The sequence below is a fragment of the Phocoena phocoena genome, chromosome 2 (genome assembly GCF_963924675.1).
Source record: "Phocoena phocoena chromosome 2, mPhoPho1.1, whole genome shotgun sequence".
In the NCBI taxonomy this organism is placed as follows: domain Eukaryota; kingdom Metazoa; phylum Chordata; class Mammalia; order Artiodactyla; family Phocoenidae; genus Phocoena; species Phocoena phocoena.
In genome coordinates, this window is record NC_089220.1 from 86,114,789 (window position 1) to 86,233,742 (window position 118,954).

Here is a 118,954-nt window from a genome sequence, read left to right on the forward strand (position 1 = left end):
CTATCTCTGCCTTCCCTTTTTTTTTTTTTTTTTTTGGTTTTCAAAATACAAGGGCAAAGCATAGATTCCGATATTAATTAATGGTATCGCTCTGACTTGAAATGTCTGAAAGTCTGTTCTTCACTTGTAAAAAGCAACGACAGATGATGGGTTTCTCCACGGAGGATTAGGCCTGGGTTCTCAAGATGCTACAACGAAGGACTACGACTCCTACACCCTATATCTTGACGTGAGTTGACAGAGGCAGCATTCCCTGTCACTATGAAGCCCCACCCAGCCAGCTATGCAATACCACACTAGGTGCTGCGTGCTGGACGCCTATCGTCTAGGAGGGGTTAACACTACGTCTGTCGGAAAATGGCTCTTCCTCCAAACCCCTACACCAGACCATCTAATAACATTACCAGTTCTTTCTATTTCAGGATAGAGACAAGCTTGAACTCGTCACGGCTAATAAATGACAGTCATTATACACCGGAGACTTGGCCGGCAGGAATGTGGGTGATGACTAACTTTATTCTGTGGCTTCCTTTCTGATCAATCCATACGACTCCCGCTCCCCAGAGCCACCGTAAGGGGTGAAGCCCCACATCCTCCTGAACGCGGTAGGGAAGGACTCGGGGGGACAAAAGCAACTAGCCTACACGGACTTACAGAGGCCAGTCGTTGTGGAGTCTGAGGCAACTCCGTGCTGACTTCCATCCTCTCTGCGTCCCCAGCCTCCTCCTCCGCCATCTTGAGGGAAACTGACACCCGCAGATCCAGACGCCCCACCGGAGGCGAGTGGGACCCTGTGGCCGGTCCCAGAGACGAAGGGCGACAGTTTTACGACGGCCCCTGAAGTCGGGTTTGACGCAGAATCAAACAGCGGTTTCCGGTCCGCTTCCGGAAGCAGGCGTCACGGCCGGTGCGGCTGTTTCTTCCACTTGTTTTCTAGTCACAGTGCTTGGTGGCCGAGTGGTTGTACAGCTGGTTTCGGTGCTGGGAACTGTTGAATCTACGAGGTGAAAAACAAGTTCAGCGTCCATTATGAAAGGAAGAAAATTGTCGGGGCTAAGTGAGAACCTGCTCTGAGTCTCTTTCTGGTCGGGCGGTTGTTGGGTGTGTTTTGCCTTCCTAAGTACCTGCATTGGTTCCCCAGAGCCCACAAAATGAAAAAATACTCAAATAAAAGCTCTCTTTAAGAGCGTAGCTTGTGGGAACTGGCACATGCGCGCAAGAAAGCTTGGGCCCCAGCAGCTCTTGGGAGAGGTGGTGAAGAAGTAACGAGAAATGGGAAACCTAGTCATTCAGCGGCAGAGGAAAGACGAAATAAACGTGGTACATCTGCATTATGGAACATCGTGTAGCTCTTAAAGAGAACAAAATAGCTCTGTGTGAAAAGATAAAGATAAATTAAGTGGGAGGAAAATGCAATCAAGTTGCCACAAACTATGGTTTGGCACTTACCTACCTTTTAAATGCGAAAGTAACAGTCTTGAAAGGGAACAGAGCAAACTATTAATAGTTAGCTCTGAGGAACAGGAGAGGAGGGAGGTGGTCTAGAGCTACTTTACCTTCCGTATTGTTGTAAATTGTTTACAAAAGAAGTAATTTTAGAACGTATTTTTTAACAAGAGGAAAATCCTAATGCTCTGGAAAGAGTTAATAGTAGTTAACTATTTGGGGAAAGATTAAGTTAGGTCTTTACCTCAAATAGTATATAAAAATAATGAATTGAGGCATTAACTGCTTTTAAAAAGTAAAGAAATAAGTAAATGTATTTGTATAATATTGAGGTGGAGAAGGCTTTTTAAAGCATGACAGAAAAGGCAGAAAATATAAAATATAGAAAATATTAAATGTCAGAAATATAGACAGATAATATAAAAAGACTGATAGGTAATTTCATGAAAATTAAAAACTTACATATAAAAATAAGTTACACAAAGTTAAAAAGTAAACAAAAACTGGGTAGAAATTTCTGTAGCACTCACTCATGACAGACCAAAGGATAAAATCCCAAAGAAGACTCTTCCAATTTTAAAAATGGACAAAATACATAAATACGCATCAATTTGGGGGACTTCCCTGGTGGCACAGTAGTTAAGAATCCGCCTGCCAATGCAGGGACACAGGTTTGAGCCCTGGTCCTGGATGGTCCCACATGCCGCAGAGCAACTAAGCCCGCGAGCCACAACTACTGAAGCCTGCGTGCCTAGAGCCCATGCTCCACAACAAGAGAAGCCACCACAATGAGAAGCCTGCACATCGCAACGAACAGTAGCCCCCGCTAACCACAACTAGAGAAAGCCCACACTCAGCAACAAAGACCCAACACAGCCAAAAATAAATAAATAAATTTATTAAAAAACAAAATACTCATCATTTTTTATAAATATATGAAAAAAACCTAAGTAGTAAGCAAATAAATGCAAATTAAAGAAAAATGGATTCCATTTATTGCCTGTAAATTTGGTGAGGTTTTTTTGTTTGTTTTCTTAAAGATAATCACCATTGTTGATAAGCTGGAAGGATACTCATATATTGTTATGTAAAATGCAAGTGTAAATTGGTAAACCTGCAGGAAAGCAATGTGGCAACCTTCCGGATCCTTTTTTTTTTTTTTTTAATGCATACACTTTGGCCTAGCAATTCCATTTTTAAGACTGTATCCTAGAGAAATAATTCAGTGTGCAAGTGAAGTTTTAACTACATCATTACTGGCAATGGAGAAAAATTAGAAACAACTCAAATGCCCGCAATAAAGGACACTGGCTAAATAAACTGTGGTCACACATACAGTGTAGTACTCTGTTGCCTTTAAAAGTATTTTAGAACATTGGTTCTTAAAGTGTGGCCCACAGAACCCATGAGAGTTCCCAAGATTCGGAAAGTTCGTGAGGTAAAAACTTTTTATGGTAATGGCAAAGAAGTTATGTGTCTTTTAAAACAACCATGTTGGTATTTGTAATTACTGCTGCAGAGGCAATAGTGGATGAAACTGCTGGCTGCAGCACAAAATAAAGGCAGTGGCACCAAAAACAACTAGGCACCAAAGTCAGTAGTAATTTCTTCACCACCATTCCCTTGCACTTGAAAAAGGCAGGGGGCCGGGGCAGGGGGGGGCCTGTTTCTCTTAACAATGTTCTTGATGAAACAGTAAAAATTATTAATTTTATTAAATCTCAACCTGTGAGTCTTTTAAATATTCTGTATGATGAAATGGGAAGCACACATAAAACTTTTCTGCTGTATCCAAAGTATGATTGTTGACTTGAAGAGAAACATTTCTGTGATGGAGTTGCTAGCTGAACCAGCCACCATTTTCATGGAACACCATATTTACTTAAAACAACTGACAGATATTCTAGGGTTATGAGATTCTGGAGCAAGTAAAAGATAGAATGAGAAGGCAGGCATTTTCTCAAATATGAACAAATAAGCCATTCTCATCAAGGAAAACAACAGTTTTTGTCTACAATAAAATTCAAGCTTTCAAGTGAATGTTTTGTGGAGAACTTGTATCTGCCACTGTGAGTTTGACAAAGTCCCAGTGAATTTGGTGGGATATTAAAACATGTGCTTTTTGCGGGTATTGTGTAATGAAAAGTATTGACATTTGGAAGATCTGTATAAGTCAATGAACCAGTATTTTCCAAATGACAAATGCGGGATGTTATGAAATCCAGCATGGGTAAAAGATCTGTTCACATTGCTAAATAGACCAGTAGAATTTAATGTTATGGAGTACAAAAATTTCAGATTCCATATTGAATTGATCTTTAAGATTTTACTATTGGCCCAGTTCTGATGTAAATTCAAAAAATAATATCCACAGTTATCTGAAAACACTATTAAAATACTCCCTTTTCCAACTAGGTATCTGTGTGAGGCCAGAGTTTCTTCATATACTTGAACCAAAACAACATATCACAGTAGATGGAATGAAGAAAGAGACACGAGAACCCAGCTGTCTTCCGTTAAAGAGATTTGCAAAAATGTAAAACATTGCCACACTTTTTGTTTGTTTTGGATAATCTATTTTTCACTTACAATTTTATTTATTTTAACATGTATTGGGTTGGTAATTGTTATTTTAGACAAATTGATATTTTTAAATTTTCCTCCGTTTTAGTTTCTAATACAATAAATATAAATAGATATAACCCACATAAACAGAAGAACTTGGAGTTCCCTAATTTTTTTTTTCTTTTTAAAAATTTATTTATTTATTTATTTGGCTGCATTGGGTCTTAGTTGCGGCATGTGGGATCTTTTGTTGTGGCGCACAGGCTCTTCGTTGTGGTGCGCAGGCTCCAGAACACCGGCTCAGTAGTTACAGCACGCAGGCTCCAGACAGCGTGGGCTCAGTAGTTGTGGCACACAGACTTAGTTCCCCCTGTGGCATGTGGGATCTTAGTTCCCCGACTAGGGATCAAACCCACGTCCCCTGCATTGGAAGGCAGATTCTTAACCACTGGACCACCAGGGAAGTCCCAAGAAAAATGGCTTTAATCTTTGCCTGGCAAAGGGGAAAACACAGCAGGCTAGCACCTCAAGAATCAAGTTCCCTAATTTTTAAGAGTGTAAAAGGACCTTGGACTTCCCTGGCGGTCCGGTGGTTAAGACTCTGCGCTTCCACTGCAGGGGGCAGAGGTTCAATCCCTTGTTGGGGAACTAAGATCTGGCACGCTACGTGGCTCAGCTAAAAAAAAAAAAAAAAAAAAGTATAAAAGGATCTCGAGACGACAATTTGAGAACTACTGTCATAGAGGCATTCTTACTGACTTGGGAAGATTTTTTTTTTCAGTATTTATTTATTTGGCTGTGCCAGGTCTCAGTTGCGGCAGGCAGGCTCCTTAGTTGTGGCATGTAAACTCTTAGTTGTGGCATGCATGTGGGATCTAGTTCTCTGACCAGGGATCAAACCCGGGCCCCCTGCATTGGGAGCACATCTTAACCACCGCACCACCAGGGAAGTCCCAGAAACTTTTATTTTCTACTTTGTGTATTTTCTAGTTTTTCTTACAATTAGTATTTCTTACTTGTTTAAAAAATATTTTAATCTACCTCTTTTTTAAGATAGAAAAAATACTGAATACCCAGCTAGATAAGTAGTAGATGGATACCCAATCTATCCAGATCAAAAAGCTTCCTTGATAATGTCTTTCCTGATCTAGCCAGTTGTGGTGGGATCTTTCCCTCCCCTTGGAGGAACTAGTAGCTATACAGCTCTAATATGTTAGTTCCTTAAGTGCAGGAACCAAGACATATACATAGAAATGTCAACTACTGCGTGAAAGGTTTTAGATGCATGTTAAAGTATGTTAAAATAACTCTCAAAACAATCCCATGATGTTGTTCTCATTATCACCATTGTACAGACAAGGAAATTAAAGTTTGAACAAGTGAGGTTGCTTGTTCAAACCTGCAATTACTAAGTAATAAAACCTGTATTCAAAACCTAGTTCTGACTAGCTTCAAAATTTGTGCCTTTAGCCACTGCACTCTCCTACCTCCTATTTTTTAAAAAAAGAAACTTAAGTCTCTTTTACCATTTTATATAATATAAATGTCTTCATCAGGTATCTGGCAAACATTTAACATCCTAGCACATTTATATTAGACATTTTACAGGGCATGAACCAGATAAAATAGACACAAACTTATGATTTATCATTGCTCTTTTCTTATCTAGACCAAGGTGTGGTTTGGCCTAGTTTAGAATAAGATTATGAATTTCTTTGATTCTTATGCAAAGACACACTTTTTTCAATTAACATCAGTTCACAGTAACTTTTGTGAGTAAGTAAGCTACAAGGTCATTTTTCAGATGCCATTTTACTGTTTGACACATTAACAACTGACACTTTCTGGATGCCCCAGGATGACACAGTCAGTTGGGACAGCCATGCTCAGAACTGTTTTCCTTCAAATACTCATATATGGGTTATGCTGTAGGCTTTCAACCCTGGTTACACATTAGGATCACCTGGGATCTTTTTAAAACTTCCAATGCCAGGCCTCATTCTAGTGATTCTGATTTAATTAGAAAGGGGTGAGACCTGAATTTTCATTTTTGTAAACCTCTCCCACGTGATCCTAATGAGCAATCAGAGTTAAGAACCCCTGGGTGATTCCATTTTAACTGATCTCATTCGCTGGGATTATTTTCTTATATAGGATGATAGTAGGGCCTACATAATTCCTCCTGCCTGGTACAGACCCTTGATATTCCTCATCGAGATTAGGGAAGAGCAGCCTTCCTAGTTGGTCTCCTTATTTCCTCTCTCTTGCTCATATCATCCTCTGTCCTCCTGCCAGAATTATTCTTAAGAATAAATCTGATCATGTGACTCTTACCTAAATGTATTAGACAACTGCTCTAGGATAAAACTTAACCCTTAAGCATGGCATTCAAAGCCCTTCTCAACCTAGCTTGAAATGATTTTTGCTAGTCTTATCTCCCTTGCCACCCCTCTTCTTAAACTATCCACACTGTGTTTTCCACACACCATGCCGTCTCATAGTTCTGTGCTTTCACATAGGTTAGTCCCTTGGCCTAGAGTGCCCACCTCCTTCACCACAACTCTTTCTATAAAGAGATTTTGACTGCTTCTTTAGGGATCAGCTTATATATGACTCCCTCTGAGTTTTCTGATTCTCTCATTCTCCAACAGGTGGAATTGTTCTGTGTTTTCATGGCACTTTAAATGCCTCTGGCCCTGCACTTATCATGTGATGGAGTTATTTCAATGCCTGTTAACCCTACTAGGCTGTGAGCTTCTTGAGAGCAGGAAGTCTGTCTCAGCTTTGTATACATAGCACATAGTGGCTGCCTGCCATATCATGGACGCTTAAAATTTATGGAAAAAACTCAGAAAAGACTAAAATACTACACGATACAAATTATTGTATTTGAAATTTATAAATGGTTCTTAAAATACAATCTTAAAAAACCAACTCACAAAATATTGATTGGTCCCACAATAATTTACAAATCCAGGTTAGAAACTAGCACTTATATTTATTTCATAATCAGAGGCTTCTTTCTAGGGATCTTAGAGTTTTCAGCCTGAGGCCTTCTTAAAATGCAAGTTATATTTGAGGAGGATAACTTCCTATCAGATTACCTTGTAGTAGGGATTAGTTTAACAGATGCCTGAAATCCAAGTTCTATGAATTGTACATGGTGTTAAGAGGTTGGGTTTCAAAAGAAACTGACTGAAGCAGAGTTTAGCATACAGGTTTATTAGGGAGATTTCTTGGGATCAATACCTGTAGGAAGGGGAAAGAAACATCACTAGGCTGAGGGAGAAACTGAGCTGCAATGCAATCTGAATGAAGGACTCAGCCAACTCCCTGGGGATTTCTGAAGCTGGACTCGCTCTTCAGAATTGGGACCAGGGTGGGTAGGCCTTTATATCCTCACATTGATCAGTCATTAGATGTGGCAGCCATGGCAAGAGGGGTCACCTTGAACACGGCAGGCCTCTTCAGCAGAGGCAATTATTCCCATCCAGCTGAGGCAATGCAGCCAGCAGCACTGCCAGCAGCTAGGGAAGTAAGTCCTTCATTCCTGAAGGGGGATTTGGGCTGCACATCATGGTTTCCAACACAGATAGGAATGGTGAGAAACAAAGGGCTGGAAAAAGGCAGCTAAAAAAGCCCAAAGACAAATCTTATCTTCTTCAGTTTAGCCTATGCTCTTGGGAGGCTGTGTGCCACATGGAGACTATGGAACTCCAAATGCCAGCGATTTGAATCCTGATTTCACCACTTCCTACCTGCAAAGAATTAGGTAAGTCTCATAGAGTCTCTCAGCCTCAATTTTCTCATCTATAACTGTGATGAAAAAATTTCCCTGATTAGGTAGTTGCAAGAATTAAACAAGAAAATATATGTGAAATGACTTTGTCAATTATCAAGTGCCATACAAATACATGGTGTTGTTACAAATATTTGATTTATTGATTAAGTTAACTAGTTCAAAAACTAAGTATCTGTTTAAGTTCTCTGTTCAAAAACTAGCAGGTAATAGAGAGGGAGTACAACTCTTTTGTATTGTTTCCTCTTTAGCTCTTGCTCGGTATGCTCCATTGATCCAAGAGGCTGCCAAGATGCCTACCTTAAAATTTCTTTTACTTTTTAAAAAAATTTTATTTATTTATTTTTGGCTGCATTGGGTCTTAGTTGCTGTGTGTAGGCTTTCTCTATTTGCGGCGAGCAGGAGCTAGTCTTAGTTGTGGTGCGCAGGCTTCTCATTGTGCTGGCTTCTCTTGTTGCAGAGCACAGGCTCTAGGTGCATGGGCTTCAGTATTTGTTTCACGCGGGCTCAGTAGTTGTGGCTCACGGGCTCTAGTGCGCAGGCTCAGTAGTTGTGGCACAGAGGCTTAGTTGCTCCGCAGCATGTGGGATCGGCCCGGACCAGGCCTTGAACCCGTGTCCCCTGCATTGGTAGGCGGATTCTTAACCACTGTGCCACCAGGGAAGCCCTACTATTTTTTTTTAACTTTTTAAAAACCATATTTCAATGCAATAAATTCCTTACCTAACAATGCATGTGGATTTGGTAGTATTGTCTTGGGCCAGAGAAATTGTAATTGAAGTATATGTGAGCTATTTCTATATTAACATGTTCCAAGGATATAATTTATGGCCTTTATACATGAAGCTCTAAAGGTGGGGACTGATGATCTCAGAACAGAAGGCAGCTCAGGAACTCAGGAGGAGAATGGCAGAGGATAGAGATACAGAGGAGCTTAAGCTTTTGAGAGATGTGGGGAATGACAAAGCTGAGCTGCTGATGATTGAAAGGGCTTAGGCAGTGAGCCCATGAGAAAATCCATTAACCTCAAATGTATTGTCTCATTTACTCCTTAAAACAGTTTTGTGAAGCAAAGACTGCTATAGTCCTCATTTTAGAGGTAAGATAACAGTGGGTCAAAGAGGTTACAAGATTTGCCTAGTCACACAGCTAAAAAGTGACAGAGCTGGCTTCAACACAGATATGTCTGAGGTTCTTAGCCGCAACAGTATATTGCCTGAAAAGTGAGGTTTCAGCCTGAAACCAACGGGTACTCCTGGAGAAGAGATAATGACAAAGGGAGGGTAGTAAAAGTGGGAAAATAAGTCTATGAATAAAGTAATAAAAGAAAGAATAGTGACCTAAAAAGACCTGGCTAGGTGGGGATAATCATGTGGATAAAAAACCAGGGAGACCCAAAAAAGGCTGTGTGGGATTGAATGGATGTGCTATCTTTACCTAAAATTTCCAAAACTGCCTTATTGTTTCATTAAGGCCACAACTGAAGGTAGAGAGTGAAAAAGAGGAGAACACAATAATTGTTACTTTGGGGGACGAAAAAAGAAGAAAGGGAGAATTGAGTGAAAGAAATGGAGACAAGGCATGAAGAAGGCAAGGACTTGTGACCTCTGTGGAAGGGCAAGTGGAGTTGGGTTATAGAAGAGTCTAATGACCTTCCAGGCATGAGACAGAATAAGAAGAAGGGGAAATGAGCAGACAAGAGTGAAAGGAAAAACGGAATGAAGGGAAATTAGTGGAAACAGAGAAGATAAGCTCTTAACATGATGAGGAAGAAAAAAGGAATATTACATTAATTTATTTTCAGAGTGATAAAAGGGTGACAGAATTGAGTAAATTTACTGAAAGGTCCTGTTCTTGTCATAAATACACACATACATACACTTTTTGTCACACTAATAAAAAGGCAGCAAAACTAAAACAAATTAAGTGACATAGTTTAACAATCCCAGGAACTACTTTAACAAGAAACTATAGTAATCATAAAGGCAAGGATATTGTAATAATTTATCTTACATCATGTCACTTAAGTTATACAAGCTTTTCCTAGGCATCCAATTTTCCAAGAAAACAACATATATGAAAATCTTTCTTTGAGAGTACAAAGATGCTTTAAAATTAAAGATAATTTGTCTTGAATGTAATGCTCTCATTCCATATCTTAACATATATCAGGGTTGTTTTGTCAGATTTTTTTGTTGTTATTGTATTTGTATTAGTTGGCTATGTCAAATTTTTCAGTAACTATTAAGGGTAAACTGTTAAGTTAATGTGTGTGTGTGTGTGTTGTTGTTGTTGTTTTTCTATTTTCACTGTACATTTTTCCTGAATGGATCTTGTAGTGTTTGAATAATTAGGTCCCAAAATATTGCATTTCAGATATGGGCTTTATGTTTTGAAGTTCAAAATAATTTATCTTTGAATATAACCACCTCCATGTAATGAAAGATACTTTTTTGTTCATAGAGATTCACAGTAATTTGATGAGATAAAGGGATCTAAGGCAATAATCTGCTAATAGCTTTTACTAGTAGTCAGCAAACTATGGTTGTCCCAGTGCTTGTTTGTATCACTCTGACCTAAGAATGGTTTTTACATTTTTAAGTGGTCATAAAAATCAAAAATAATAATATTTTGTGACATGTGAAAGTTATTTGAAATTAATATTTCAGTGTCCATAAAGTTTTATTGGAACTTTGCCACTTGTCTCTGGTTACTTTCATGTTGCCACAGCAGAGCTGAGTACTTGCTACAGAGACCAGATGGCCCACAAAACCTGAAACATATATTATCTGGTCCTTTACAGAAAGTGTGTCTACCCCTGTCCTAGAAAATGATACAGCTCTGCTCCGAGTAGAAATTACATAGTTACACTGAGGTCAACCCTGAATACTGACTTAACCAAAATTGTGATACAACTGTTTTGGAAGGAGAGGTCTGGGTATGAATTAAGGTAGTCCTTGTGGTGGTTGTGAAAGAGGGTTTGTTCCTAGGTGGGAGTCAGTAGGATATCACTTAATCCTGAGAGCCCAAAACTATCATGATTGGCATGTCAAGAGAGATATGGAGGTTGATAAAAAAGAGTGAGCTCCAGAATTGAAAGTCTCCTCTGGAATTGTGAATGGGGAACACTTGGGACCCAACATTTTCTTGGTAGTAAATGCCATTTTCTTAGTCACAAATCTGTTGAAATATTGCTTCCTTAAACTGAGAGCATGTATAATTTTGAGTAAAATAAAAATTATATTAGAAAATAGTGTCATGAAGGGAATCAGGATATAACACCCCAAAATATGCCATTTTAGCATAAGGATTATTTTGAGCTAAAGGCAATTCATAAGCAACAGATATAGGAAGGGTTCTCTGCCTTTATCTCTCCAAAATCACGGCATATATTTCCTTTTGTGAAGGTGACATACATTTCCTCCCTCCCTCCCTCTCCTGGACCAGGACGAGGAGAGAGACCTTATCACCAGAGACAGAGCCAGCACCAAGATGAGCCTGGATAAACAAATCTTACTAAAAAAAAATAGCCCCTTATCTTCTATTAGTTCCCCCATATATTTCCTAGTTACTTCCCCACAAATGAGCTCCCTTGAAGCCCAAGCCCTTTCTTTGTTAAGAAAGGTATATAAACTCCCAAGCCTAATGGCTTCTGTGAGTTACCTCTTTTCTGTGAACTCCTATGCATGTAAAAAATATTAATAAACTTGTATTCCTTTTCTCCTGTCAATCTGTCTTTTTTCAGTTGAATTCACAGCCTCCCAAATACCAAACTTAAGAGGGTAGATGAAGTTTTCCTCCCAGTCCCTCCACACCAGGTGGCTTAGTTCCATTAACAGTATTCCTGACAGGAGAGCTCAGGTGTCTCTTCACATACCTCCAAAGCCTCGGTTGGGCAGGAAGGGCTATTATTATTTTTTAAATTTACTTATTTTATTTATTTATTTTTGGCTGTGTTGGGCCTTCGTTGCTGCACGCGGACCCTCTGTAGTTGCGGTGAGCAGAGGCCACTCTTCATTGCAGTGCGCGGGCTTCTCACCGTGGTGGCCTCTCTCGTTGTGGAGCACGGGCTCCAGACACACGGGTCTCAGCAGTTGCAGCACGCGGGCTCACGGGCTCTAGAGCACAGGCTCAGCACTTGTGGCGCACAAGCCTAGTTGCCCCACGCATGTGGGATCTTCCCGGACCAGGGCTCGAACCTGTGTCTCCTGCATGGTCAGGCGGATTCTTAACCACTGCGCCACCAGGGAAGCCCAGGAAGGGCTATTATTTTTATCCAGAGCTCCCAACGTACCTAAATAGAGAAAATATGAAGAAGTTTGGCCTCTACTGCGTCCCCCCAGGTCCTTGGTCTTCCCCTAGTCCTGGCTCTGTCCCTTGCTGCCCTACTCAACTCCCAACTCCTTCCCTAAGTATTAGCGTTTAACCCCCAACAGTCCTTGGCGCCTGGGGAATTTGGCTTGAGGTCCTTTAATTTGGAACTCCACCTCTCTTTGGGCAGGCCACCCAGGACCACTCCCACCCCAGGCACCGACTTCAGACCCCATTGCTCGAACTCCGGCTCACCAGCACTGGCTCCTCACACTTTGGTTTCCAATGCTCAGGGGATATCATCATATCATGGGTATGACACGGGTAACTGAAGTGACAGGGGAAAAAACTTGGCGCTGTTTATCGTCCCCATGGAAACCGCAGCCTCCCACCACCGACTGGGCGGGGCTTTAAGGGGAGCGGCCAGCGGCAGAGGGGCGGGTTCCACTCGGAACGCCCCGCCCCGCCCCCATAACGTCACTGAAGGACTGGAGCTTTTGCCAGGAAGCGCTTCCCTAGGAGGCAGAGCAAATTGGTTAATACTGCCTAGTGTCCCTCTTGTGGCTCAAACTCCTGATCACCGTGGGCAGGTCGTGTTGAATGAGGGCTGTCCCCTGGCTCCACATTCAGGACTTGACTAGACTGTCAAGATTTTTTTTTTTTTTTGACTGTCAAGATTTGAACGTACCTAAAGGAGAATCATGGCCAGGTTCCAAATTCTTGGGTAATAAGATGAATTGTCCTAGATTATGGGGAAAATATATTTTGTGTTTTGAGAAAAGACTACTTCTGGGACTTCCCTGGTGGTCTAGTGGTTAGGACTGTGCGCTTCCACTGCAGGAGGCACGGGTTCGATCCGGATCCCTGGTTCCGGAACAAAGATCCTGCATGCCACGCGGCGGGGTGCGGTAGGGGGAACCTGGGGGGATTCAGTAGAGGCCAAACTTCTTCATATTTTCTCTGTTCAGGTACGTTGGGAGCTCTGGATAAAAATAATAGCCCTCCCTTCCCAGCCGAGGCTTTGGAGATATGCGAAGAGACACCTGAGCTCTCCTGTCAGGAATACTGTTAATGGGACTAAGCCACCTGGTGTGGAGGGAGTGTGTGTGTGGAGGGGGAGCAACTTCAGAAAGTTGGGAAAACAAAAAAATCATGTGCAGGCAGAACTTGAATAAATATAAAGGATATAAAGCTAATATATATGTCTATGTATGTACAAATTAAGCATCTACATTAAATTGAACGTTTCCATTTGTAAAAATTGTCAAATTATTTTTACTATTCTAGTAAGATTATCCCAGCTTCCTGTTAGTCTGTAATTTACATGAGTGGTTATTCTTAGCCTTTTATTTGTCTTGTTCATTGACTAGAGTTCCTGCATTGTCTCAGTTGGGTCATCATGTTCCTTGTCAAGAAATATTTCCTTACTTTTTAACATTAGGGACTGTTTTCTTTCTTTTTTTTTTTTTCTTTTTGGCTGCACCTCGCAGCATGTGGGATCTTAGTTCCCAGACAAGGGATCAAACCTGTCCTCTGCAGTGGAAGCAAAGAGTCTTAACCATTGGACCACCAGGGAAGTCTGGGACCAGGCATGATTTCTTAAATGCCAGCAATTTGAATTTTGCAGGGTTGGAACACAGGTGTAAAAATGAAACATGTATGGAAGCAAATCCAGTATACCCTCTGCAAATTTGAAAAGGCATTTATTTACATATGGTGAATGCTTAGTGGTTTGAATGATGATTGTTTGCTCTGGGGTGGAAAAGTTAGCCTGTCTTCAGAGAGGGGGACTCGTCTTATCTCATGATCAGTTTAGAAAACAAAACAATATGAACCTAAGCTGAGTCTTGTGTGTTGTAGTTTCTTAGGACAGGGCCGAAAGTAAGCTCATCACACGAGATGAATTGTGCCAAAGCACAGCAGTAGAAGGCTGCCGCTCGCTCAGGCAAAACAGCGCCGTCTGTCTTGCTGTGGTAACTTTTATTAAAGCATTATCTAGATTTACACTTTAAGACTTGTTTTCTTTTTTTTTTTTTTTTTTTTTTTTTTTTTTTTTTTTTTGCGATACGCGGGCCTCTCACTGTTGCGGCCTCTCCCGTTGCGGAGCACAGGCTCCGGACGCGCAGGCTCAGCGGCCATGGCTCACGGGCCCAGCTGCTCTGCGGCATGTGGGATCTTCCTGGACCGGGGCGCGAACCCGTGTCCCCTGCATCGGCAGGCAGACTCTCAACCACTGCACCACCAGGGAAGCCCAAGACTTGTTTTCTTAACATTTCAGAAGTGCCAAAGCAGCAACCTATGTTTTTATTAATTATACAAGCAATAATTGGCTTTCGTGAGCACCTGCCGTGCTTCGTCGTTGAGCGCAAGAACAGTATAAAGTTCCCACCATTATTTTGATTATACTGAAGTAGCACAAGGACATTTCCTTGCGTTCCCACCACTCTGATTATACTGAGGACATCTCATGGATCAGTGCCCAAAGCACTCAATGCTTCTTTTGCAGGCCCCCGGTTTGCCGGGGGGGCGCTCGAAGCATTCAGAACTGTTCACAACTCTGGCTTATTCGCATGCCCCCGGTTTGCCGGGGGCGGGGGGCTCAAAGCAATAAGGACCGTTTGCAGTTCTGGCTTATTCGCCAGCCTCCAGTTTGCTGGGCGGGGTGGGGGGGGGGGGCTCATGGGTCACGTCTCCTTTCCATGTCCTCAGTTATCCCACTACATTTCCCCCTTTTTGTTTTACAATTTTTGTAGCATCAAGGAGAACACGGCAGCATTACTCTCGGTACTAAACTACATGGAATTATTTTGCAGCTTGTGCAGCATCAAGGAAAACACAGCAGCTTGTTGCGATGTTGCATGGCGGGTAGCTTTCACTCGTCGTCGAACTACAATTAAACATATGATTATTATTATAATGAGCATTAACAATCCTGCAGTAGAACCAAATAAAGCATGTAATTTAGACATGGTATTTAGATTATTAAGTCCTTGAATAATTCCAGTCCATACTTCTTGTGAATTAAGTCGTTGTAATTTCTTCTGGAAAGTTTGTTGAATTTTCCCTTGTAAATTTACAATTTCTTTTGTCAAATTTTTGTGATGTAATAAATGCTTTTTTATTGTTGTCCAGGGGAATGCAGACTGATTATATGGAACTGAAGTGACACAAAAGGCACTTTGATTCCAGTCACAATGTAGCTTCATTTGTCTTTGTAAATTTACAAGTTGGTCCCCCAACATAACCACAGCTTGTTGTAAGTCCGCTATTTCCGAATCAATTTGTCGTTGATAGGACCAAAGCATTCCAGAATTTTTATGCCAGTCGGTTATATAGTCAACGGTCTGAATAGATTGTTCTAAAGCAACTCCAGCAACTGCAGCAGTAGCTGTTATGGCTATAATACCCATGACAGCTGCAATCAACATTTCTACAAATCTTTTACTTCTTTTTAACGCATCGACTAAATATTGCAAAACAGCCATAGGAAGAGATTCTTGCCATTCCCTTCCAAGACTGACAGGAAGCCAAAGACCTGTCCAAGCTCATAAGATATACAAACTTTCAGTAGATATGTTAAAAGATATACTAGAGTTAATACAGTTATACAGAGAGCAATTTTTACACATTATAATACCTTGAGTCTCATTCCATACAGCTGGTCCCTTTAACAATATATAAGGTAATTTCACACAACTATGAGTATACCGAGTAACATCTTTATGAAAAATCAAACTATGATTTTCAGATTTATTAACCATATGTCCTACCCAGGCATTAATCTTTCTCAGAGCTGCCATAAGCTTCCACAAGTCCTTTTGGATAGGATATCCATTTAAATGAGGACCAGGAGGAGAAAACCCTCCAGCATGCTATACTATGGTATCATTAATAGTATCGCTATAAATAGTGTTATCTTCTTTATGCCAGTATAAATCCTTCAAACCCTTTTTTCCTCGGGCGGAGCCAAAAGGGCTCCAATCAATGACGCTTCCCCAGGAAGTATTAACAAGAACCCGAGCCATTTCTCCTCGGCATCAAGTCCAATGGACCCAATCCGATAATCGATCCACAAGAGGCACCTGGCATGGAGGCAAATAAGGTGCAGAAACATTTTCATTAAGAGTGGAATTAAAAGTTTTAAAACTATAAGCACTCAAAAGATATAACCCATGATATCTGCTTTCATTTTTGACAACACTTAACCATGCCTGATAATTCATTTTAAGGCAATGATCTCCCTTTCCCATACAAATAGGAGGTCCATTAACACCCACAGTGTAATTTTCTATTATCCTTCCTTCTTCTTCTGACTTCAAAGGGCCTCTATCATCAAAAGGACCAGGCAACCATCCAGACTCATTTACGTATACAAGAATTGGGGCATCCCACCAGGTAACCCCCATATTAGGAGGAGGGTTAGGAATATAAGTCCAATAAGTATGGTTAGTACAATTTATCTCATTGGCTGATATGCTTATTACCTGTGTAGGCAACATTGCCAACATAGCTACAAAAAGATTGGTGCTAGTGAGGGGTTTATCCTGTGAAATGACAAGATTTTCAGCAGTGCCTGCAAACTTTTTCATTTGCCCCCAAGTCAATGGAGACGCCTTCTTTGTTTGATCCAATGGCACACGGAATGCTCTCTTGCTCAAATCCATCTCCGCACATCCCTTCGTCATTCCCGTCACATCAAGGCTACGCTTAGTTGCCATCCCGAAGCTTTATCTTCTTAGCCGGCACCCAATAGGATTCAGCTCCTGCAGAAACAAAAGCATATCCTCGGCCCCAACGAAGAACATCGCCAGGTTCCCAAGTGTTAGTATTTTCATTTAATATAAAAACAGGCTGTCTAAGTTCTTGTGTACTTATTTTTGTCCAATGTCTGTCAGCTGCACTAAGATCATCTTCTCCATGATTCAAAAATTAAGAGTAAATAAAGCAATACGTATTCTTTTCCTAAGACTTTGTACCTCATCTCCACCTTTTTGTTTTATAAGCATGTCCTTCAAAGTGCGGTTTTGTCGTTCAATAACCGCTTGTCCCGTACTGTTTCCTGGAATACCTGTAACATGCTGTATATTATGTGTGGCAAAAAAAGTCTGACATTTTTGAGAATGATATGCAGAAGCATTATCAATTTTTATGCTGTTGGGAATTCCCATAACAGCAAAAGCTTCTAATAAATGAGTTATTACAGCATCAGCTTTTTCAGAAGATAATGGAGTTGCCCATGAGAAATAAGAGTAGGTATCTACAGAATGATGAATATATTTTAACTTCCCAAAACCAGGATATTGAGTTACATCCATTTGCCAGATAGTATTAGCAGATAAGCCTTTAGGGTTAACTCCAATATTCAAACAAGGTTGATTAATAGCAGCACATTGCGGGCATGTACGGAGAATAGTTTTTGCTTGTTTCCATGTAAGATTAAATGTATTTTTCAATCTTCTGGTATTAGTATGATATCTATGATGTTCTGTTGTAGCTAATTGGACAGTACCCATTAAAGTATCAATAAAATCATTTCCATCTACCAATGGACCGGGTAAATGAGTATGAGCACGAATATGAGTAATATAAAGTGGTGCAGTACGTAGTCTAAGTGTATGTTGTATTTGCAAAAATAAAGAATGTAGTTCTGATCCATTATCTGGGATAAAAGCGGTTTTAATATTTTTAACTGTAAATTCCACATACTGAGAGTCTGTAATTATATTAAGAGCAATTGGATAATCTTGTAACAATAGTATTACAGCAAATAGTTCTGCTTTTTGAACTGAAACATATGGAGATTGTAACACCTTATGATCATGACTGTTAGTATATCCTGCTCTTCCCGTTTTATTGGCATCAGTAAAAAAAAGTTGGTCCTATAACAGGATCTGATTGAACTATTTTTTTCAAAATCCAATTAGTCTTTTTCAAAAACTGTAAACGTTTATCAGAGGGATAATGATTATGTATTTTACCTATATAATGAGCATAGGCAATTTGCCAGTTATCCTCTAGTTGAAAAAGAGTTTGTATTTCTTTGTTTGAAAAAGGGACTATAAGTTCATGTGGGTCCTGACCACATAGTTGCCTTAATCATAACCTACCTTTAATAATAATATCAGCTATTTTTTGTTCATAAGATTGCAATTTCTTTTGAGCTTTATGAGCTAAAAATATCCATTCTATGAGATTATCTTGTTGTTATAGTAAAACAGTAGGAGGATGAGGAGTATGAAATACAATAAGTCGTAAATGATCGAGAGATTCAATTCGATCCAATTGTGCATCATGTATATGTTTTTCTATCCATTTAAGTTCTTGTTCAGCCTGGGGAGAAAGTTCACGGTAACTATTCAATGCTGGATTGCCCTCCAAGGTGTGAAACAAATTTTGTAACTTATAAGTAGGAATTCCTAAACTAGGACGTAACCAATTAATATCTCCTAATAATTTTTGAAAATCATTTAATGTTACAAGAGAATCTCGTTTAATTTGTACTTTCTGAGGAATAATCTGAGTATTGGTTACAATTTGTCCAAGATATTGTCAGGGAGCACATTTTTGAATTTTTTCAGGAGCTATCTGTAAACCCCATTCTTTAAATTTTAACTCTGCTTGTTGTAACATCTGCTGTAATGTTTGCAAATGAGGATGAGCAAATAAAATGTCATCCATATAATGAAGAATACGTGCCTCAGGATACATGTGACGTAATTCCTCCAGAGGCTGATTAACAAAAAATTGGCACATAGTTGGACTATTTAACATCCCCTGAGGGAGAACTTTCCATTGAAATCTCTGAGCTGGATGTTCTTGATTTAAGGCTGGTACAGTAAATGCAAATCTTTCACAATCTTGAGACTGTAATGGTATAGTTAAAAAAAGTCTTTTAAATCTATAATTATAAGTTCCCAATTGCGAGGGAGCATTGCTGCAGATGGAATTCCAGGTTGCAATGCCCCCATAGGTTGAATAATCTCATTAATTTTTCATAAATCTGTCAACATTCTCCATTTACCTGATTTTTTCTTAATTACAAAAACAGGTGAATTCCAAGGGCTAGTGGATACTTCAATATGCCCTGCTATTAATTGTTCTTGTATTAATTGGTGTAATGCTTGTAATTTTTCTTGAGTTAAGGGCCACTGCTCTGTCCATATAGGGGTATCTTTCAACCATTTTAATGGTAATGCAAATTTTCGAGCAGTGGCCCCTACACTAAATTTGGATATCCAAGCCCAGTATAATCTTTCCCCGTTTTAGTTACATATTGGGGTTCAGTAGCATTTAATTGTGAATAATCACATTCCTTATTTGACATCATTTGCATTGCTTCAGGGGAAATTGTTGGTATGGAGATAGAGGTTCCCCATTGTTGTAGTATATCTCTTCCCCATAAATTAATTTCAATATTGGCCACATATGGTTGCAACATAGTTTTTTGTCCTTCTGGGCCTTTACACCCCAATAATTCCTTACTGCGCCAAATCATATGCAATGTTCCTATTCCTGTAAAAGTAACTTCCACCTTTTCTAAAGGCCAATATGAAGGCCATTCAGATTGTTTTATTATAGACACATCAGCTCCCGTATCAAGGCCCGTAAATTTCACATTATTGTTAAAAGTAATCGTTAATTGAGGACGTTGGTCATTGAGAAAGGATTGCCAAAAAACATTTTTTCCCGTGCTGCCGAGCGCCCCCCCCCGCCCCGTACGCTTTACAGGGGCGGCTGCTTGTTTTACATATGGTAACAATAACAATTGAGCAATTCTTTGTCCCTTACTAAATTCTATAGATTTTGAAACAGAAATAATAGAAATTTCTCCAATATAATCCTCATCAATAACTCCAGTATGAACTGTTACACCCTGCAGAGTCAAACTACTTTGTCCTAATAATAGTCCCACAGTTCCTGCAGGTATAGGGCCATAAACTCCTGTAACTAATTTGTGTATTCCTCCTGCTGGCGTAAGGATACAATCTCGAGGAGCAGCCGCTGGTAGCATGCATGAGATCAGTAACTAAGAGCCGAGGTTGAGACTGTCCTGTAATGTCTGATAAAAGCTGGCATTGCTTACTGGATACTGTTGAGAGTTTACTGTCACTTTTCCCGTATTGTTGTTGCGGCCCCGGGTTGGGCCTAGCTTCCCGCTTCCCGAGACATCATCTCGCGGAGGCAAAAGATTTCCTAACTTATCCCTTTTTGAACGGCATTTATTAGCCCAGTGTCATCCTTTACCACACCGTCGACACATACCAGGTAGCTGCTCATTCTTAATCTGTTTTGATATCTGGCCTTGCCCTTTTCGACAATCTCGCATCACATGTCCATACTTTCCACAACTGTAACATTTAATACGATTATCTTTCAACCCTTCATTTATGGCAGCTGCAAGTAAATTCGCCTGATAAGTAGGAGATCCAATATCATGGAAAGCTTTTGTATACTCCTCAAGTGGAGCGTAACCCAAGAATGGAGCGCAGTGGTTAAGAATCCGCCTGCCAATGCAGGGGACACGGGTTCGAGCCCTGGGCTGGGAAGATCCCACATGCGGCAGAGCAGCTAAGCCCGTGCACCACAACTACTGAGCCCGTGTGCTGCAACTACTGAAGCCTGTTCATCTAGAGCCCGTGCTCCGCAACAAGAGAAGCCACTGCAATGAGAAGGCTGTGCACCGCAACAAAGAGTAGCCTCCGCTCACCCCAGCTAGAGAAAGCCCACACGCAGCAATGAAGACCCAAAGCAGCCAAAAATAAATAAATAAATAAATAAATAAATAAATTTATATATAAAAAAATACCTGGTACATAATGATGTTTAGCAGCATTATTCACAATAGCCCAAAGGTGGAAAAATCCACATGTCCATTGACAGACGGATGATTAAAGAAAATGTGCTATATTCACATAATGAAATATTATTCAGCCTTAAAAAGAAAGGAAATTCTGACATATGCCACAACATGGATGAACCTTGAAAACATTATGTTAAGTGAAATAAGCCAGACACAAAATGACAAATATTGTATGATTCCACTAATATGAGGTACCTAGAATAATCAAATTCATAAAGACATAAGGTAGAATAGTGGTTACTAGTGGCTCGGGGGTAGGGAGGGAAGAATAGGGAATTAATGTTTAATGGTTACACATTTCAGTTTGGAATGCTGAAGAGTTCTGGAGATGGAAAGAGGTGATGGTTGCACAACAAAGTGAATGTATTTAATGCCACTGAATTGTACACTTAAATATTGTTAAGATGTGTAAAACAAGGAATGTTGCCATCCATTCCAGTTCTTCAAGGATTAAGTTGCAACCCACTGCAGTCACCCACCCTGAGGAAAATTCAGGATGGAACAAGAAGCATTCTGTGCTTTGGATATAAGGGCACCTAGATAGTTAAGATGCATATCTAAGGAAAAATTTCTATGACCCCAGATTCTTGCATCTTCCCATATAGAGAAAAGTGCTAAAATCATTCACTTGAAATATCTGTTCTTTGTAATTAGCAGTAATATTTTTATGCCTGACTACATGTTTTTCCCTACAGCAAACTACAGCAAAACATCCACATATATCCTGGCTCCTTCCCTGCCTCTTCACAGCAGTTCCTAGAGCTATCTGAGAGGCTATCTCCTGGGCTATAGTTCTCAGTCAGGTCTGTAAATAAAATTGAAACATACTGCTCTTAGGTTGTGTGGGTTTTTCAGTTAATAGATATATAACATGTTGTATGTATTTTATCATGATTTTGAAAAATAATTTTAAAAAACATTTATATACACGTAAAAGTCTTTTGATTATACTACTTTAGCTTTCTATGGAAATTGAAGCCATGCTCCATAGCGTTAACAGAAGCTGGTAACTAATGAAAATTCTTGAGCTTGTCTTACAGAACAACAGGTGTGGGAATGGCTTGTTAAAACCCCTCTGCCTGTAAATGGCCTTCATTGATTAAGGTTTTCTTCCTTCCTTCCTTCCTTTCTTCCTTCCTTCCCTCCCTTCCTTCCTTCCTTTCTTCCCTTCCTTCCTTCCTTCCTTCCTTCCTTCCTTCCCTTCCTTCCTTCCTTTCTTCCCTCCCTTCTTCCTTCCTTCCTTCCTTTCTCTGTCTCTCTCTCTCTTTCTTTCTTTCTTTCTTTTTCTTTCCACACCTTCCCATCTTCACACAGCCCAGTTGTTTCACAGAAACTTGCAGTTAGCTCTTGCCCAGTGCAAGCTGGCTGGGACTGTGTGACCTTTAAAACTGGGCCAGGGCAGGTGTCTGATGAATAGCCTCTTGATGTGAGACAGCCGGAAAACTCCACCCTCTAATCATGCTAAGCAGTTCCATTTTCAATATGCAGAAACATGTAACCTACATGCACTTGCACAGAACACCGATTACCTCAGCTTTTCCCCTACTTCCAATCACCTTTCCCCATGCCTAAGACCACCCTGCTTATCCCATAAATATCCCACCCCCGTCGCCTTTGGGGAGGCAGATCTGAGACTTGTTCTCTCATTTCCTTGTCTGGATGCCTTGTGAATAAACTCTTTCTCAGCCATAATCCTCTGAGTCTCAGCGTTTGGCTTACTGTGTGTCGAGCAAATGGACCCCACTGGGTAACAAAATGACTTCACAGAACAATGATTTAATAATACAGTTTCAGATTTTAAAATAACGTTAGTATAGAAATAGTGATCTGATGGCAATTGCTATCATAAAGATAGCAAGCAGCAATTTACCATGAAAGCAAACTTTCCTAGAATTAAAGTCAAGGGAGGGGCTTCCCTGATGATGCAATAGTTAGAAATCCGGCTGCCAATGCAGGGGACACGGGTTCAAACCCTGGTCCGGGAAGATCCCACATGCCGCGGAGCAACTAAGCCTGTGTGCCACAACTACTGAGCCCACACGCCATAACTGCTGAAGCCCGTGTGCCTAGAAGCCGTGCTCTGCCACAAGAGAAGCCACCACGCTGCAATGAAGAGTAGCCCCCACTCGCCACAACTAGAGAAAGTGCATGTGCAGCAACAAAGACTCAATGCAGCCAAAAAAAATAAAATAATTTAAAAAGAAGTGAAGGGAGAATCTTTCACTTGGACATTTCACAATACAATGTACATTGTCATCAATACTCATGTTTATGAGTCATATAGTTCAATTTATGAGTATTGATGACAAAGTACATTGTATTGTGAAATGTCCAAGTGATAAATTCTCCCTTCACTTTAATTCTAGGAAAGTTTGCTTTCATGGTGAATTGCTGCTTGCTATCTTTATGAGATTACAAGAAATCTACCTTTCTCCTTTGACTGTCAGGAACTGAGAACCAGCTTTTATACTAATGTGTAGTGATTAGCTGGTCAAACCAGTATTTCTCTGGAGAATCATTAACCATCATGACATAAATAAATTCCTGTTTCTACTCACTTTTGTTACTGAACAAAGTTCGTGTGCCCAATGCACAGTGAGGCCAAGTAGATCAAAATGTTGAAGCCTGGAGCAGAGAAAGGTGTACTGCAGGGCCAAGCAAGGAGAACAGGTGGCTCATGCTCAAAAACCCTGGACTCCCTGATGGTTTTGGGGGAAAAGTTTTTATAGGCAAAATTTGGGATGAGGGCTGTATGGTGTGTGACTTTCTTTTGATTGGTCGGTGGTGAGGTAACAGGGCGGTGTTCCAGGAATCTTGTGCTCAGTCTGAAGTTACCATCCTCCACCTGGGTGGGGGCCTTAGTTCCTGCAGAACTCAAAGGTATTGTTATGTATATATTCCTTCTTGAGGAACCAGGACCCTGCCCCAAGGCTGCACTATTGTTTCTTGGTGGCTCCTCCCTTGTCTCTGTATCCCTTCTCTTCCCTGATTAGCAACTGTTCGAACCTGCCCTTTGGAACTCAGGGAAGGTTAAGGAGGCTGAATGAAGCCCATCTCCTACAAACAAGAGATGGGGGACACAGAAAGGAGGGATGGCCCCATAGGGTTCTGATCTGTTTCTCTTTGAGCACCTTGGGTGAAGCAGCTTGGTTACAATTCAGTGTCTGAAATTCAAACTGCTGGCCTTTGTGACTTTAAACCATGTTTCTCTGTCCAAGATGTCTTTACAGCAAGTCTGTTCCTATCATCTCTCACATGGCTTCTTGTTGTATTCCATTTCTGGAAAATGATTTTCATATCTTTGAGGTAGGTTCCTCCAAAACCTCTTCAAATGCATTTTTTATATGCTACATTGCCTGTGTTTTAAATCAGATTATCTCAACCATATCTTCCAAATTTGCTTTAAAGATATTCATCTAGATGTTTTTTAGTGGCACAGTATTAGACAAAACCAAAAACTTTATTCATATGGACAATGGTCTTTACACATACACTATAGCCCTAGTTTTTTTCATCACTAGAGTTCCAAATTTTATACTAACTTTCAGCTATCTTTTGTTCTTCCTTCAAATATGCAATCAGCTGTCAAATTCTGTAGTCTCTGTCTTTACAATCCTTCCTTTCTAATCTCAATGTCACACTCTTCCACCTTCCTACTTCAGGCCTTTGTAATTACCCACCACCTGGATATCTTAGTCCATTCAGGCTGCTATAACAGAATATCACAGACTGGGTGGTTTGTAAATAACAGAAATTTATTTCTCACTGTTCTGTAGGCTGGAAGTGTAAGATCAGGGTGCCAGTGTGGTCAGGTTCTGGTGAAGACACTCTTCCAGGTTGCAGACTGCTGACTTCTTGCTGTGTCCTTGATCTTGGGTGGCCTAGGCCTGTAGTGGCTTGAAGCAGGATTTTGTTTCCTCATCCAGAGACTGAAGTCAGGTCGTGTCAGTTAGAGTGCTGAATCCTAGCCAATAGACCACCAGGGACAGTGTCCAGTTGTTGCTGAAATGTCGGCTTCCCTGTGCACTGATGCTGAACAGAAATATGGAGACAGGGATTTTGGAGAAAGAGAGAGATGGCTTTATTTTTCTGCCAGGCTGAAGGGAAGACACAGCAGGCTAGTGTCTCAAGAACTGTGTCCCCCCACTCCTTGGGAATCAGGTAAGATTTTATATGTGGGGCTCTCAGTCCGGGGTATAAGATAAGAATCAAAGTAGTGAAAGTCTTGCATTCTTCCTTTCCTTTGCATTATTTCAAAACAGTCATAGCTGGCGTCAGGCTGTCGGGTAATTGAGGTCCTACAGGCTGGTAATTGTGTCTGTTTGCCTCTGGTTTATTGGCCAGTGACCTTGTTTCTGAAATGCAAAAACTACAGGGGGTGATTTGTTACCAGGGGCATATAGAATGTAAGTGCTTGGAGGTAATAAGGTTAGGGAGTGACAGGCATCCTGTGTGAGGATGTAACTCACACAGAGTTAGGGGTGATAGGTGTCAAATGTAAAATACATAGTGTCAGGGAGTGAGATTAGCTCTGTAAAGTACAAATCTAGTTACTACAAATTAGTGACAGTTAAAGTAAAACAAGGAGTGATTAACTCTTTCAGGCCAGGTTATGTTTCTTCTCTAGCTTGTTTGCTGTTCCCTTTGTTTTCCTTGCTCTCACTAGAAGAAGAAAGAAAACTCTCACTGCTATTTACATTGCAACATAGTGACAAGGCCCTGGCCCTTGGCTTTGTAGAAATCAATTTCCCCAGGAGACAGAAAGTAGTGAAACAAGTAAAGTGTTTATTAGGAGGAAAAAGAGTACCTGTGAATAGACACACATGGGAGAGAGAGAGTTGTGCCCTCGTGGTAGTTTGAATCACTTATATGGGGCATTTGTTCTGGGTTTCCTCTGGCCAATCATCTTGCTTTGCCTGGTTCTGAGTCCGTATTTGGTTTATCTCAGGGTCCTACCATGTGTGCACACATGCACATCTCTTAGCCAAGATGGATTCTAGCGAAGAGGCCTATGCGTAGGTTGATGTCACTCCCTTTTTGACCTCCAAGGAGCCTTTCTGCACATGTGTAGTTGGGAAGGTCTCCTTGACTTCGAGAATGAGAAATATGTGGTCTCTTTATCTTTTATCTGGGCAGGGCTCAGCTCCTCTCTGCTACTGTCCCCCCACAGGGGACAAACTCCAGCTGCTCAGCCTGGGGTACACCTATCTCCTGCCTCATCCTCACATGGTGGAAGGGGCCAGGGATCTTTCTAGGGTATCTTTTATAAAGGCACTAATCCCATTCAGTAGGTTGGAGCGCAAAGCCCCCACCTCCAAATACTATCAACATATGAATTTTGTGGGGACATATTCAGATCGTAACACAGGATTAGTGCAGTATTCTTTTAACAGGACTCTCTGCCACATCCCTCTGTTTAATTGGTTCCCTATGCCATTGCCAGATCTATCTTCACTCTTGGCATTTATAGAGGCTTTCTGTTGCAGGAAAAAAAAAGGGGCACAAGAAGAGGGTCATGTCCCAGGTCTTGAGTGAGTCTGTGGGACTGGCCGCCAAGTGAGGGTCCTTGGCTTTGCACAGGAAAGAATTCAAGAGTGAGCCATAGAAAAGTGAAAGCAGGTTTATTTAGAGAGATACACATTCCATAGACAGAATGCGGTCCATATCAGAAGGTGAGAGTGGCCATGGGAGAAACACACTCCAAAGACAGAATGAAATGCAGTCCCTCTCAGAAAGTGGGAGTGGCCCCGAAATACGGCATGGTTAGTTTTTTATGGGCTGGGTAATTTCGTAGGCTAATGAGTGGGAGGATTATTTCAACTATTTTGGGGGAAAGGCAGGGATTTCCAGGAATTGGGCCTCTGCCCACTTTTTGGCCTTTTATGGTCAGCCTCGGAACTGTCATGGCGCCTGTGGGTGTGGTGTGTCATTTAGCATGCTAATGTATTACAATGAGCATATAATGAGGCTCAAGGTCTACTGGAAGTTAAATCTCCCGCCATCTTGGACCTAGGTGGTTCTAACCAGTTTTTGTTGTATCCTCAACATCTATGTCATTCTTTTAAAGATTGTGCCCTGCCCCCTTCCCTCCTGTTTCAGTTCCAGGAGTCTGTCCCCACCTTCCACCCCCCACCACCCAACTGCCAAAACCACTGGGTGCCCAAGTCCCAAATTTGGCCCTCTGTATCTGCAGCTTCCACACCCCCATGGGTTGGTTGAATCCACAGATGCCCAACTCCTGGATAAGGAAGACTCTCACTGTCTCTTCAACATGACCTGCGTTTTCTCACCTTAATGCTCTGGTTCATGTTGTTAGGTCCTGGTGGAAAGTGCTTCTCCCCACCCTGCCCCCAATCTCTGCCACTCAGAAATACTATCCATCCTTTATATGCCACCTCCTTAATTAAACTTTTCCAGAGTCTCTCCAAAGAAGTGATCTCTCCAGGTTTTAACCTTCCTCTAGCATTTTATATCTCAATGTCACTTGTAGCAAAATGGCATGTTCTTCTCAACCTCATTTATGTATTTCTCTCTGCTACATAAACTTCTAAGATAGTGAACTTTTTAGCTACTTACCATTATGTTTCTTTATGTTTTCTGCTTAGATCAATGTCTTGAATTCCAAAGGTACTAAAAAAATATTTAATGAATTGAAATAGGCATAACTTAAATACTGGCAACACAGCCCAATAAAATAACTCAAAAAGGGGTTAAGAAGGGGGCTGTATTCATATAAAACTGTTTATTGAGAACAGAAATATGTTTACCCAGAATATTTTTCAAAACATGTTTATTCAAAAATGTTTATTCAGAACATAATAAACAATCCAAAAGTTCAACAATAAGGGAATGGTTAGCTAAATTAAGGGCAGGACCCTAATGTAATTCTTCTCTTGTACCTGGCCCATAGGAAGTATTTTAAAATGTATTAAATGAATGGCACACCACCGTATTAGACTATTATGCAACCAAGTGCACATGAAATCAGTTTTAGGAAAATACAACTTTCACAAAACATACGGATTAAATCTATAGAAAACCTACGGAGCGACTTTGTTAATAATCAGAAGGAACCAGAGAAAGCCACCTGCCACATGTGTGCAGCAATTTTTAAAAGGCGTCCTCATACATACTTTGATTCTCACAACAACCCTGTGAAGTACGCTCGGTAGGTATTAACTCTGGTTTGCAAGGAAGCCGATCACCGAGGTCCGGCATGATTGACTAAGGCGGAGTCAGGACGCTAGCCTCCGCCTCCCAGACCCGGGCTCCTTCCCTGCCACCCCAAGGCTACTGCGAGTGGCGCTGGGGCCGGGGGGGGGGGGGGGGGGGGCGGGGGCGGGTGTCAAGGTTTTTTTTTCTTAGCCCGCATTGCATTAGCAAACCGAGCTCAGAGCCGCGGGCGACTTGCAGGTACACTGCCAGGCGCAGGTGCCAGCGCCGGCTGGTGAGACCGGCGCCGTAGGCCCCGCGACCATAGAGTCCGGAAGTGCGGCCAGAGCAGCTCCCGGGGGGCACCGCTCGGTCCCTGTGCCGGTCCCTGACCCGGCCCCGCACTCGCGTGCCGCGCCCCGGCGGGCGGAATGGCCGCAGCGCTGGCCGTCAGGGTGGTCGCCGGGCTGGCGGCCGCGGCCTTGGCGGCAGTGCTCTTGGAGCACTACGGCCTGGCTGGGCCGCCCTCGCCACTGCCCCAGCCCCGCACCCCCCGGAGCCCGCACCCTGCGCCGGGCCTCGGAGCCAGCAACATCTTCTGGGGTCTGCAGGTGACGCAGCGGGAGCTCAGGCGGGGGCTGGGTGGGTGCAGAGCTGGCGCCGCGCGGTGAGACGCCAGCAGTTAACGCGGGGTCGCGACCCGCTCCTGTTTGGGCCCACACTCTGGGCTGGGGGAGAGGGGGTTGGTGCTCCGTCCTTCCCTGGGGGTTTCGTTGATGCACTGCGTCTTTGCCTTTTACTTCCGCCGGAGAGAGCCGCTGGGTCTCTGTTCGTGCTGCCTCCTCCTGACTCAGATATCTCTGTTTAACACCTGCTTTCGGCAGATATCCGACATTCACCTGAGCAGGTTTCGCGATCCAGGCAGAGCTGTAGACTTAGAGAAGTTCTGTTCTGAAACTATTGACATCATTCAACCAGCTCTCGTCCTAGCCACAGGTAGGGAGGATTGCCGTGCTGTCATGTTGTTTTGTGGTCCGGATGGTAGAATGCAAACAGGGCTGCAGCCTTTTAATTTGGGGACGTTAGGAGAACTTTAGCTACAGCCTCAGGTGAGTCCTCCTCCTGTAGAGGAGATAGGATATTATAATTTCCTTTGCCTATGGATAACTGAGTCAAGATCCGGGCTAAATAACTTGCCATAGCAGGGTTTTGGCCAAGCGGTGGAAGCAAGGCTCATGATTCTCACGTTAGTGTTCCGTCTGCCGTCTGTTATCTGTTTTTTGTTGTTGTTGTTATTGCAGCTCTGGATTTGAGAGAGACTTAGAGAAAGCCCTTTAACCAGAAATGAAAAGTTCTGCTCCTCCTCCTCTTCCTCTTCTTCTTTTTTTTTTCTTAACTTTTCCATTTTCCTTACAGTATTAATCTTACATTGTCAGTTGTTTGAGGCTTCAGGTAACTCAGGACACTTTTTTTTTTTTTTTCCATCCTTTGGTACTTCTATGACTTGGTTCCCTAGAGTGTTCAAACCCCAAACCCTTTGCTCCCAACTGTGTTGGAGAAGAAGCTAAAGGAGCATCTATCCCGGCTCTTGGGGGATTCATCTTTCACCCACCTTACTGAAACACCTCTGCTGATATGATGGAGTCCTCATTTTACAGACAATCTCAATTTCAAATGTCTGTCTAGTTTCCCAGAAATTTTGGTATTTCATTTTCCAAACTATACCTTCCAGATTGTTTCTTGCTGTAAAAATAATACTTCGTCAGATCACATATCCTGATTTGGGGTTTGGAAAATAAGGTTACCATAGATATTTACACCTTCCCAAAGTGTTGGAATTTCTTATTAAAGAGTTTTCATTTCATCAGAGTCTCAAGATGCATTTTGTACTGCTCCCTTTAAAGATACATTTTTCACAACCTATTTCTAATATCACAGGAAGTTAAATAGGCACTTGCTAACCTATAAGAAACAAATAAAGCCCGTGCTGAGAATGTTATTTTCAATGGCTTGCTTTGGACAGAGATGGATTCATAAGTGGTTATGCTAATACATGTTGAGTACTTTAAATATCTTTGTTCTTCAGTGTGCATTAAAAAAAAAAATTGAACCCCCAGCCCAGCTTTATTTTGCATTGTTATTCAATTCTTATGTAAACCTACAGGAGACCTGACAGATGCCAAAACAAAGGAAAATTTGGGATCTAGGCAGCAAGAGGCAGAATGGCAAACTTACCAGGGTATTCTGAAGAAGACAAGGGTCATGGAAAAAACCAAGTGGCTCGATATCAAAGGAAATCATGGTAAGAGGCAAGTCCCAGTTATAATTAAGACTAGATTTTTTTCCTTCAGGAGCCTAGATTCTCCAATTTAAATTGTAAAATTACAAAATGGGACATTGTAACATAAGCTTAGGTATACTAAAGGCCACAACTGTGAAATTCAACGATAATATGTGATTTTAAAACTTCAGATGTCACTGTTAGACCTTGAGGGGGAAACTGGTATGGTTTCTTTCTTCTTTACATGGAAGAAAAGCATATAGCAAAATCCATGCCGATGGATGTTTAAAAAGATATAATTTTGCTAAGTGAAAGAGGCCAAACCCATAAGTCTACATTACTGTATAATTCCATTTATATGACATTCAAGAAAAGCAAAACTATAGACAGAACAATCTGTGGTTGCAAAGGGTTGAAGATGGAGGGAGAGGCTGACTAAAAAGAGGCATCATGAGATAATTTTGCGGGGTAATAGAACTGTTCTGTATGTTGATTGTGGTGGTAGATACATGACTATGCGTTTGTCAAAATCCATAGAACTGTACATCACAAAGATTGAATTTTGCTGTATATATATTTAAAAATTAAAATTACAAATATATTCCAATATGCATGGAGAGAGAAATGGATAACCCCTTCCCATTTTTTAGACTATAATTGTTGTGTTAATAAGGAATTGAACTGTTTTCCAAGAGTCCTGATGGTAGATCTGTTTGTTTCATAAAGGTTGACTTTCTTATTGGTTACTTAAGTATTTCATTTGTCTGCTTCACTTGATTATTCATTGCTGATGAGTACCTATTTATATATATTTTTAAAAGCTATCTCTTAAAATTCTATCTGGTGAAATACACAGCTATTGGTTAGATCGAAAAATCCCTCTTTATAAAAACAGTTGACCCTTGAAGAACGTGGGGGTTAGGGGCACTGACCCCCAAGCAGTCAAAAATTCGGATATAACTTTACAGTTGGCCCTATGCATCTGCGGATTCAACCAGCCAAGGATCTATGTAGTACTATAGTATGTATGTATTGAAAAATATCTGCATACAAGTGGATTGACATAGTTCAAACCTGTGTTGTTCAAGGGTCAACTATAGTTCTTACAAAGCAGCTAGAAATTATAAATTAAAAATAGGATTCTGGCTTACAATTTTCTCTGGTATGTTTACATTCCCTTTTTTCCCTGATCTTAATTAAGGGTACAAGTCAAATTCTTTTGCAATAAAAGCAAATCTGTGTATATTAAAAAAGTTTTCCAAGCCAAACTACTGATATATTTAAAGTAACAAATATCAAATGGAGTTTTGTGATTAAATAATTTGGATAGTCCTTTGGAGTTCATAATCATTTAATTTGACTTGTATAGGCATAAATGCTTATGGTATATATATGTGTGTGTGTGTGTATATATATATATAAATCTTTATTAAGATTTAACTATAATAGGGAGTTCTTTGGTGGTCTAAATGTTAGTATTCGGCACTTCACTGCCGTGGCCTGGATTCAATCCCTGATTCAGAAACTGAGATCCCACAAGCCATGCAGTGTAGCCAAAAAAGAAAAGAAGATTTAACTCTAACAGAATTGTTCTCTTAGCAAGAGGATTATATACACAATAATATTTCTTTTGGCCTAAATTGAGCTTTCAGCTTACTTTCTAAGGTTATTAGAAATGTTGTGGATTCTTGGAAGTCAAAGCTGATAAACAATATTAGCTATTGCAACCAAGCAATCAAGCTCTATGAAATTATTATATTTCCAGATAAGTATTCTATGATGTCCTTAACCTTTTCCCTTACCATTATATAACTTCTTTGTTACTGAATCTTTTTTAAGATTTAAAAAGAGGGGCTTTGGCCCTGTTATCAAAGTCATCTGCTGTTTAGAAGCCCATGACATGGATCCATATATCAGGCATGAATCCAGTCCTTCCTGGCTTCCAGAATCACACAATTAAAACAGCAGCAACAGTGGTCCAGTCTTATAACTTCAAATTGATTTATTCTGAGTAGTACATAATTCAAAATATTTATTGTTCTTCAGTATACTAGGTGCTTTAGATAAGTTTCCAGATAACCTGAATTCTATTATCAAGTTTTAAAAATTAAAATTAAATGCCAATCTAATTAATTGGCATCTATCATCTAAAGTGTTATTGAAAGAATTGTCATTTTTCTTTAGTCATTAATATGTTTGCATTTTTCTTTTTAATATAGATGATGTTTGCTCTTTTCTTTTTAATTAGATGCATTCAACATTCCAAGTCTGGAGAGTGTTGAGAATTATTACAGGTACTGTAATGAACAGACGACAGACCACAATGTAGAGTCTGTTACAGGGAGGGTGCAATCAATTCACTGAATGGGTGAAAACATTTTTTAACAGAGAAAAGAACCTCTGGTAATTTAGAAAAGGAGCCTTTTAGTTTATTATTATTATTTTGGTGATTCATTTTTTGTTTGTTTGCTTGGACCTCTTCTTTCTTTTTATACTTTTTAAAAAAAATATTTATTTATTTTTGGCTGCATTGGGTCTTCGTTGCTGCATGAGGGCTCTCTAGTTGCAGTGAGCAGGGGCTACTCATCATTGCAATGTGTGGGCTTCTCATTGCAGTGGCCTCTCTTGTTGTGGAGCATGGGCTCTAGACACACGGGCTTCAGTAGTTGTGGCATGCAGGCTCAGCAGTTGTGGCTCGCGGGCTCAGCAGTTGTGGCTCATGGGCTCTAGACTGCAGGCTCAGTAGCTGTGGTGCACGGGCTTAGTTGCTCCACGGCATATGGGATCTTCCTGGACCAGGGATCGAACCCATGTCCCCTGCATTGGCAGGCGTATTCTTAACCACTGCGCCACCATGGAAGTCCCTTTTATTCTTTTTTTTTTTTTTTTTTTTTTTTTTTGCAGTACACGGGCCTCTCACTGTTGTGGCCTCTCCCGTTGCGGAGCACAGGCTCCGGACGCGCAGGCTCAGCAGCCATGGCTCACGGGCCCAGCCGCTCCGCGGCATGTGGGATCTTCCCAGACTGGGGCACGAACCTGTGTCCTCTGCATCGGCAGGCGGACTCTTAATCACTGCGCCACCAGGGAAGCCCCCTTTTATTCTTTTTATTTCATATACTTTAATGCTTTTTGTCGACTAATGGTACTTTTAATATTCTATAAGACTTTTTTTTTTTTTTTTTGCCATTGATGCACAGAATAAATTGTTTAGATCAGAGCTTGTCAACCAGAGTACTGTGGATTTTAATAATGCTGAGATACTGATTCTCTTAGCCTCTGGCATGGCCGAAGAGCCCAGTTGTTCACCCCTTGCTGCTTTGTCCAGTATGTCATACAAATATTAAAAAAAAATTTTATGTGCATGAATATGAAAAAGGCAATGAATATGAAAGGATCTTTAAGTTAGAAAGCCCATTCTCTAGTTTTACTGTATTGGAATTCTTCTCTTGGCTGTAATTTCTCTTTCTGTTCCAGGGTATTCAGTAGCTTTGTTTTACACTGTCAGTCAGTCAAGTAGCAAGTCTTAAGAGCCTATAATTAGTTGGATAGTGTGACAGATACAAGAGCTAATATTAAAAAATATGGCCTCTACCTTCAAGTAAGTCTAGCTAAGGGAGATAAAAATTGTTCAGGAAACAATTAGAAAAGAACGTAAAAAAAAAAACCATGAAGGAATGGCTGTGAAATGCTAGATTATTTATTTTATTTTGTTTTTTTTTGTGGTACGCGAGCTTCTTACTGTTGTGGCCTCTTCCGTTGCGGAGCACAGGCTCCAGATGCGCAGGCTCAGCGGCCATGGCTCACGGGCCCAGCCGCTCCGCGTCATGTGGGATCTTCCCGGACCGGGGCATGAACCCGCATGCCCTGCATCGGCAGGCAGACTCTCAACCACTGCGCCACGAGGGAAGCCCTAGATTATTTATTACACTTAATTATCACTATGAGAAATCAGAAAAGGCAGAGGTTAGCATGGGGTGGACATAGAGCAGACTTTATTTTTTATTGAGATATAATTGACATATAACATTGTGTAAGTTTAAGGTATACAGTGTGTTCATGTGATACATTTATATATTGCAATATGACTGTCACCATAGGGTTAGCTAATAACCCTATCACAAGTGACACAGTTACTGTTTCTTTTTTTGTGGTGAGAACAAGTAAGGTCTGGTCTGTTAGCAACTTTGAAGTTTATAATATAGTATTGTTGACTATAAGTACTATACTGTGCTTTAGATCTCTAGAACTTATCTACTAGCTGCAAGTTAGAGAAGACTTTGTAAAAGAAGTGAAAATTGTGTCCAGTCTTAAAAAAGACGGGTAGCATTTGGAGAAGTAAGAAATTCTGAGGGGTATATTTTGAAAGGATTAGTATAAACAGAGCTTTAGTTGCATGCCACAACTAAAAGATCCTGCATGTTGCAACTGAAAGATCCCACATGCTGCAATGAAGATCCTGCGTGCCACAATGAAGACCTGATGCAGCCAAATAAATAAATTTAAAAAATTTAAAAATACATTAAGAAAGCTGGAATGAGCTTTTGGGGGGGCAGAAAGGAAACTGCTATCACCAGAATAAAGGTTCATATTGAGGATTGGTGTGACACTGGGTAGATAGTGTAGAGCCAATTTATGGAGGTGTCAAGTGACAAGCCCAAAAATTTAGATGTGATGGGTAATAGTTTATAATCCAGTATAGGTTCCTAAGGAGATAAGTAACAATGAAAGTAGTATTTTATAAAGGGCAGACACACAACAAAATAGGGATAGGGATAAAAAGAAAAAGAGAGAGATTAGAGTTGTGTAGACCAAATAGAAGCATCCTGCAGCAGTCTAACCATCATAAGGAAAAGGCCTGAAATGAATATAAGACATACCTGTCTGAAAAAGGGTCATGGATATGGGGATGGTGACATGAATTTGAGAATGGTAGGTCAAAAAGCATTGGTTAACATATAACTAGAGTCACCTTAACTTGGAAGAGGAGGTTGTCCTCTTTTGTTAATGTGAGGAAGGAAAAGGACAGAGATGAAAATCTTTCATTTCTTATTAACTGTTTGCATCTTTGATGGCAACTGATGGGAATGGGCTTAACAGACATTTTCAAAGAATCAATAGGACTTAGGGACTGATTAGTTATTGGGAAGGTAAAATTATTAGTCACTTTAAAGTTTCTTACCTTTATATTTTTGTTTCTAACCACCTAAACTTTATCCGGATTTAATATGTGACATTTTGCTAGAGATATAGACATTACAGAAATATCAACTGGAAGGAAAAAAATCTTAAGGTTAAATCTTGATCTCCACAATGACTCAGAGATGCCAAAATCCAGAATTCAAAAACTATTGTATATTTTAACCTCTGCTTTCAAGTAGTTGGATTTTATTTTAGATAGTTGGATTTTAATATGTCAAAAATGTAGGAAAGAAAACAACATATGTAAGATTATAAGATCCTGAAGAATAACTCTGAAAACAAACTAAGCAGGAAAAATATAAATACAAATCTTAATGAGGAAAAAACCCTGAAATAGAAATTCAAAATATACCAAGAGGAGCTAATTGACTATTAATTGTAATATCTATGATAATATATTTATTTATGATATATTTGTTGGCTGTTGCTTAAAAATAGCTCCCTGATAGCACATTAAATTTCAGAAATTTATTTGTATTTTTTTCATATGTGCTCTTGGGTAAAACATCATATAAGACACTTAGATATTTTCTTATAATGTTCTGACATTTGAATCATAAAGGTATGCTCCTTTCTTTCACATTTATTCAACAAATACTTAATGAGTGCCGACACTGTGTACTCTGTTAGCCATCTTTACTCTCCAACTTTCTGGACACTTGAATACTGTTGATACTTAAGGTGGTGAGGACTTTCATTACTGGATGTGGACCCTGTGTATGTTTTCAATATATTTTTAGGAACCGATAAAAGATTTACTGGCCCAGACCTAACATTTTTCTCCTGGCTTGATGACTTCATCTTTGCAAGGCTTTATTGTGACTTAAGCCTCTGCAGTCCTGTTTCAAGAAGTAAACAGTTGTATCTCACTACACCAAGAATTCTGCTAGGTACTTAGAAGGCCCTCACTAAAATTTTTAATGATTGATAAATACCATTTCCCTGGATTCTGACTAATCTCTTTTAAAATGTTTAGTGGACTACCTAAATTAGCCACCTACTTTTCTGCTTTGCGTGGTGACCTTGTGCTTGGTTACTGATGAATATGTTTGCCTGAATCTTTGGAGACAATGGGAGAAAATCTTTAAAATTTCTTTTAATCGATGTATCCATTGTGGATCTAGTTTTGTGTATTTCTCTGTCAGATCATGGAAATTTCCTTTTCAAAGGGAGGCAAAATATAGTGTGATATTAGGGCAGGAATTTAAACTCATTCTGTCATTTTATGATTGCACTAAAACTTTCCTGTCTTGTATTTTTTAGGAAATATTCTGCTGTACGTAGGGATGGCTCTTTCCATTACGTCCACAGTACTCCCTTTGGCAACTATTCTTTCATCTCTTTGGATGCCACCCTAAATCCAGGGCCTAAGAGACCTTTTAATTTCTTTGGAATTTTAGATCAGGTACAGTAAAAAATCCCACTTCCCTTTGCAGCTAACCTATTTTATCTTTCCCCAGATACATGCGGCTCACTTAAAGTTATACTAGGTAAACAAGTTCTTATCTAGAAATGCTTGAGGAAAATTCTGCTGTGGTTACAGGTATGGCTAGAAGAAATTATTGACTACTTGAACCCTATTATTGTTATCCCTGTCCTTGTTCCAAAATCTGGGAAAGCAGTACCTCACATTTTACATTAATTCAGTAAACAGTTGTTAAATATGTACTGGGACTTCCTTGGTGGTCCAGTGGTTAAGACTCCTTGCTCCCAATGCGGGAGACCAGGGTTTGATTCCCGGTCAGGGAACTAGATCCCGCATGTCACAACTAAGAGCCCGCATACTGCAACTAAAAGAACCCTCATACTAAAACGAAGATCCTGCATGCCGCAACTAACCCAGCACAGCCAAATAAATATTTTAAAAAAATAAAATAAATATGTACTAAGTGCAGCATGCACTTTGCAAGGTGCAGGGCATACAGCTTTGTATACTATATGGTATATTCCTAAATCCCCACAGTTGCCATTTCTAACTAATGGTCTATATTTTTTTGGTAAGAGAAGGGCAACCATTGAAGTAAATGAGTTTTCTTTTTTTTTTTTTTTTTCATTTATTTTTTGTCTGCATTGGGTCTTCATTGCTGCATGCGGGCTTTCTATAGTTGTGATGAGCGGGGGCTACTCTTCCTTGCGGTGCACGGGCTTCTCCTTGCAGTGGCTTCTCTTGTTGCAGGGTACGGGCTCTAGGTGTGCGGGCTTCAGTAGTTGTGGCACGTGGGCTCTGTAGTTGTGGCTCGTGGGCTCTAGAGCACAGGCTCAGTAGTTGTGGCGCACGGGCTTAGTTGCTCCACGGCATGTGGCATCTTCCCAGATCAGGGATCAAACCTGTGTCCCCTGCATTGGCAGGCAGATTCTTAACCACTGCGCCACCAAGGAAGTCCTAAATAAGTTTCTTTTAAAGTATTTTTCGTTAAGCTCGGTGAAAATTGTTGCTGGATTAAAACTGTATGGAAAGTCACATCTGAGAACCTCTAATTATTTCTTGGTACAGCAAATGTCAACTCATTATTGAGCACGTGCCCAAATGCAAGACATATGTGTCCATATATAAGAATACAAGGGTGATAAGATCAAGTGCTTGGCCTCTTAGAATATTTAATGTACTGGTGGGGCTTAAGACCTATACAGAAATAACTATAATAAAAGGCAGAATTTGCTAAGTGCTGAAAGATTTAAAGTGATATGAGGGTTCAAAGAAACTTGAACAGAATATTGTTAAATGCTTTGGGTTTATTAGGCATTTTATTTAAGGAAGGTATATTTTGTTTCCTGTCTACTGAGTGTCTTTAGAAAGAGTTGATCAGCTTATTATTTTAAAGCCTACCCCTTAGAATAGTGTTTTTTAAGGTATGATTTGATAATCTGCATGAAAAGCAGCTGTTTTGTAAAATGCAGATTCCTAGGCTTTGTCTGAGACTTAACAAATTAGGAACTCTGAAAGTAGGGCCCAGGAATTCATTGCTATAAGCACTTTGGAGATAATATTAGTGTATATATTTATATCTACAAGTTATTTTAGAAATCAGCTTTATGAGGGATGGTTTACAGACAATAAAATGCACTCATTTTGAGTATTTGAAGAGCTTTGACAAATGTGTATACTGGTGTAACTGTCAGCACAATCAAGACAGAACATTTCCATTATCCCAGAAAGTTCTCTTGTGTTGTTAGTCTTCACCTGCAGTCCCAGGGAACCACTGATGGGTTTTCTGTCAGTATAGATTAGTGCTGTTTGTTCTAGAATTTTACATAAATGAAATCATATAGTAGGTACTCTTATGTCTGGGCTCTTTTGCTTAGCATGTTTTTGAGATTCATCCCTATTACTGTGTATATCCTTTTTATTGCTGAGTAGTATTCCATTGTATGGGTATGGATATACTGCAATTTTTTGGTGGTTTCTAGTTTTTGTCTGTTATGAGTAGAATGTTGTAAATATTCAGGTACAAGGCTTTCTGTGGACATAAGTTCATCTTGTTTTAGAAGTTTAGTTTCAATATCCTCTTTATTAATTGCACTGTGGTATACAGGGCTGAAAAGATTAGTGGTTCTTCATTGCTGCAAAGAAATTTATAAATAAAGAAAAAAAATTTATGTAATTTAAAGATTGTTTATTTCTGTTTCTTTATCAAATGGGAATAATCCCTGTCCTAGTTAGTGCAGAGTTATTTTTAGGATCAAATGAATTGTATGTTTAAACAGTTTGAAACTTACAGAGGTCCATACAGGTCACTGGTTAGTAGGGTTTAAGCTTTAGAGGTAATATACTTATTATAAAACCTCAAGGGAGTTGTGTAACCTCTTGACATTAGATTTCAGGCTGAGCCCTAATTAAAGCTCCTTCTGTTTTTCTCTGATTTCAGAAACAGATGGAGGATCTTTTATTACTGGCCAAGGAAAGTAGTCGGAGCAACCACAGTATTTGGTTTGGACACTTCACAACATCCACTATCCTTTCTCCATCACCAGGAATTCGGTCCATAATGAGGTGAGGCAAGCTTCCAAAATCAAAATTAATTGCTTTTAATTCTTTTATGTTGTTCTACCTATCTTGCTTTTCTGAAGAGATATTTTTATTAGTTTGGCATCACAAGTTATCTTTGTTCATTTATTTCATTTATTTTTCATTGGTTAGTTCGGCTACAGCTTATTTGTGTGGGCACCTCCACACACTTGGTGGACTGATGCCTGTTTTGCACACTCGTCACTTCCAGGGCACTTTGGAACTTGAGGTGGGAGACTGGAAGGATAACAGAAGGTAAGGGAACTACCCCACAGAATACAACTTATACGTGTAAGTTTTGCTAAAGCAACGATAGTTTTCTGATCACTATCATGAGTGAGTGATCCCAGTTAAGGAAAAACATGTGATATCTCTATGTTTTTGAAGGAATATATGTATCTGGCGGTCTTTATCCTTATGCAAAAACCTTGTTGCAGCAATTATGTTTGCCATCACTATGTTATGTTGGCTTTTCAAATGCATCCTCTAGGAAATAGTTCTCAAAATCTAGTATACACGAGATCTATGGAGGAGCTTATGAAAAATAAAAATTACCAGGCCCTGTCTCTAGAGATTTTGGCTGTGTTGGTCTGGGTTAGGACATAAGAAACTGCTTTTTTTTAAAAAGTCCACCAGATGCTCAATGGACCATACTTTGAGAAACACTAGGGCTAGAAATATGTCATCTTTTTCCCTGAATTTGATATCTGCCTTTCTAGTTATTGCTACAACATGTTAGTGATTTAAGTTCTTCAAACAGATTATGGTTGGTTTTATTAAGGTTAAAGTCTTTAAAAAATTATTATTATTAAACACTTTTTAAATTGAAGTATAGTTATACAATATTATATAAGTTACAGTTGTACAGTATAGTGATTCACAATTTTTAAAGGTTATACTCCATTTATAGATATTATAAAATATTGGCTATATTCCCTGTGCTGTACAATATATCCCTGTAGCTTATTTTATATGTAATAGTTTGTACCTCTTAACCCCTACCTCTATCTTGCCCCTCCTCTCTTCCCTCTCCCCACTGGTAACCACTAGTTTGTTCTCTATATCTGTAAGTCTGTTTCTTTTTTGTTATATTCCCTAGTTTGTTGTATTTCTTAGATTCCACATGTAAGTGGTATCGTACAGCATTTGTCTTTCTCTGTCTGACTTATTCACTTAGCATGATACCCTCCAAGTCTATCACTGTTGCAACTGGCAAAAGTTCATTCTTTTTTTATGGCTGAGTAGTATTTCATTGTATATGTACCACATCTTGTTTATCCATTCTTCTGTTGATGGACACTTAGGTTGCTTCCATATCTTGACAATTGTAAATAATTCTGCTATGAACATTGGGGTGCATGTATCTTTTCAAATTGGATATATACCCAGGAGTGGAAATGCTGGGTCATATGGTAGATCTAAGGTTAAAGTCTTCTGAAGAGAAAACATAACTTATTTATCAAAAGGATACAATATAGTTAAATATATATTGATTGAGAAGAACGAAATATATATATTTGAGAAGAACTATTTAAGTGCAAGTTTAAATATAAATAAGTATCACCTCATTGTTTTTTATCAATTGCTCTTTAACTTAGTCAAACCCAGTGCTATGAAGATATTAGGTACTTAGTGAATATTTGTTGAGCTGAATATGTTATCTTTCTAATAACTACAGTTGATCTTTGAGCAACACAGTTTGAACTGTGCAGGTCAACATATACTCAGATGTTTTTCACAAAATACTACAGTACCACACAATCTGTGGTTAGTTGAATCTGTGGATGTGGAACTGAGGATACAGAGGGCTGATTGGGAAATTATACTCGGATTTTCTACTGCTTGGGGGTCGGTGCCCCAACACCCTCATTGTTCAAGGGTCAACTGTACTCCCATTCATTAAAAAGCAGCTTTATATCTTGGAAGGAACTTACTCATTTCAGTTGGCTTTTCTAGAAACTGTATAAGAGCTATGCTTGAAGCCTGTGATTAGTTGGCAACTGTAATTACTTTGAACTAAGACCTGTCTGTTCATGACTGTGAGGCTGTGGGCTGGGCTGGAATTGCCTTTACCAGGTAGCCTTCCTAACCCTTGATCAGCTTCTTTATTTCTTATAAATGCTACAGTTACAAGTTAAGTGATGTTAATTATGGAGCCATTTCCTTTCTTTCTCTTCCCACCTGCTCTCCTGTATTCCAACCCTGGGGTTTTATTTGGAGTTTGTTTTACTGAAAGGACCTAACCTTTACCTGCCCTTATAAACGTTTAAATTATATTAGTACAATAGAAGAGGTTTTTTTTTTTTGGCTGTGTCTTGTGGGATCCTAGTTCCCCAACTGGGGGTAGAACCCCGGCCCTCAGCAGTGAGAGCATGGAGTCCTAACCATTGGACTGCCAGGGAATTCCCTAGGAGAGTTTTTAAAAACAGTTAGTATATTAGTAATGTTAGACTAGGCTTTGTTGTGGATGCAAATAAATCTAGAAATATCAATGGCTTAACACAACATGTTTATTTTTTCATTTATGTAAATCAGTATAAGTCAGGGAAATTCTCCTCCATGGGGTAACTCAGGGATTCAGACTTCCTCCATCTTATAATGTGACTATTTCAACACCTCAATTCCAGGGCAGGCAAGAGATCACAGAGAACTCATACCCATTCTTAAGTACTTTGGACCAGAAGTGTGATACATGTCACTTCTGTTCACAGCCCATTGGCCAGAACTAGTCACATGGCCCCAACCTAATACCAGGGAGACTGGGAAATGCAGGGGAGCACGTGGAGTATTTGGTGAGCACTATTGTTTCTGCCATAGCTAATCATTTCTCTCCTTAGTTCTAAAAGTTAGAAAATACAAAACTTTGGTTACTTTTTAGTGAATAGTTTTACTTTTCATTGTGCATTTAGAAAATCAAAACCACTTAACTTTTGCTGTTTTCTTTGAAATTATAGAAATAAAAGTTTAAAAGAAGAATTAAAGATTTCTAAGTGTGTTTATTTTAATATTTTATGTAGCATTGTTGATGGGATGAAGAATGTCAGATATTATTAGACTTATGATGAATGTTTTAGGTTCAAAATAGTCTTAAAGTATAGAAATCAAATGACTTAATTCAACAAACATTTATTTAAAAATTAAAGAGTACATGCTATGTACCAGGCATTGTTCTAGGACACAATGAAAATTCATTGCTTCAGTCAGATCCCAGTTGTGACACATGTCACATGTGCCAAAATGTATAAAGTGATAAGGGCAAGGGAAGAAAGAGGAACAATATTATTTACTCTGCATTCAAATTCATGATCTCAGAAAGTATAGTTTTATCGTTTTACATTTGTTCTGTATATATCCTTCAGGCCGTCTTATAATATGAAGTAACTAAATTACCTTATTGTCCTCTGGTGTCTAGGTACCGGATCTTTGCTTTTGATCATGACCTCTTTAGCTTTGCAGATTTGATCTTTGGCGAGTGGCCTGTGGTTCTTATCACTAATCCTAAATCACTCCTCTATAGTTCTGCTAAACATGAACCACTAGAAAGACTCCTTCACTCAACACACATCAGGTATGTAGCAGTTTTTCAGAATTTACTTTCAGTTTGATATTGATGAAGAATAAGACATTGTGATTGCATTGTTATGTGAAAGCTATGAGATGCTCTACTTTAGTTTTCTCAGCAATCTAAACATTATATAAATTGCCTACTGTTTCATTCCTATTCAGTTAAAAAGTATATAACTTTTAAGCTGCTGAAATAAAAAAAAAATCTAGAAACCCATAATCCTACCATTATTATTTTTGTCTTTTATTCTCGCTTTTTTATATGCATGGTTTTACAGTGCTGTAATCATAATGTACCTATTCATTTGTATCCTACTTTAAAAAATTTACATCATATATCAGAAGTATATATTTTTTTGTTTTGCTACATAGCCTTTCAAAAAAGCAAAAGCTATGTAAACCTTCTGGAATTGAAAAATCATTTGGCATATGAATTTGACAGTGCATATAAATAGAATCTTTTTTTAAATTTATTTTTTATTGAAGTATTGTTGAATTACAATGTATTAATTACTGCTGAGAGCAAAGTGACTCAGTTATACATGTATACATTCTTTTTCATATTCTTTTCCATTATGGTTTATCATAGGATATTGAATATAGTTGCCTGTGCTGTACTGTAGGACCTTGCTGTTTACCCATCCCATATATAACAGTTTGCATCTGCTAATCCCAAACTCCCAGTCCTTCCCTCACCCACCCCCTCCCCCTTGGCAACCACCAGTCTATTTTCTATGTCCCTGATTCTGTTGCTGTTTCATGGATAGGTTAATTTGTGTCATATTTTAGATTCCATATATAAGTGATACTATATGGTATTTGTCTTTCTAACTTCACTTAGTATGGTAATCTCTAGTTGAATCCATGTTGCCGCAGATGGCATTATTTTGTTCTTTTTTATGGCTGAGTAGTATTAAATAGAATCTTAATGAGACATTAACATTCCTTTTGCAAAGAGACATAACCTTTTGCAAACATAAGGGCACTTGTTTTAATATACTCTTTTAAATTTTATTTTGAAAAGTAGTACAACATAACTTTTGGAAAATAGAGTAATGGGATTATATGTGTATCCCTGTCCCACTCCCCCCTCCATACCCCAATAGAACTATTATTAACATGAGTTTTCCTTCTCAGGCGTTCTCTTTCAGGCCTGTATTTACACAGTCGTAATCATAGGGCACAGTGTATTCTAATTGCAATTTTTTTTCTGTCAACAGAGAGAATGGACCACAGTTTAACCATTTTCCTATCTTATTGGTGAACTTTCAGATTTTTCTCTAATTTGAGGATGAACATCTGATGTATATAGATTCTTCCTTCATTTGAATAATTGCTTTAGATAGAGTTCTGGAAATAGGATTCTAGGTGAAATAGTTTGAATTCCTTTGTGAGTGTTGATAAAGATTGCCTGATTACTTTTTTTTTTGCAACTAAAATCATTATTCTTTTTCAGAAAATTGTGGTAAAATATACATAACATAAAATTTACCATGTTAAGCATTTTTAGTGGCAATAAATACCTTTATATTGTTGTGCAACCATCATCACCATTCTTTTCAGCTTCCAAAACTGCAACGCTGTACCCATTGAACACTAACTCCCTATTCCCCCTCCCCCCAGCCCCTGGCAACCACCAATTCTACTTTCTGTCTCTATGAATTTGACAACTCTAGGTACCTCATAGGAGAATCATACAGTATTTGTCCTTTTGTGACTGGCTTTCTTTCATTTAGCATAATGTCCTCATCCATTTTGAAGCATGTTTCAGAATTTCCTTGCTTTTTAAGGCTGAGTATTCACTGTTTCATTGCGTATATACACTACATTTTGTTTATCCATTCATCTGTTGATAGACATTTTTGCTTCTGCCTTTTCACTACTGTAAATAATGCTGCTATGAACATGGGTGTACAAATATGTGTTCCAGTCCCTGCTTTCAGTTCTTTGGGTATATATTCAGAAGTGGGATTGCTAGATCATGTGGTAATTCTATGTATAATTTTCTGAGGAACCTCCACATTGTTTTCCACAGTGGCTGCGCCATTTCACATTCCCACCAGCAGTGCACAAGGTACCTGATTACTTTTTAAAACAGATACTAATTTATAATGTTTCCAAGCAATATGAGTGCCAGTTTCACAGCACTCTTATCATTATTGGATATTGTACTTTTAAAAAAATTTACTAATTATTCTGGAAAAAAAGGGTACCAATATGCTTTAATTTATTTCTTTTGATCACTAGGTAAGTGGAACATACATCTCTTGGTCAGGTTTCTTGATAGGAGCTGGATATCAGATTTAGAATAGTTTCTAATTTCTCACCAATTCAGGTTGGCTGAATTATACAACTCCAGAAGCCACCATTTAGAAAGAAACCAGATCATATGAAGAGTGTCATATGAACATTTGTACAATGTAATGGTCTGCCTTACCGTTGTCCCTCGGTATCTCTGGGGGATTGGTTCCAGGACCCCCTGGGAATACCAAAGTGTACAGATGCTCAAGTCCTTTATATAAACCGGTGTAGTATTTGCATATAACCTATGCACATCCTCCCTATACTTTAAATCATATCTAGATTACTTATAATACCTAACACAATGTAACTGCTATGTAAATAGTTGCTGGCGAGAGGCAAATTAAAGTTTTGCTTTTGAGAACTTTCTTGAAATTTTTCTTTTCTGAATATTTTCGATCCATGGTTGGTAGAAACCACAGGTTCCACATCCCAGTAACTCGCAGATCAACCAACGGAAGGCCACAACTGTACTTACATCTTTTCAGGTTATAATAGGGTTATTCTTCTTTATAAAAACAATGCCAAATACCTAAAACCATGCATTTATGCTCTCATTTTAGAGTCTTGGTGTTTTCCTTATCTTCCATTACTTCAGTCGCAGTTAAGATTGATGGAGTTCATTTAGGGCAAGCTAGTCATTTGTCTGGTCCTATTTTCATACTAAAGTGGAATCCAAGAAACTACAATAATAGAACACATAACATAGAAGTAATCGTCCAGGTAAGTTAATAATTTTCAACTTGCTATGTGAATGATTAGGCTGTAACCACATTGAACTCCGATTTGTTTTTTGTTTTGTTTTGTTTTTGTTTTTGTCAATTGATAAGATGAAACTAAGTTAATAAAAAATTTGAATACACTGGATTTAGTATGTTCTGAAAATGGACACTCAGGAATAATTCTACTTTTAGACTAAAAACTGGGCAGAGGACATGAGTGTGCAACTACTGGCTATAGTCCCCTCTTTTTATCCCCAGGGAATCATTGTTCTGTTTTCTTCCAACTTTGGCCAGAATCTTTTAATAATGGGAGCACATTCCCCAATATTCCTGAAGGTAATAGAATAAGTCAGAAAACATAATATTTACGTATCCACGCCTTTGATTGCTGTCTCCAAGTATAGGAAATTGTGTCACTATTTTGAAAGCTCTAGGATAAATAATTTTTAAGGCATCCATCAAAGGGATTTTTTGTTTGGGGAGTGGGCATTGATAGCACATGCAGTAACTGTCTGCCTGTCCCTTTTCTGATTCAGCTTGGGGAGCATTTAATTCACTAGACCTGCCAGAGTAGAAAGTGATCATCATCACCAAAATAGAGCAGTTTCATCAACAATTTGAAACACTTTAGGGGATAGACTGTGCTAAAAAATTAGTTTCTGGAAAAAAAAATCTGTCAATTTCTACAACTTTATGATTTGATGAAGTTTTAAACTATTTAATCTTTTAATGTTAAGTCTTGGTTTGAAGATTATCAAGTAATCCTTCAGAAAACACATGTGATTATTTTCATTATCTTTTTTGTATGTGTCACAGAGAAGGATTTAGAGCAGGAAGGAGCTATTTACTGAGCTTCTTCTAAGGAGATGCCAGACACTTAGAATTTTTTATGAAATCTGTATAACAGTCTTATGTGGTGGGTAGTTTTATCCCCAATTCATAGATGAGGAAACGAGAGAAGGCACTTTGCAGTACCACCCATCTTTTTTTTTTTTTTTTGGGGTACGCGGGCCTCTCACTGTTGTGGCCTCTCCCGTTGTGGAGCACAGGCTCCGGACGTGCAGGCCCTGCGGCCATGGCTCACAGGGCCCAGCTGTTCCGCGGCATGTGGGATCTTCCCGGACCCAGGCACGAACCCATGTCCCCTGCATCGGCAGGCGGACTCTCAACCACTGCACCACCAGGGAAGCCCAGTATCACCCATCTTTGAAGTGTTCTGCTTAGGAGGAAGAAGACACTCATGGGTAGAAAGTGGAAGGAGGGACTCCTGGGGATGAACTCCTTAATGTCTTTCATATTAGAAGCTGGCTCATTTTAAAAAGACTTGAAGGGCTTCCCTGGTGGCGCAGTGAGAGGCCTGTGTACCGCAAAAAAAAAAAAAAAAAAAAAAAAAAGACTTGAAGATACAAGTGCACATAGAATAAATTGTTCCCTATCTTTACAGTCATGGGGAAGAAGTAGGAGCGACCGTAGGAGACCTGCTCACTGTTGGAATGGGGAACTTCCAAATCTTTGGATTGCTTCTGAACCCCAGCTTCTGTAGTTTTATGAGGAAGAAACCATAGCTCACATTTCTTGAACCTGTCTGCCTGCTTAGTTGAATCCTTAGTAAAAATGTGAAATCACATATACTTTTTATATGTTTAACATTTCTTACGTTATTGAGGTAGAATTTATATTAAAAAACTCCATATATTTAAAGAGTACAATTTTGTGTGTTTTGACTTTCTTATACATCCTTAAAACCATTTCTACAATCAATATGATCTATCACCCTCAAAAGTTTTCTTATGTCCCTTTGCAACTGCCTTCCCTCCACCCTCATTTCCAGGCAACCACTGATCTGTTTTATGTCTATGAGCATAACTTTAAAAAATTAGTCTACTGAATATTAAACAGGGAACCTGTCCCCTCATTCATCAGTGAGAAAGTTCTGTCCTTTTAAATACAGTATACCATAGACAAGTCTGAAAGAAAAATTCATGGGAGAAGACATCGATTTATTATCTTATATTTTACCTATTCACTGTATTTATTGAACATCTGTAAAGTTCTGGGCAGCCTAGTACCAACTGGACCTTTAGATCAGTTCTCAGTGTGGTTTCTGAAGTAGTAGCATCAGCATCACCTAGGAACTTGTTAGAAATCCCATCCCACACCTATGTATCAGAAACTCTGGAGATGGAACCCAGCCATCTGTTTTGACAGTCCCTCCAGGTGATTCTGATGTGCATTAAAGTTTGAGAACCAGAATTTAAAATTATTGTGCCTCCTTTGCCAATTTAAAGAGCAAACTCTAGAAATCTCTATATCTCAAAATTAAAGAAAATCTCTGCTTTAAAACAAGAACTTAAAAAAAAAAACCCAAGAACTTGTCATTCAGAGTAAGAACATTTGAGCAATAAAAGTTTGATAAACACCAGTACAAGTTCTTTTTGCTATTTTAAAAATTTTATGATGAGGAATTTTTAAAAATATATGAAAGAGATAATACTATAATAAGTCTCCACGTATCCTTCACCCAACTTCAAAGATTATCAACTTTTGACCAGTCTTATTTCATCTGCACCCCATCCACTTCTCTCCTCCCTGTACCACGATGTCATTTCATCTGTGTAAATATGACAGCATATATCTCTAAAAGATAAGAGCTATTTTAAAAAAACTTAACCATAGTACCATATCACACCTGAACAATTAACAGTAATTCCTTAATATCAAACTATCTGGCTAGTGTTCAGTTTTCTTATTTTGTCACATATAATTGCATTTGGTTGGTTCAAATAAGAATCCAAACAAGGCTCAAATATTGCATTTAGGTGATTGTCTCTTCAGTGTCTTTTAACCTATAGGTTCCCTCTCCACCCTCCTTTTTTTTCCCCCTTTCAATTTGTTTGCTTTGGAAACTGGATCTTTTATCCTGTACTGTTTCTGTACTCTGGATTTTTGCTGTTTATATCCATGTGTTATCATATAGCATGTTCCTCTACCCCATCTAGTTTCTATTACTGTAGTTAGATTTGAGGTTAGATCAGATCTGAGTCTGTTTTTTGGCAGGAATACTTCATTTGGTGTTTTATGCTTTTATCAGAAGTCTATAGTATCTGGTTGTCTCTCTTTTAATAATGTTAAGATTGATCAATATATGTAGATATTGTTGACCCTACCCAGTGGTATGCTGGTAAATATTTAACAACCAGCTTGGGGCAGGTTTGAAGGGAGGACCCTGATTTGTAGCGTCTCCCTGATTTATACCAATTTCCATAGTATAAATATTCCTCCTGTAGCTGGTTTTAAGCTACTGACACATCAGCTGGTCTGCAAAATTCCTGAATATGTAGCAGTTGGCCCTTGTGGGTCAGTCAAGCCAGTACCGGCACACTGCAGGCTTATCCTCCATTCAGCTTTTCAGTACTCAACCAGCTTTTCACTGAGGGATTAGCACTTACTGATAATCTCAGTCTAGATCCATTATTTCATCAGAGTTATAAAATGGTGATATTCAAATTACCACTCCTAATTATAGGAGTATTAATTAGAATAGTTCCACAAAGAAAAAACTTGCCTCATCTATGTGGTACCAAGATACAGAGTTCATACAGGAAAGGCAAGAAAAGTCTTCATTCTTCCTCCACCTTTCCTGTTCTAAACCAGTTTTCAAAGTAATGGGTTACTTCTCTAGCTTCTGCCAAAGGTAACTAAATGAGTCTTCTAGTATCATTATTAATTCATAGTTAAAAAATATATATATATTTGGTATGTTTCAATCCATTGCATTTATTCTTTTTGGTGCTCAATTGTTTGACTAGTGGGAGCCTCTCCAAGTTGGCCACTAAGTCCTTTGATACAATCCCTGTAGTCCTTGTTAGTTTTCTTGCTTTCTGGTAGATGTTTCAAGTTCTTTTGCATTTCTTACTCAAGAACTGGAATCACCTATTTCTCTAAAGAGCACTGGTTTCTTGTAGTGATAAGTTTTATTTTGAGACCAAAATCTGGGCACTAGCCCAGCTAGCTCATTGTTGTTGAGTTCATTATTATTTTTAGGCCTTTTCAGTAAACAGAGGGAAATACAGATTTCTTTTTTTTAAAAGAGAGAATACATTGTAATACATGCTGATATTTCCAGTTTAAATCTAGAATTACAGGGTTTAAAAGAAGTTTTATTTAAAGTGCTTATAGGAAGAATCAAAAGTAAATGAAAAAAATATTGCTTATTCTGAGATAACTGACAAAAGTTATTGGAAACTTAATCTTGGAACATTGTACGTATTTGTACATGAGGGTTGCTTCTCTGCTGTGCTTATAACTAGGACTCTGCTGGAAGAAGTAAGAGTGTTCACCACATATTTTCTGCTCGAGAGGACATTCACCTCAGGTTTGATCCTCTGGCATCATTTATTCTCCTTACTGACCATTGTATTGTGGTGAGTAAATTCAACTAAGTGTTATGTGTGTTTTTAATGTGGTAGGTCCAAAGTCATAAATAATATAATAATCATGTGATGAGAAAGTGGAACCTTATAAAATTAAAAGTTTAGTTGCTTGTCTAGAAGAATACAGTGATTTTGAAGTGGAGGCATGGACATATAATACCTGTTTTGGGACCTAGTTCTACCTAGTGCCATAAAACAAGGATAACTAAGGGAATTATAGGGACTGTGCTAAATTGGATTGGGATCTTTCAAAAATAATATTTCTTCCTACATAAATAATACATGCTTAATATAGAAAACTTGGAAAATTTAGAAATAAAGTACAATCAGCCCCACATCATTCTTTTATCACACTAGCCATTATAGTCATTGTATTTCTCATTATGATACTCTCTATTTTTCTCTTATTTACATTAAGATATGAGTTTTTAATATAAAATGGTAATATACTTTTCATTCTCCTTTTTCTGTCTGATTTTTTCCACTGAGGAATTTGACTGTTTTCTCACATCACATTTATTTTACAAATGATGCTTATTGGCTGCATTATATTGTCATAGATACATCTTAATTTATTTTACTCTTTCCCTTTTGTTGGACATTTGTTTCCAATTTTTCCTTCTACTATAAAAATACTGCTTATAACTAAGTTTTTGCACATACTAGTTTTTTTTCTTAAACTTTTTATTTTATATTGGAGTATAGTTGACAATGTTGTGATAGTTTCAGGTATGCAGCAAAGTGATTCAGTTATACATATGCATGTATCTATCCTTTTTCAAATTCTTTTCCCATTTAGGTTGTTACATAATATTGAGCAGAGTTCCCTGTGCTGTATAGTAGAGGTCCTTGTTGGTTATCCATTTTATTTCTTTTAATATTTATTTATTTAATTTATTATGGTTTAATTTATTATGGTTGCAGTGGGTCTTAGTTGTAGCAGGTGGCCTCCTTAGTTGTGGCTCGTTGGCTCCTTAGTTGTGGCCTGTGAACTCTTAGTTGCAGCATTGCATGTGGGATCTAGTTCCCTGACCAAGGATTGAACCCTGGCCCCCTGCATTGGGAGCGTGGAGTCTTAACCACTGCGCCACCAGGGAAGTCCCTGGTTATCCATTTAAAATATAACAGTGTGTACATGTCAATCGCAAACTCCCTAACTTTCCCTTCCCCCCACCCTTCGCCCCTGGTTTGTTTTCTAAGTCTGTGAGTCGTACATATTAGTTTTTTTGGAAATTTCTGGAAATGAATTGTTGGATCAAAGAGTGGACACATTATTCTATATACTTCATTTATTTATTATATAATTACCCAAAATTTTAAGTTATTTATTATATTCATTGTTTTTGGTCTGTCCCCCCTCATTAAAATATAAGCCCCATGAGGGCAGAGATCTTTGTCTTTTTGATATGCTTAACACAAGTAGGCCCTCAAATAAATATTTCTTGAATGAATAAATGGGTTTTTTTTTTTAAATATACATTGTCAAACTGTCTTTCAGAGAAGCTCTGGCAATTTACACTTTATTTTCCTCAGATCTCCCTATCCTGGGCATTGACATAAAATACGCTACAATGTTCAGAAGAAAATTTAAACCCCCTTTAATTTCATCTTCCAGAGATAACCTTAGTATATATCCTCACGTACTTAAAATGTGAATTCCTTATTATTTTAATTTACTTTTGTTACTTGTGTGATTGAACTTTAAAAAAACATGACTAATGGGCATTTGCATCTCATTTTTACAAGTCTTTTTGTGTCATTTATTTTTCTTTTGGGAATTTTTAATGGTCACCTAGATCAGGCTTTGGAAACTTTGGTGTACTTATGAATCACCTGGGAATGTTAATAAGAGGCAGATTCTGATTAGTAGGGCTGAGATGGGGCCTGAGATTCTGCATTCCCAACAGGCTGAAGGTGATTCCAAAGATGATCTGGGACCCATACTTTGAGAAACAAGAACCTAGATAAAATGTCTCTTTACTGTGAATTAATCTCCAAGTGAGTGACTTCTTGATAGAGAAAGCATAATGAAATGCAGTCTCTGTTCACTCAGCCTGGAGTGTACTGTGTACTGTTGTGTTTTTTTCACTCCTATACAACTTTAAATAAAACAGTACAAATTATACTTATCCTAGTACAATGAAAGTAGACTAGTTTAATTTGATCACTTTATATAACTGTATGAAATCACTTAGTTTCAACATTGGTCCAGGTATCATATCCAAACCTTGCAAGAATAATGCTGAGGCAACTTACAATTATCTTTTTTGGTGGGTCAGATGTTCAATTCTCTTTGACTGTATATTTTTCTCATTTAGTCATTTCTGCTAATGATGTCATTTCCATTTTTGTTAATTAGGCCATTTAAAAAAACTGAAGCTGTATCCATGTATGTATGTCACGTGAATATCTATTTCTCTGCAGGCCCGGGTCCTTTTTGTGATGATTGTGCTGATCCAGCTCATCATTCTCATTACTTTTCGTTATCGAGCATATCCAGAGCATAAAGGTTAGTCACCATGGTTCCTTAATCTTAGAAGACTTTACTTTAGTGTATCCCATAATGTCCTCACTATTACCAAGTGATAAATATCAATGCAAATTATCTTTGCCTGAGCTCTGTGAGGTGCATCCTTCAAGCTACCATGCTCACCTCAAACCCTCTTTTCCATACCATTTTCTCCAGCCATTCTAGGTCACAATGAGCGCTTGCTTCTCTGAATCCCAACAGTCCTTCCTGAGGATTAATTCCGTATTTAACTAGCCAATGACCTTTTACATTACCACTTCAAATGTATATACATTTTCTCTTCAATCAGACTGTAATTTCCTCAATATAGGAGCTCTTGTTTTCTACTTCTTTTCTCTTTTCCACGGCACCCAGTTTGTGCATTACAGACAATAAATACTTGTTGAATTAAATGTTCATTATCCCTTCTTGGCTTGGATGAAGTCCCTGGGATCAGGAACTGATTGTGGGGGAAGTGAGCACTGTAGTAAAGGTTAAACAGTAAAATGATGAACTGAATAGGTAGTATACATATCCTACTGAATGTTTGTCTGCTTATATATATATTTTTAAATTCTATGAAAAATTTCAAGAAGCATTATTGCACACATATATTTTCTTGCCCACAGTATAAATAAATAAATATTTGAGGGAGGCCCCAGCTTCATGTGGGAATACCAGTATTTTTGTATAGTTGTTTAAAATTTACAACATATTTTTACCTACATTATCTCACTTAATCCTTACAACAATCCTGTGAGGTAGGTATTATTGTCCCCATTTTAAAGATTAGAAGACTAAGGACTGCAGGGGTTATGTAGGCTGTCCAATGTCTCATAGCTAATAAGAGACTGACCCCAGGTTAGTTTTTTTCTTTAAACAACACTTATCAACTTTGACTACACCTTAGAATCTCCTGGGGAACTTTTTAACATGTCAGTGTCTACACAGCACCCTCAGTGTTTACATAGAATCTCTGGGGGTAGGACCTAAGCATCAGTATTTTTTAAAGCACCCCAGATGATTCCAATGTGCAGTCAGGGCTGAGAAGCACGGCTCTGTCTAAAGCAGTATTTTCAGTCCTGCTGCCTAGAATCACCTGGGTTGCTGTCCCAGCTCCCCTCTTCCCCAGGCCAATTAAGTCAGAATCTCTGGAGGGTGAGACCTGGGCATGAGTATTTACTAAAAGTTCCCTCAGGTTATTCTAATGTGTAGCCAAAGTAGAGAATCATTGCTTAAAGTTTAAAGCATAGCTGCCTCTAAGGCTAAAAATGATGTATTTATAATAAATAATAATTACTATAGGTGGATATGTAGATTAATACTTTGAGAAGTACCAGACTAGAACAAGAAAGAAGCTGAGAGATGAATGAGTAGCAAGTATGAAACACACAAAGTGAGAAAGGCCATGCATTATCAGGCTTTGTCTGAAATTAACTGTCAGGCTGAACAGTGTTATGAGTATAAAATGAATATGCTGGCCTATTAGGGAAGACGTGCTATTTAACTTACATCAGGCTGTCTTTCACTGGAGCCAGTCCTTTAAACCTTTAAATAGTTCACCTCTAGCATTGCTCAGTGTGTACTGAGCTTGCCATCATAGTCTTCTGCTAACCAGTGTATGATCGGCTGCAGATGAGTGAAATGGCTGGCTGGGGTTGAGGAACTGTGATGCTTTAGTCTGTGGCTGCAGAAGGAAGCCCTTATGCTTGGGCTTTCTGGCACTGTATTGTGTGTGTGTGTTTGCCGCACCACACAGCTTGTGGGATCTTAGTTTTCTGACCAGGGAATGAACCTGGGCCCTCGTCAGTGATAGTGCAGAGTCCTAACCACTGGACCACCAGGGAATTCCCTTTAAGAGATGCTAATTTGGAGTTTTGCGGATCCCTTTCAGTTGGAGTAAGAGGATAGCTGTGAGTTAAGAGCTGTATCATATATGGGAAAGGAATATTTGGACAGATACTCATAGTTAAGATTAAATTTTTTTTTTTTTTTTTTTTGCGTTACACGGGCCTCTCGCTGTTGTGGCCTCTCCCGTTGCGGAGCCCAGGCTCCGGATGCGCAGGCTCAGCGGTCATGGCTCACGGGCGCAGCCGCTCCGCAGCATGTGGGATCTTCCCGGACTGGGGCACGAACCTGTGTCCCCTGCATCGGCAGGCGGACTCTCAACCACTGTGCCACCAGGGAAGCCCAAGATTATATTTTGATATTTGTTTGATATGCCTTTGATATATATAGTATATATAGTACTATATATATAGTTTTTAGAAAATTTTATTGGAGTATAGTTGATTTACAATATTGTGTTAGTTTCAGGTGTACAGCAAAGTGATTCAGTTATACATATATGTATATTCATTCTTTCTCAGATTCTTTTCTCATATAGGTTTTACAGAATATTGAATAGAGTTCCCTGTGCTATACAGTAGGCCCTTGTTGGTTATCTATCTTATATATAGTAGTGTGTGTATGTTAATCCCAAGCTCCTGATTTATCCCTCACACCCACGTTTCCCCTTTGGTAACCATAAATTTGTTTTCAACATCTGTAAGTCTGTTTCTGTTTTGTAAATAAGTTCATTTTTTAAAAATTAGATTGCACATATGAGTGATATCATATGATATTTGTCTTTTTCTGTCTGAATTACTTCACTTAGTATGATAATCTCTAGGTCCATCCATGTTGCTGCAAACGGTATTATTTCGTTCTTTTATGGCTGAGTAATATTCCATTATATATGTACCACATCTTTATCCATTCCTCTGTCAGTGGATGTTTAGGTTGCTTCTATGTCTTGGCTATTGTGAATGGTGCTGCAATGAACATTGTGGTGGCCTTTGATATATTTTGATGAAACTTTTGGAAGTTTGTACATTTGGATACTAAATCTCATGGAAAACAGGGATTTGATCATCCTTTGAGCACAGAGTATATGTGTGTTTGTGTGTGTGTGTCACAGCTACACCATTGCTTTGCCTTCCTACCCTCAGTAATTCTAAGTGAGTTGGTTTATCAGAATTCCTGCCAACTTCTGAATTTAAAGTGGTGTCATCCATATAACAAATGATTTGCTGAAAATGTAGTAGATGCCCATGGAAGTCTTCTAGAAAATATTATAAAAAACTTGAACTTTGCATGTGTTCACTGGATTTTTCAAATTTATTCTGTTTAGGACCTCCAGGATTTGTAAATTTGACCTCATTTTCCCTTCATGTCTTGAGCAAAATAAGCATCTTCTACTATTCTATGTTGCTGCTGACACTCTATACAGTGCTGGGTAAGTCAATTAGGAAACCTGAGATTGTGGAGAATTCTGCCAAAGAATATACTGAGAATTTTAACAGTAGTCATTTAGGTTCTTGAGAGCATAATGACTGGCACACCACTCTTTCATAAGTCATTTCCTGTGACATGATCTTGGGAAATAAAGTTCTTTCCTAACTTAAAGGACATTTAGTCAACACCAAGTTAACTTAAGGGTGCTGAGAGGACCATGACAATTAGTATTTGGGTAGAAACCTAATAGAAGATAGAAGTTCAGCTTCAATGCCATCTCCTCAGAGCAGCCTTCTTTGACCACCTTAAAGCTTTATCCTCTATTTCACCATACTTTTTATTTCCTTCATTACTTTATCAGAATTTATGATTATCTTCTGTATATATCATCTCTCCCCTCATTAGAATATCCATTGATGTCCTGTCTATCTTGTTCCCCTCTATGCCCAGCATTAAGCACAATACCTAGTATGTAGTTGAGTGACTATTTACTACCGTGTGACTCCTAAAAACTCAGCTCAAAAAAGAGAGAAACTAAAAAAAAAAAAAAAAAAAAAAAAGAGAGAAACTGAGATGAGCAGTGAGTTCAGGCATTTGAGCTCTTCTCTTATATTAATTATTATACCCAATACTGACAAAATCACTTAGTCACTTACGGAAGCAGAAAGCACTGTGAGTCTCTTTTTAAAGCTTTTTACTAATGTTCCTTACTAAGAGTCATTTAGGAGTAGATTAGACTATTTGTTGCTTAGTCTATGTTTTCTACTTTTAGTCCATCTTTGGACTTTTCTCTCCTCATTAGTAACTCCCACCAGAGAACAGAAAGTAGTTAAAGAAATAATATGACCCTTTACAATTCTGTATAACAAGCTATGCCAGATTCCCCTTTTGAGGTTGGTTTTCTTGTTAGAAGATAGGTTGAAGCTGTTTTACACACTAGTCTTCCACTAGGAGGCAAAGCAGGTGATTTGGTTCCCGGCTGTAAAGGAAAACATTAGAAGGGGAGAAGTTGTTTCATTTTTAAAGGTTGAAACTTAAAGGGGAAACACTTTTTAAAACTAATATGTATCTAATGGAGTATATATAATATATATCTGAGAAAATTACCTATGGCTTTTTAAAGTTGAACTCTACTCTTTTTTTTTTTAAATATTTATTCGTTTATTTATTTGGCTGCACCGGGTCTTAGTTGCAGCACATGGGATCTTCATTGTGGCATGTGGGATCTTTTAGTTGTGGCATGCAGGATCTAGTTCCCCGACCAGGGATTGAACCCGGGTCCCCTGCGTTGGGAGCATGGAGTCTTAACCACTGGACCACCAGGGAAGTCCCAGTTGAAATCTACCCTTACCAGCAAATGATGGTATTACATTTTGAGAAGGGAAATCCGACTGTCCCTTAATCACTCTTGACAATATAGTAGTTCTAGAAGCCTGAACATTGAGAAGGGGCAGTAAATAATAATACGGGGTAGAGAAAAGTCATTCTGGCATTGCAGATGAAAAATTAAAATAAAGAAGTGAGTTAAACTTTGTACATGTTAACCCTGAGTATGTAGTTGATGTACAAAGTAATGACTGTGGGTCAGCCAGAAAAGGTTAAAATACATTCATTAATATTTATAAGAAAGAAGTGTGTTTTAGAATGATTAAAGTGGTTGAAGTCTTATTGCGTAAAGGAGTAAATCTCAGTTATCTGGAGAATTAACTGTGGTATCTATGGAGTACCTTTTTGCTTCTTAAAGGAAATGTTAATGCTTTATATTGAGGTTACTACTGTAATAGAATCTTCTAAAATTTGTGAATGTACTCCTCTATCTGTTTCTGGAATCTATTCCAGGTATAGCACGTACTCAGGCAATTTTATAATCTAGAGAAATATGGAGCAAAGGAGCAAATAATTGGTTAGCTAGGATATTGAGTGCAACACAGAGATTAGCAAAGAAGAAAAGCTATACAAATAAATGCTTATAGATGACTAGTCTCATATTTTTTCATTATTTCTGTAAATGCATGTCATGATGTATGTAATCAGTCATAGTTATTTAACTTCCTTTCTTGTTCATTGCCTCTTTCAGGACCATGGTTTGTTGGTGAAATCACTAAAGGCAAATTGGGTTGCTGCTTTTCCTTTGGGATCTTTGTTGATGGACATTTCCTACAAGGCAGTGTAACATTTATAGTTGGAATTCTCCAGGTAGGAAGTCAGAAACGCGATTTAAGAACATCTTGGCCTTGTTGGGCTAATTGCATAATAGTTATGAATTAAATCCCAAATCCCAAATTTATCACCATAGATCATGTTTTCTAATTTACTGGCAGGGCAGTCTTTAGTATCTGGTGTTTTGTTTGCTTTTAGAGTGCTTCCTAAGCTCTTTCTTCCACCACTCTTGTAAACATCTAAAATACATTTTCGGCAGGAAGTTTTATAAGAGGTGAAAGAGCTTTTTGTTTTTGTTTTTTGTTTCACTGTGCTTTTTCATCGATAAACAGTGAAAGAAGAGACTTATGGTAGAATAAATGAGACTTCTGGGTAAAACAAAATTGGTTTTGATAATGAAGAAGGACATTGTTTCAGAGGGAGGAAAAGAAAAATAGACACACAAGAAAAGTGGGTCAGTTACCCAGCTTTCTAGTGATGTCCTAGCAATACACTTGTTTATGAAACACTGATATGTTAGGTTTACATTTGGATTGAGATTCAAATGTAAACAAACACAAATAAAAAACCCAGACCTATAGCAAATTTCTATAAATGGGTTTGAAAACTATTTACCTAACAATTTTTCTCTTGTACTCATCTGATGGGGCTAGTGGATCAAAATCTGAGGTGATGATCTAGAGTTGTATAAGAGATCCAAAAACATTGTTTGAAATGAGTTCATAGCCTCATAAGAGGGTGGTAAAACATGATCAGCGGGATTAGAGACAGACAAGTAGGGAAGATCTTTGCCTAGTGAACGCTGACCACAGACCAGAATATTCGCTGTTTAGCAGCATTTTATATGTGACTAGATCTGGGTCTAGTTCAGTTTTCTGTTATGTAGATGGAGGCTGTCTCTCAGGAGCACTCTTATTCCAAGTAAAACCTGACCCTTACCAAAAGGTGGGCTTATAGTCATATTTTAATAAATAGTACACTAAGAATGGATTTTATGTATCATCTAGGCCCATGGCCCCTAAATCTATAATATCTCTGACCTAGACCTCTTCTCTGCACCTCAGGTGCCTATATATCCAACTGCCATTTTGCATCTTCCTTAGATATCTAACAGGAATCTCAACTTAATATACCTCTAACAGGACCTTTAATTTCTATCCCTGAACCTGTTCCTCCCCCAGTTCTTTCCAATTTCAATAAATTATCCAGGATGTATCTTCTCCAGGGTGTTCTTCAATTTTTCTCCTTCCCTCATACTTTATATCTAGTTATCAGCAAGTAGTACTGTATTTGATCTACCTCCAATACATGTGCTGAATCCACCACTATTACTGTTACCACCACCCTTGTCTAAATAATAATTATTTCTTGCCTGGGCTACTGCAGTAACCCCCTAACAGGTTTCCCACTACTGCTCTTGCCTCCCTATTGTCAGTTTGCCACAGAGCATGCACTGTAGTCCTTTTAAAATCTTAATCAGCTCACTCATTTCTCAGCTTAAAACCCTTTAAGCAAATCAGCGACGTGATCTGGGTCATGCTGACTGCCCCAGTTTCCACCTGGCTTATCATGTTCCAGCTAACCTCTCCCACCTCTGGGCTTTTCATTTGTTTCTTCTGCCTGGAATGCACTTCCTTCCACTGACTCATTTCTGTCCTTCAGGCCTCAGAGGGCCCATCTCCCAGTTACCTCCTGTGACCCAGTTATTTTCTTCATTGAATTCATCACAATCTGTAATTATCTTCCCCCTCCTTTTTTTTTTTCTTTTTGGTTTCTCTTCTCTCTACTAGAATGTAAGCTCTATGATGCATCTTTTCCAACTTGGTCACCCATGTGTGTATCCCTTGTCTAGAGCCTTGCACAGTACCTGCCACATAATGGGTGTTCAATAATTATTTGGTGAATGAGTGACTCATATAGTAGTTAAACTTGGATTATAACTTAAATCTTTTAATTTGTATTCCAGTATTCATTATGCCACTTCACATAAAAATGCAGGGAGAAGAAAAGATACTGATACCCAAGTCCCCCCCACTCTGCCAAAAATAAAAAACAAAAAACAGAGTACTGTATATATGTGTGTGTGTCTGTACACCCACATATTCAGTTCATTTCTACCTTAAACATTATTTGAGGGCTTCAACATAAATGAAATGACACTTGCCTTTAAGATGAACAAAAGGATACAGGAAAATAACTAACTACAAGTCAACTATTGTGAGTGTTATAAGCAAGTGTGATTGAAGCATAAAGAATCAGTTAACCCCCAAGAGGGAAAGCAACATATTTTTAAGAGCCACCAATAATATGTTAGTGAGACCTGACCCTTCCAGGGCTTGCTAATAAGCTAATGGTCCTGTTCGCTCTTTCCAGCTGGTGTTTTTTAACATCCCCTTGATGGTTTACCTGTGTTGGAGCTTGCTACAGCGGTGCTTTGGTCACAGCTTCAGGTCTCATCTCCATCAAGGAAAATACTTGAAAATTGTACCTGTTCACCTACTTATGTTACTACTGTACATCTGGCAGATTTATTCCTGCTACTTTCTTCATATGACATATGGTACTCTAGCTTTATTATTCTCCCCTTTGCGGACCTGGTTGACACTGGTGACGCCTGTTCTCATTCGTTGTGTGTGGACACTGAACTCTGCCAAGCTTGGAACCTTCATAGTGCAGTTAAAAAGCCACCTGAGCTCCTGAAGGCCATGTCTCATCATCCACCTATGTCGCCCAGGCCTCTGCCCCAGCAGCAGGCGGAAGGCCAATATTGGTGGGCAAGCCTTGGACGTTCCTTGGACGCCTGGGAGTTGAGGGGATTACCCACTACTGATACCTGCAGAATGGACTGCAGAAAATTCTCTAAATAATGCCATGATTCCTTCCTTCCCCAAGAAGGCAAAGGGTTGATTTGTGAAGAGAAAGCCCTAATCTAGGAGATCCACAGGTCAGGGGCTGGTGGGTATGGGAGTATCTGCGGCCCACCCAGTGTGTTTTTTACGTTACCTCATGTAAAGTACCTAGCACAGTGTCTGGAACTCAGCAGCCTATAAGGGCGCCACTTTAGGGGCAGGGAACCAGTGCAAATTTGGGCCTGACCCTGACTACCCTTGATTAGTTCCGAGTCCTCTTTTCCGGCAGGGTTATGGGCTGTCTGCTTCCTCAGTCGGGGGTGTTTTCGAGTAATTAAATATCAATAAATGAATGATCATAACTCGGTCTGGGACTTGCCTGTGTCGCCGTTCCAGGGCAGGGCGGGGCGAGAGGAGGTGTAGCCGCGCATTGGAGCGCGGAAGGAGGCGCGGCTGGGCCTCTGGGCAGGGGCGGGGCGGGGCGGGTTGTTGCCGGAAGCGAACCCGCGTCCCGGAAGTGGGGTGGTCACGGCAGTGCGGCTCCCGCAGCGCCTTAGTCCGCGGACTCCTCGCGTCCTGCTGAGATGGCAAGCGCTGCTGCACCTGCAGCCACAGACTCCACCCTGCCTCCGCCTTTGGAGCAGCTCCGGCACCTAGCAGGGGAGCTGCGGTTCCTCCTTCCTGGAGTGCGGGGTGAGCTGACGTAGTGGGGACGGGCGACGGCCGGGCGGGCTTGGGTGGGAAGGGGCGAGGCCGTGGCGGCGGCGGGGTCCGGGCGGAGGAGGTGGGGTCTGGAGGTGACTCCGCTTACCTGTGCTTTTTCTTTTGCGGCCGCCCGGCCCGCACGCCGTGCCCACTAGTCGGCGAAGCCCGGGAGACCACCAAGGAGTTTGATCGGGAAACCTTTTGGAGGAGACTCCGTGAGTGCCTCTCCTGTTGCAGGCTGCCATCTCTCATCTCTTGCGGCGTCCCTACCCCATTTCTTCCTGCTTTCCCCTGCCCCATCCTGTCTGTGGGGATACCTCGCCTTACCCATCCACGGCACCTCTGAGATTGAGATAGAAAACACTGATTTGGGGTTGTTTTTTTGAGATGTCTCAGCCGGCAAGGGTGGAGAGGGAACGCGTTATCTTCAAAGTTCATGCAGCCGCTGGAGCCTTATCCTTTTGGCACTAACATATTGGCTCCCGCCTCCTCCTCTATCACCTCCCAGGTGAGGCAGCTATGGCAGTGTCAAGGGCAGCCACGACTCTGACCGAAGTCTTTTCTCGACTTCCACTGCCGTCACCACAGGTGGGCTTCACTTTCCTACAGTTCTTGTGATGCCTTGTTATTCCTTAGGAATCCTCTCATTTTCTTTCCACGTTTTACATTCAAAGCTGAGGATTTAATTTCCTCATCTGTCAAGTAAGATGGTGGTTCTCACATTACAGGATTGTTCTGAAGATCAAATTGCCAAATGCAGTAGCTGTCATGGGGTGGGCAGCTCTTCTAAATATTGGTTCATTCTGAAGTTCATCCTGGTTATTTCCCTGCTGATAATTTTTTTTAAAAAGCACTTTCTATTTGCTAGATGTTTTCACATACACGATCCCCATCTGACAGATAAGTAAGCAGGCTCAGACACTCAGGTTAAGGTGGATAAGTAGTGGAGCTAGGATTTAAATTAGGTTCTATCTAATGTCTAAGCTACACCTTTTTTGTTATATTACATAATACTCTTTTACATTGAATTATTTTTTACATTAGTAATAATGTAGACAGTATAAAATTCAAAAGATATCAAAGTTAAATGTGCTGAAAAGTTTATATCTCCTGTCCCTTGTTCCTTTTGTATTATTCCATATACATGCTATGCATATACACACTTATGTATATATACCTGCTTCTTTTTACACATATGATAGGATACCATAAACACTTTTCTGGACCTTTTTAAAAAAAACTAATAACATAGCTTGCAAATTGATTTTTGGGAGCATATATATAAAGTTGCTCAGTTTTTTGTAATGGCAGCATGGTATTCAACAGAGTGGATATAACCATAATTTATCTAACCAGTACTGTGTGGACATTTAAGTTGTTTCCAGTTTGTAACTATTATATTATAAACAGTGCTGTGGTAGATTGCCTAATACAGTCTTTGTGTATATCTATATATTGGTAAAAATTCCCAGAAGTGGAATTGCTAGAACAAAGAATTTGTGCTTTATTATAAAACTTTATTATAAGATACTTGAAAGTAAATATTGTTGGCTGTGGCCAGGTGTGCTCTATGCTGTTTTTCTAGAGCTAGGTATACTTAATTTGGGAGTAAGTTTGTTTTAAAATGACATATTCATTGCCTTATTTTATTTTCATAGTCAATACTTTCATTCTCTTTCTCAATTATATATCTAGATGTTTTGAAATGAAAAAGTCTTCTCTTGCTGCACCTACAGTAGTAAACTCTCTCCACTTACATACCTCAGAGATCTGAGATGAGGAAACAAGAGAATTGTATGAAAGTACTTTAAAAGTTTGTTGAAGAAAGTCAATCTTTATTTCAAAGGGAGTAGTAATGTTACCTTATTTTTCTTATGTGCTGACTCCTTTCTTCCAAATACACTTAGGACTTGTGGCTAAAATTCACAGCTAGTAAGACACCATGAGGAGCAAGAATAGAACTATATTTCTGTACATGCTCAGGACAGTGGTTTTTTTACTCATTGATGAAAAATTAGAATATGGTTTTATTTGAATTATATATATTTGAATCACAATTGCTTTCTTAGGATCTCAGCACATTAGTTCTATTAAAGAATGTTTGGGGTTTTTTTGGTTTTGTTTTATTTTAATTCCAGTTCTTATGGCTTGGTATTTTTATGAAATTGTATGTTTGAATGTTGAAACAATGTCAAATTGGCATAAAAGTTTCTAAGTGCTCTCAATCATTGTATTTATCCATCCCAGACTGGTAACAGACCATTTATGGACTGGCACCAATCTGTGGACCACATTTTGCATAATGCTGGCTTAGAATTGAGCAGAGAAGTGAGGACAAAGAAGGTAAGAGAAAGCCAGTGACTGCTTCGAAGAAAAATAGTCAACATTGAGCATTGTAGAGTCCATGCTAATTACTTTTAGATATACTGAGATTCTGTTAGAAAGAGACAGAGACACACACAGAGGCAGAGAGACAGACAACTGGTTAATGGCCTAAGATAGAGTTGGCAAACTTTTTCTGTAAAGGGCCAGATAGTATACATTTTAGGCTTTGCAGACCTCAACTTTGCCCCTGTAGTGTGAACACAACTGTAGACAATATGTAAACCAAGAGTGTTGGGACTTCCCCGGTGGTGCAGTGGTTAAGAATCCGCCTGCCAATGCAGGTTCGAGCCCTGGTCTGGGAAGATCCCACATGCCACGGAGCAACTAAGCCCGTGCGCCACAACTACTGAGCCTGCGAACCTAGAGCCTGTGCTCCGCAACAAGAGAAGCCACCGCAATGAGAAGCCCACTCACCACAATGAAGAGTAGCCCCCGCTCGCCGCAACTAGAGAAAACCCGTGTGCAGCAACGAAGACCCAATGTAGCAAAAAAAAAAAAAAAAAAAAAAAGTGTGGCTGTGTCCCAGTAACACTTTATTTACAAAACCTGGCATTGGGCCTGATTGGGCCCTTGGGCCCTAGTTTGCCAACTCCTGGTCTAAGATATGGTGAATACCTCGAAACAGATCACAAATATCTTGGGATATAGAGTATCAGGAATAAGTTTTTCCTGCTGTTTCTTCATGTCTTAATCAGTTGTCTGCTCAGTATCTGGTATCCAGCTAACTCCTCTCTGGTATGTTATGAGAATAGCACAGGGCCTAACGCATAATAGGACTTCAGAAAATGTTTGATGATGCTGTATGGATGTCTGCTCTCTTCCACAGTAGATGGGTTGACCACATTGATCTAATCCATTTCCTTTTTTCTTTCTGAAATTGGCTTATCACCTCATAGGAAACCCAGAAGTTCTCTGAACAAGTCCATGCTTCCATCAAGGCAATTATTGCAGTATACTATTCGCTTCCCAAGGATCAGGGTAAGCCACTCCATACACGTAAGCATTCAGTTTATGGGATAGATCTTTGCTACTATGACAGCTTCTATCCTGAAACTTTTACCTTTTCCTCATTTTGAGCATGGAATGTAACTTTCTCCCATAAAGTGCAGTCAAAGGTAGTTATGTAATATATGTGACCTCCATAAGTAAGCGTTTGTGCTAAGGTTCAGATGCTGTGTTCCCATCTCCCCTGCCTTGCCTGACTCTTTTTTTTTTTTAATAAATTTATTTTATTTATTTATTTTTGGCTGCATTGGGTCTTTGTTGCTGAGCGTGGGCTTTCTCTACCTGCAGCGAGTAGGGGCCACTCTTCGTTACGGTGCACGGGCTTCTCATTGTGGTGGCTTCTCTTTTTGTGAAGCACAGGCTCTAGGCATGCGGGCTTCAGTAGTTGTGGCTCACGGGCTCTAGAGCATAGGTTCAGTAGTTGTGGCACACGGGCTTAGTTGCTCCGCGGCATGTGGGATCTTCCCGGACCAGGGTTCGAACCTGTGTCCCCTGCACTGGCAGGCGGATTCTTAACCACTGTGCCACCAGGGAAGCCCTTGCTTGACTCTTAACATTTTTAATTCTCCCTGGCTCCTCCCTCTCTCTAACATTATAACTGCCACAGATGCTGGTTGGATATCAGCCCCATCCCCAGGCCCAGGCAGTCCCCAGGCTCCTCCACCCATATTACATCACATGCTGTTCCTGAGCTCCCTTATAGGTTAAGTGGCCTCCAGCCCTGCTTGTATATTCATGCCTTGATTATAATCATGCTATAATTATAAATGAGTACATGTCTCATGGATCTTCAGGGCTACTCATGTGGTTTAAACTTAAAGTGTTTTATCCACAGTTGTCAAGAAGCCACTGGTTTTTTTTAAATTTATTTTTGGTGACGACCAGGCTGCTTAGTCTTTGGGTTTGGCTACAGGAATCACCCTGCGAAAGCTGGTACGGAGTGCCACTCTGGACATCGTGGATGGCATGGCTCAGCTTGTGGAAGTGCTTTATATCACTCCAACTCAGAGGTAGTGATGCCACAGTTGGGGTTATTGGTTAATGGGGTTCCTTGCTTCTGGGAGGGGGGAAAAACTAATTTTAACAGCAAAGTTACTGATAACTGAGAATAATGACCAGCAGGAAGGACCTTTTAGGAAACAGGAACCTAGGTTATTGATACATCCTTATTGATTCCTTTCTGCAGCCCTGAGAACCTTATTTCCTACAACAGTGTCTGGGAGGCGTGCCAGCAGGTGCCTCGGATCCCAAGAGGTGGGTGAGAGTGCAAAGTGGACATCGACTCTGCTGGCCAAAGCAGATAGACGTCTCATATCTAGCTGCCATTTTTGTAGTATATATGTATTTTTACTTATATAAAGAGCTTAGTGAAATAGATCTGGTTTATCACCAACATGAAAAGACAGGTATTAATACTTTTTGCCAGTCTTTTTAGTTCTCATAACTTCTAAATTCAAACACTCTCTGGCTGTGGCTCTGTCTCTTGTTGAAAGACATGGTTTCCTCTTCTGGTCCTGCCCCAGGGGCAGTATTTTGAGGACACTGAAGCAGTTATGAGGTAGAGCCTGCTAGGCCAAAAGCAGTGGTCATCTAAGAGGACCATGATGAGAAACATCATATGACCATTTTATTTCTTCCTGTGGTGAATGACAAAAAGCTTTTCAGCCCCTGTCTGAGTACCCAGAGGATGTATGTGAGAAGAATTTTACATTAAAATGCTGCCCTTGTTGACTGTCCTTGGCACTCCTTTCAAATGGGAACATTGTTGCTTTTTGCAGACTTAAGAGAATTGTTGGGTTTCTTCTCTAATTATAGTACTTCCAATTCTTCACTCATAGATAACAAAGCTGCAGCCCTTTTAGTGCTGACGAAGAGTGTGGATCTTGTGAAGGATGCACATGAGGAAATGGAGCAGGTGAGGGGACCTCTGTCTTTGATGGTCATCAGAAGGCAACTCTGTCTAGATGAGGATCGGTTATAAAGAGAGAAGATGTGCTGAGCGTCGACCAAATAGGTCCCATCCTCACTCCTGTCCTCCATCTCCTATCTCCCACCCCGTGCTGCTGTGTGATTTAGTACCATTCCCCTCTGTTCCACTGCTGCACTAGGAGAGTCAGAAGAGGGTTTATGAAGTGATTCAACTCTGTAGCCATTAGGGAAGTAGCAGGCTAAAGTCTGGGGACAACTCGGACATGATGCTGAAAGTACAACACCTTTTTATTTTTTTGGCATTCACATGTATCATGGTGTGCCTTAGGCTGTGGAAGAATGTGACCCTTACTATGGCCTCTTGAGTGACATTGAGGAGGACAACTCTGACAGCCACGGTGATGAGGAGGATATATTGGGATGTCCAAGCAATCGGGACTCATATTGGTCAGAGGAAGATCAGGAGCTCATAATCCCATGCCTTGCACTGGTGAGAGCATCCAAAGCCTGCCTGAAGAAAATCCGGCTCTCAGTGGCAGAGAATGGGAAGAAGGATCAGGTGGCTCAGCTGGATGACATTGTGGACATTTCTGATGAGATCAGCCCTAGGTAAGCGTCATCTCCACTCAAAACCTCTCAGCAGCAGCATTCTGATGTCAACTTGTGCCGTCAACCCAAGGTTTTTCCCCACCTTTTTATTTTGAAAATTTTCAAACCTACAGGAAGGTTGAAAAAGTATTGCAGTGAGTACCTATACCTCCATCTAGATTCACCTATTGTTCACAATTTTTTCTCTATTGGTTTATTTCTCTATAATTAGAGGTAGCTTTTTAAAAATTGAAGTAGATGTGCCATTTTTATCCCTGAACCATTTGAGAGTAAGTTGCAGACATTAATGACATTTCACCCCTAAATATTTCAGTGTGTATCTCCTAAGAACAAACATTCTTACTCTTAGTATTACATTTAAGAAATTTACATCAACTATAATAATGTTATCTAATATTCAGATTTCCCCAGTTGTCTCTACAATGTCTTTTATAGCTTTTTTTTAAAAATTCAGGGTTCCGTCAAGGTGTCATGCCACATTTGGTTGTCTTCTCTTTGGTGTCTTGCAACTACAACAGTCCCTGTCCTTTTTAGCTTCTTTTGACATTGACTATTTTTTTTAATGTATTTTTTTAACATTGACATTTTTAAAGAATCCAGGTCAGTTGCCATGTAGAATATCCAACAATCTGGATTTATGTGATTGTTTTCTCATAATTATATTCAGGTTAAACACTTTTTGGCAAGAATATCACATAGTTGAGTGTTTTGTGCTTTTCATTGTATCATATCATATCGGGGAGGCACATGGTGTTAGTTTGTCCCATTATTGGTGGTATAGTAATAACTTGATTGCTTGGTTAAAGTGGTGCCCACTTTAGTGGCATTCAGGGATGAACCCTGCCTGTGTTAGTTATTAAATTTATGGTTTCAGATCCTCACATTTTTAACTAAATTAATTATGTCCCATCCTACTGGTCAAGGGAGGTTCCCCCCCAGCTTCCTAGTGAAACAGGGTATGTATGTATTCTGTAAATACTGGTTGAATTGGTTATTTATTGGTTGCCCAATTTAAGGAACTGATACGCATTTCTGGGAGTCATTTTTTCACTAGTCACATCCTTACTTGTATACTGGAGACCACCCAACTGAGCTTTCTTCCTTCTTTGTTAATGGTTATTTTTGCTTTCTCCCCTTAAGTGTGGATGATTTGGCTCTGAGCATATACCCACCTGTGTGCCATCCAACTGTGCGAATCAATGTAAGTACCAGCTTTGAGGGAATAGCTACAGACCTAATTGGTAGAATTTCAGTAATCACTAGTATTTCCTTTAAGCTATAGGGAATATGTTTATTTGTTACACTTGGATGCAAGTACAACAGTAATGTCACGATGTGTTTGTGCTTGATCTTTATCAAGCTGAATTTGAATTCTAATAGCCACGAGCTCTGGTAGTACTCTCTTCCATAACCACTTGGGTAATCATTTAGAAAAACCCAAAGACCATGGAAAATCCTGCTTTGAAAAGAAAGTCTTAATTACTACAGTGCTTTAGGATTCTTTCAACCTGAAGTCACAAGTTTCTAATTTCCTATATAGGCCAAAATAGGTGTTTCAGAAACATACTCTGTTTTAATATCAACACATTGTATAATTTAACCACAAGGGTTAAGCTCTTTATAAAAATCTGATTTTATTGTATTCTTTCAAGTCCTGGGTCCTGTGCTAGAGTTCTATTCTCTTATTTTTATAAACTTCAACTTCTTATGTCTCATTTTATTGGAAAGAGAAGCAAAACTGCCAGTGGCTTATATTTTACCATCAGATGTATCAATCCTAATAATATTTGGTAAATTAGATAGAGGAAATTAGAGCGATCAAATGTATCTTCACAATGTGCAAACACCTTGGAGTACAATAGGATCCTTTTGGGCATTAACTTTTTTTTTCCCACATACACTTTTTTAAAAGTTGACTTCGTAAGAAATAAACACCTTTAGCAATATGCCTTGTCAGTTACCCCAAATAAAATTTTAAGGAATGCACAGTGTATTGGAAGCATACATACATCCTCATGTTATCTTGTTATTGGTATTCCTAAAATTCTGTAAGTAAATTAAAAAAAAAAAAATCCAGGGGCTTCCCTGATGGTGCAGTGGTTAAGAATCCACCTGCTGGAAGTTGGAGGAAGATGGCAGAAGAGTAAGACGTGGAGATCACCTTCTTCCCCACAGATACACCAGAAATACATCTACACGTGGAACAACTCCTACAGAACACCTACTGAATGCTGGCAGAAGACCTCAGACCCAAAAGGCAAGAAACACCCCACGTACCTGGGTAGGGCAAAAGAAAAAAGTAAACAGAGACAAAAGAATAGGGATGGGACCTGCACCAGTGGGAGGGAGCCGTGAAGGAGGAAAGGTTTCCACACACTAGAAGCCCCTTCGCGGATGGAGACTGCGGGGGGCAGAGGCGGGGAGCTTCGGAGCCACGGAGGACAGCGCAGCAACAGGGGTGCGGAGGGAAAAGCAGAGAGATTCCCGTACAGAGGATCGGTGCCGACCGGCACTCACCAGCCCGAGAGGCTTCTCTGCTCACCCGCCGGGGCGGGCGGGGCTGGGAGCTGAGGCTTGGGCTTCATTCGGATCACAGGGAGAGGACTAGGGGCATGAGCACAGCCTGAAGGGGTTAGTGCACCACGGCTGGCCAGGAGGGAGTCCGGGGAAAAGTCTGGACCTGCCGAAGAGGCAAGAGACTTTTTCTTCCCTCTCTGTTTCCTGGTGTGCGAGGAAAGGGGATTACCAGTGCTGCTTAAAGGAGCTTCAGAGACAGGTGAGAGCCGCGGCTATCAGCGGGCACCCCAAAGACGGGCATGAGACGCTAAGGCTGCTGCTGCCGCCACCAGGAAGCCTGTGTGTGAGCACAGGTTACTCTCCACACCTCCCTTCCAGGGAGACTGTGCAGCCTGCCACTGCCAGGGTGCCGGGATCCAGGGACAACTTCCCCAGGAGAATGTACGGTGCGCCTCAGGCTGGTGCAACGTCACGCCAGCCTCTGCCGCCTCAGGGTCGCCCCACATCCTTACCCCTCCCTCCCCCCGGCCTGAGTGAGCTGGAGCTCCCGCATCAGCTGCTCCTTTAACCCTGTCCTATCTGAGCGAAGAACAGACGCCCTCCAGCGACCTACACACAGAGGCGGGGCCAAATCCAAAGCTGAGCCCCGGGAGCTGTGCGAACAAAGAAGAGAAAGGGAAATCTCTCCCAGCAGCCTCAGGGGCAGCGGATTAAATCTCCGCAATCAGCTTGATGTACCCTGCATCTGTGGAATACATGAATAGACAACGAATCATCCCAAATTGAGGAGGTGGACTTTGAGAGCAAGATTTATTATTTTTTCCCCTTTTCCTCTTTTTGCGAGTGTGTATGTGTATGTTTCTGTGTGAGATTTTGTCTGTATAGCTTTGCTTTCACCATTTGTCCTAGGGTTCTATCCGTCCGTTTTTTTGTTTGTTTTTTTACTTTTTAAAAAAATTGTTTTCTTAATATTTTTAATATTTTATTTTATCTTTATTTTATTTTACCCTTTTTCTTTCTACTTTTTCTCCCTTTTATTCTGAGCTATGTGGATGAAAGGCTCTTGGTGCTTCAGCCAGGAGTCAGTGCTGTGCCTCCGAGGTGGGAGAGCCAATTTCAGGACACTGGTCCACAAGAGACCTCCCAGCTCCACGTAATATCAAATGGCAAAAATCTCCCAGAGATCTCCATCTCAACACCAGCACCCAGCTTCACTCAACGACCAGCAAGCTACCGTGCAGGACACCCTATGGCAAACAACTAGCAAACAGGAACACAACCCCACCCATTAGCAGAGAGGCTGCCTAAAATCATAAGTCCACAGACACCCCAAAACACACCACCAGATGTGGACCTGCCCACCAGAAAGGCAAGATCTAGCCTCATCCACCAGAATACAGGCAGTAGTCCCTTCCACCAGGAAGAATACACAAGCCACTGAACCAACTTTAGCCACTGGGGACAGACACCAAAAACAATGAGAACTATGAACCTGCAGCCTGCAGAAAGGAGACCCCAAACACAGTAAGATAAGCAAAATGAGAAGACAGAAAAACACACCGCAGATGAAGGAGCAAGATAAAAACCCACCAGACCTAACAAATGAAGAGGAAATAGGCAGTCTACCTGAAAAAGAATTCAGAATAATGATAGTAAAAATGATCCACAATCTTGGAAATAGAATAGAGAAAATGCAAGAAACATTCAACAAGGACCTACAAGAAGTAAAAATCAAACAAGCAACGATGAACAACACAATAAATGAAATGAAAAATACTCTAGGTGGGATCAATAGCAGAATAACTGAGGCAGAAGAACAGATAAGTGACCTGGAAGATAAAATAGTGGAAATAACTACTGCAGAGCAGAATAAAGAAAAAAGAATGAAAAGAACTGAGGACAGTCTCAGAGATCTCTGGGACAACATTAAACACACCAACATTCGAATTATAGGGGTTCCAAAAGAAGAAGAGAAAAAGGGACTGAGAAAATATTTGAAGAGATTATAGTGGAAAACTTCCCTAATATGGGAAAGGAAATAGTTAATCAAGTCCAGGAAGCACAGAGAGTCCCATACAGGATAAATCCAAGGAGAAATACGCCAAGACACATATTAAACTGTCAAGAATTAAATACAAAGAAAACATATTAAAAGCAGTAAGGGAAAATAAATAACACACAAGGGAATCCCCACAAGGTTAACAGCTGATCTTTCAGCAGAAACTCTGCAAGCCAGAATGGACTGGCAGGACATATTTAAAGTGATGAAGGAGAAAAACCTGCAACCAAGATTACTCTACCCAGCAAGGATCTCATTCAGATTTGAAATTAAAACCTTTACAGACAAGCAAAAGCTGAGAGTTCAGCACCACCAAACAGCTTTACAACAAATGCTAAAGGAACTTCTCTACACAAGAAACACAGGATAAGGAAAAGACCTACAATAACGAACCAAAAACAATTAAGAAAATGGGAATAGGAACATACATATCAATAATTACCTTAACTGTAAATGGATTAAATGCTTCCACTAAAAGACACAGATTGACTAAATAGATACAAAAACAAGACCATATATATGCTGTCTACAAGAGACTCACTTCAGACTTAGAGACAAATACAGACTGAAAGTGAAGGGATGGAAAAAGATACTCCATGCAAATGGAAACCAAAAGAAAGCTGGAGTAGCAATTCTCATGTCAGACAAAATAGACTTTAAAACAAAGACTATTATAAGAGAGACAGAAGGACAGTACATAATGATCAAGGGATTGATCCAAGAAGAAGATATAACAATTGTAAATATTTATGCACCCAACATAGGAGCACCTCAATACATAAGGCAAATACTAACAGCCATAAAAGGGGAAATCAACAGTAACACATTCATAGTAGGGGACTTTAATACCCCACTTTCACCCATGGACAGATCATCCAAAATGAAAGTAAATAAAGAAACACAAGCTTTAAATGATACATTAAAAAAGATGGACTTAATTGATATTTATAGGACACTCCATCCAAAAACAACAGAATACACATTTTTCTGTTGTGCTCATGGAACATTCTCCAGAATAGATCATATCTTGGGTCACAAATCAAGCCTTGGTAAATTTAAGAAAATTGAAATTGTATCAAGTATCTTTTCCGACCACAACGCCATGAGAGTAGATATCAATTACAGGAAAAGAACTGTAAAAAATACAAACACATGGAGGCTAAACAATACACTGCTTACTAACGAAGTGATCACTGAAGAAATCAAAGAGGAAATTAAAAAATACCTAGAAACAAATGACAATGGAGACACGACGACCCAAAACCTATGGGATGCAGCAAAAGCAGTTCAAAGAGGGAAGTTTATAGCAATACAATCCTACCTTAAGAAACAGGAAACATTACGAATAAACAACCTAACCTTGCACCTAAAGCAATTAGAGAAAGAAGAACAAAAAAACCCTAAAGTTAGCAGAAGGAAAGAAATCATAACGATCAGATCAGAAATAAATGAAAAAGAAATGAAGGAAGCGAAGCAAAGATCAATAAAACTAAAAGCTGGTTCTTTGAGAAGATAAACAAAATTGATAACCCATTAGCCAGACTCATCAAGAAAAAAAGGGAGAAGACTCAAATCAATAGAGTTAGAAATGAAAAAGGAGAAGTAAAAAATGACACTGCAGAAATACAAAAGATCATGAGAGATTACTACAAGCAACTCTATGCCAATAAACTGGACAACCTGGAAGAAATGGACAAATTCTTAGAAATGCACAACCTGCCAAGACTGAATCAGGAAGAAATAGAAAATATGAACAGACCAATCACAAGCACTGAAATTGCAACTGGGATTAAAAATCTTCAACCAACAAAAGCCCAGGACCAGATGGCTTCACAGGTGAATTCTATCAAACGTTTAGAGAAGAGCTAACACCTATCCTTCTCAAACTCTTCCAAAATATAGCAGAGGGAGGAACACTCCCAAATTCCTTCTACGAAGCCACCATCACCTTGAGACCAAAACCAGACAAGGATGTCACAAAGAAAGAAAACTACAGGCCAGTATCACTGATGAACATAGATGCAAGAATCCGCAACAAAATACTAGCAAGCAGAATCCAACAGTACATTAAAAGGATCACATACCATTATAAACTGTTTATCCCAGGAATGCAAGTATTCTTCAATATATGCAAATCAATCAACGTGATACATCATATTAACAAATTGAAGGAGAAAAACCATATGATCATCTCAATAGATGCAGAGAAAGCTTTCGACAAAATTCAACCCCCATTTATGATAAAAACCCTGCAGAAAGTAGGCATAGAGGGAACTTTCCTCAACATAATAAAGGCCATATATGACAAACCCACAGCCAACATCGTCCTCAGTGGTGAAAAACTGAAACCATTTCCACTAAGATCAGGAACAAGACAAGGTTGCCCACTCTCACCACTCTTATTCAACATAGTTTTGGAATCAGAGAAGAAAAGGAAATAAAAGGAATCCAAATCGAAAAAGAAGTAAAGCATGTCACTGTTTGCAGATGACGTGGTAGTATACATAGAGAATCCTAAAGATGCTACCAGAAAACTACTAGAGCTAATCAATGAATTTGGTAAAGTAGCAGGATACAAAATTAATGCACAGAAATCTCTGGCATTCCTATACACTAATGATGAAAAATCTGAAAGTGAAATCAAGAAAACACTCCCATTTACCATTGCAACAAAAAGAATAAAATATCTATGAATAAACCTACCTAAGGAGACAAAAGACCTGTATGCAGAAAATAAGACACTGATGAAAGAAATTAAAGATGATACAAATAGATGGAGAGATATACCATATTCTTGGATTGGAAGAATCAACATTGTGAAAATGACTCTACTACCCAAAGCAATCTACAGATTCAATGCAATCCCTATCAAACTACCACTGGCATTTTTCACAGAACTAGAACAAAAAATTTCACAATTTGTATGGAAACACAAAAGACCCCGAATAGCCAAAGCAATCTTGAGAACGAAAAACGGAGCTGGAGGAATCAGGCTCCCTGACTTCAGGGTATACTACAAAGCTACAGTAATCAAGACAGTATGGTACTGGCACAAAAACAGAAATATAGTTCAATGGAACAGGATAGAAAGCCCAGAGATAAACCCACGCACATATGGTCACCTTATCTTTGATAAAGGAGGCAGGAATGTACAGTGGAGAAAGGACAGCCTCTTCAGTAAGTGGTGCTGGGAAAACTGGAGACATATATGGAAACATGTAAAAGTATGACATTAGAACAATCCCTAACACCATACACAAAAATAAGCTCAAGATGGATTAAAGACCTAAATGTAAGGCCAGAAACTATCAAACTCTCAGAGGAAAACATAGGTAGAACACTCTATGATATAAATCAAGATCCTTTTTGACCCACCTCCTAGAGAAATGGAAATAAAAACAAAAATAAACAAATGGGACCTAATGAAACTTCACAGCTTTTTGCACAGCAAAGGAAACCATAAACAAGACCAAAAGACAACCCTCAGAATGGGAGAAGATATTAACAAATGAAGCAACTGACAAAGGATTAATCTCCAAAATTTACAAGCAGCTCATGCACCTCAATAACAAAAAAACAAACAACCCAATCCAAAAATGGGCAGAAGACCTAAATAGACATTTCTCCAAAGAAGGTATACAGATTGCCAACAAACAGATGAAACAATGCTCAACATCATTAATCATTAGAGAAATGCAAATCAAAACTACAATGAGATATCATCTCACACCAGTCAGAATGGCCGTCATCAAAAAATCTAGAAACAAATGCTGGAGAGGGTGTGGAGAAAAGCAAACACTCTTGCACTGTTGGTGGGAATGTGAATTGGTACAGCCACTGTGGAGAACAGTATGAAGGTTCCTTAAAAAACTACAAATAGGGGCTTCCCTGGTAGCACAGTGGTTGAGAATCTTCCTGCTAGTGCAGGGATCATGGGTTCGAGCCCTGGTCTGGGAAGATCCCACATGTCACGGAGCAACTGGGCCCGTGAGCCACAACTACTGAGCCTGCGCGTCTGGAGCCTGTGCTCCGCAACAAGAGAGGCCGCAATAGAGGCCCGCGCATCGCGATGAAGAGTGGCCCCCGCTTGCCACAATTAGAGAAAGGCCTCCCACAGAAACGAAGACCCAACACAGCAAAAATAAATAAATTTTAAAAAACTACAAATAGAACTACCATATGACCCAGAAATCCCACTCTTGGGCATATACCCTGAGAAAACCATAATTCAAAAAGAGTCATGTACCAAAATGTTCATTGCAGCTCTATTTACAATAGCCCGGAGATGGAAACAACCTAAGTGCCCATCATCGGATGAATGGATAAAGAAGATGTGGCACATATATACAATGGAATATTACTCGCCTTAAAAAGAAACGAAATTGAATTATTTGCGGTGAGGTGGATGGACCTAGAGTCTGTCATACAGCGTGAAGTCAGAAAGAGAAAGACACATACCGTATGCTAACACATATATATGGAATCCAAGAAAAAAAAATGTCATGAAGAACCTAGGGGTAAGACAGGAATAAAGACACAGACCTACTACTAGAGAACGGACTTGATGATATGGGGAGGGGGAAGGGTAAGCTGTGACAAAGTGAGAGAGTGCAATGTTCATATATACATTACTGAACATAAAATAGGTAGTGGGAAGCAGCCGCATAGCACAGGGAAATCAACTTGGTGCTTTGTGACCACCTGAAGCCCATGCATCTAGAGTCCATGCTCCACAACAAGAGAAGCCACTGCAGTGAGAAACCTACGCACCACAGTGAAGAGTATCCCCCCGCTCACCACAACTAAAGAAAGCCCGTGCAGCAAGGAAGACCCAATGCAGCCAAAAAAAAAAATCCAGTTGTTTCTGCTATTATATATCCTGAACTATCAGCAATTGGGACAAATTCAGGTTATATTCTTCCTTTTTCTGTTTTAATTAAAAAATATTTTAAATATAGAAAAACTTATAAAGATATTATAGCTGGATTCCCTGGTGGCACAGTGGTTAAGAATCCGCCTGCCAATGCAGGGGACATGGGTTCAAGCCGTGGTCTGGGAAGATCCCACATGCCGCAGAGCAACTAAGCCCGAGTGCCACAACTACTGAGCCTGTGCCCTAGAGCCTGTGAGCCACAACTACTGAGCTCACATGCCACAACTACTGAAGCCTGCGTGCCTAGAGCCCGTGCTCTGCAACAAGAGAAGCCACTGCAATGAGAAGACTGCACACCACAATGAAGACTAGCCCCTGCTCACTGCAACTAGAGAAAGCCAGCACAGCAACAGAAGACCCAATGCAGCCAAAAGTAAATAAATAAATAAGTTTATTTTAAAAAAAGATGTTATAGCAACAGTATTAATAAGATTTTGCTAAATAGAGAAGAATCCATGATCCCACCACCCTAATCTAATCAACATTTTTGTTTTTCACTGTTTTCTCCAATGGATTTTTTATTACTTGAGTATTAAGTAATAATAATGACTTTTTATTACTTGAGTGTTAAAATATTTTAGCTCTCCTTCCCCCACACCCCCTATTTTTCCCTCCTTTCCTTTTTATGGTAGGGCTCAGGGTGAGTAACTTCTCTTGTTTTTTTCTAGTGTGCAAAACTTGTATCCGTTTTAAAGAAGGCACTTGAAATTACAAAGTGAGTATGAAGACTTATCCCCAAATAGCTTTTTGAGAATAAACCTATATAGCCATTCTCAACACCCAAACCCCCATTTCGAGGAGCAGAAGGTGAGTGTAGTGTTTTATTTCAACTTTACCTGTGGAGCAGCTGTATTTCTGCAGAGAAACTTGCCTTTTCTTACTGTAATTTTCCCTGTGCTCCCTTTTGAGGATAGGTTTTTCCTTGACATTATAATAAATTTAACTTCTGGTTTTCCCATTCCATTTGCAGAGCAAGTCATGTGACCCCACAGCCAGAAGATAGTTGGATCCCTTTACTTATTAATGCTGTTGATCATTGCATGAACAGAATCAAGGAGCTCACTCAGCATGAAGTTGAATTATGAATTTTCAGGCTCATTTGTACTCGCCTCTCTCCCTTTCTTACTGTCACAGCCAAGCTCTGATGTCTGCTTTTAGAATGGGGCTAGGATACTTTCTGGATCGAAAGGGAGGTCCTGTCTATACTTATCAAGAGACACTATTACCAAAGTTTGTTGATTAGGCCAAACTGGCAATTATTTATAAACCATATGAATATGATATGTTTTTCTGTGCCAGATATAAAGGATAACTATGAGTTTTTGTTCTTGAGTTGCCTCTCAGAGATTCCTGGGGAAGCTGCCTTATTCCCTATTTGCAATAACGTGTGTCGTTTCATTGTTAAAGATATTGATAGTCTCAATAAAATGCTAACCTACTAGTGGTTAAATGAGTACCTTTCCAAAGTCTTTTCTACCAGAAATATGTGGGTTGAGACTAACAACATTGCTTTTGTTTAGGTTTATAGGTCTAAAGATCTGATTCTGCTCAGAAATATATTTAGAACAAAAAGACTTGACTTTTTTTAGAGCAGATGTCTCCAGAACCCCTCTTAGTACTTCAGCATGTTATAGAATATAATTATTCTTACCAGGAGGTTCTTCTGAATATTATTCCAGTTTACTCCATGCCTCTATTGGTATTGAGCTTGTGAAAATTAATAAAGGGAAACCTTCTTTAAAATGAGTTGAGAGGCCAGAAAGGGCAGGGCCGGGTTGGGGGGGTGCTCTCATGCAGTACCACTGTAGGTCAATAACAGGAAGGACTGTCAGTTACAGACAGGAATGATGTATATTGCCTCTCCTAGGAGAAACTGACTACCCCAGCTACTAAGCCAGTGAGAACCCCTCATCACCCTGAATTCTTGCTTTCCTCCATGGAATTTTCAGAACTCCAGCTTCCTCCTTTTTACTCCTTCATTTGTGGGACTTGCCTGTGGCTTTTACCATAGCCTGTTTGACCCGAATTGCAGTTCTTTGTTATTCCTGAATAAACCCATCTTACTGGTAATATAACTGGCTGTTTTTTTAGGTTAACAAGCTCAGTTGTTAGGTTTGTTCACCTTATTGAACAGGGTTGTTTTCCTTATACATACTTGTATTGTTGTTCTCTATTTTGTATTACGTATCCCCAAATGTAAGTACAAAATTTTTATAAATCAAAAAATTTTAAATGTATGAGAGTTTATATAATATTAAGGGCCTCTTCAGTTAATCCTTTTGCAAAACCATCGCCAGTTAATTATATTTTTGCATCAGTCTGGAAAATCACATCTTGGAAAGCATGGTAAACCTGGAAGGTCATATCTTAGAGAGCAAGGTACACAGTGATGTATATTCTGGTGACCTGACTTAGGCCTTATGTATGTACTACAGGTCTCCACACTTCTATTGCTGGTCCTTTGTCTTGTATAGATGTACTTCATCACATCTGCCCTTCTGATGTTCCCATGGTCTCTTTAGGTATAATAAGCAACAGCAGCTATCCTTTTTTTTGAATTCCCACCACCCTTCTTTGTTATCTTCAGTAGTTTGTTGTATTTTTTAGATTCCACATATAAGTGATATCATACAGTATTTATAGTTCTCTGTCTGACTTATTTCACTTAGCATAGTACCCTCCAAGTCCAGCAGCCATTCTTTGTTATCTTCTGTAGTTTGTTGTATTTTTTAGATTCCACATATAAGTGATATCATACAGTATTTATAGTTCTCTGTCTGACTTATTTCACTTAGCATAGTACCCTCCAAGTCCAGCAGCCATTCTTTTGAGAGACTAGTGTGTACTTGGGGTCGAAATTCCTTGAGTCAAGAGTTTTATTTTATTTTATTTTTTAAGAGTTTTAATTTACTTTTATAAAGTGCCATTCTGTACTTTTAAAAAGTGTTATAAGGAAAAGGAACTAAAATGAAACAGAGTATCAAAGCAACAAAATGTAAGCAAACAAAAAAACTTGTAACTTTTTACAAAAGGAGTCCAGTTCTTTTATCTTTCTTTAAAGGTCCTATTTTCTTTTTCTTTTTTTTAATAGGTCCTGTTTTCTTTATTCTTAATAATTGTGTATTTCTCTACTGGACCAAATTTATGTTTTTAACATCAGACTTAATTGTGGGATATTTAATATTTAATAATATTTAACTCTAATAAGGACTTATCTGTAGCTGAGTCTAGAAGATCATTCTGTGCTCAGGTCTCATGCTGTGTGTTTTATAACTTTCTTCAGTCATCTTTGGCTCTTTAAGGATATGGTCAGGGATGGCACTGGTCAGTGTAATCTTAGGATTACCTAAAAATCATATTTTTAGCTAATATTGTCCCATTTCATTAGAAATACAAGAATGATTTAAATGTTAGGTTCTTTTCCTTTATAAATTAATGTATGAGTGAACAGTAAATGGTTATGAAGAACCCTGGACTCAAAAAATCTGAATTTACTTATCTGAGTACCTTTACAAAGGCTTCTTTTTATTCCTCAAGCCCAGTAGTTTCCATTCTAAGACAACTAGTCTTCATGGGTGCCTTGAGCTGGGGTGACAGAAATGAATGAATGTCTTTTCTATTGATTTCTGGGAATCTAGTTTTGTTCTTGGTCACTCTTTGTTCAGGTCAACCTGAACAGAGATCTACTTGTCTGATAAGCAGAGTTTCTCTTCCCAGCACATTCAGTTTTAGATTGCAGATTCAAGGGGTGGTTGGGGAGAGTGATGCTGGAGCTGGAAGTTTAAGCTGGAGTTTCAGGGGCTACCACAGTGACACTTCTGAAGTTGGTTAGGTTCTGGAACATGTTGCAGTCCATTTCCACAGTGAGCCTCTGGAGCCCCACCTGCATTGGTGTGAACTTGAGTTGGGTGCGCAAGGTGTTTCTGGACTGCACCGAACTTAATCTGAAATAAAGGAAAAGGCAGGTGCTAGTTCTGTCCCAGGGTCATTGCTTTGCTGGTCCCAGTGACTCTGATCCTTACCTGCTTACAGAAGTGGACTCTGAAGAAATAAACATCCAAGTACCTTGCTGTTAAAACAGAGGAGGTTTGAAGGGGATGGAATGCAGGAGCCTCCTATGGTGAGCCGTTGTATGTTTGAGAAGAGAAACATCCTATTCTAAGGGCTTCCAAGTTACACCTGTTGTTTCGTTTATCACCTGCGACTTCAGTCTGGTCTCCTTCTTAGTAATAGTATGTTTGGGAAGGCAGTTTTGGAACCCTCGTTGCTAACTGCAGTGGGTCCAGTGGGCATATTGAGATGTCAGTATGTCAACAGGTGGTGTTTTGCAGCCCTATTAGCAACCTTCTAGTCTGCCTGTGGACCTTCTTACGTTGACTGAGGGAATGGTGCAGATATTTTTGAGGAGTTTTGCCCCACAGTTGAGCTGGGAGAACACAGACGTCTGGTTAAATGTTGGTAGTCCCTCCTCTCAACTTATGGGCAAGACTGACCCACTGAGTTTCTTGAGGTTGAGGCAGTGTCTCAACAACCAGACAACCTGTGAGGGACCTAATGGGTGGTAGGAGTAGGCATCGTGAACTCTAAACTGTATGTATGTATTCAGCAGAAGATGCCGTGGACTTCATGAGAGAAGGAGCAATAATGAACGAAGATACAACATCTAAAACCAACAAGGCACTAATCTAGACTATACAGGGTTTGTGTACACACACACACACACACACACACACACACACACACACACACATCAACAAGGAAAAAAGGCAGGAACACCAAAAGAAAAGTGGGCAAAGTTAAAAACAAACTATACAGAGGAGGAAATGGAAAAGGCTAATAAACATATGAAGAGTTAACAAATTAAAACAATAATGAGATATTACCTTATCCTGTTAAACTGGAAAAAAAGACAAAACTGGGTATTGCCAAGAGTGGAGGAATGGTAGGAAGATAGAAACTGTCAAGTACTGCTGGAGGGAGTTGTAGACTCTTGCAGCCATTATGCAAGCCAATCTGATAGCACGTGGTCAAACCAGGTCATATCCTATGTCTCAGCTACTCCATTCCTGCGCGTATTTCCCCCCACCTCCCACAGATTTTCAAGCGAGTATGTAAGGGGACGTATATCTGTAGTGTCCGAGAGTTGGAGGCGCTGTGGAGTGGCGTGGTAGGAAGTCGGGGGTGTACACGATGGAGTAATATGCAGCAGAAGCAATGGACTTGACATGTGGATGAATCGTAAAAACATAGTTCTGAGTGAAAAGAAAAAGAATTAGACGTAACACCATTTACATCAGTTAAGAATACAGTACTCATGAAGCAACAGTACTCATACATACTAAAAAAGGGATATGAAGGGTGGTAGTGGGAATGGGGGTAGGGAATAGGAGTAAAAGAGAATGTAGAAATAAAATTCTGTATTGTGTTGTCACTAGTAGAATGCAGCTCTCTGGCTTCACTGAGAGGCAGCCTACCCTCCCTGTGGCGTTCCCTCCCACCCAGCCCTAACCCCCTCACCTGCATTCACCAGCAATACCCAGGCTCTCCCTGTGTGACCAGAGCCGTGGCCAGCGTCAGGTGCCCGAGAGGCACAGAGCCTCCTCCGTCACTCCTGCACCCACATTGGTGGCCCCAGGATGAGAGAGGCCCTAATCCTTTAGTTCAACTCTGGCAGGTATTTGCTCTGTCTCCATAGACAAAGCAAAAAGACAGTCATCGATCTTGGGTTCCTGCCTTTATGACCAGTTGAGATGTTTTTGTGGGTTGAGAAGCTTGCGGTCTCTTACCTGTAGCTCTTCTCTCTGTGAATGAGTCCCCTTCCGAAGATGGAGATCACACAGCCCTTCATGGGAGCATCTAAGGAGTTATGGATGCTGACTGAGGCCGTAAGGGGCTGATGTTGCTCTGCTGTCTCCGGCATCTGTGGGAGATGCCAAGAGCACAGAGCTGCAGTCGCTCCTTCCCCTCCTGGCCACCCTCCCTGAAGCCTCCTCAGTTACTCTCCTAGCTCTGCCATCCTCACCCAAACTCCACAGCTGACTTCTCTACCCCTCTACCTGCTCTTCCTGCATTTACTCTCACCCTTGACCCATCACTGACAACCTCTGATGGTGCCTTTCCCTCACTTAGAAACTTTGGAGGGTTTCCCATTGTCCTCAGAATCCAGCTTCGGTTGGCATTCAGAGCCCTTCCTGATCTGCTCCCAATCTACCTGCAGGCTCATCTGTTCCTCCCCTGACTGCAAGACACGCCAGCCTCTTCGGGCACCTTCGGAGCCTCAGTGCACCCCTCAGGCTCCCCTCCTTTGGGCCTCTTTACTCAGCCTTCTGTCTGCAACGGCCTTCCCCCACCTCTGCACTGAAAGCTTACCCATTTTTCAAGGCCCAACACAAATGCCACATCCTGCATGAAGTCTTCCCCAAACCCACCAGCTGGAATTAATCCCCTTTACTTCACTTGTCCCAGAGCAACTTTGTACCTCTCCTAAAGCTCTGACATAAAAGACCACACGTTGTGTCTCCCTTACCCAACTGTAATAACCTCTTCCAGAGCAGAGACCAGGTCACATTCGTTTTGGTCTGGGTAGACATGTGGAAAGAGTACTGGACCAAGAGCCCTAAGCCTCTAAAATGTCCTATTTTTATGATCGTGGGCATGATGCTCTCTGGGACTGTTTCCTCCTCTGAACAGTGGGAACAATTCCACCTCCCAGGGCTTTTGTATTAAAAGAAGTAAAAGAGGTGAAAATACATTGGCACATGTACAAAGTGCTAAATAAACATAGGCTGTTATTATCTCTGTAAGTATAGAGGCAGCAACTGGGAAGACCCCAATTTTAGAAAACTTTACTTAATCTGAACTAAAGTTGGAAGATTTAAACTTTAATAGCATGTATAAGAAACCATCTCTTTCAAGAGAAGGAGCTCTCAACCCAGCATTTCCTGGTAGTTCTTCAGCACTGTCACCTGCTCTGAAGCTGGAGAGACTCAGTGCCTTCTGAAACGGGGACCTGAGTAGCGGCAAACGCCAGTGATATGGGGAAGGACTGGTGCCTACCTCAATGGCAAGGTGTGGTCTGCAAATGGCGATGTCTTGCTGAGCAAAGCAGGTAGGGCTGGAGTGTGTTGCCATAGCGGTGAGTCTGAGGAAACTATTCTCTGGCGGGTTTTGTTTAAAATTGGAGAAGGACAGGAAGGTGGAGATTTTCTCAGCTGAAACATATGACAGGTGGAGTCAGCACCCAGGGGTGAGTGCATGCGCCCTGGAAATAAGCAGTAGTTTCACACACAACGCAAAGGAGTCGGGACCTCACTGAAGCCAGAAAGATGCCTCATTCCTCACAGCAATTTCAAAATTGAACTCAGTCAAGAACCCACCCATGACCACCATCACCGCCGCCACTAACACTCTTGATGGACCACCTCCACAGGGCTGGGGAAAGGGCACCTGTGAACTAGAACAAGTGAAGCTCTTGGAGCCTGTTTCCTTGTCTAATAACAATGCCTACCTGGAGGGACGGCTTGTGGTTCACGAGACAGTCATTAAGTGCTGGTCTCAGACCTGCCACCCAGCCGTGGCTGAATATATGTATGCTTAGTCCCCTCCCCTTCTCTGCTTCTGCTCTTTCCCTTTTGCAGAGAAAATGAAGCCATCCTTCGTCCTTGAGGAAGCCTCTCGAGCTCATGTTCTCATTCGCAACCTACAGATATAGACATCTACCCCTGCTGTTAACCCCCCCGGAGGGTGAGGCATCCCCCCTGCCCAAGTCCAGTCCTTTGCTTTTTAAATCAGTGCCCCACCCTGACCCCGCCACTGCTTAGCTGTGTAACTTCGGGCAAATTATTTAATTCTCTGTGTCTTGGTCTCCTCATCTGTAAAGTGGGATAATAATGGTTCCTGCCTCATAAGGTCGTTATGAAGATAAATGAGATGATGCATATAGAACATTTAACACCATGTTTGCCAAAAATAAGTGCTTGATAAATGTGAGCTATAATTATTCTAGTTGCCTCTCATTTCCCCAAGGATTGCACCATCAATTATAACCCATCTCTCCTGAGGTTTCCGTCCTTTTCTCTCTGCTGATTCTTCCTCAGCATGTAAGTGGATTCTGCTGTCTCTCATCTTAAAAGAAAACAAAGAACACCCTCCTCCCCAGTGTCCCTGGCTGACTACCACCAGGTCTCCCTTCTTTTTCCATCCATTCTTCCAGGAAGGACTGCACACCTTGTCTCACTTCCTCAACTCTCAATCTGTTTAACCCCAGGAACCTGGTCTTTGCCATTGCTTCTCTGTCAGACCACTCTGTCAGTGGACGCTTTTCAGCCTTGACCTCTCGTGGCCTCTCTGCTGACCTTGCTTCGTGCCCCCATCCTCTCTTTCCCTTCTCAGTCTCTCACTCTGCTCTTTCCCTGACTGCCCCCTGCACCCCAACATGCTGGTGCTGCCTGGGTTTCCTCCTCACCCTCTCACAGTCCTCTCCTACTCCCCCCACCCCCAAACAGGCCTTTATCTTGAATACCAGGTTTAGGTTTCCAGCTGCCTACTGGCCGTCACAGCTTGGATGTCTTATGGGCTTTCAAATCCAACATGCCACAAACAGAACTCAACATCTTTCTCCCCAAACCTGCTCTTCCCCATTTGCCCTATTCTGGAGGCTCACCCAAGCTGGAAGCACCCTCTCCCCACATACACGAGTTCAATCTAGCCTACCTCTTCAATATGACTTCATTTGAAAAGTGCAGCTAGTTTAGTTTGTCCTTTATTTCTTGGCTTGATTATTACAAAACCTTCCAACCTCCAATCCAGTGGTTGTCGACATTGGATGTACATTAGAATCATATGGGAAGCTTTATAAAACAATCCCAGTGCCAGGCCACACCCCAAATCAATTATAACAGACTCTGATTGTGAGGCCCAAGCATCAGTATTTTTTAAATTCCCCAGGTGATTCAACGTGCAGCCAAGGTTGAGAACCACGACTCTAATACGACCCCTTCCATTCCATTCTGCCCATGAATTTCTGATCACATTGACTCCCCTGGTTAAAACCTCCCACCAGCTCCCCACTGCCCGGAGAACAAAACCCAAACTCCTCAGCAGGACCTACAAGCCGCTTCATGATCTGGCCTTGTCCAGCTCTCACACCACTGCCCCACTCCATCCCTCCCTCCCTTGGAAAGGGAACAGGGTGGAGGGACTGGAGGCAGGGGCACCCGTCAGGAGGCTGCTGCAATCATGTAGACAAGCACTATTCCACTGATTCTCTTGCCTGCACATTGGAATCACCCAAGGACTTAAAACTTTTTTTGATGTTTGGGCCAAACCATAGAGTTTCTGACTTAATTGGTCTGGGGTGCAGGCTGAGCATCAAACTTCCCCCAGGTGGTTCTGATATGCAGCAAAGTTGGAGAACTGCTCTAGTCCAGGGAATTTCAACCCTAGAATAACCCAGGGAGCTCTGAAAAAATACCAGTGCCTGGATCCCATCCCAACTCAATTAAATAAGAATCTGAAGGAGGAGGAAGAACCTGAGCATATGTCCCTTCTTCCTGGAATGGCCTTGACCCACTTTTTTTTTTTTTTTTTTGCGGTACACGGGCCTCTCACCGCTGTGGCCTCTCCCGTTGCAGAGCACAGGCTCCGGACGCGCAGGCCCAGCGGCCATGGCTCACGGGCCCAGCCGCTCTGTGGCATGTGGGATCCTCCCAGACCGGGGCACGAACCTGCATCCCCTACATCGGCAGGCAGACTCTCAACCACTGCGCCACCAGGGAAGCCCGCCCTTGACCCACTTTACTGTCTGACACTGTCCTATTCAACCTTCAAGACCGAGGGCAGCCCGATTTACCTGGGGGCAGCCTGCTCCAGCCTGGGTAAGACGCTAACCCGCCATTGTACTCTGTTTACCTTATCAAACACTTCTTACACTGTCTGTTTGCTTATATAACTGCAATCAGAATTGTGGGGTTTTTTCCCTGTGTGAAGCTCAATAAATATGTATTGAATGAGAAAGAGAGAAAAAGAGAGAGAGAGAGAGGGCACACCAGGGGCTAGATGCTATCTCTTCAGATCTGCAGGGGGTGCTGTATGGCCGTTGCCTGCCCAGGGCAGGAGCTGGGTGTGTGGAGTGTCTGGGGAGGGGGGCCGTAGAGAGTTACCTGAGTTGGCCCTGAGTGTAAGGACAAGCTTCTTCGTCCAGAGCTTGGCAGCAAGGACACCATTGTAGTATACTGCCTGCAGCCCAACAGCCAGCTGCACTTCTTTATCATGGTCACTAGGGTTTAACAAGTTCACAGAGAACCGGGCGTCCCCTCCCAGGGCTAGGGAACTGGGTGCTTCCAAGAAGAAATGTAAAGGATCATCAGTCTCGAGACTGGGAGGATGGATGCCATCGTCTTTCCCATGTTTCATTCTGTTTTCCTGGACCCTCTCCAGCACCTCTTTTTCTTGAAGAGATCCTGAAGAATGGAATAAACAAAGCAGACCTCTTACCCAGCAGGTGTAGACCCTTCTAATGCAGCCCAGGATTAAGGTTCATTTTCTCGCTGCTGTTCAAATGCCAAAGCCACATGAGCTTTGCAAACCTCTAGGTCCATATTTAGCTAAAAAAAGATCTGTGTTAGACCCACCACAGATACAGTGTATCTCTTCAAAGCCACTCACGGGATCAAGTTCTTCAAGTGCTATGAATTTGCCCCTTGAACGGTGAGAGAGCTAGTTTTTGTACAAGTTGCAGGGACTTGAATCTTCCTAAGTGAAGAAGTTTGGACTTATTCCAAGGGCAATGGAGGCCATGGAATATTCTGGAACAGGAATATTCTGTAACATAATTATATTTGTGTCTTGGGAAGCTCATTCTGGAAACTGTAAGTTGAAAATAGAGTAATGATGGGGAGACTGGAGGCGGGGGTCTAGTTAGGAGGCTGCTGCAATACTTTAGACGAGAGATGATGAGGCCCTGGATGACCTACAGGCAATGGGGAAGGAGATGAGGAGATGGGTGTGAGAGTACAGTGGGGTGGTGATGGGGGAGACTCAAGGACAGTGCAGGGCTTCTTGTTTGGACAAATGGGTGGACACTGCAGTGGTGGGCTCCAAATCAGCTTGGAGGGGTGTTGAAGGAGAGCAGAAGAGAGAGAACATCTCTTGGCAGCTGGGCTTGGTATTAACTGTGCTGTTGTATAGCAGTGGTTCTTAACTGGGGGCAATTGTGCCCCCAGGGGACATCTGGAAATGTTGGGAGACATTTCTGGTTGTCACAACTGGGGGCAGTGGTTGAAGGGGAGCCGGCATCTAGTGGATAGAGGCCAGGAATGCTGCTGAATGTCCTATGGTGCACAGCCCTCCACAACGAAGTTAGCCAGTCCAGAATGTGAATAATGTCAAACAGGGCTGAGAAATCCTGTTTTATATGATGGGGAAAGGACCTCTCTTTGGCCTGCGTGTGTCTGGCCCATTCTTTTCCTCCTGTTGCTGTTTCAGGGCCCTCCTCTGCCCAGTACCTTCAGGATACTTGTAGTTCTGCGTGATGTCCTCACAGCGGTCACAGTCCACACCCTTGGTGCTGATGTTGTTGCCAACATACTTAGTATTGGAGTCGGTCAGCTCCAGTGTCCCATCCTCATGGCACTTCCAGACCACACATGAGGCATTTATCGAGGCAAAAATGTCTGATACTGCAGGGGTCAGCCCCAGCGTCCCCTCCTTGACTGCTTTGACTGGGACCAGATCACAGGCCTCCAGGACTGAGGGAGAGAAAGGGAGAAAGGTCGGTAAGCGAGAGGAACCACGCCCAGACCTCAGCTTGGGTCAGAGCTCACAACAGCAGTCCCCATCCTATGCCCTTTTGTCCCTCCCCTGGGATCAAGGTCAGAGGTGGGCACTAGGCAAGGTTTCTGAGAGGGCACTGCTGAGGTGAAACTCACTATTTAGCGACAACACTTTTTGGTCATGGCCTATGGCAGAAGCCCTCTCAGAAACTGGACAGGTAATAACCTCAGAGGTACAGAGTACACGGGAGTTCCTAAGCCAGCTTGACTACAGACATGATAGGGATAGGCTGCCTTTGCTGAGCACTTCCTATGTGCCAGGCTCTGAGACAGTTCTGTTCCTGGGACAGGAAGAGCCATCCTTTTATAACTCCTGAAGATTCCTTTTCTGAGCTTGAGCCTATCCTGATATCCTCTTCATCCACAACCAGAACCCCAGAAGTCCCACTCTACAAGCTGTCTTAAGACCCTCTGCCCTTCCATGAGACTCAGCTCCCTCACCTGTTGCTCTGAGAGGGGCTAGTCTCCCTGAGACCTTGGGGCCAAGATGGCTAACACATTTGTTCCCTTGAGCCTGCGGGCATCAGGTCAGCATTCTGCTGGTCACTATCATTCCTGGCGCTTCTCCTGTTTTAGGGGATGCAGACCCCCTTTGGACCACCTGCTGCCCCTCTTTCCTCTCCGAAGGACTCCTTGTCCTCATGCAGCTCTGTGCAGCCCAGGGAAGTCCTGGGCCCATGCCCAGGCTTTACCTCCACCTCCATTAGGGGCACTTGGGTACAGAATCTGCCATCCGTCATAACCCTGGGGCAGAGCAGGCCGAGCCATCCAGCACTCCGTGGAAGTCTGGAAGATCCTGAAGGTAGCAAAGGAAGCAACTCAAATGGGGAAAAAAAGAGTCCCGAAGCGGTCCTAGAAATGACAGAGCTGTTACTAGGGGGATAGGAGGATGCTGCATAAAAGTGGTTGCAACACTCCTGGGAAGGGGCATGCACTCCACAACTCACCCTGACCATGCTGCTTTCAAGAGTCTTGAAGGCCTACTCTCAGCAGGGCCCCTTGGGGTTCCCATGGGTGACACCCTGCGGGCTTGGAGCCCTTCCAGGTCTGGGACCTCATCCCCTTCGGGCTTCTCACCAGATTCTGCCTCTGTGGCCTTCTCCATTCTGAAGCCCCTCCTCACTGTAGTACTCATCTACGAGCAGGCCCCCGCCAGTGCCCTGGGCTGAGGTGAACGTGGTAATGACGCGGGCAGGGATTCCCAGGCCTCGCAGCACTGCATGGAAGGGGGCAGGGGGTCAGGGCACCAGAGAGGCCTGGAATGTGGGGGGCAGGGTACATGGCTAGCGTTTTCAGGGTCTCCTCTGGACACCGGGCACTTTCACTATCTTAAATGCCAGGTGACACTGTGGAAAGAGAAGGGGCACAGGCACCAGAAAGTTAGAATTGACACCAGCCAGACCCAGGCCATATGAGGGCCCAGAAACGAGGAACAAACCAGTTACACATCAGGCAGAGTACACAGCGGGGGTAGGCTTACGGGATACACAGCAGGGCTTGCTTTCCTGGGGCAGGGTCAGGGGAAGCTTTGGGGAAAAGTGAGTTTGGGAGCAGAGCTCGCCAGATGGGCCCAAGTTTGCCAAAGGGGCAAAAGGAGCAGCAGCTGGTTGGGAGGAGCTGCTCGGGATAAATAGCTGGTTTCTTGGCCAGACGGAAGCAGAAGCAGTTATAACTGCACCGGAAGCGGTTATAACTGCACCGGAAGCAGTTATGGGTGTGATGGAGGCGGGGAAGTACTGCGGGTGGAGGAGGGGTAACCCAAGAAGCAGGGCAGACACTGCGACGTCGCCAAGGGGACGTTTGGGTGCGGCAGGCAAACCTGCTCTGTACCTGTGCAAGCAACGGCGGCCAACACCCAGGCCTGACCATCATACACGGGCCTCCCCTGGCCCTTGACCCACTGCCGCAGGATGGGCGCGCTGCCCCGGCGCTTGTTCAGCAAGGCCTTTTCCTCGGTGGTCTGGATCTGCGGGGTGGGCAAGACACTCTTCTCCTTGAGGGCGTGCAGCTGTTTGGGGAAATGTGGATGGGCAAGGGGGGCTCATCACAGTTCTCCAAGAGGGGGGTGAACAGACCACGTGCATGGCAATCACCTGGAACTTGTTAAACCTGCGTGTCCCTGGGCAGTGAAAGCGCTGACTCCTAACCACTGGACCGCCAGGGAATTCCTGGGACTCCTCCTTTTTAACAAGTCCTCCAGAAGCAGAGCTTCATGGGCCGTAGTGAAAAACAAAACTCAGGACACAAGAGCGGCAGGAGGGCTGCCCCTTGGCCTGCCTGGCTCCCATTCCTTGTAAGTGTTTTCACCTGGGGCCTCGAGGCCCACACATCCCAAGCTTCCTCCCCCTCGCAGGCTGGCCCTGTCCCTCACCAGCTCTTCAGAGGCGTGGACGGAGCCACATGAGGAAATGTGGGACGCGTTATTCCTGTGAGAGAACTTTTAAGGACAACAGGAAAGCATCAAGCTACCTTCATGGGAATAATTTAGAAATGAGAACAAATGCCTTTGACCACCTTAGCAGCAAACACTGGGTAAGATGGACGTGACCCCCTTCCTCCCAGGGACCTAAGCCCCCAGGTTGGGCTGGGGGTGGGGAGGAAGGGAGGGGCCAAGGAAATCCGGGCCAGTTTTAGTCCTTGCTGGCTTGTGTCCTGAGGGATGACACCTCCCTGTGCTTTTCTGTCCCCTGTGGATGCTACTGTCCTTCCCTCCTCACTCAGAACCTTCTTCAAGGACTGTCCCCCACACCGTGGGAGGAGGGGACCACTTGTGACTTGAAGATTGCCAGGGCCGTAGAGGTGGGGCAGCTCTGTCAGAGGGCTGCCATTTCGTCACCTCCCCCTCCCGACCCTGTCCTCACTCACCAATGCACCCAAGACACGGGCCACATGCACGGGGTTGCCCCACTTCTCCACCCGCTTGTCCACGCTCAGTAAGTCCAGGCTGAGGTCGATGACATCCTCCTCGAACTATAAGGACCACACAGGGCCGTGATGGTGGGTGTGCAGGTCAGGCATTCTTCCCACAAGTCAACCCCGTCCCCTCGTCCTTCTCCAGACTCAGGCTCCACTCCTTCCTGCCTTGCCCCCTTGGGAGTTCTGGCTTTTCCCTCTGCCCCCAGGGCTGCCTGGTCCCTGTGCCCGGCACTCCAGCCATTTGCCTCTTCTGTCGTCTGACTCCTGATAGCGTGAGCTCTTGAGCGCCAGGGCTGTGTCGAGTCCTCTCATTTCTATCGTTTTCCATGTCATTTGCTCCCACTGCCCCTGACAGGGCAGTCCTGTGTGGGGGCAGATAAGACAGCAGCTCCTGCTCTTGAGGAGCCCGGGGTTAGGAGTGAGGGGGACATGTGGCTGCTTAGGCTACAGATCTCAGCAACGTGGCCAGGGCTGTAGGAGAGATGCCCACCCAGAGAGCATAGTGGAGAGAGTCACTCTGCCTCTGGGGGCTGGGGAAGGCTTTCAGAGGGCCTTAAAAGATGGGTAGGAGTTTTCCAGGGGATAAGGGAGGGAAGGTATTCCTGGCAGAGGGAACATTCAGCCTGCACATTCAAGGGATGGCCAGGGGCTGGAGCATGGAGTGGCTCTTGGGGAAAGGAAAGCAGTGGCCCGACTGTGAAGAGCCTTGCGTGTCAAGCCTGGGGATTTGTTTTTTATCCTGTAGATGGTGGGGATTTAACAGAGGTTTGATTTGCGTCGTCTTTAGGAAGATAGCTCTGGAAGCTGTGGAGGATGGTCTAGTGTGGCTCTGAGGGAGGAGAGGTACCACGGGGCTGAAACTGCATGAAGAAATGGCCTCATGACCAGGGGATTTTGGACCTGCCCACTCTGTTTGACCTGAGTACTGAAGGTTATGGGACACTCACTTTCCCCCAGGCTTCCCCAGAGGCCCCTGTACCTGGCCAAAGTCCCAGGGCTCAGCCTGGATGCAGTCAGCTGTGCCCAGGAAGATGAGGCCGTTCTGGTTCAGCAAGTACTCCCTGCGTTGAGCTTCATTCGCCAGGAACACAGCATCCTCTGGAGAGAAGGAGGCAGGAATGAGGCTCTGGGGGATACTGGGCTTGCCCTCCACCTCCAGGCCTCTGCCTTCCATGCTGAGGTGGGATTCAGCTACAGGCCTTCTCTTCAGCTCCAGGCCTGATGAGGACTGAGGAGGAACCCCCTCTTTTCAGCCCACACTGGGATCCAGGCTCCTCTCTGGTGAGAGTGGGGAAGGGGGTCAGAGTCCCTGGGTCAGCCATGGTGGCCTTCATGGTCAGCCAGCCAACAGGAACAAGCCAACCTTAAAAGGCCTGCTGGTTCCCGAAGATACTTGCAGCCAGAGTGCTACTGAACCAAGAGAATTTGGCAACAGCCCAGGGAGCGTCCCAGGGGGCCTGTTATGTCTCTCTCACAAGTTCAACCAAAAAAAAAGTGATTCCGAAAAACCAGTCAAACGTGTTGACAGGCATGAGCAGAAGGGAATTTGAGCAGGTATGTGTAGAGCGGTAGCCAGAGCATTAGTTTCCACCCAGGGTGTCCAAGTGGGTCTGGGACTCCTATGGTCTCTCCCCGCAGCCTCTCCTGCTGTCTTCATCCAAGGGTTGGGCTGGGGATCATGAGGAGGGTGGGGGCTTTAAGGAGGCCATCACCCACTCTAGGAAGCTGGGAGCAGCAGAGGGACCTGCTCTGCTTGCCAAGTGTCTCCCTCTGCCTGGTGCTAGGGGTGAAGTGGGGGGTGGTAGACTAGTTCCGGGGGACTAGAAAGAGAAGAGGATTTCCAAACCATCCCCCAGGCATCCAACTGGGATGAGGGTACTCAAAGTAAAAGAAGGATGGCATATTAGAAATCAGGAATCCCTGAAAATACTGGGACAGAAGATCACAGAGCCATGGGCCCAAGGAGCCCTGGGCCCCTGCCCCTCCATCCTTAGTACTGTCTGTGAAGTCAGCTGGACATCACTTCTTTGGAAATCACTTTAAACTGAGGTGTTTGGCCCCAGGCCCTGCAGGCTCTGGGAAGTACATTTTCAGAGCATAGGTAGCAGCCCCTCCTCTTCTCTGCTTGGGTGTAGCCCCTCCCCCCTTTATAAAGTCCCTGCTTATGAATAGGATTCTTTCATTACAGGGTGCAAAATTTCCTTTTGAATCCAGGAGAGCCCCATCTCCAAGTATGCTAAGATGAGACTGAGTCCCAGATAACCTCTGAAAATCTTTTACCTCCCAGGTGAGCAGTGCCAACAACTCACTCCTGGCCAGACAGACCCTGCCCCCCTCCACGCCTCCCTCATCCCCATAGAGAGGCCTTCCCTACACAGGTCCCTACAAGCCAGGCATGGAGGCAAGAATCCTGGCACTGAGTCAAGACTGTGAGCTCCCTCTGAACCAAGCACTGTCCCAGAACTGTCTTTGCTGTGTCTTTGCTCTGGCCATCAGGGTCTAGCTCTGGATGTGGGCTCAAAGTCAGCGAGGCAGGTACACTAAACCCTCAGTTTTGGAGGGAATGGCTTGAGGGTCTTTCAGTGTACGGAGAGCCATGGGGCCTCCCCCAGCTGAAGGGGCCCTGAATCCACACTCACCCACATGGGGCAATGGCACCTCAATGGACACTAGTTCTCATCCATTGTTCAACCTGCCAAACTCCTTGGAGCAGAAGCAAAGGGCCTGAACTGAGGAGAGACAGGGCCACCTGACAGAGGGGATACTGCAGAACCCCAGCCTGGGCAAAAGAAGTGGAGATAGGGAGCTCACTGGGATTCAGGTGCCATATAGAAAGGGCATCAGGTACTGGGGTGCAGGAACCTGGTAAGATTTCTTCTACTTCCCCTTGTTCCCAGCCCTGCCTCGTAATGAGGCTGTGAAAGGAAAAGGCTTGTCTGGCGTAGCACGGACAGGCAAGCAGGAGGAAACTTTTCCTGTCCCCCAAACAACCGTTCAGGGAACACAAAGGTTTAAGGTGGGGGGTGGCAGATTCTAAAGGGAAGACAGATTCAGTCTTCAGAATGGGCAGGAAGAGGAAATGTTCTCTTAGCTCCCGTTTGGAGCATGTCAGCCATGTCTGATGACTTTTCTAGATGAAATAGTCCTGACAGCTAGAGCTGAGCTTTGCCAGAGGTGGCCACTGGAGGCCACCTGACCCCAGGAAGTCCACCCAGAGGCTGCTGAGCTGGGGAGGCTGGCTGTTTGATTTGTTGCTCCAGGCAGATATTGGGATAGGTCAGTGTGGAGAGAACCCAGCAGTCTGTAGTAAGGACAGAACTAACAAGTGGAGAAAAGCAGAGAGCTCAGAAAGGAAGATTTACTGTGAAGTTGAAGCTGCAGCTTTGGGCCCCCCACCAGTACAGACCCCTATAAGCCCAGGGAGGAGCCTTAGCAATTCAAAATTCTGTGTTCTTTTTCTGAAAGAGGGTCCCCCAAATTATATAAACTTCAGGTCCCACAAAACCTGGATCCACCCTGGAGACAGACTATGGGAGCCCAGGGAGGGAACAGAGAAGCCCGTCCCTCAGGTCGCCTCTTTTCCTGAAGCACTTTCCAGCTCTTGGCCCCTGTCCTGTTATAAAAGAGGGTAGTTCTCCTAGGGTCATCTCAGTGAGTCTCAGCTCCTGTGACCAAATAGCCTGAGCCAGCACCAGACAAACCTCTGCTCTCAGTGGGAAGCCCTGGACTGCTTCTTCCAAGATGACAAGAGAGGACCCTGGGTCTGAGAGGCCATTCATCCAGAAGGCAGGCACCACAGGAGCTGAGTGCTAGTGCCGCCCTAGAGGGAGCTGGGTCCTGAGGCCTGGAGCAATCGTACCCCAGCTCCGGGGCCTTGAGTCCTTTGTAGCCCAGGCTGGCCAAGGTCCAAACTCACCTCGACCCCAGGGGTTAAAGAGCAGTGTGAACTGGCCCAGGCATTGCTTCCTGCCTGAAACCTGCAGCAGGAGTGAGTAGTGGCCAATGACAGCGTCTGCGGGTGTGGTCACAGAGATAGTCCAGGACTGGTCATCTCTCTCCTCCACCATTGCACTCCACCACTTCCGGTCCCCAAGACTGGAAATTGAGAACGTGGCTTGGGTCTGGTTGGCCTTGGAAGGCTGCTCTCCTGCAGTCACACAGAGATGAATTGGTCATTTGGATCTCTTTGCCACAACTCAGAGTAACAAAGTGAAGTATCCCAAAGATGGAGCAAGTGAAAATTAGATTAGGAGGAGAATGAAAGCAGCCCATCCAGGAATGGAAGGCAGTAAAGGGTGATGGGAGAGCACAGGTCCTCAGCGCTCATGGACCTAAATCTAGAAAAGGTTCATAGTGTATAACATGGGTGTAGTAATGATACCTCTTTCATAGGGCCAACGTGAGGTTGTTTTTTTTTTTAATACATTTATTTATTTTATTTATGTATTTTTGGCTGCATTGGGTCTTTGTTGCGGTGTGCGGGCTTCTCATTGCAGTGGCTTCTCTTGTTGCAGAGCGTGGGCTCTAAGCACGCAGGCTTCAGTAGTTGTGGCACATGGGCTCAGTAGTTGTGGCTCACAGGCTCAGTAGTTGTGGCCTGCAGACTGTAGAGTGCAGGCTCAGTAGTTGTGGCACACGGGCTTAGTTGCTCTGCAGCATGTGGGATCTTCCTGGACCAGGGCTCGAACCCGTGTCCCCTTCATTGGCAGGAGGATTCTTAACCACTGCACCACGAGGGAAGCCCCCAATGTGAGGTTTTAATGAGATATTGCATGTAAAGCCCTTGGCTCAATATCTGACATGTAGTACAGATTCAGCAAGTAGTAGCAATTAAATGTTATATTTAGCCTAGGTTAAATCCCATTCAGACTTTTCTACAAAACTGATATTATATATGCAACAAAGGAACCCCTTAGTGATAATGTGGCTGAGAAACTTCTGAATCATAATAAATGCTACTTATTATGCATATTATCTCATCCTCACAGGCCCTGCCAGTGGGCAGGACTTCTGGAGGCCCAGGTGCAGTGTGAGCCATGTGCCCCTTGGTGGGCAAGAGAAAGAAACCCCCAGTCCTGCTGCCAAAGAGGTCGAGGCCTGCCCCACTCACCAGTTTGTGCAATGAGGACTACCTTCTTCAGGGTATGCAAAAATGTGCGGATTGGAGCCCAGAAGTTCAGGCTGATGGTGAAGGGCTGCCCCCTTCTCACAATGAGGCGCTGGGAGCTGATGTCATTGGTGTGGTGCTCTACATTGTTTCTTGCTGCCTGGAAGTCGCAGCTCTTGATCCCCAGGCCTATTGTGAAAAGAAAGAATCATGGAGACTAGGCAAATATGACAATGTCAGTAAATGCAGAGACGCTGGAGTCAGAGACCAGGGTTTAAATCTTTGGCTCAACTCACTTACTAGCTGTGTGATCTCAGGCAAGTAACTTAACTACTCTGAGCTTCAGTTTCCTCTTCCTTAGAACAATCATCCCTCCTTGCAGGGTTGTGGAAAGCAAATGAGGTAATGTATATAATATGCTTGGCACCATGTCAGACACATAGTAAGTCCCATTAAGTAGGACTGTTACTATTATTAATAAGAGCGAAGCTTGTTCTCATTGTCAACCCCCCTTTCTGGTCCCAATCCAGAAGCAATGAATAAAATCCAGAATTTTGCTCACCCCTACTCATTTTTTTCCTAAGAACACAATCAGACAACTTTTAGAGCTGGTTTTGAAATCACTGAGTCCAATTGTTTTGTTTTATAGGTGAGAAGAGTGAGGCCCAGAGAGTAGAAGCAACTCACTCGAGATTGCACGTGGCTCTTTCACCTAAAGGCTCATTAAACCCTTGGTACCATGCAGCCCAGAAAAACGCTACAAGGAGGGGGCCTGTGAGTATCATGACATCCTCTCAGGCAGTTCTCATTTTACATCGAGAACTTGTAAATGTAAATGTGCTAACAGAGGCCCCTGAGATTTCTGCATTCTCTGCTACTGCCTGTTTCCCACACACAGGCTTGGTGTCTGCCTCGGCCCCTTTTAGTTGGATTCCCTGGCTCCTACCTTCCTTCTCTCCCATTTAGCTTTGATGTACCACAACCCAGTGAGAAGAGCCATGTTAGAATGATCCTGGGATAAAGAATATAAATCCGTTTAATCACCATCATCATCTTACCACCATCATCATGACGATGACCAATTTACCAACAACAACCTACCCTATTGCCACTCCATAGCCACGCTCCCAGTACCATCGCTACCACAGCACCCACCACCACTTCCCACCATAACCGACCTCCGTCATCTCCACTGCTGCCAGCACCGACTACTACCCTTCCCACCAGAGCCACACAACCATTACCTCCAGTACCACCAGTACCCACTGCCAGCCCCCACACCTCAGCCCCTCCACCAGCAGCAGCACCCATTTACTATCCCCCAACCATAGCCCTACCGCCATCACCTCCACCACCATTAACACCCACTATCACCTCGCCATCACGGTCACATCATCGTCACCTCCACCACCATCCTGCTTCTTTTAATGAAAACATGTAAGGATGGAGGAGCTACTGAGAGCCCAGTAAGCCCTGTGGAGAGCAGGCTTGGCTCACCTTGTCCCATGGCTGCAGGCTGCTCTTATCCACTTGGCTATAGGAAATGCCTGTCTTGAACTGTTGCTCTGAGCTTCCTCTCTGAATCTGTCTTCCAGACAGAAAATGATGAAGGCACTTTTGTTGGCTTAAGAATCTGTAAATACTGGAGTTTCCTTCTGCTTCCCCACATGTTTGTCTCTCCTGCTCCTTCCCCTCTGGTATCTCTTGGACCAGCTGCTAGGAGTTCCCCTTTCTCGTTTTATCTCTTGTGCCAGGAGGCCCAGACAGGGGTATGTCTGACAGGCTGGAATGGGGGGTGGAGGGGGGCAAGATCTGACAGTTGGAGAAGTCCAGGTAAGCTTCTAAGCCTCTTGCTTCAGTGGCCTCAAGAGACCCTCAGAGATGTTACCTGGATGACACTGAAAGACTCTGGAAGGAGGCCCATATCCAACTCCAAATTCAGGGCCTAAACATATCATGAGCTGCAAGCTGTTAGATGTTCATGGGCCATTTTGATAGTATAAAGAGAGAACATGTGTGTCTGCGATTCATCTGTGTGAAAGAGATTAGCGGGTGGAATTTGTTGGTGAAAAATAAATGTCCTAAAAGCAGAAGCAAGAGCTCTGCCTCTTGCAAGCCTGATGGGTTTGAGACACTCTACCAGAAAGTTTGGAACTCTGTTGGGACTTAGGGCTTATGTCTTTCCTATTTCTACTTGTTTAGTCAACAAGGACACGACACAGAGGAGGATCTCCTATTTGGCCCTCTTTGGCCTCCTGGGTTTTATCTGGGCTTCTGAGACTGTGTCACCAGAAGCTCTCTCAGGTGCAGCTGGACTGGCCTGCATATATATGGCATATCTATAGAAGGATATAAAAGAAACTACAAAGACCATTGGTTGCCTGTGGGGAGGGGAGCTAGGGAATGGGGTAAGAATGTGATTTTTCTGCTGTTTACTGTTTTGTTTTGTTTTTAAACATCTTTATTGGAGTATAATTGCTTTACAATGGTGTGTTGGTTTCTGCTGTATAACAAAGTGAATCAGCTATACATATACATATATCCCCGTATCCCCTCCCTCTTGCGTCTCCCTCCCACCCTCCCTATCCCACCCCTCTAGGTGGTCACAAAGCACCGAGCTGATCTCCCTGTGCTATGCAGCTGCTTCCCACTAGCTATCAGTTTTACATTTGGTAGTGTATATATGTCCATACCACTCTCTCATTTCGTCCCAGCTTACCCTTCCCCCTCCCTGTGTCCTCAAGTCCATTCTCTACATCTGCATCTTTATTCCAGTCCTGCCCCTCGGTTCTTCAGAACCTTGGTTCTGAAGTAACCTTGGTTACTTCCGTGTCCTGGCTATTGTAAAATAGAGCTGCAATGAACACTGTGGTATATGTCTCTTTCTGAATTACGGTTTTCTCAGGGTATATGCCCAGTAGTGGGATTGCTGGGTCATATGGTAGTTCTATTTTTAGTTTTTTAAGGAACCTCCATACTATTCTCCATAGTGGCTCTATCAATTTACATTCCCACCAACAGTGCAAGAGGGTTCCCTTTTCTCCACATCCTCTCCAGCATTTGTTGTTTGTAGATTTTTTGATGATGGCCATTCTGACTGGTGTGAGGTGATACCTCATTGTAGTTTTGATTTGCATTTCTCTAATGATTAGTGATGCTGAGCATCCTTTCATGTGTTTGTTGGCAATCTGTATATTTCTTTGGAGAAATGTCTATTTAGGTCTTCTGCCCATTTTTGGATTGGGTTGTTTGTTTTTTTGATATTGAGCTGCATGAGCTGTCCAAGCTATACTGTTAAATGAAATAAGCAAGGTATAGAACAGTGTGAACAGTATGTACCTTTGTATAAAGGTGTGTGTGTGTGAGAATATATATAAATTTGCTTGTGTTTACATAGAATGTTTCTGGAAAGTTACTGCTTCTATATAGGAAAATTCAGTGCCTGGGAGTAAGGCTTTTTTCTTTATGTCCTTTAGTGTCTTTGTGCCACAGAAATATATTATGTGTTAATATTAAAAAAACAAAAACCCCCCCCCAAAACTTGTAGGAGTAAGAAAAGGCTGACCAGAAGACTGTTTTCACCACTGTGAGCCCCCTACCTGGGAGGACAATGGGGGAGTTGTGGGTTGGCTCCCCTTTTGGGGTTCCACTTCTGGCACTAGCAAAGAGAATCTTCTCTTTCCTGATACAGTTTCCATAGAGCTTCACAAATATCCACTCTCTGGCAGTATTTCCTTTGGGCCACTTTTAGAGAAGCCTGTGAGGAGACAGATACTACTGTGTTTTGGGGGAGCTGGGGAAAGGCCAGTGGGAGATGTGAGGAGGATGTAGGGAGGAGTGACCAGAAAGGTCTGTCCTGCTTCCTCTTGCACCCACACCTTTCAACGCCCCAGCCTCTGACAGAACAACAAACTTTCAGCTGGTGTGCACCCAAGAAGGATTCATTTATTCATGTGTGACACAAATATTTATTGAGCACTGTTGTGATTCTGGAACTGTATTAGGCCCTGACTGGTAATATAGTAATAAATTAGCTGGGTGTGTACTTGCCACCAAGGAGCTTATATTCCAGCAGGGGCAAACAGACAGTATTAAGTGCTTACACCATTAATTATTTACTTGCTGTTTTGACAAGTGCTATAAAAGATAAGTTCTGAGTTCTAGGACCTAGATGTGGAGGTCAAGGAAAGCTTCCCTGAGACAGTGATATTTAAGCTGAGAAACTGGAAGGGTAAACAGTGAGCTAGGCAATGGTACAAGGGATGGGGTGGGAGGAGAGAGAACAGCCTGTGCAAAGGCCCTAAGGCAGTAAGCAATTGAAGGAATGCCATGGGACTGGAGCACAGATTATAATGGGGAGAAGTAAGGGAAGGGCTCCTCCTCTTGCAGAGTTGAGTTAAGGATTTTTAATTTTATCCTTAGATCACTGGGGAGCTATTGAATGGTATTTTAAGCAACAGTGTCACACAAGCAGATTTTCATTTTAAAAATACCACACTGGTGGGCTTCCTTGGTGGCACAGTGGTTGAGAGTCTGCCTGCCGATGCAGGGGACGCGGGTTTGTGCCCCGGTCCGGGAATATCCCACATGGTGCGGAGCAGCTGGGCCCATGAGCCATGGCCGCTGAGCCTGCGCGTCTGGAGCCTGTGCTCCGCAACAGGAGAGGCCACAACAGTGAGAGGCCCACGTACCGCAAAAACAAAAAAACAAAAAAACCCCACACTGGCTAAAATAGGGATAATAAGTTATTTAAAGGGGGCAAAAGTGGGAGAGAGAGGACCAATAAGGAACAACTGTAATGGTTCAAGTGAGAGATGACAGTGGCCTGGTCAGAGGAGTGTTGGTGAAGATAGAGGTGGACAGATTTTTAAAAAAAAATATTTATTCACTTATTTGGCTGCGCCAGGTCTTAGTTGCGGCACGCGGGATCTTTAGTTGCTGGCACGTGGGCTCTTAGTGCGGCATGTGGGATCTAGTTCCCTGATCAGGGATCAAACCCGGGCTCCCTGCGTTGGGAGCACAAAGTCTTAACCACTGGACCACCAGGGAAGTCCCAGAGGTGGACAGATTTGACGGAAATGTAGGAGGTTAAATTGGCAAGACATGCTGATGGCCAGGATATGGAGGGCACAGAAGAAAAGATATTCAGCGTGTCTCCCAGCTTCAAATAAATTAATCATGCCAGTACATTGCTTTACAAAGCACTTTCACATACATTATCTCATATCATCTGACCTCAATCTTGTAAACGCAGTAAGGAATCAATATTCCAGTTTTATTGGTGAGAAAACAGGTTCAGGGAGTAAGCATGTTTATTTTAATGAATGAATTAATGAATAAATCGATTACCATACTGCCTTGTTCCAGAAAGAATTTAAGATGACTAACAATGAAACATGATGTGTCAGAAGAGCATATATTAAAACAATGCAAAAGATGAAAGATGAATAGAGATGGAGACAAAACAGAGCAAAGATGAGGCTAAAAATGCACATCAAACCTACCTGTACACATGCTGTCCACACACTAGAAATTCATCTCTAAGCTTCCCAGTATTTGAGGCTTTCCCAAGATCTCACAGTGTATGATAAAGACTGGACTCCACTAGGGTTTTCCAGCTCAGATCCCGTACATCTGAGTTCATATTAGTCTGTAATCCAAACCACCACTGACAAGGTCTCTGTAGTCAATCTTTTTTTTTTAAAAAAAAAACTCAAGCATTTCAACTTCTAAATATAGCAGAATAGCTTGATACCATTGCCCATGTTGAAAATTACTAGAAATCTGACTAAAATATCTCAAATTCCTGTCTGAAGGAATCAAAGGCAGCAGAGATTTGAGGGATCGTAGGGAGAAGAGAAGCACAGAGAGGTAAGTCTGACAGAGTGCCACTTTTTCCTTTGGGACACTTGCTGATTCACTATTGGCAGATGACAGCCTGAGGATCTGAGCAGATCTCTGGCAGTCTTACAAGGATGAAGGATAAAAATTGGAGTTTCAGAGCCATTAAGGATGAATAAGGCCAATAAACACCCTAGGTTATCAGTAGGGAGCCCTTAGGGCTGTACCCCAGGAGTAATGTAAATAGGAAATAGACGAACACTTACAAAGACTGAAGCCTGATTTTGATTGTTTTTAGGCTCTCATTCAATGGAAATTTTTACTCCTGCTGACATTGTTATGGATGCTATTATCACTATTATTTATCTAATAAGGTTCTAAATGTTGGAATAGCAGAGAATGGTTTAAAAATTTTTTATCGTGATAGAAAATATATATCATAAAATTTATCATCTTAACCATTTGTAAGTGTACAGTAGTGTTAAGTATGTTTACATTGTTGTGAAAGAAATCACCAGAACATTTCCATCTTGCAAAACTGAAACTCTATACCCATTAAACACAACTCCACTTTGCCCCCTTCCCTCAGCCTCTGGTAACAATCATTCTACTTTCTATATCATTAATTTGACTAATTTAGATACTTCATGTAAGTGGAATCATATTGTATTTATCCTTTTGTGACTGGCTTATTTCACTTAGCATAATGCCCTCAAGGTTCATCCATGTTGTAGCATGTGACAGGATTTCTTTCTTTTTTAAAGGCTGCATAGCATTCCATTGTTATGTATATACCACATTTTGATTATCCAGTCATCCACTGATAGACATTTAGGTTGCTTCCACCTCTCGGCTACTGTGAATATTGCTATGAACATGAGTGTGCAAAGATCCCTTCAAGACCCTGCTTTCAATTCTTTTGGATATATCCCCAGAAGTGGGATTGCTGGATAATATGGTAGTTCTATTGAAGTGGTTGCGGCATTTTACAGTCCCACCAACAATGCATGAGTTCCAGCTTCTCCACATTCCCATCAATACTCATTATTTCCTGTTTTTCATATTAGTCATCCAAATGGGTGTAAGGTAATATTTCTTTCTCTCTCTCTCCTTTTTTTTTTTTTCTTTTTGAGCGTGAGAGAGACGGGATTTATTTTTCTGGTTCTAAGAATACAGACGTTCATTCTTATGAAGAAAGGATTCCTGATTTGTGATCCCTGTACACTGTGGGGCTGCCGCAGAACACTGCACTCTGCTTGCTTTCAGGACGAGGGATAAAGAAATCTTAAAAGTTAAAGATACCTATCCCTATATAGTCATAGAATAAGCCATTTTATTAAAAGATACCTATCCCTATATAGTCATAGAATAAGCCATTTTATTAAAAGATACCTATCCCTATATAGTCATAGAATAAGCCATTTTATTAAAAGATACCTATCCCTATATAGTCATAGAATAAGCCATTTTATTAAAAGATACCTATCCCTATATAGTCATAGAATAAGCCATTTTATTAAAATTAAAAAGGCTTGCTCACTCTCCGCTCTGGCAGCCCCGTGTTCCCCTCTGGCCATTTCGGGGCTTTGCTCCGCAGCAGGGTCCCAGGTCCGACTGGGTGCCGCCCCCCCCGCCCCCCTGCAGCCCCAGGCCCTCCTTCCGGCTGACCGGAGGCAGGGCCAACGAGGTGCACACCTCCAGGCCCCTAAGTTTAAGCTGTTATTGTCGTAGGGTTTCTTTCACGTGTGTCTGGCTGACCCCCTCACCTCCTCGGGCAGAGCTGTAACGTGCACCGGAGGACAGACGGAAGACGTATGAAGGACGGACGGGCGCAGCGTGTTTGCGACCCTGAGCGGACTCAGGCTCCCCACCAATATGTCCAAGGGGCTCGCGGGGTGGCCAGTGTCGTGTTGGGGAGACGCTCTGAAGGCAGCCGTGTTGGTGGTGGGGAGACTTTCACCGGGAACGGTCCTGCATGAACCCATATTCCCACGAGGGGAAGAATCAGTTCTAAGAGAAGCAAAAGCAGAAGGGAGGCCTTCTCCCTTCTCAGGGGCACTTTCCGGGGTCAGACCCCGTGACGGGGACCGAGGGGGCGCAGTGGGGCTTGGTCAGTGATCCTGGAGGCGGACGCTGTGCCGCCCTCATTTTGCAGAAGAGGAAACTGAGGCCAAAGGAGGTTCAACTAGAAAATGGTGGAGACTCTCCGGGTCGGTCCCCAGACGCACTTGCTGGGGGGACCCAGGGCGCTCCAATTCGCCGCCAAACGCGGAAGGCTGAGTGCCGGAACCGAGTGGGCCTGTTCCCCTCAGCTTCCCCACAGGTCATTTTCTACGGCTCGACACCCACGTCCTAGCCTCACTGAGTCCAGCCTGCGGGCCTGCACTCGGCCGACGCGGGGGTCACATTAGGGCCGGGTTTCCATGGAGACCTCCTAGCGGCGCTGAAAAGCCCTCCCAGGGGAGGGCCTGGCGCCTAGTGAGCGCTTTTACGCAGAAATACGAGCACAGCCACCTACGCAGCTAACCTTGCTTCTGTAAACTGAGGCGTAAGCAGAGAGGGGGTCTTGGGCCAGGCCACCAAGGGTCCCTTGCACCCGCTGGCCCCGCCCGCTCCGCGAGGGCAGGACCCGGGCCTCATCTCAGCAGCGCACGGCCGACCCCTCTGGCTCGGGCCCTGGACAAGGCAAGTCTATGTCTCTACCCACCCCGGCCGCGCCCAGGGTTGGAATCCTAACTGGGAGGACGCCCCCTCCCCCAAAGGGTTGAGGAGAGCGTGAGGGCCCCTAAACCGAAGTGTGCGTGAGTCTGCCCGGTGGGGACCCCAGCCCCGATTACTGAGCGGCCCTTCCAGAAGCGTGGAGGGCACAGGGGACCAGGTGGGCCCCCCGCGGCCCATGCTCCGCTGGGACGCCGCCCTCCATTAACTCAAATGCTCCTCCACCAAGAGGCCAGCCCTGGGTTTGAGACGTGGTCGAGTTGTACGGGAGCATTGGATCCCCGAGCACTAGCACCAACTGCAGTGATTAAACTTCGATTCAGCCCCAGCTCCAGCACTGGCTTCCGGGAGTAATTCCAGAAGAACCCATAGGGAAGCCAGGCCTACATTCTAGGGAAGCAGGTTTTCCCAGCCCAGGGGTGCGGGGCTCTGCCTGATGAGGCAATATTTCAATTAAGTTTTTTTTTTCACTGTTTGTAGGATTTTATTTTTTTATCCTAATTTTTAGAAATTGAAGTATAGTTGATTTACAATGTTGTGTTAGTTTCTGGTGTACAGCAAAGTGATTCAGTTATACATATTGATATATACGTATTCTTTTCATATTCTTTTCCATTATGGATTATTACAGGATATTGAATATAGTTCCCTGTGCTATACAGTAGGACCTTGTTGTTTATCTGTTTTACATATAATAGTTTGTATCTTCTAACCCCTGTTCCTAATTTATCCCTCCCCCCATTTCCCCTCTTGGCAGCCACAAGTCTGTGTTCTATGTCTGAGTCTGTTTTGTAGATAAGTTCATTTGTGTCATATTTTAGATTCCACATATAAGTGATATATGGTGTTTATCTTTCTCTTTTCTGATTTACTTCACTTAGTATGATAATCTCTAGGTCCATCCCTGTCCCTGTTGCTGCAAATGGCATTATTTCATTCTTTTTTAATGGCTGAGTAGTATTCCGTTACATATATACACATAGCACATCTTCTTTATCCATTCTTCTCTTGATGGACATATAGGTTGCTTCCATGTCCTGGCTGTTGTAAATAGTGCTGCTATGAATGTTGGGGTGCATATGTCTTTATGAATTATGGTTTTCTCTGGATATATGTCCAGAAGTGGGATTGCTGGATCATGTGGTAACTCTATTTTTCGTTTTTTAAGGAACCTCCATGCTATTCTCCATAGTAGCTGCACCAATTTATATTCCCACCAACAGTGTAGGAGGGTTCCCTTTTCTCCATATCCTCTCCAGCATTTGTTATTTGTAGACTTTTTAATGATGACCATTCTGAGTGGTGTGAAGTGATACCTCATTGTAGTTTTGATTTGCATTTCTCTAATAATAAGCAATGTTGAGCATCTTTTCATGTGCCTATTGACCATCTGTATATCTTCTTTGGAGAAATGTCTCTTTAGGTCTTCTACCCATTTTTCGATTGGGTTGTTTATTTTTTTGTTGTTGAGTTGTATGAGCTGTTTGTATATTTTGGAAATTAGGCCCTTGTCAGTCACATCATTTGCAAATATTTTCTCCCATTCTGTAGGCTGTCTTTTCATTTTGTTTATGGTTTCCATTGCTGTGCAAAATCTTGTAAGTTTGATTAGGTCCCATTTGTTTATTCTTGTTTTTATATCTACTGCCTGGGGAGACTGACCTATGAAAATATTGGTACGATTTATGTCAGAGAACATGTTGCCTATGTTCTCTTCTGGGAGTTTTATGGTGTCATGTCTTATGTTTAAGTCTTTTTTTTAAATTGGGGTATAGTTGCTTTACAATATTGTGTTAGTTTCTGCTGTACAACGAAGTGAATCAGCTATATGTATACGTATATCCCCTCCCTCTTATATCTCCCTCCCACCCCCCCACCCCCATTCCACCCATCTAGGTCACCACACAGCACTGAGCTGAGCTCCCTGTGCTCTACAGCAGGTTCCCATTAGCTATCTATTTTACACATGGTAGTGTATATATGTCAATCCCAATCTCCCAATTCATCCCACCCCTCTTCCCCCGCCATGTCCACACGTCCATTCTCTATGTCTGTGTCTCTATTCCTGCCCTGCAAATAGGTTAATCTGTACCATTTTTCTAGATTCCACATGTATGCATTAATATACGATACTTGTTTTTCTCTTTCTGACTTACTTCACTCTGTATGACGGACTCTATGTCCATCCACTTATGTTTAAGTTTTTAAGCCATTTTGAGTTCCTTTTTATATATGGTGTGAGGGAGTGTTCTAACTTCTTTGATTTATGTGTGGCTGTCCAGTTATCCCAATACCACTTGCTGAAGACTGTCTTTTCTCCATTGTATATCCTTGCCTCCCTTGTTGAAGATTAATTGACCATAGGTGTATGGGTTTATTTCTGGTCTCTCTGTTGGACACAGTTGGAATTTGAACCCTAGTCCCTCTAATTCTAAGGTCCATGCTATTATCACTAGGCTATACTGTCTCTTTTTATTTGACTCAAATGACATGGAACTGCCAGATTAACTTTCCTAATATATTTCAAGATGTCACTTTTCTAATCAGGTACATCCAACAGTTCCCAACTGTCAACAAATCCAAATCATTCTACTTTTATATTCCTAATTGCCTATCACAGTTCAGCCCACAATATAAGTTTAATATATAGTCTCAAATAATTCAACTCATATTATTGAATAAATGAATAAATGGATGAGAAAACTTCTACTGTATTGCTAATCTGTGTTAGATACTAGGATCTTAATACTTGCTTTAACATTTCCCAATTCACCAATCTTAATACATAGTATGCACCGAATAAAAAACTTATTAAAGCCTATAATATACATATAAGCACTATCAGCTTTTAATCTGCCCACAGATAACATTATGCCTCCAAGTCAATGAAATACTAAAACTCAGCAACACCTATGTGTGTGTATACATAGATGTGTGTGTATACATAGATGTGCATGTATGTAAAATACATTATTTCATTTTAAAGATAAAAGTACTAAAACAGGGCTTCCCTGGTGGCGCAGTGGTTGAGAGTCCGCCTGCCGATGCAGGGGACACGGGTTCGTGCCCCAGTCCGGGAAGATCCCACATGCCGCGGAGCGGCTGGGCCTGTGAGCCATGGCTGCTGAGCCTGCGCTTCCGGAGCCTGTGCTCCGCAACGGGAGAGGCCACAACAGTGAGAGGCCTGCATACTGCAAAAAAAAAAAAAAAAAAGTACTAAAACATCTTAAAGGTTGCACATATTATATGAGCCTATTTGTATAAAATTTTATGCATATATCTCTGTGCCTGTATATTGAGAAAGTTGTCTGTGAAAATGTTTAGATGGCTTTTACCGTTTTTCTCTGAAATTTTATAGTTTGTTGTAATTAATTTGTATGTAATTTTTTAAAAAGCAAAACTATTTAAGCTGTTTTAAGGAAAAATTCTTTTTGAATCCTCAACAGTAAAGGGATTAAAAATAATCCCTCCCATCTCACTCAAAAACATACTGAATCATATTTGGGAAGTAAATATTGAAGTCCTAAGAATAGGTAGCTACATAAATTAGAAGATAGTTTTAATTTTTAGAAAGACACGTTATATACTCAAAGGCCCTGAAATAATTCCTTATTAAATTAAAAATGATAGGAAAATTATCAGTATTTATAGCACAGTACTGAATTTTCATTATTTCACATGATTACTGAAGAGTAATTACATTTATCTCACAATGAAGCAATCATTTTTTTTTTCAGAGATCACATGTATTTCACATCCACTCTAGATGCAATTTTTTTAAAAAGACATTTAACAGTGTGTAGAACTAAGGAATTTCTTTTTTTTTTAATTTTTATTTTATATTGGAGTATAGTTGATTTACAATGTTGTGTTAGTTTCAGGTGTACAGCAAAGTGATTCAGTTATACATACAAATATATCTATTTTTCAGAATCTTTTCCCATATAGGTTATTATAGAATATTGAGTAGAGTTCCTTGTGCTATATAATAGGTCCTTGTTGATTATCTGTTTTATATATAGTAGTGTGTTTATGTTAATCCCAAACTCCTAATTTATCCCTACCCTCCACCTTTCCTCTTCAGTAACTGTAAGTTTGTTTTCTATATCTGTGAATCCATTACTGTTTTGTAAGTAAGTTCATTTGTATTGTTTTTTTAAGATTCCACATATAAGTGATATCATATGATATTTGTCTTTCTGTCTGACTTACTTAGTATGATAATCTCTAGGTCCATCCATATTGCTGCAAATGACATTATTTTGTTCTTTTTTATGGCTGAGTAGTATTCCATTGTATAGATGTACCACATCTTTTTTATCCATTCATCTGTTGATGGACATTCATGTTACTTCCATGTCTTGGCTATTGTCTCATTTATTCTGCTGTTGATTCCTTCTAGTGCATTTTTCTTTCTTTAAAAAAAATTATTATTTATTTATTTTGGCTGTGCTGGGTCTTAGTTGAGGCACGCAGGATCTTTGCTACCATGTGCAGGGTCTTTTAGTTGCAGCATGTGGACTTCTTAGTTGCAGCATGTGGACTTCTTAGTTGCGGCATGCGACTCTTAGTTGCGGCATGCGGACTCTTAGTTGAAGCATACATGTGGGATCTAGTTCCCCGACCAGGAATCGAACCCAGGCTCCCTGCATTGGGTGTGTGGAGTCTTACCCACTGGACCACCAGGGAAGTCCCTAGTGTATTTTTCATTTCAATTATTGCATTCTTGAACTCTGTTTGTTCTTTGTATCTTCTCTTTGTTAAACATTTCTTATATCTTATCAGTCTGTGTCTCCATTCTTTTTCTGAGATCTTGGATATCTTTACTATCATTACTCTGAATACCTTTTTGGGTAGATTGCCTGTCTCCACTTCACTTAGTTGTTCTTCTGGGGTTTTATCTTGCTCCCTCACCTTCAGGTGAGGGAGCAAGATAAAACATATTTCTCTGCCATTTCATGTTATCTAACTTTCTGTGTTTGTGGTCTCCGTTCCACAGGCTGCAGGGTTGTAGTTCCTCTTTGCTTCTGGTGTCTTCCCCCTGGTAGGTGAGGCTGTTCTAGAGGCTTTTGCAGCCCTTCTGGTGGGAGGGACTGGTGCCTGCCCACTGGTGGGTGGAGCTGGGTCTGGTCCCTCTGGTGGGCAGGGCTGTGTCAAGGGATGCATTTAAAGGGGGCTAGGGGCTCAGGAAGACTTTAAGTAGCCTGTCTGCTGATGGGTGGGGCTGCATTCCCACCTTGTTGGTTGTTTGACCTGAGGCATCCTAGCACTGGAGCCTACAGGCTGTTGGGTGGGGCCAGGTCTTGGTGTCAAAATGACAGCCTCCAGGAGAGCTCACACCAATGGGTACTCCCCGGTACCTCCACCACCAGTGTCCTCGTCCCCACAGTGAGCCACAGCCACCCCCACCTCCCAGGGAGACTCTCGAAGACCAGCAAGTAGTTCTGGCCCAGGCTCCTACGAAGTCACTGCTTTTTCCCTGGGTCCTGGTGCGCATGAGACCTCGTGTGCACCCTCCAAGAGTGGAGTTTCTGTTTCCCCCAGTCCTGTGGCGTTCCTGCAATCAAGCCCTGCTAGCCTTCAAAGCCAAATGCTTTGGGGGCTCCTCCCCCTGATATCAGACCCCCAGGCTGGGGAGCCTGACATGGGGCTCAGAACTCTCACTCCTGTGGGAGCACACCTGCAATATAATTATTTTCCAGTTTGTGGGTCACCCACCAGGCAGGTATGGGATTTGATTGTATTGCGAATGTGCCCTTTCTACCATCTCATTGTGGTTTCTTTTTTGTCTTTGGATGTAGCATATTTATTTAGTAGGTTCCAGTCTTTTCTGTCAATTGTTGTTCAACAGTTAGTTGTGATTTTGCTGTTTTCATGAGAGGAGGTGAGCTCAAGTCCTTCTATTCTACCATCTTGTCTCCACCTCCTCAGGACTCCTGTAGCTGAACTCTGGGGGAAAATATTCTCCCATGAAAGGAGGTACAAAGACTTCTACACACCTTTTTATCCCATAGCACGTCCTTATAATCTTCCAGAACCTCAGCTTTCAGCACATTCTCTACCGTCCAGCAGACAGACACCCTGGTAAAATGGGAGCCCCTAGGTGCTACTGCCACAGGCTGCTCCGGCCCCTTCAATGCAGTTTGGATTTGCATTTTTCTCATAGTTAGTGATATGGAGCAGCTTTTCATATGCTTATTGGCCATTTGTGTATCAACTTTGAAGAAATGTCTATTCAAATCCTTTGGACATTTTTAAATTGGGTTATTTAATTCTTGTTGTTAAGTTATAGGAGTTCTTTATATATTCTGGATATTAGCCCCTTATCGGATTTATGATTTGTAAATATTTTCTCATAAACCATAGGTTGCCTTTTCACTCTGTTGATTGTGTCCTTTGATGAACAGTAGTTTCAAAGTTTGATGTAGTCCCATTTGTCTATTTTTGCTTTGGTTGTCTGTGCTGAAACCTTATTTAAATCAGCCTGGGTTATGGTGTCCTACCTTAAGTGCCTACTAGAAGGAAATTTCTCTGGAGGATATTAACAGTATCCAGAACCTGACTTAATCTCTATGATTTTTATATACAATATTTAGCATTCAATGAGAAATTACCAACCATAACAGAAAAAAAGACCAAATGACTGAGAACCAAGAGAAAATATAGACAATAGAAATAGGCCCATGGGAGATCCAGGTATTAGAGTTATTCATCACAGACTTTAGAAAATATGTTTATTATATTCAAGAAAATAAATGATAATCTGCAGAATTTTGGCAGATGATTGAAATATGTAGTAAATAATCTAATGGAGATTCTAGTATTGACAAATACAGTAACTAAAATTAAAAACATCATAAATGAGTTTAAAAACAGATTAATCCCAGCAGAAGAGAAGATTGGTGAGCTGGAGAACAAATCAATAGAAGAGAGTCAAATTAAGCATGGAGGAAAAAGTCTCTGTGAAACGGCAGTCCCAGAGGAGAAGAGAGAGAAAGAGAATTGGGCAGAAGAAATTTTTGAAGAGATAATGCCAAGAATGTTCCAAAACTAAAACCACCAATTCAAGATGTGCTAAGAACTCTAGTCAGGACTTTTTTTTTGGCTGAATGTGGTCTTAGTTGCAGCACATGGGATCTTCACTGCCGCATATGGGATCTTCGTTGCGGCATGCGGGATCTAGTTCCCTGACCAGGGATCAAACCTGGGCCCCCTGCATTGGGAGCACAGAGTCTTAACCACTGGACCACCAAGGAAGTCTCTCTAGTCAGGATTTAAAAAAAACTTTTTTAAGTAACCAGAGAAAAACATATTACTTTCAAAGTAGTAAAATAAGATAAATAGATGATATCGCAATGAAAACAATATAAGCCAGAAGATAAATGAAATGATCTTCAAAAATGCTGAAGGAGAAACCGGCTAATCTATAATTGTATATATGAGAGAATATATTCCAACAAACGAAGGCTTATATTTCCAGGCAAACAAACTTTCCTTGTTATATTTTGTTATGCCCACAGCAGCAAACACAGGGGCTCAAGAAACATTCATGGACTGATGGGTTTAATGAACAAATGAAAAATTAGAAAGCTGAACAAGGATTCCCTAGTTTGTTGTTTTGGGGTTTTTTTAGTTTTGAATTATAGAATGATAATGCTAATGTCTGGGTGAGATTAATCATTGATAGTCTTTTAATGTTTTTCTTGATAGAAGCCTATTACCCAAAGAATTGGATAGCTCACCTCATTCCATAAAAGGGGTAAAGTTTAAAAATATATAAGGAAACTGAAAGTCAATTAACATAATTCCTGGTCTGTCATTCTGTATTTGTAACTCAGTTAATATCTACAGCACGGGTCTTAATGAGTCACTCTTTTCTTAGCCAAAGTGTTCTGCAGTCCAGTTTAAAAGAGCTTGTAAGACCATATGACTTTTAACATTTCCTGCAGGATTTTTTCCAGGCCTGAACAACTTGTGAGTCAATGCACAGCTATTTCTGGATTTAAGTAGGATGGGAGAGTGGTCTGTCTGTCAGCTCACTGAAGGTCAGGGGCTGAGCTGGGGTTCTGGATGCAGGAACTTTCTTTATCCTTATTGTGCCCCAGCTGGACACCGAAGTGTGTGAGCAGCTGGGCTTTACTGCAGAACTTCAGACATACTCTGCAGGTTCATTGTGTTTGCATACCTATGCCTGCTGTAAGTTTTTTGGTTCTGAATTATAGCCCCTTTAAACTGTGGGAACCTTGACTCCCTTGCCAAATGTGTAACACAGTAATAAACTAAGCAGGCATTTAAGAAGTAGTTCCTGGAGAATGCAGACTGTACCATGGAGGAGTGGCTGTAGAATATACCATCCATAAATGAGAAATAGGCCATTTCCAGCTAACATGAAGATCAATTATTTTTTAAGGTTTGAGTCACACTTTTAAGAAGGTAACATGGAGAGTAGAGCAGTGTGAACTGGTATCCAGGCCAAGCTATGCTCCTCACCCATGGTTTTCTGGGCCAGTATTCCGCCTCTGAGGCTCAGTACCTTTAAAATCAGGAGGTTGGATTAGTTACTTCCTATGCTGGATAGTTTCCATTTGTATATACTCTGCACCCCTCTCCACCTTGCCTTGTGCCCCAAAGCTGGATGATGGACCAGTGTAGATGATACACAAAGGCTCCCTGCCCTCTGACCCCCATTATGTCCTTTGCCTAACAAGGGGCACAAACATAAAATCAGAGGATGGGGAAAAGCGAGGTTGCAGTATCAATTCTTCTGATTCCCTCCCTGTAGCGTCACCAAAGGTCAGTTCCTGGCAGGCAGCCTTCTCCACAAAGCTCCTTCTGTCTCCTGTTTCCAACAGTCTCCGCCTCCTCTCGCTCCTCAAGGCCTAAGTCTCTGGGTGCCCCACAGTTACTGTGGTTCTCTACCCCCTGCCCACCTCTAAATAGCCCCTCTCCTAAAAATATACCCCCCTCACAGACAGAATTAAAAGGAGAAATAGATAAATCCACAGTCATAATGGGAGATTTTTTTTTTTTTAATTTTTGGCTGTTTTGGGTCTTAGTTGCTGCGCGCGGGCTTTCTCTAGTTGCAGCGAACGGGGCCTACTCTGCGGTGCTCGGGCTTCTCATTGCTGTGGCTTCTCTTGTTACGGAGCATGGGCTCTAGGTGCACAGGCTTCAGTAGTTGTGGTGAGTGGGCTCTGTAGTTGTGGCTCGAGGGCTCTAGAGCACAGGCTCGGTGGTTGTGGCGCACAGGCTTAGCTGCTTCGCAGCATGTGGGATCTTCCTGGACTAGGACTCGAACCCCTGTCCCCTGCATTGGCAGGCGGATTCTTAACCACTGCACCACCAGGGAAGTCCCATAATGGGAGATTTTATTTTATTTTATTTTATTTATTTATTTTTGGCTGTGTTGGGTCTTTGTTGCTACGCGTGGGCTTTCTCTAGCTGTGGCAAACGGGGGCTACTCTTCGTTGTGGTGTGCAGGCTTCTCATTGCGGTGGCTTCTCTTGTTGTGGAGCATGGGCTCTAGGCACGCAGGCTTCAGTAGTTGTGGCATGCGGCTCAGTAGTTGTGGCTCGCAGGCTTAGTTGCTCCGTGGTATGTGGGATCTTCCTGGACCAGGGCTTGAACCGTGTCCCCTGCATTGGCAGGCACATTCTTAACCACTGCGCCACCATGGAAGTCCCATAATGGGAGATTTTAATACACTTCTCCTAATAATTTATAGAACAAACAAAAAAAACATGCGTTACAAAACTGCAGAACACACACTCAAGAGCACATGAAACATCTGTCAAAATGGACCACACTCTGGTCCACAGCACAGGTCTCAACAAATTGCAAAGGATTAAAATCAGATGGAGTAATCTAGTCGCATTGGAACTAGGCTAGAAATCAGTACCAAACGGTAACTAGAAAATCCCCAAGTACAATGGATGTAAAAAATATGTTTCTAAAATCAGCCTTTCGTTCCCCCTCTGTTTCTAATCTTGACCCTTCTCCCTCCAACTTGGTGAAGAGTGACAGAGCTCTTTCTCACATTCCCACAGATTCCTATATTGTCCCAGCTCAAGCATTTACTGAACCCTCTTGCTATCCCCAGCAATTGGCCTGCCTCCCCTTAGGAAGCTCTGTGCTCGTGTACAGTCTGAAGCCAGGTCCCATCCTATGGGTCTGAGGCAAGCTGGGAGCACTTTGCAATCAAATTCTTTTTGTCTGTACTTCTTCTGAAAAAGCAGCAGACCCAAAGCTGGCACCAGGTGCTTTCCAGACACTGAAAAGTTGGGTCTTATGGGCAGGTAGAGAGGCAGTACTTGCTGCACATTTGTTGTTTCCCTGCTAGTCAGTGGGCAGATGGTGAGGGAGAAACGCTGGGCAATGGGCCTTGAAGCATCATGCCAGAGACCAAAGGAGGAGCAGGGCCTGGGAAACAAAGTCTAGCTCTTGCTGCTGCCTGCCCTTTCCACACTGCCAGCCTCAGCCTCTTTTGTTATCTACAGGGTTGGGGTGAATGAGGGTTTCTGCCACTTCCTTGAACTTCAGGTTCGTTTCTGGCACTAACAAGGACACCCCTAGGACCAAAGGGCAGACTTCTAGGAGCACTGGACAGCATGGTATAGTGGGAATTTGGAGTTGCAGTGACTTTGCTGTGTGATCTTAAACAAGTTATCTAATCTCTCTGAACCAGATAAAGTCCTTTGAATGCAAGTAATTGAGGGAACTCCTAGAACTGATAGAAAAAGGAGGACCAAGCTCAGAACCAGGAGAAGGGTGGAATCCAGGGCAGCTCAGGAGGTCTAGGAAGCAGGAGCTGCTGGATGGTCTCTTTCTGGGGCTCTGTTGACAGGATGGATCAGCTCCAAATCTCTGCCTTCTCTGGCTCACTTCCCTCTGCAGCCAAAGTCCTAGGAGAAGCGTCTGGTCCAGTGTAAGTCACATGCCCACCTCTTGGCTAGAGGAAGGCAGGGAGCCTTGGCTGACAGACCCACCAGAGCTACTATGAGGAACAAAGGGATTTCTCCAGAAGAAGCTGGGATGCTGTCACCAAAGGAAAGGCGAGAACAATCAATGAATGTCCATTACACTTTTGTGCCTCAGGTTTTTCCTCTATAAAATGGGAGTTATAATATCTATCTTGCAAGACTGTTATGAGAATGAGTTAATGTAATCTAGGTCATATGACTGGCAGGTACAGGGGAAGGTGATTGATAGAAGATAGATGATGTTATTAATGTCAATATCTACAGCAAGAAAGTGGTGCTGGGGAAAAAAAAAAAAAAAGACCCTGGATTTGGAATTAGAAGACCTAGGTTTGAGTCTGGCTCTGTCACTTTCAAGCTTTGAGGCCTTAAGCAAATCACTTAACTTTCTCTGACACTTAGTTTTTCCTTCTACAAAATGGGGATAATAACAATACTGATCTCATAGGTGTTGTGAGGTTGAAACATGTGGAAGCACATACGGGATTCATAATTTCCAGCATCTACAAGTCTTTACTTTGTACCTGCAGCTAGACTTTTGTACAGACCCACCTCGTTTTATTGCACTTTACTTACTGCATTTTGTAAACATTGTGTTTTTTACAAATTGAAGGTTTGTGGCAACCCTGTGTTGTCAGATAATAGTTAGCATTTTTTAGTAATAAAGTATTAATTAAGGACTGTACATTGTTTCTTTAGACACAGTGCTGTTGCACACTTAATAGACTACTGTATGGTGTAAACATGACTTTTATATGCATTGGGAAACCCAAAAATTCGTGTGACTTGCTTTATTGTGATATTTGCTTTATTGCAGTGGTCTTGAACCAAACCTGCAATATCTCTGAGGTCTGCCAGTGCTGAATTCCACTGGGGTTGGGGGTTAGGAGTTGAGAATGAATGGGGGAGGACCTTGTTTGCCTTGTTTACTGCTCTATCCCCTGGGCCTAGAATATTCTACACATAGGTACTCCATAAATGTTAAATGAATAGATGAAAGACAACCTTGACATTCAAGGAAGGCCTTAACTCCAAGGCCATCAGAGTGACTCTGATGGAAATTGCAAGGTCCTATGACAGATGAGGATGGAGAACTATTTGTCCTTTAAGTGCTTCTCAAATCACGTGAAGTCTGCTCAGCGCTGCAAAATAGGATCAACTTAAGCATTGACATCGCAGGCAATGACTATGAATCAAGATTTAGAGGAAACAGATGCCTGAAGATGATCATGGTCCAAATCCCTTAGACTGCCACCTGAAGCTCTTCACCCCCTGGCTCTTGCCACATTTTTTTCCTGCAACTTGCTCCATCCTGCTCTGATCTCTAGCCATCTCAGTGACATGCGGTTCCTGACTGCTTTACTCCACCCCCAACCCTTCAATGCTGCTGAGTCTATTTGGCTAACTCCTGGACTTTTAGCTTTCAGCTTAAATGCCACTCCCTCCAGGAAGTCTTCCTTGATCCACAATCGTAAGACTGGACTAACTGCCCCTCCTCACGCTCCCACAACACCCCGTACTCACCCTCATGGTGGTTCTCACCACTCTGTATTGTAACCTCCTGTTTATTTTTCATTCTTGATATGCTTAGACTTGAGCTCCATGAGGGCAAGTCTTGGTCCTTCTTATGTCCTCGGTGCCTAACTCAGGGCCTGGCCCCTAGTAGAAACTCAGTGAATATTTGTTGAGGAAAAGAGTAAATGAATATGATGTTAAAATCAGGATTTGTGGGAATTCCCTGGTTGTCCAGGGGTTAGGACTCTGAGCTTCCACTGCAGGGGGCAGGGGTTCAATCCCTCGTCGGGGAACTAAGATCCCGCATGCTGTGCGGCAGCCAAAAAAAAAAAAAAATCAGGATTTGTGAAAGAGTCTGGGAGTGCGGTAGCTTAAGTGTTTCAGAGGTCATTGTCTCTGTAAGATGCTCCCCTCCATGATGTTTTCCTTAAGCCATTTTTCATAATTGTCAGATGATAATTATAGAAAAAATAAT

At 41.8% G+C, this 118,954-nt stretch overlaps 4 protein-coding genes across 7 annotated transcripts in view; 2 read left to right on the forward strand and 2 right to left on the reverse strand.

Moving 5' to 3' along the window:
- UBR1 (ubiquitin protein ligase E3 component n-recognin 1) overlaps positions 1–736 on the reverse strand; it is a 173,489-nt gene extending 172,753 nt beyond the window's left edge. Inside the window, exon 1 of the mRNA XM_065900181.1 lies at positions 655–736. Coding sequence (XP_065756253.1) covers positions 655–735 — 81 coding nt within the window. The 5' untranslated portion in view covers position 736. The remainder of the gene's footprint in view (positions 1–654) is intronic.
- A 27,828-nt stretch (positions 737–28,564) lies between these two features.
- On the forward strand, positions 28,565–61,528 carry TMEM62 (transmembrane protein 62). 4 transcript variants are annotated; one of them, XM_065871571.1, is made up of 14 exons: positions 28,565–28,744; positions 29,018–29,129; positions 30,298–30,435; positions 32,663–32,708; positions 36,877–37,018; positions 39,480–39,604; positions 39,752–39,874; positions 43,032–43,187; positions 46,048–46,207; positions 50,517–50,630; positions 53,064–53,148; positions 56,321–56,425; positions 58,502–58,620; positions 60,958–61,528. In XM_065871571.1, exons 1-14 carry the CDS (start codon positions 28,565–28,567, stop codon positions 61,282–61,284), a joined length of 1,932 nt encoding a protein of 643 aa, XP_065727643.1. In that variant the 3' UTR covers positions 61,285–61,528. The 4 variants fall into 4 exon arrangements, with proteins under 4 accessions (XP_065727643.1, XP_065727644.1, XP_065727645.1 ...); XM_065871572.1 differs by lacking the exon at positions 56,321–56,425 and having other exon boundaries at positions 60,958–61,284; XM_065871573.1 differs by lacking the exons at positions 28,565–28,744; positions 29,018–29,129; positions 32,663–32,708 and having other exon boundaries at positions 30,356–30,435; positions 60,958–61,284.
- A 441-nt stretch (positions 61,529–61,969) lies between these two features.
- Positions 61,970–79,007, forward strand: CCNDBP1 (cyclin D1 binding protein 1). The gene is made up of 11 exons (XM_065871611.1): positions 61,970–62,126; positions 62,294–62,353; positions 62,647–62,726; positions 65,420–65,501; positions 66,442–66,538; positions 66,715–66,782; positions 67,367–67,443; positions 67,786–68,066; positions 69,207–69,267; positions 78,244–78,290; positions 78,546–79,007. The coding sequence occupies exons 1-11, from the start codon at positions 62,018–62,020 to the stop codon at positions 78,658–78,660; spliced, it is 1,077 nt and encodes a 358-aa protein (XP_065727683.1). The 5' UTR covers positions 61,970–62,017; the 3' UTR covers positions 78,661–79,007.
- Positions 79,008–80,663: 1,656 nt separating this feature from the next.
- Positions 80,664–99,082, reverse strand: EPB42 (erythrocyte membrane protein band 4.2). Its single transcript, XM_065871284.1, has 13 exons — positions 98,927–99,082; positions 97,433–97,618; positions 96,239–96,469; positions 93,302–93,420; positions 92,272–92,376; positions 91,237–91,414; positions 90,484–90,622; positions 90,099–90,202; positions 89,080–89,322; positions 87,736–88,035; positions 84,632–84,786; positions 83,362–83,495; positions 80,664–81,519 (listed from the first exon to the last, which is right to left on the reverse strand). Exons 1-13 carry the CDS (start codon positions 98,934–98,936, stop codon positions 81,357–81,359), a joined length of 2,067 nt encoding a protein of 688 aa, XP_065727356.1. The 5' UTR covers positions 98,937–99,082; the 3' UTR covers positions 80,664–81,356.
- Positions 99,083–118,954: the final 19,872 nt, after the last annotated feature.

Excerpts from the sequence above, each read along its gene's own strand:
- TMEM62 (XM_065871571.1), top strand. The coding sequence starts at position 28,565 with ATGGCCGCAGCGCTGGCCGTCAGGGTGGTCGCCGGGCTGGCGGCCGCG. Across the intron at positions 30,436-32,662 it reads CGATATCAAAGGAAATCATG|ATGCATTCAACATTCCAAGT; the intron begins GTAAGAGGCAAG and ends CTTTTTAATTAG. Across the intron at positions 50,631-53,063 it reads TTACTGACCATTGTATTGTG|GCCCGGGTCCTTTTTGTGAT; the intron begins GTGAGTAAATTC and ends ATTTCTCTGCAG.
- CCNDBP1 (XM_065871611.1), top strand. The coding sequence starts at position 62,018 with ATGGCAAGCGCTGCTGCACCTGCAGCCACAGACTCCACCCTGCCTCCG. Across the intron at positions 67,444-67,785 it reads CACATGAGGAAATGGAGCAG|GCTGTGGAAGAATGTGACCC; the intron begins GTGAGGGGACCT and ends GGTGTGCCTTAG. Across the intron at positions 68,067-69,206 it reads TCTGATGAGATCAGCCCTAG|TGTGGATGATTTGGCTCTGA; the intron begins GTAAGCGTCATC and ends TCTCCCCTTAAG.
- EPB42 (XM_065871284.1), bottom strand. Across the intron at positions 93,421-96,238 it reads CTTTAACCCCTGGGGTCGAG|AGGATGCTGTGTTCCTGGCG; the intron begins GTGAGTTTGGAC and ends CCTTCTCTCCAG. Across the intron at positions 81,520-83,361 it reads CACAGAGAGAAGAGCTACAG|ATTAAGTTCGGTGCAGTCCA; the intron begins GTAAGAGACCGC and ends CCTTTATTTCAG.